General features: G+C 37.1%; 6 protein-coding genes across 12 annotated transcripts in view; 4 read left to right on the forward strand and 2 right to left on the reverse strand.

Moving 5' to 3' along the window:
• Positions 1 to 1,452: 1,452 nt before the first annotated feature.
• LOC113061819 (cAMP-regulated phosphoprotein 19-like) lies at positions 1,453 to 11,522 on the forward strand. The gene is made up of 3 exons (XM_026231267.1): positions 1,453 to 1,614; positions 5,517 to 5,636; positions 9,699 to 11,522. The coding sequence occupies exons 1-3, from the start codon at positions 1,570 to 1,572 to the stop codon at positions 9,867 to 9,869; spliced, it is 336 nt and encodes a 111-aa protein (XP_026087052.1). The 5' UTR covers positions 1,453 to 1,569; the 3' UTR covers positions 9,870 to 11,522.
• Positions 11,523 to 12,220: 698 nt separating this feature from the next.
• LOC113061820 (unconventional myosin-Va-like) lies at positions 12,221 to 97,252 on the forward strand. 5 transcript variants are annotated; one of them, XM_026231269.1, is made up of 41 exons: positions 12,221 to 12,495; positions 30,646 to 30,756; positions 31,964 to 32,135; positions 32,225 to 32,369; positions 33,990 to 34,146; positions 35,294 to 35,437; positions 39,758 to 39,839; positions 41,440 to 41,547; positions 43,059 to 43,165; positions 43,814 to 44,079; positions 45,142 to 45,223; positions 45,334 to 45,474; positions 46,353 to 46,478; positions 50,828 to 50,911; positions 51,371 to 51,373; positions 55,874 to 56,032; positions 57,212 to 57,309; positions 58,671 to 58,757; positions 58,855 to 58,963; positions 59,182 to 59,393; positions 60,124 to 60,280; positions 65,736 to 65,975; positions 67,082 to 67,330; positions 69,090 to 69,183; positions 70,381 to 70,529; positions 70,716 to 70,829; positions 71,012 to 71,149; positions 71,528 to 71,584; positions 71,822 to 72,049; positions 72,599 to 72,699; positions 78,619 to 78,817; positions 80,933 to 80,998; positions 87,113 to 87,206; positions 87,300 to 87,443; positions 87,631 to 87,785; positions 87,893 to 87,982; positions 90,232 to 90,382; positions 90,472 to 90,754; positions 91,779 to 91,953; positions 92,673 to 92,753; positions 93,379 to 97,252. In XM_026231269.1, the coding sequence occupies exons 1-41, from the start codon at positions 12,469 to 12,471 to the stop codon at positions 93,529 to 93,531; spliced, it is 5,538 nt and encodes a 1,845-aa protein (XP_026087054.1). In that variant the 5' UTR covers positions 12,221 to 12,468; the 3' UTR covers positions 93,532 to 97,252. The 5 variants fall into 5 exon arrangements, with proteins under 5 accessions (XP_026087054.1, XP_026087057.1, XP_026087053.1 ...); XM_026231272.1 differs by lacking the exons at positions 51,371 to 51,373; positions 80,933 to 80,998 and adding exons at positions 72,195 to 72,203; positions 76,416 to 76,496 and having other exon boundaries at positions 12,222 to 12,495; XM_026231268.1 differs by lacking the exon at positions 51,371 to 51,373 and adding an exon at positions 72,195 to 72,203 and having other exon boundaries at positions 12,222 to 12,495.
• LOC113061821 (uncharacterized protein K02A2.6-like) lies at positions 60,296 to 65,885 on the reverse strand. The gene has a single exon (XM_026231273.1). It carries the CDS (start codon positions 64,731 to 64,733, stop codon positions 60,774 to 60,776), a length of 3,960 nt encoding a protein of 1,319 aa, XP_026087058.1. The 5' UTR covers positions 64,734 to 65,885; the 3' UTR covers positions 60,296 to 60,773.
• A 1,713-nt stretch (positions 97,253 to 98,965) lies between the features above and the next one.
• LOC113061822 (guanine nucleotide-binding protein subunit beta-5b) lies at positions 98,966 to 115,301 on the forward strand. The gene is made up of 13 exons (XM_026231275.1): positions 98,966 to 99,046; positions 99,733 to 99,882; positions 101,096 to 101,207; positions 103,200 to 103,336; positions 104,507 to 104,548; positions 105,111 to 105,187; positions 105,431 to 105,563; positions 107,234 to 107,377; positions 107,727 to 107,818; positions 110,372 to 110,420; positions 110,915 to 111,011; positions 114,629 to 114,795; positions 115,164 to 115,301. Exons 2-13 carry the CDS (start codon positions 99,757 to 99,759, stop codon positions 115,173 to 115,175), a joined length of 1,188 nt encoding a protein of 395 aa, XP_026087060.1. The 5' UTR covers positions 98,966 to 99,046; positions 99,733 to 99,756; the 3' UTR covers positions 115,176 to 115,301.
• A 985-nt stretch (positions 115,302 to 116,286) lies between these two features.
• On the forward strand, positions 116,287 to 121,087 carry LOC113061823 (anti-apoptotic protein NR13-like). Its single transcript, XM_026231276.1, has 3 exons — positions 116,287 to 116,391; positions 117,261 to 117,672; positions 120,250 to 121,087. Exons 2-3 carry the CDS (start codon positions 117,265 to 117,267, stop codon positions 120,370 to 120,372), a joined length of 531 nt encoding a protein of 176 aa, XP_026087061.1. The 5' UTR covers positions 116,287 to 116,391; positions 117,261 to 117,264; the 3' UTR covers positions 120,373 to 121,087.
• A 21,843-nt stretch (positions 121,088 to 142,930) lies between these two features.
• The window catches only part of LOC113061824 (mitogen-activated protein kinase 6-like), a 17,348-nt gene continuing 16,099 nt past the window's right edge, over positions 142,931 to 144,179 (reverse strand). For all 3 annotated transcript variants that reach the window (XM_026231278.1, XM_026231279.1, XM_026231277.1), the window contains exon 6: positions 142,931 to 144,179. This exon is cut by the window's right edge and continues 1,274 nt beyond it. The gene's annotated coding sequence lies outside the window, so the exon portion shown is untranslated.

The raw sequence follows: 144,179 nt of genomic DNA on the forward strand, positions 1-144,179 counted from the left end.
TCTTGTCCAAGCTCTTGTTCTCTCTAGACTGGACTATTGTAATGCTCTCTTGGCGGGCCTTCCTGCATGTACTGTCAAGCCCCTGCAAATGATCCAGAATGCAGCAGCGAGGGTTGTCTTCAATGAGCCAAAAAAAGCTCATGTTACTCCTCTCCTCATCAGGTTACACTGGCTACCAGTAGCTGCTCGCATCAAATTCAAGGTACTGATGCTTGCCTACAAGACGACCACTGGCACGGCACCAACTTACCTAAACTCACTGGTTAAATCCTATGTGCCCTCAAGAAGTTTGCGTTCTGCAAGTGAACAACGCCTTGTGGTGCCATCCCAAAGAAATTCAAAATCACTCTCACGGACCTTTTCCTGGACCGTGCCCAGCTGGTGGAATGACCTCCCAATCTCAATTCGTACAGCTGAGTCTTTACTCATTTTCAAGAAACATCTAAAAACTCATCTTTTTCGCCTGCACCTAACCTACTAACACCAGTACTTTTCCTTTTCTTGTCTCTTTTTTCATTTAATAAAAAAAAAAAAAAAAAAAAAAAAAAAAAATTTATATATACCTGGCTATGCGTTCTATACTAGACTAACTGAGACTTGTCATGGCACTTGTATTCTGTTGTTGTTCTCTTGTTGACCTGACTGCTTCTATTGTTCTCATTTGTAAGTCGCTTTGGATAAAAGCGTCTGCTAAATGATTAAATGTAAATGTAAATGTAAATGTAGATTAACTACAGGGGGCTAGATAAAAATGCTAATAATATTAAAGTATTAGCAAGCATGGGGCAGCATATTTCAAAGTGCTGACCATAATCTCCGATTATTCTTTGAGCTTTACCTAAATTGTTGCATAGGTGACTGCAGGGGGCTAAACAGAATTACTACTTAAAGAATAACTAGCATGAGGAGGCCTATTTAATACCATTAGCTACAACCTCTGACTGATGATAAGACATAGGTTCCTATTGAAGGAATAAAATATAAAGTAAAATGTTTACTAGAATGGTAACTAATAGCTTATTAGCATGCATATTACTAGCATTTTGGCTGTTTACTAGTACTTATTAGGCACATATTGATGCCTTATTCTCTCGAGTTTATTAAGGGAAAACTCCTTGACGTTAATAGTGTGTTCATATTCTAAACTGTCACCACTAGGTGTGTGGGGGAGGGGGACCTTTATAACCATGTCATGTAGACAAACAGACCAATTCTATCGTTCAGTGCTGAAGAGAGCTCTAGCCTAGAAGCCTTGAAAGTACTTGTGGTCTTGCTGTCTAGCAAGAAATCAGCCCAGCCTTCATTTTCAGCGTTCAGACGCAATTAAATCACGTGTGTATGTTCGCCCAATGAACTGTAAGTTAAGTAATTACTATTCATAAGCACAGCCTGCACCTTAATAACATTGGGTGAACGACCCGTTACGTGATTCATATTTATGATCCCGCCTTCACCATAGTAGGATTGACACATTCGTGGGCGGGCTTTAACGTTACCTGAATAGTCTGCTGAACAGTATCTTAGGCGATTTCTAAACTATATCAACACAGACCCACTATATTAGAAGAAATGGAGGACACAAAGCCTGAGGAGACGAATGTGGATGAGCAGAAAGTGAGTATATTTGAAGGCTTTTAAATCAAACCGCTACAGTCAGCAAGATTAGAGCTTTTCCGCTATATTACAGTATATAACTTATAACGTACTCAGGTAACGTTAAGTCAGATCGAATCAAAGACATATCGAAGAAGATTTTCGAGTAAAACCTGTTGTTATATGTTATATATAAGAGATGTGACAATTGCTTTGTGCTCTGTAAGGTTAGTGTAACGTTAACGTTATTTGTATGTTGTTCAAAGCTCTGTTGCTCGCCACAGATGTATAAAGGCCTTCAACCGTCAAATAGCGTTACCAATATTTGAATTGAATCTTAGAAACGTCCAGCTAATTAAATCACCGGATATATAAATAGTAATATTTGTTGAGATGCGATTAATAATAATAATAGAGTTGGTTTGGTTTGTTTTGTATTGGGTTGTGATGGTGATAGTTAGCAGTTAGCATGTGAAGCTAAGTTTACTGTTGAATTACGTTAGCATTTAATATATTAAACTTAAATGTTTTTTATCATTTACTGCTCGTCACAGTGTGTGTAGATCCGTTTGGATTTACATAAAGAGCTTAGAATAACACAATTCTGAAGCACCATGCAGCAAACTGCACCATGATTCCATTGGAAATAATGAATAACGATAACTACATTCCTAAGTTCCTTACAAAATTCCAATTAATGCTGCCCTAATATTTTAAATGAAGTGAAATTGAAAAATGTTTTCGCACTTATTATTTTTCCTTGTAGACACTGATTTATTTAACGAAAAATAAGAAAATAATAATGTATATCATTTGACAAATAAGCATTTTCACACAAGCTTCAATATGGCTCTAATTTGTCTTTTTTTCTTGAAAATGAATATGTACAAAAATAAATAAAGTTTTATGTAACTTACTCCACTTAAGTCAAAATCAATATAACAGAAGTCACAGTTTTTGGCACTTCTCATACATTACTATGCTTGACTGTCACACAACTCAGAACAGGAATTCATTAATGTCCAGTCTTATAATGTGATTAGTTATTAAAGCACGTGTGATTTTAGGGTGTGTGCACACTTGTATTTCAGTTCGATTGGCTCATTAGGTGTGGAACAAAAAGGAAAATGATACATTTGGTCTTGGTCCGCTTGGCTTTCACATTGGCATTTTTGACAGCAAACTGAACCTAAAGGCATAGTGATACGTTCACAACCTGATTGGTTGGCTTGAATGATGTATATATCTTGAAAAATATATATCTCATGAAAACATCAGTCCTGGTCGTGTGATGTTGCATATATTATATAGAATATTTATATTTCTTTCTACCGCAGTATGTTTGATCAGGTTTGTTTCTTTGTGTGTGCTGTTGTGCTTATAGTTTTAATTTCTCAGAGTCAGAAGAAATGAACATGAGCCTCAACTGAGGCGACCTTAATACTGTCAATACATTATCTGTTATTAGTCACTGTTAACACTGAAAGTAAAAAAAAAAAAACAGAATTAGGGGTGTAAAAAAACATTGATACACATGATTATCGTGAAATTTTGTTTTGTGACACTGTATCAATTTTCTAAAACATAATATCGATATAAAAATAATAATAATAATAATAATCATGCAAGATTTATGGCAGTTTTTTTTTTTTTTCATTTTTAGTTTATTTCCTGACTGCTAGATGTCTTCATCTCTGAACAAATCCTGAGAGACAGAAAATACTAGCATTAGAGCACGCCAATATTAATAGCGTTAATGAAGTTCACTGCAAGTAATGGAGGGTGAAAGAATTGTCCCAGTTCTTGTTTCGGTGTACAACTGTAAACTAAAACTGTGAACCCTTAAAGCAGGGTTTAAAAATATATATGGTCTTTTTATAAAATATTTTTTTTTTCTTTTTTTATTATAAAATACATTTTATGCATATTATACATTTAACTAAATGACCCTGCAAGCACATTTAAATTTTCCCCCTTTACTCATACTGTACAAAAAGTTTGTCAATAATGTTGAATGTTACAGGGACTGATTATTGCAAATGCAGATCCCACTGTGTTCTGGTTAAACTTTTTATTTAATATTTTTTATTTATTTAAGGTTTGCATATGGTGGTATTCTTAATGACAGCATTCTTTACAATATTTACTATTCTTAAAATAAGAAATATCCCAATATATTGCCTTGCTTACAGCATCGCATTGTATCGCAACACCTGTCGTCATGACGCTTATCGTATCACCAGATTCTTGGCAATACACAGCCCTAATTAGAATCATTCTCGCCAAAGTTTCGGTGCTGCCCTAGTTATTGTGTCTGGTCAGACACGTAAAATTCTCTTTCACTAGCCCCTACACAAAATCCACTTGTTGCAGACAAGCATTAATTTTTTTAGCACTTTTGCGATATTTTGATATATTGGGATATATTTTTAGAAAAACTGTCATTAAGAACACACCACCATATGCAAAGTGCAAACCTTAGCAAAAAATAAATAAATACAAATTGTTTAACTAGAACACACTGGGATCTGCATTTGCAGTAATCTGCCTCTGTAACATTCAACGTTATTGATACACTTTTGTGCAGTATGTGTAAAGGGGGAAAATTCAAGTGCTTGCAGGATCCTTTAGTTAAATGCATAAAATGTATTTTATAAAAAGACAGTTTATTTACAATGTAACTTAATGTCATTACATTTTGATCTGAACAAAAAACTACATGTGCTTAATATTAATGAAAAATACAGTTCTTGCAGGATTCCTAAAGAAAAAAAATTGTAAAAGAAAATAAATACAGATGTTGTACATTTCTCAGAATCTTTTAACTTGGATTTCATAGGTTTTTCAGTTTGTATTTATGTTCCGCAAGGAATCACAGTGTCTGCGAAGCGAGCACCGCCCCAACTGCACAAAATGCCCCCACCATGAGAGAAAGCTGCAAGTCAACCCTAACATCCACCACGCTCCGCTGCAATTTTCTTCGAATGGGATGTGTCAAGCGGCGTAACCGAAGTGCCAAGTGCGTTGTGGTCCCGGGGCGGACATTACTTCAAAAGCCCAAATGACATCACACTTCAGCTTTGTACACAGAAGTGGGAACTGGAACAATTCTTTCATCCTCCATTACTGGCATCCTCCATTACTCCATTACGCTAACAATAGTGGCGTGCCTTGATGCTAGTATTTCATATCACTATTTAAAGCTGCAGTAGGGAACTTTTAACGCTCTAGCGGTTAATAAACAGAACTGCTTGCGTCTTGCAGAAGAACATTGTAGCCGGAACTACTTCTCTCTGTTTATGTCTATGAAGAAACACAAAGGTACTGGGTTACTCCGCCGCGGTACCCCCGAAGCAATCTAAAATAGTCCGAATATAAACACTTATTATAAGTGCACCCTAGTGATTCAGGACAAGCCAAAAAACTGTTTGGAAAATGGATTCATGGTGTACTCGCTTATTATATACATTTTTCTACATTTTGAACACAAACAAAGTTACGGACCTCAGCTCTGATTGGTTGTTTCTTACCGGGAGCGGTTGACTTTCTGCAAATGGCAATAGGACCACTGGGAGGAGCCAGAGGAGCTTGATTTTTTTTCACAGATTATCTGTCTCATATTCTACTGTCAAGACATAATGACAGGTTTAATAAATATGTAAAAAATGTTTTTTTACAAAAGTTCCCTACAGCACCTTTAAGTTCAGAGATGAAGACTATTATCTAGCAGTCGAGATACAATCTCAAAAAGAAACAACTGCCATTAATCTTATATGGATTGTTTTATTCATTTAATTTTTTAATATTGATATTCCGTTTTCGAGAATCGCTACAGTGCAGCCAAAACAAAATATTGCATTACTCATGAGTACCGATATTTTCTTACACACCTATTTAATTTATGTGAGTGTGTTTTCTCTCAGGATGAGGAGAATAAGATCTGTCCAGAGAAACTGGAGGAAGCCAAACTGAAGGCCAAATACCCTCAATTGGGTAATAAGCCTGGAGGATCCGATCTGCTCAGAAAAAGACTGCAGAAGGGGGTGAGTTTCATTCACATGCTCTCTTTCTACCCACATTGGTACTTTGAAAACCTGTTTTGTAAGAGGAATAAGATCACAAGGCTTTGGTGGTTTTACACCAGCAGCAGAACATCACAGCATTATGTGACATTTGAGTCATAAGCCACAGGTGGCATGTGTATTGTAAGATGTGTTACAGACACAAGTTCCGGTCAGTTTGAGAACATTAACCTCGGTTGTAGATGTGTACTAACTGTCAAAAGTTTGGAAGTTTTTTGGAAAGAAGTCTCTTGTGCTCACCAAGGCTGTGGATACTTCAAGTCTTTAGTGTTCAAATGATGCTTCAGAAATTATTGTCATATGCTGATTTGGATATAAATTTTGTTCATTAAAGGGGTAATGCCCATTTTCCACAAATTGATATGATTCTTTAGGTTTGATTCTTCGAATTAAAAGCCTGTACTGTAGTTTGGTTACAATTTCTCAATGCTAGTGTAAAACAACACCCCTTTTACCCTGTCAAAAGAAGCTCTTTGGATTGGAAGTTCAACTTAATTGTCTATAACCCCCCCTCAGGTATTTATACAGTATGTATCGACAATTTCAATGTTCAAACGTTTAATTAATGTCATCCAGGGGCTAGGAGAAAACCTCCTGTAATCAATCACTATGTTCCTTGTTTTATTAATATTCAACTGAAGAGAAAATCGATCACACTTTGAAATGAACTCCTCTACAACAGGACCATGCCCAAGATCCTGATTGTGAAGAAGACTTAAAGGGGGGGTGAAATGCTATTTCATGCATACTGAGTTTTTTACACTGTTAAAGAGTTGGATTCCCATGCTAAACATGGACAAAGTTTCAAAAATTAAGTTGTACGTTTGAAGGAGTATTTTTGTTGCCAAAATACCTCTTCCGGTTTGTCACATGTTTCGGAAAGTTTTTTTCGAGTATGGCTCTGTGTGACGTTAGATGGAGCGGAATTTCCTTATATGGGTCCTGAGGGCACGTTTGCCGGAAGATCGCATGCTCCTGTATAGCAGAGCACTGAGAGCACAACAGATTTCACTGATCAGAGCGAGAGCGTCGCGAAATGTCACAAAAGGAGTGTTTTTGGTTGCCAGGGCAAGACAACCCTGCACAGATTACCAAAAGAGAAACAGCAAACCCCCCCTGTCACTGAATCATCTGCATATTTTATTATATAACTATTCTCATTCGTGCTCCGGCAATCATTCATTTACATATTAAAGGGGGGGTGAAATGCTCGTTTTCACTCAATATCCTGTCAATCTTGAGTACCTATAGAGTAGTACTGCATCCTTCATAACTCCAAAAAGTCTTTAGTTTTATTATATTCATAAGAGAAAGATAGTCTGTACCGATTTTTCCCAGAAAAACACGACCGGCTTGAGGTGTGACGTGTGGGCAGAGCTAAAGAATCACGAGCGCCAGTAGGCTTTTGCGTTGAGAGCGTTTGGAAGTTGTGACATTACCGTGAGGACAAAACCAACCAAAACAAACCATGGCTAACAGTCAGATATATTATAGCATATATTTATGATCCAGAATCAGATCCAGAGGCTGAAATTTAACAAGAGCAGCATCAGCAACGACGTCTCTATGTGGTATGTACTGAAACTGTATATATTTGCTTAGCGGTTTTGGAAAATGACTAAGTTCCACTTTATGTCGTCTTTTTTTTTTTTTTTTTTTTTTTAAGCTGTACATGTGGAATGTGCAGTTTGATGACAACATCGCATGTTGTTTACTTGATGTGCTTACACGCCGATAGCTAAGTTAACAACACAGAGATATTAAAAGCAGTTTTACTCACCGCCTGCGGTTCCAACACACGATCGTGACCCTTTTTCGTTGGGACTGCATCATCCTTAAGAAATAAACGATGTGCAAATCCGGCGTCAAACTGGGCCTTGTTTGTAAAACAAGCATCTTCGAAATGCAGGGGAACAAACACAAACACTTGCACAACTCCGTTGATGCTCTGTAAAAATAAACTCCATCCACTGGTCCCTTAATGCTGTTTCTCTTTTGGTAATCTGTGCAGGGTTGTCACAAAAACACACTCCTTTTGTGACATTTCGCGATGCTCTCGCTCTGATCACTGAATGCCTCTGCTCTCAGTGCTCTGCTATACAGGAGCGCGCGCTCTTCCGGCAGAAGTGCCCTTAGGACCCATATAAGGAAATTCCGCTCCATCTAACGTCACACAGAGCCATACTCGAAAAAAACTTTCTGAAACTTGTGACAAACCGGAAGGAGTATTTTTGGAACAGAAATACTCCTTCAAACGTACAACTTAATTTTTGAAACTTTGTCCATGTTTAGCATGGGAATCCAACTCTTTAACAGGGTAAAAAACTCAGTATGCATGAAATAGCATTTCACCCCCCCTTTAAACAAAAGGGTTGAAAGACAACAGGCACGAGGAGACCCAGTAGAGCAATATTGAAAATAAAAATGAACACCGTTAACTCTAACTGACACACTGAAGACGTTCTACAAAAAGTCCAAAATCCATCCAGAAATATTAAGATCCAAGTTAAAAAGAGAAATTAATTTCTCTACTAACAAATGTGGCTTTATTGTGTTAAAAGCAGAAGAGAAATTAATAAATAACAATCTAGGATGGGTCTTGGGCCTTACAAAGTGAATAAACAGATAATTCCGCAAGGTAAGGTTAGCATTCTCAACTCCCCTGCCCTGTCTAAATGCAAACGGATCAAATCTATCTTTTGACTGCTGTAAAATTTCACCTTTAGCTACCTTCTCAAAACAATTTATTACTAATGAAGTAAGAGCTACTGGCCTGAAATCCTTTAGCTCATGTGGATAGGGCCCTAAGAAATCCGTTTTATTTTTTCCAAAATTCTGTTTTTTCCATTTTAATTTTTCTGGATTCTGTTTTTTTTTCCCCCATTTAAATTATTCTCAACTCTTTTTTTTTTTTTAATGGTTAAATTTAATTTTATTAATCAAAAAGCATGTCTAATTAATTAAAACTAGCAAATGTATAAATTTTCACATCAATTTATTAAAAGTTTAACAAAAATTACGTTTATTGCCCTTTAAAAATATAATTTTTTATTCACCATATGTTTTATTGTAACCTAATTCTGTGTTTTAGCATGTCTAATTATTTAAATGCATAAAAACAACTTAATTTATTACATTTTTGTTTTCTTCCAGTAGTCTAATGAATTCCCCCCCAGGAATCCTAGTTATCAAGGCATAAAACATGAATTTAATTTGTCTTTTAATAAATAATAAATTTTTGGTAAACAAAGGGAATGTACTATTAAAATATAGAAGAAATGTTATGTGATTATTCCTTAAAAATAATGTTTGTTTCTTTTTAGTAGTAATGGGCTATGTACATTATGCTGAACAATAGTAATACATTTCTGGCAAATTCTTGCCTTTAAACTAAACCGGACTTTTATTTTTATTTTATTGGTTGCCATGAATACCTTTACAGTTCTGTGTATGTGACTAGTTTTACTCAAATAAAACATTCAAATACTCATGAAGTCACTTTCAGAACAGTTCTGGAGATGTTCCTTATGTGTTCACGTCCTTATTTAGAGAGACAGCAGACACTGAAATCATGACGCTTGATTCTGTGTGTAATAGACGAAACTGTGCTTCTGCGCCATTCATTAACAGAGACACGCAGAACATGCTGGAGTCATATTTAAATCGACTCTTCCGGCTTAATATTTACAGATAGTAGTCCATATCGTGATTTGATTTAAATGTAATGACCTACTTTTTATTAATTTGTTCATTCAAAAGACAAATTCCGTGACATTCTGCGTTAAACTGTGAATTTCATCTTTATGACTGGATTCCGCGATTCTGTACACGTTTTCTGTATTGTGGAAATCATAAGGCTCTTTGTGGAGACCTAGTCTTAGCTACAGGAACTCTTAATTGTGTAATATAAAATGTATATTTAAAGTGTAACAACATCTTTCAAAGTTTTTGGAACATAAACACGTTTACTGTGCCATAGTTCACTCATGCCAACAAGTTCTTCTCAACTGCTTTCTTTCCCAGCCAAAGTACTTTGACTCAGGTGACTACAACATGGCGAAGGCCAAGATCAAGAACAAGCAGCTTCCAGCGGCACAGACAGAGAAGACCGAGATCACCGGAGACCACATCCCCACCCCTCAGGATCTGCCACAGAGGAAACCCTCTCTGTTGGCCAGCAAACTGGCTGTCTGATACCTGCTGCTGTCCTCCACTCCACACTCACAAATCATGTCTCTTCATCCATTAATGTCTGATCCTGCCCTCATCCTCTCTTGTTTCCTGTCCTCTGAAAATACACTGAATAGTCAAGGGTTGCAGATGTTACAGAGCTGCACTGCCGCACTGTGAGGTGGGTTGGGTCGTGGCTCCAAAGGGGGTGAAGTTCTCCGAAGACTTCTGGTATTTTTAATGTGTCGTAGTATGTAGTTGAAAGAGTACATATTTGCTAGTGAGTGAGGGCAAACTGCATTTTAGAAGATGTTTTGTATTTTAATTATAACCATTCCTGAATTACCCACTGCTTCGAGGACAAGGTCACCCAAAAATGAAGATTCTATCAATTGCTTTATTTCCTCCAGTGAACGCAAAAGGAAATGTTTAGTGGAATGTCAAAGTTGCTCTTTTTCAAAGGAAGTCTATAAAGGGAAAGGGTTGTAGAGATCCGGGAATTTCAAAACACTGTACTGGAAGTAGTCCACACACCTTGTTCCAACCATGGAGGTCACTGAGATACAGACCTCTGCATTTTTTCTAGGCGTTTTATAATAGTTGTTCAATAATTACCTAATAATAACTGTACTTTGTTATAAGGATGTTGTACAATGCCAAGATAATGGACTTACCTATCTGAGCTGAAAAGCGCTCATCAGTATCAAAATTATTAAGAGTTCCAATCAAATCAGAGAAGGCTTTTACTGTTACTGTTTACAGAAGCCAAATGTGAATTCCAACATGGAGCTTCAGTTGTAACAGACAAAAAGTCTGGTGTAACTAGGTCAACATTTGATATTTGGCAACAGTGTTGCCATGCTTTTATCTTGTGTCTTCTGAAGCCATACCATAACTTTGTGTTTGGGAATTAAATTTAACATTTTTCCCCTCCATAGTTTTCATATCAAATCAAATGCTCGCGCTTGATTGAATGCTGATGCAAAATCACTATACAAAAGAATGTTTGAATCTATATGAGCGTAAATAATAAAATGTTTTAGCAAATTACATCTTAAGTTATTACATTGCTTCAGAAGACCTAATATAAGATCCAAAGAAAGACACGTGCAGTTGGAATGACATAAGAGTAAAGAGGAAATTGTGCTAGAATATTTTTTTCGGGGTGAGCTTTTCCATTAATCATGGAGTTAAGTGCTTGAATCCATAATGAACTGAAGGTAATCTCCAATAATGTGGTTTATCTGCACACTGTTTCTTTCATGAGAATGCTTTTTTTCTTTTTGTCAGGTTTCAGGTTAGTCATGGTTGATAGCATGTAATGCAGATCTCTGAGGCTGCTGTCACCTTGTCTCGTACCATAGAGCTTAAAGCCTTATGATGATGTAGTGCCAATGCACAGATTGGCAATCACAAGCAGTTCTGTAACTCCACACGTCACTATCATACGTCACTTGTGTCTGGTTGTAGAGTCCAGGCAGTGAGGATGCTTCTCCACCTTCTCTCACCAATCTCCTGTACATCGTCTTCTATGCAGAGGAGGGAGACAGCTGCCTGTCCGCTCCTCACACCACATGGTCACACTACGTACAGTAAACTCCACGGTTTGCATGAGCATAAACTGTGGCCGCTTTTGAGCCATTTTGACTTGTAAATAAAATAGTTTTGCAAACCTTCTGTGCTTTTGAGTATTTTTATAAGTGAAATTATCAGTTGGGCTTTATATTTCCATTTCTCTGATTCCAAAAAATAAACTACAGTAATATGTATTATATACTTAAAACTTAATATTATTTATATTTTTATATACAGTATATAGATCGTGGCGTAGTGGTTAAGGATCTGGACTTGATAATGCTAAATCTTATAGAGAGTGTTTCATAATCTACCACTATTGTGTCTGAGAATGAGAAATGCACCAACAGAGGGCAGAGTGGAGTAATGATTTATTGTTATACTGTACATTTATGTAATCTACAGGTAAAAGTTAGAAATATTTTATTTTTTTCAAGGCTGCACTCGAAGGGAGTCTTTGCGCTTGGATATAAAGGTGAGTAAACTGAACCAGAATTATAGATTTAACTGAGAATGTAATTAAAATACAGGTTCTTCTAAAAAAATTAGCATATTGTGATAAAAGTTCATTATTTTCCATAATGTAATGATAAAAATTTAACTCATATATTTTAGATTCATTGCACACCAACTGAAATATTTCAGGTCTTTTATTGTTTTAATACTGATGATTTTGGCATACAGCTCATGAAAACCCAAAATTCCTATCTCAAAAAATGTGCATATATATATATACATCTTTTATATAATATTATTGCTCTAGTCTAAATAAATATAGTGTAGTGGTCCAGTTTTGTCCACCAGAGCGCGCTCTTGCGTCATTATTTTCGGTCATTGCAACCGCGTTTTTCCATAGATCGGACCCAGAACGAACAGAGACACGCCAGAAACCGGGCAGTTTCATGAGGAATCAGCCGGTGCCTTTGGATTCATGACATCCTTCTAAAGGCTTTTCATTTTCGGGAGATCTACAGGAGAGCTTTGAATGTTCGGGACTGATCGGATGTTCAGCTGACTGTGATTGCAGGAACATTGTGCGAGCATCATCATGGCTGCGTCTGAATTATATTCAAAGGTAAACATACTCTGCGTCTGATTGTATGAACAATCCAGTGGGAATGTCAGTGCAATGCCGAAGTGTTAACGCAACGCCAGTGCATACACGCGTGCGAAAGAGTGACTGTTATGCTGGGAGGCATAGGGCATATGTTGTGTTTGCCTTCTGATTATTCGAATGAAATTCATCATGCATGCCTTATTCCGATGAACAACTTATTTTCTAATTTTGGACGAAGATATGTTTTATATTGCAGTCATATATTGTGAGTTTTTTTTTTGTCTGCATTACCACGCGATTTGTCGTTTAATTGGAAAACCTTAGATTGCAACATCTTGCAGTATAAAAAACGCACTATTTGTATAAATTCAACGAAGTGTACACGAAACCCCCGCATTGCTTGTTATTTTTTATTGAAGATGGTACGTTACATGCAAAGATTTGACAGCATTAGGTAGACTGTTATACCTTTGTCTCCCTTAGAAACAGCAGATATTCCTAGTATTGCACATGCAAGCAGAGGTTTTCAAAGGCCTGCCTGGGATGTATTGATATGGGTCACAACTGTACGTAGTTGGGTGACTACAGAGAGTCAATGGGATGCTGGCGGTGCTGATGCAAGCATCATTTCCTGCACGGGATGATGGGACCATCTCTGGTGCTGATGCGAGCATCTCTAACATCACAGCCTGCATCCACGCATCTTCTGGCATAGTTGATTTCATTACCTTGCTGAGGCCTGTAGGCTGGTCTGCACATATCAAGATGTCTCCATGGGGGAAAATAAAATCCAATATTGTTGTGTAGCAGCCAAAACATGACATCATCACATATGCAGTCATAAATGATGTCGCAGATGAGAAATGGTTGAATGCTTTTACTGAAAAGAGAGGGAAAGAAGAAGGAAGGCCCGCCCATCCCCCATGATGTAGCTGTCTTATGGTAATTGCACAGATCCTTTTGAGAGCTGCTAGAACACATCACATTTTTTTTATTCAAGCGTACATGTATAACAAGCTTGACAAGGTTTATTTTTAAAAGGCTTTTTCATTTTACATGGTTAGCATCATGGTTGTTTAGTAGTCAGCGTACATACAGTATAGGATGTTTATTTCCAGGCAAGTTGTGTATCTCATTTAATATTTAAAGGGATAGTTCACACAACAATGAAAATTCTGCCGTTATTTACTCTGCCTCATGTCATTCCAAACCTATAGAACTTAGAAGATCCAAAAAAGGTAATAAAAGCATCATAACATGAATTCTTGTGAATTGAGTGGTTTAACATCTTTTAAAAAGATATGATCACTTTATATGATGAACAGATTTATCTAGGCTGATCTAGGCTTTTATTTACATCTAAACAAAGATGGACACATAACATGTCACATTGGATAAACACAGCTCAAATGTGTGTCATTTGGGATAATGTTGTGATTTGTTATGGGTATGTTTGCTGTGTTTAGTTATTCTGAATGGATCCATGTACCGTAGTAGATTTATGCAGTCAGCTTATGTTGGCATCTCCACGTGGTCCTGGTCGTTTTTTTGGAAAGACATTTAAATTTATCCCGAGAAAAACTTGCAGAAAATACAGACTTGTGAAAATCACCCTTCAGGTTTTTGTTTACTTTGCTGGATATAGAAAATTACCAAATAAATGTGTTAAACAATATAAATGGTGCATGCTTCATGATGTGTGCGATTAATCACGATTAATAATCACTGAAAAAGGGTGTGATTAATCTGATTTTAGAAACACACACACACACACACATACACACATGGTAAGCTGTGTTACCTAAGGTACGGATGGCTCGATACCAAAATGTTGACTACGGTATGATACTAGGATCTAATACCTCGGTAGCGATACTAAATCGATACCATAGGTGACAAATAACCAGCCTTAAAATATAAGTGAACTGAAAACTATTTTATTAACCACACCACTTGTAACTCTGCATGAACAATTGTGAAAAAAAAAAAAAATGTACAGATAAAATTAAAACAGGATCATCTTTTCATATCTTTTCAGTCTTCATCAAATGGTGCAAAGCAAATGTATGAGAATGTAACAGCTGTCTCCAGTGTGGTGATGTCTGTGTCAGAAGGCATTAGGCACCACTCATTCCTTTTTTCTTGCTGCTGTTAACAGAAACAGTCCACCATGTTGAATGTAGAACCCAGTGGGTAGGTTCATTGAAGACCAGCTTGTGGTCTGGGAGGTGAAGGAGCTGTTGCTTTTCTTTTAAAATTATTGACATTTTGTTTGATCTAGAAAATGCACTTTTCTTAGCCTGGACTGACATGATGCCACACGGCCCAGGGTGCTGTAGCCTTGTTCACTGCCAGATGTAGGTTGTGACCGAAGCAAGGAACCCAGAGAGAATTCTTTTTCTAAAATGCTTGGATGCATTATCTGTTGTGATTCCACTCAGACATGTCATATATCCAGTTTCCATGTTTGTATTACTGTTTCTTCAAGGACCTCTCCAATGCTCTCTCTTGTGTGTTTTAAATGCATTGCTGCACATCCACGACACCAGGACTGCATTTCCCAAGAGTCACTAATGAAGTGAATTGTAAGAGCCATATACGAGTCCACTGTTCAACTAATCTAAAGGTCTGTTGTTCTTGCAAAGTAAGATTGGCTGGACTGTTGTGATTCAAGCACAGACCTCGTTTCGTTGTACAAAGTGTGAATCTCTCTTTCAGAAAAATATATTTTTTATATCTATATTTATATCTTCAAGCTGTTTTGTCAACAACTGAAATGGGAATTTGGTCCATGCAAATAAACTCTGCTATAGCCCTTGCTAGAGCTTCTTTCATATTTTCTAGTCATCGATAGTACCTCTGAAATATAATGCCATATTTCACATCTGCTGCTTTCTCTATTTATTATTTTTAGACATGTAGAGTGAGTTTCACCTGTTTTATCCATTGTCGTTTCTCCGTTGTCGTGCTTGTCAGTATCGCGTCAGTTTGGCTGATACTGGCGCATAGTGGTGAACTTCGGAACAGCAGCGAATGAAATATCGAACTGAGCAAAGTGATGATATCGCACTGTTTAAAATATATTATATATTGCATTTTTTTTCCAGTACCAGTATACTGCACATCCTTAACCTACGGTACTCGGCCTGCAGCCTTGTGCCTATGGCCAAACACAGCCATATCGCACGTCTACGAGTTTATGCAAGCGTTTTTACAACAGTTTAATGTCACAAATGTCTTTTGTGCAGAACTATACTTCCTCCTGCCATGTATTTAAATCTCAAGTTGACAGTTAAACAGTTGAGGCCAGGCCTGTGTTACTAATTTGGAAACGCCAATTAGGAGCTAGTACCAAAAGAAATGTTGAAAGGGTTCATTAAACATTTTTGTATTATTGTATTAAAAGCTCACTTTATTATGTAGAGTATTATAGAGAGATGGACTGAGTGAATTTGATTACCTGCATTTGATACAGCAATTTATTCTTTGCTTAATCTCATATTCACACACACACAAAAAAAAAACATTACCTTGAATGTCCACTGAAGAAAGCAATATCTTTGTCATACTGTCCTTTCATCTGTTAAGTGTGAATTCCAATGACACTGCTGCTCACTGCATTTGTTGGCTGTGTCTTACAAGGTGTTGTTTAAAGTAAAAAATAACTTACTTGTTTACAAACCTGTTTCAGTCTCTTTCAATATAAAAGTCTTTACTGCTGACTCACTGATAAAAATAGTAACTTGTTGCTATCTAATTGCTGTACAATGTAATGAATCACCATCACGTACAAACACTCTATTTATCAATACTAAATGCTATTATTAAATGCTACTATTATTTATAAAAAATATTATTTATTTAATAATAATGTTTAATAAACAACAACGACCGTAAAATTTGCTAGGCAGTTCAGGCAGAGTCTTCTGAAGCACCACAAGAGATCAGGTCAGATAAAGAGATCAAGACAATCATTTCACACATACAAAGATGTTCCTGTGCTCAGTGGTAGAGCATTGCAGGTTGTGGGTTCAATCCCAGGGAACACGTACTTAAATATATATATATATATATATATATATATATATATATATATATATATAGCCTGAACAAACTTTAATATACAGCATCTGTTAAATGCATAAATGTAAAGACCACACAGACTTCAATCCACTTCAAACCTCATTGATCCACGTGTAATAATTTCACACTACTTTTATATCCTTTTTGGAGTTTCTGACTTGAATTTATTATTTGACTTTATTAATATAATTTTACTTGTTAAACATGATGATGAGAAAGTTATGACAGAATTTTCTTTTTTTGGATGAACTGTTCCTTTAATGCAGTCTAGCCTTGTATTGTCTCTCTTGGTTATTGTGATGCATTGGACAATCAAAGCATTATTATAGTTATCTTAACTGCTATGATGTCATGTCTAAATGTTTTATTTGGCTGTCTGCAGTCAGCATGATAGATTTTCCTATCCTCTCTTAAGGGTCCCCAAATCCAAGAAGTTAAATTAACAATTTCCTTGGGTTTGTAGGCAAACGCTTATCATGGAATACTGCTGCAGGCTGCTGCTTACAGACCTTATGGAACAAACTTTTTACAAAACCAACAGATCCTTATAACAGAGGATGAAATCACACTCCCACATCCACAAAGCTGTGCTAATAGACTCTACTTATATTTATGTAAACAGAAAGATAATATATTAAAATGTTGTATCATGCCTTTTATTATTTACTTTCTTTCCATAATGGCAGTTTATAATGATGCACTCACACACAAGCTGTAGGATTTTGTCAGATACAAAATACTTGGTACACATTGAACAAACATACATTAGCTGCTTGTTTCTAATGGTGGGATTTTTTTAGAAGGGTCTGCAGAGCAGTAGGTGCTACACAAAGCCAGAAATAGTGCAAGGTTTGATATATATATATATATATATATATATATATATATATATATATATATATATATTTTTTTTTTTTATTTATTTATTTTTTTTTTTACCACATTTTACTTTTGTGATATATAGAAATAATAGTATCTCTCCTGCTTTGTCCTTATTACGTTATTATTAAGGGTGCACTGTAAACATCGGCCGATAATTAATGCGCATCTTGTCAAGCCGATTATCTAATCAGCAATAAATAATGCTGATAATGTAGAATTTGTGCAACTTGTCAGTTCACAACGGCTCTGTGTAGTAACAGCTGCTCAATGTGAAATCATGCAGCTGATGAAATTTACCGCTGATGAGGTAATTGTCTTTACTGACCAGATGCGCATTAATTATCGGCCGATATTTATCGTGCACACCTACTCATTATAACTATGAAGAACTCACTTTCTTCTGTGAAATGCAAAAGAAGATATTCTGAAAAAAATGTCTGTTTATTTATTTAATTATTTATTGTCCATACAATGAAAGTCAAAGTTGTTTGCACTCTTCAAGATATCTTATTTTGTGTTCCAAAGAAGTCATGCATGTTTGGAACAACAGAGAATTCCTGAAGATCATACTGTGTGTTAAATTCAATAAGACTTTTAAACTAGAATATTTGACATTTTATTACTTTTTTTGTATTGTCAATACAATATTTCTGAATTAACAGATAAAGATAAAAGAACAAAATCCATTAAAATGTATATTTGAATGTGAAACCTGTTGAAAATAATGATTAAGATGAGGAAACATACTCCATTTCTAAGGAAAATAAATTATTTTGTATTCTATATTTGTTACACCATATAATATTAGACTCTTAAACTTTATTTAAAATGGTGTAAAATTTTTAAAACCAAATAAAGCCAACATAAATGTTTTTTTTTTTTTTTATTATCGTGGACATTTTGTAGTAACATTGTTATGAGCCCTATGTGTGATAAACATCATGTGAATGACTTTGTTCTTTCTTAAATGGCAATCCATTAATGGCCGACATGCGTTGCATTACTAGAAAGAACCAATTTAAAAATAAAAAGGTTCCTGCTCATGTGACACTAGAGGTTTGGCCATTCTGAGAACAGCTGAGGATACAAACAAACAATTCTCTCTGCTGACTCGGGCATCAGCAGCTCGGGACGCAATTATCAATATGTCCGCCTGGGATCAAGGTTCCAATCAGAAGCATTGTGCGATCCCTAACGTGCTTCCCAGCACTGGCAGAAATAGGGCAGACGTCATTTTTCTTGTCTTCAGCATGAAATAGATCAGGTTGTGCTTTAAACATGAACCAGGAGTTGGATTTTATGTTTGTTAAAGTAAGTACTAAGCCTTTTGCCTTTCAGTATTCATTGTGGTACAGTACTTCTTAGTAGATGATCAGGATTTTTTGGAGACACAAGCTAAATTGGTTAATGAAATTCTGGTTGTAACCCTTACATCAACTCGGGTACGAACTGACACAAATCAAGCTAATTCCTTCATCTCACCTGTATTTGATGTAGCTGCTTCAGTTTAGTAAATACTTTGTATGGTTCTATTAAAAATCAGATTATAATAAACAATTAGATATTAATAATATTAATAATAATAATAGCAATAATGTAAACATTTGTTTGCATATTACATTTAGACATGCATATTATTATTGTCTAATAATATGCTTAATATTTTTGCACAAATATAATGTAATTTGACTGTTTACATACATATATATATATATATATATATATATATATATATATATATATATATATATATATATATACACAAAAATATAGAGAAAGAGAGAGGGATTTTTAAATATATGTAATACATTTGTTTTGTTGTCAATTATCTTGACGATTCAATTTTCTGTAGTGCTCATGCAGTATCCATAAGCATGAATCAGGATGAACTGACAAACATGACGGAAATGGCATGACGGAATCTCATATTACGGGATTTTAGTCTCTGTGTGAACATCACATCTTCAGTTAATTTGACTAAATTTAATCCTGCACCATTACGTTTGGATAAGATTCTGTCTTGGCTATGGTAATTTATCATGTGTTTTAACACTGTTCTGTGCCCCAGAGAATCCTGGGTAACCTGTCTTTGGAATTCCAGAGTGACTGTAAACAAGTGCAGCATAGTTATTTTTTCCAGCAAACAGATTTTGTGGGATTTTGGACGTTTCTGGCAAGCGTAGGGGAGACCTGGTCACTACAGTCTGGTGGGTAAAGGGTTTGCTGGTGAAGGGATACTCTCGGGAACAGCAGGCAGCAGATTTTCACATGAGCGCAGGTCATGTGATGGTCTTTTCAGCTCTTTCCCTCTCCCCTTTTCCTTGTTTTCTCTTTTAAACTCTAAGGTCAAAGCCCAGGGCATTGTGTAACATTTAAAGGTATAGTTCACCCAAAACAAAGATGTTTAGCAGAATTTTCAAACTACTTATCTCCACGAAAGTTAAAGGACAAAAATGCTATAAAAATATCTTAAATATAGTTACAATATAGGGTTGGGCGATATAGCAAAAATATATCATTATTTTTTTCAGGAAAATCATGATTCACAGTTTTATCACGATTCTTTGTCATGTTGCAATAGTGGGCGAAGATAAAAAAAAAAAAAAAAAGTCATCATTATTTTATCTTTGTTAGTTAAAAATAAGGAAAAAATATACATTGCAAAAACATAAAACATAAGTTATTTTGAAGAGTGTGGGTAACCGAACATTTGCTGGTCTCCTGTGACTTCCATAGTATTTGTTTCTCCTACAATCAAAGTCAATGGGGACCAGCAAAGTTTGGTTATAACCACATTCTTCAAAATATCTTCTTTGGAGTTCAGCACAAGAAAGATATTAATACAGGTTTGGAACAACATGAGGGTGAGTAAATAATGACAAAATTTTAGTTTTTGGTTGAACTATCTCTTTAATGACAAGCGCAACAGCATGCTTAGTACAATTATGTCGCGTTTCAGATGAGGTCGGAAATGGGAACATTTTTTGAAATGTCCCACTTCAAACCTCACATCATGTTTTACCACAACAAAATATTTATCTCATGGTGACGCCATGGCACAATTATGGCAAAAAAAGGAAAATATTTATGTAAAATTCTGCTGTCTGTATTGAAAACAGTTGATGAATTTCGAAAACTAAAGGCCTGTTCACACCAAGGACAATCACTATAAAGACAGCAATAAAGATATAGTTCTAAAAATTGTTCTCAATATTAAAAAATAACAGAGGCGCAGAGAATTTTTTTTATCTCAATTATCTCCAGCTGATGAATGATAAAACATTGACAGCCAATCAGAATCAATCCTGCAATAATGAACTCGAGAATTTTAAGCGGCAGATGGAATGTGCGCTTGGAATAAACAGACGATATCGTCTGGTGTGGACGCTAATGTAGCTATCTTTATAGGAATCATTCTTGGTGTGTAAAGGCCTTTAGATTTACAACTAGATAGCAAAAAAGTCTGTAATGGGGTAATTAAATGCAACAAATCATGTAAAAATGGATCATCATTTACTTTAATTTTGATTATTGCCTTTATCATTTAAACAACAGAAACATATTGATCTATCTATATTTTAGTCCGTCAAAATATATGGACAACAAAGTTCACTAACCCAGTTAACTTTTTAGGATCAGTGTTTATTCTCTTTAGCATGCAATGTGATACATTTCAGTCAGTTCCCTGATCCATTCAATTTCATCGAGTAAAGAACAAATTTGTACTCACATGTTTTACTTATTAGGTACATTATCATCTCTGACAGACAGCATGTTGAAGCCGCTTAGGCTGCCATTTTCTCTTTCTTCTTGGAAAGCGATGACGTAGTGAAAACATCTGGTAGTGTGGGTATTGCGTGTACTCCCTGGACCTCTGCTTCTCAAAAATATTCCTGTGTATTGTGCATGTTATTTTCTGACAGACATCAGTGTCTGTGATATTCAAAGGATGTAGATTTGAAAACAGATGAATCAAAAGGTAAAACTTGTTTATTGCTTAGCTGTCAAGTATTCAGTGAAGTGATTGATGCCCTTGAGAGTGTTCTGTTGTTTTATTTTTAATATTCCAACCAACAGCCAGCATATGTTTTTGACGGACGTGATAACAGACATGAGGGGGGAATTTTTTTTCCATTTCATTATATGGAAAAGAGCAGCTTGGATATTTTGGACACTTTTTGTGAAGCATCATGGATTTTTCCATTATACAAATCTCTCTCACAGAATATAGTCAGCTGAGATCAGGGGCGGAGCGGGGGGGTGGCTAATGGGGCTTAAGCCCCGAATGTTTTGTCAAAAGCCCCGAATCTTTTAGCTTTTTTAAAATAACTTCAACTTTGTTTCATTTCCTCTCAGTCTCTCAGACTGGAGCGGCAAAAAAAAAAAGAGAAAGAAACAAAAGCTCTATTACTGTGCGTTGTGGCGGACGGTAAAGCATCACGCATCACTTCGCTTGTTTGCCAACTGCTGATAAAAACTAACGAAGAAGAATATAAATCATCTTCTTCGTCGTTGTCATTAGGGGCTGGTGGGCTTTTTATTTCACCGCCGTCGTAGCGAGCTCACTGACTAACCGCCTGAAATTAACATTATGGACATAACAATTTTTTTTTAAAAGGAACTCGTAACAGCAAACCTCACCGGCCATAGAGAGATTCAAAAGCAATATATCCCAATGTATCAAATGCTAAGTTATTTCAGGGCATGTTTTACAACTGTTCTCGGCACATTAGTTGGATAAGAAGATAGATTAATTGAGAAATATAGCTACTGGGTGAATATTTTTTTTTTCTGAGTAACCATCATTTTCCCAGATAGTGTATAGATTTTTAGGCATTCTGTTATCTCAAACAGCCTGAAAAATAGTGCATTTAGCTGACATAAATGGGGGGAAAAAATCTCCCCTGCGGAGTACACCCCTGCAGCCCCCTAGGTTTGGGCTAAGCCCCGAATGTTTACATCTTCTGGCTCCGCCCCTGGCTGAGATGTGAATGTCATACAGATTAAGAAGTTCATTTAATTGATTCTGGAATCTTCAAGCTCTCACACAAACCACATGTCCTGTCTAGAACAAGGGGGAGATTAGAGTGTGTTATGAGTCTGTTTTATGAGTTCATGAATAGCCAGAGGGCTGTACCAGGGACCAGTGTAATTGGCATTTTGAACATAATCAGGATACAGAGGTTTATATTGAAATCGAATCACTTTGATTGGATCTGACTTAAGTGAAGTGAAGTGACATTCAGCCAAGTATGGTGACCCATACTCAGAATTTGTGCTCTGCATTTTACCCATCCGAAATGCACACACACAGAGCAGTGAACACACACACACACACTGTGAGCACACACCCGGAGCAGTGGGCAGCCATTTATGCTGCGGCGCCCGGGGAGCAGTTGGGGGTTCGATGCCTTGCTCAAGGGCACCTAAGTCGTGGTATTGAAGGTGGAGAGAGAGCTCTTCATGCACTACCCCACCCACAATTCCATCCGGCCCGAGACTAGAACTCACAACCCTTCGATTGGGAGTCCAACCCTCTAACCATTCGGCCACGACTTCTTTGTCTGTATAAAATTGAAGTTGTGACTTCTGAAGTGAAAGCTGAAGGTTAATTGCATAATCTCTGTTTGGCCGTGAACTGATTTACAAACGCTTTGTAGTAGCCTCTCCCCCCTTCTCTCTTTCTCTCTAAAACACACATGCACAATAATCACATTCCTCATTTATAAATGTCATATATTTCCCATGTGGTTTTGTATATTAATTTATAAAATAGTGTGATTTATTTATTTTTTAAGTAAGAATTATTAATGTTTCTATTTTGAAGCCACTTGGGTGATATGTCAGTAAAACGCTTTTAGTTAATTGAACTTTTGAAGTTCATTTTCGTTGTTGTTAGTATTATTATAAAACTGGTCGCTTGTAGTGCATATCCCTAAGACAACTGACAAAAGAACTCCTGGTTTCCACCAACACAATTAAATTCTGTTATTTAACTCTCTTGTGCAATATTTCAATTTTCTTAAATAATAATTTAAAAAAAATAGTGCTTTGTGAAGAACAGTTTAAGTTTTTAATGAATAACTTCCAGTGAGCGGTTAACCACTTGTGCCCAGAAAAATGAGCCAGTAAATTAAGTTAATTCTTGTGAATTGTTCAGATTGTTTTTGAACCAGATCAACTGTTTCATTGGAAAGTGGACTCTTCTGATTGCATTAAGGACTGGGGTCAAAATGTTAAGTTAATAATAACTAAGCCTGCATATTTTCTACTTAAAAAGTAAGCAAAATACATAAGGATATTATAAAGCAGTAATATTACGCAGCACCTGAAAATAGGCTTATTGGAATTTACCTACCTGGTACAATTTTTAGGCACTGTGTAATATCATTATGCCTCCAGCGACCATGGTTGCTTGATTATTATACAATGGAATGAGAGTATTGTTCCTAGCCATATCAGCCTAGAAAATCACAACTTTAAATTTTCCGTCAGTCTTAGTACACAATGTAACTACAGAAGAGTCAAGTTTTTAATGGGAAAAATATAGAAACTCTTTGGTCATTATTTTGCGAGATGCTAATGGTCTAATCAGATGATCTATGCTAGGCTAAGCTAAAAGTGCTACCGCCAGACCTGGAGATCGGCTGAATGGATTCAAAAATGGTAAAACTCCACTCTTTAACTCTAGTGAAGTGGGAAAATGAGCCTGTTTTCAAAAAAAGTGAATCCTTTAAGATATCTCATATGGGTTCGGAACAACATGAGGGTATGTAACTTTTAAATTCTCTAACAGAATTTTCATTTTTTGGTAAACTATAGCTCTACTACAGATCATTATAAGATTGTTATAGATGTGTGCAAGGTTGCATACGAGATAGCAAGAAAAAATAATGTAGTGAATGGATATGTCTGAATCACCACATTAACTTAACATAAACTTAACTTCGTGAACAAAATACTTGTGTAATGTTATCCAAATTGAATGACTTAGTCAAGAAATGAACTTTCACGTGGCTCACAGTTGGGTTTCATTGAAACACTACAAGTGAATGAGATTGAGATGAATGGAGTGAAGATTAGGTTAATGACGATAAATCAGAGGTGTAGTTTACCTGGTTGGGATTAACCTCATCTAAACCTTGGTAAAATCCTGTCCCTGGTAAACTTTTTCACACCACTGGACTTAATGCGCTTGACATGGATTCACACATGGACTCACTATCACATAAAGTATAAAGGCTAATCATTTGGCTATACATATGCTAAGTGGTTGCGTAAAATCTGGAATATACTCTAGTCTTAAGCATTCATGCTTCTTACAGCCTTGAGACACAGAGACATTACTATAGCCATTACTATGTCTGACACTGTAATTCTGTCTGTAATTTGGTCTGTATACACTTTATAACTATAATTTAGAGATGGCACTTCCAAAACTTTGCAGTGTGTATGAGCATTGTGTATTTTTATAATGAAACCTTCTAGATGCACATAAGTGTTTGTGTTTGTGCTGAACATACCACATTTTCATGTATTATGTAACATTACAGATGCCCTTTTATTGGTTGCTGGGTCATGTGTGTGCGTGTTTGTCTGTTTCTGTCTGCTGAATCATGTGGTCGTGTCACATGAGGATTATCTCATGTGTTTTTTTTCAGCTGTATTGAAACCCAACATTTGCTGTTTTCACACTATCCTGTAATCCTCAATTTTCTGGCATTATGGGTGATTGCCAGTAAGTGTAAATGTGGCCAAGTGGGAGAGATGTAGGCACAAGTTGTGTCTGCTGCAGTGACCGCGTTTTTGACACTGTGTGTGTGTGTGTGTGTGTGAGAGAGAGAGAGAGATTGTGTTGAGATGCTATTTTTACCCTCTCTCCTCTTGTTCTTGTATCTCTGTTGCTAGGAGCTCAGTTCTGGGCTTGTCTCCTCCAGAGACTCAGGTTAGAGAAACGAATACGTCAATGCTTCTGTGGATGGTTGTCCGTTTCAGAGCATAAATCTGTGGGGGTTTTTCTAAACTGCTTGTTAATTATTTATGGTTAATATGGATACAACCCTCTATGCACACACTGGCAAAAGAATGGCCATTGACTAGTAACATTTTTAGTTTACTCGACACTTTAAAGAACAACTGATAATGGGTTGTTGAATTATTAGAAAAATAATGCACACCTGAGTAGTGGTTGACTGATATGTGTTTTTTGATAGCCGATGCCGATGCTGATACCTTGGAAAGCAGCGGGGCCGATATTCGATATAAAGCTGATATGATTTTATTATTATTATTATTATTACTACTGTTTAAGAAATTTAAAATCATTTGACAATTGATTAAAAAGTAAATGTGTAAAAGAAACATGCTTATACTTTAGATTAAAAAATATTTCAAACAGTAATATGCAGAGATTTTATAGAATTTGTCCAGTTAGGACCTTGTAATAATTATACCAACTCTCTACACTGTGAGTAAATCTTGTGCATACATAACTAAATTTCACATTTGTGACAAAATATTGTCTGCTGTTAGCCACTGGCCAATACATTGGTAGACTTCACTCACCAGTGATTGAATTAGAGGCTAAGAATAAGTTCAGCACATTATATTATTATACAGTACATTATGACTGCATGTTGTGTCCTAGGACATCTTTAGTTCATCTTTTAGTATCACCTTCAAGTCACTCCAAATTTAGCATCTTTTATATTAACATTAGTAGCAGTAAAATTATTGTTTAATGACACTGAATGACCAATTGTGTCTCGGCATTATTATATAATAAGGGGCTGCTGAATGTATAAATCTGGATTGACAAACATTCTAAAATATGAATTTTTCAGGAAAAAGGCTAAAGTAATTCCAGGCTGGTCTTGACCACATTACAGTTCCATATTACTCATTAGAAAGGTCCTTATAGCCTACAACAGCAAAAGAACCAAAAGCCGCAAAGACCCAAATAAATATAACCAAAAACAATATGAAAAAAAATGACAAAATGTTACCATGTTTTTCCAAGCTATTACATTTTATTTATTTTATATGTTTTTTCCTCATCATGACGTATTTTTTGACTGATGTGACTTATACTCAGGTGTGACTTATAGTCCGAAAAATACGGTAGCGTATCGTGACGTCACTGACTGGGTCTTCAACCCGTGCCTTCGGGCGCATCATTGCAAACCTCATTTTGATGCAGGCTATATAGACCACAAACAAATTTAAATCTTTGTCAAAAACATGTTTATTGCATGAAATTCAGGAGAGAAGAAAAAAATGATGTACTGTTATATTGTTTTACTTGCATCCACCGCTACGTATCAATGCAACCTACAAATTAGAGACCGTTTACTTTGCTTTCTTGGGTTGATACTTTTGTGAAAAAAATCCTGTTTGATTTGAGTGACAAGTGTTCATTGAATCGATTGTAAAATCGATTTTGCATGTCTAAAGTTTATGTTGGGTTTTTGTTCCCCATCCCACTGCATCTCATGTTTTCAAATGAAAAAATATATTTTGTATATCCTTTTTATTTATTTAACAATGCATGCATAAATGATGCTGTTTTGTTTATAGTTCTTTAAGCAACTGAATTAATATTAATTGGTTCATAAACATTATTTTAAATAGTATGTTGTTTTTTTTCACAGTCATGTATAATGCTTCGAATAAACTCGATGCGCTATTTTGAGGCCTCAGAAAAGAAGAATAAAGCTTTTCTTCACCCTAACTGAAATTATGCATTTTAAATTTGAATACAATTGGAATTTTGTTCATATTTAAGTAAAACATTTGAATTTAGTTTTTCAGCTATTTTGACAGCCCTAGGCGATTCTGGCCCGAAACTGTATGAGACTGCATACCGGCAGAATTCACATTTCTGTTGTAAAAAGAGAAACTTTGTAAAGAAGTATTATTTGCTGTTATGCATGTTTGTCTGAAGCTGCAGTTAGTGTGTGACACGTGTTCCAAAAAAAACAAAAACTGGACGCGCTCCGAGAGAAGGTCGTTAAAATAAATTTCCTATTTTCGTTTTTGAAACGTGTGTTGGTTGATTCGTGCTTGATTCGTGCAATAGATTTTCGAACATAAAGAGACAGTCGACACCCAAGTAGACATGCCAAGTTAAAGCGGTGTCGAGCTGTTTTCATGAACGTTTTAGATGTATTATGGTGCCCGAACCCATATGACTTTGAACAGTGACTGTGAACATTTAGTTTACTGCAGCCGCAGCCATCATTACCAAGCGCGAACCGTTGACTCGGCGAACGTACAGGCCATAGTGTGACATCCGTGTAAACAAAGATGACGTCACGGGTTTTTTTTTTATTAACGAAGATAGCCTTCATTTGTATGTAGGTGTTACGCCACGCCAGCAGAGGGAGCCCTCTCCCGAGTACTGACTGTGTCCGCTCCCTCTGCTTCACCTGTACTTCCTGTTTGTGTTATATATAAGCATGGCCGCAACCACTATCATGTTGCGAAGTATTGCCAGCCTGTCTGCCTTACCGAGCGTTTTTCCCATTGCCATAGTTTGCCTTATTGTGTATGATCTTTGCCTGGTTTCCCTGTTACTGCCTTTGGATTTGCCCACTGTCTTGTTGTTTGGATTGGACTGCCTATCTGTGTATGATTCTCTGCCTTCTACGATTACGATTCTCTGCCTACTGTTTGGATATGTCTGCTGTGGATGTTATTAAACTGCACATGGATTCTAACGCAGCCTCCGCGTCCTTACAGTAGGCCTAGGCAATTTATATATTTACAATACGTACTTAAATATAATTAACAGTATTTTATTGCTTTTGTATTAGTTGTTTGAAGAGTAAAAAAAAAATTGGTCGGTCTTAATGCAAATTTACATTCGGCAAGTCAGTCGGCCTAAAAGCAAAAAAAAAAAAAAATTGAGTCGGTCCTAAATTTACAGGGTCGGTCGGGTTACGGCAAACAAGAATATTTTTAAGGATGGTCTTACACAAGCTTCACACAGCTACAATTAATCCCTCTCTGCCTCTATTTCTAATAGCTGCATAGTCTGCAAATCAATGGCTCAAACATCCATTACTAGCTCTAAAATGCGAAACTTTGCTGCCATACCATGGGTGCATGGTGCAATGGTACGGCAGTCCCTTGATTATTACACCGGAATCAGATTATTGTTGCTAGCCAAATCAGCATAGAAAATCACAACTTTTCATTTTCCATTGGTCTTATCACATTGTGTAACTACAGAAGAGTCAAGTTTGAAATGTTTTTATAATCTTTGGTATTTTTTGAGAGAGATCAATGGCTCAAACCTCCTTTACAAGCTCTAAAATGTTTTGTAATTAGCAATAGAGTCGTAGGATGAGATTTTAGCATTTTAAGGACAAAAAACTGACAAATGTCTTGAAATACATCTTCTTTCATTGAAGATTCATCTTGGCCACATTACCACCTCAGATATAGTGGTTGAACGATATATAGCCAAAGCCAATTTATCAGCCGATATTTGGCATTTTTCAAATATCGGCATTGGCCGATAAATTTTTCTGATTGGCCGATGTGTTCAAGGCGGGACTTTTATTTTGACGGCGCTGAGAGTGGCAGCCCCTGAGCACACACAGTGCTCACACTCTTTCTCTTGTTCGTCATCGGCATTAACAGTTCTGTCTAATATGGATAGGAGTCTTTCTAATAATCAGATAGAATGGTTAAACAAAGGAATAAATGTATACAGAAAGTATTATAACGATTGCTTTTATATTAGGCCTATTAGTAATAGAAAGGCAAAATTATAATACCTTATCTTTTTCCATCAGCATTAAGAAAATATGCATTTATATAATTTAAACAAATCTTTGAATGCCTAATGAACATTTAATTTCACAAACCTTGCAAACTTAGTCAAATCCAGCTATGAGATCTTGTGAAGTGTGTATGTGTATTCAACATGATCACATGTTCTCTGCGTGACAGTCTGTCCATGTAAATTGAATGCTTTAAGCTTTAAACTTTAAACTCGGGATTTAAAATTTTGCTGCACTTTATGCATTTGCCTACTGTCATAATAATGTAATTTTCACTGTGTGCTGTATATAAATTGAGGGTTACCCTGGATCTATTTGAAAAATTTGATTCCCAGTGCACACAAACTTCCCAGAATACTGAGTGCCCTTTTGGTTACAGTGTTTACTTTCTTTTTAATTATATTTGTAATAATTTTTTTATGATATTTGTGAGCATATGACATATTTGAGTGCTTGTGGTTACGCATATGCCCTCAAATTCATTCTTGAATTCCCACTGGTGATGTAATAAAGTAAACACATTTGATTTGTGAACATAAAGATGCAGGATGAGTGCACCATATTGGACAATATAAATTAAGGATGTTTTACTCTTTTTTTGCTGTGGTATTGTGAAATTTCACTGGTATTGGTACCTTTGACTTTAATATGACTTAATGTTAAAAATCCATGAGTTTTCTGAGGTGGAGAGTGCCAGTGTTTCTCTGTGAGCCTCATACATGAATTAGTTATAATGGTGGTGTGGAAAGCTGGGCTATATCCCATCTGGCCCATGTGACTAACTCTGACGTAATCAGTGCTGACACAGTCAGGCAGCATTCAGAAATGCTTAAAACACACACAGAGTGAAAAATGGACCACACTGACTCTGTTGAATATGTTGGAGCAAGTTGACGGAATTGATTACTATAGCTCATCCATGCTGCTTTATTCTCTACATATTTTTGTGTTATCTCTCAAAAGTGTTCCCTAAGTTTTTCTCTTTTAAATAAATATTTTGTGTGTGTGTGTGTGTGTGTGCTCTTGTTTTTGTGACATATCATGACACAGGTATTAAAAGGAGAGGGTGAATTATGAGGACATAACCCATGTCCCCATTTTTTCTAAACGCTTATAAATCATACAAAATGAGTTTTTTTGAGAAAGTAAAAATGCAGAAAAGTTCCCTGTGAGGGTTAGGGTTAGGTGTAGGGTTGGTGTAGGGCCATAGAATATACAGTTTGTACATTATAAAAACCATTACGCCTATGGGATGTCCCCTCTTTTCACAAAAACAAACGTGTGTGTGTGTGTGTGTGTGTGTGTGTCAAATTTCCATATGATGAATTACAATGACTCAAATCTGTGTTAAATAGAAATATTCAAAGAAACCTGTGTGAGCGAGTGATATTAACTGATAATTCTGTCTTTACAGTTTGCACGGGTCTGGATCCCTGATGTAGAAGAAGTGTGGAAGTCAGCAGAGCTCACCAAGGACTACAGACAAGGAGATGGATTGCTGCAGCTACAATTGGAGGATGGAAAGGTCAGCGTGTGTGTAATAGTGTAATGAGTGTTTATAAGCCTCATCAGACTCTTTTCATTAGCATTGCTCACGGTATAGATTTACTGGAGCACTTTAATTTTATTGGGATTGCTCCAAGGGATTTATCCTACAGTCTTCGTGTTAGCAGTCCAGATCATTAACCATTAGCTTAAATGTACCACTGTCAGTCAAACTGAGTATTATCGACAGTCATTTCAACATGTTACAGTAAATGCTTTAATAGACCCCTCAGCAGTCAAGCATACGTAATTTGTAAATGACCCACATGGAATTACAAGAACAACATTAAAACGTTATACTTTTTTATATGAGACTTGTGTAGAAAGATATTACAACAACTATTTTAAATCAAGGTTCAGATTGTACCAAAAAGGGGTGTAAAACACACCTGATGTTACTGTATGTCAGTAATAATGCAAAAGATTCCCCCATGTTGGATAAGTAGTTCCACTTCATAAATGTACAGCTATCTGATGAATGAATGAATGAATGAATGAATGAACTTTATGCATAATTAATGGGTAAATAAATATTTTGATTATATTTTTCACGAAATCTAAACCAATCTTAACAATTACTGTTAAGGTTGTATATAATAATTTGATATTTAATTGCTGTTGAGGGAAGATGTGGCTTAAAGTGATAAATTCTTTGTATCCAACAAATTGTGACCCTGCTGACACAATGGTCCATTTTACCTGTCGAAGAAAAAAAAACATGCCTAATAATTATGCACAATCATGCACAAAACACCTTTGAATATTCCTTCTGATCAGAAAGAATCTTTAAATCTCACATTAGTGATCTCTGTAGGGGGTAACGACAAGTAAAAGAAGTGGTGGTAGTATTTTTATGATAGTAGTATTTAGATTTTTATGAGAAATAGGAATTAATTTGTGTTTTTAAAAGAATGTCAATCACATTGGTCCAGATTTATTTGATTTAGATATTTCAGTGTAAAACAAAAGGACATGATTTGTGGATTTCTGACACCAAGATAATTTCATAGCACAGAAGTCCATTGGCTCTCCTGCGGGCTTGGGACCGATTCAGGTTTGAATATGCTGAATTGTGATTGAGTCGGTTTTTCAGTCTTTTCCTCGCAGAAACCCATCATCTGACTTCAGAAGATGTATAATCATACATATAATTTTTCAAAAGTCTTTTCTTGTATTGTTCTATTCAGGAACTTGAGTACAAATTGGACCCCAAGACAAAAAACCTACCATACCTCCGTAACCCAGATATCCTGGTGGGAGAAAATGACCTGACTGCTCTCAGTTATCTTCATGAGCCCGCCGTGTTACACAATCTGAAAGTGCGCTTCATTGATTCCAAACTCATCTACACGTACTGCGGTAAACAAACACATATACACACACACACACACTAGACACACAATGTATCTAGAATTATTGAGCACAGTGTTTTTTATCGTTTGACCCAGGTATTGTTCTAGTCGCTATAAACCCATATGAGACGCTGCCCATCTATGGAACTGACATCATTAACGCGTACAGCGGGCAGAATATGGGTGACATGGACCCTCACATCTTCGCAGTGGCAGAAGAGGCTTACAAACAGATGGCCAGGTGGGGTTGAGCAAGCTGAAGTTGGTGAAATTAATAAGATGTTAAAATTTAGTTTGAATGGCATCACACCTGTTTGTTCTTCGATTTGGTTTAGAGTACCATATTTTCCGGACTTTAAGTCGCACTTTTTTTCATAGTGTGGCTGGTCCTGTGACTTATAGTCAGGTGCGACTTATTTATCTAAATTAATTTGACATGAACCAAGAGAAATGAATCAAGAGAAAACATTACCTTCTCCAGCCACGAGAGGGCGCTCTATGCTGCTCATTGCTCCTGTAGTCTACCACTGAGCAGTATAGAGATGGTAATGTTTTCTCTTGGTGCTTGGTTCTAAATAAATGCAAATTATAGTCCATTGCGACTTATATGTTTTTTTTTCCTCATCATGACGTATTTTTGGACTGATGCGACTTATACTTATACTTATACTTATACTTATACTTATACTTATAGTCCCGAAAAATACGGTATGTCAGGGTCTTAGTAACACATTACCTTCCAATAATAATTACCTGCTTAGGTACAGTTACAGTGCTTAACTAATTTATTAGATCACCACCACCACCCAATGTAAGATCTGTCGCAAACTAGTATTATTGGTGATTATCGAGATCATTTGTTTATGTAATGGTTAATCCACCAGTATTTCAGTTTTCTCTTTATTATGACAGGTGATCTACATTTACATCTATACATTTAGCAGATGCGTTTATCCAAAGTGTCTTAGCGTGCATTCAGGCTATAAATTAATATCATTATTTTTTTTTTTACTAGCATTTGTGTTCCCTGGGAATTGAACCCACAACCTTTTGCACTGCTAATGCAATGCTCTACCTCCACAGGAAATTCATGGGTTACAACAATAATTATATTAAAGCATTACAAACACTACTGCGACTAAAGAGCTTACACTTACTGGTGAATTAACTATTACAGGAACATAAAAACTTAATGTGCTAAACACCAATACTGTTAGTTTAGGGGCAGCTGTGGCAAAATCCTTACATTGGGTGGTGGTGGTCTAATAAATTTGTTAAGCACTGTATGTACAATGGAACTGAGCTTGTATTGCATTAGCCTACACATTAACGTTGGCACAGAGTATGTCTCTGGTTTGAGCATGTGAGCGTGTGAGTATGAGCTATATAGCTCAATCGAAAGAGAAGGTTTGTAGGTCAGGATGTTGCTCACTGCAGCCCAGCCAAAAATAGACCCCGCCACGGTAATGTTTCTAAATCTCACTCATTTTCTTGGGTCACTCACTTCTTTTCAATGCAGCTGCAATGGTTTACACAGCTGGACCTGTCTATCAGAAATTTTCATTGATCAATGGATGCCTGTATTGCAGCAAATGCTACAGTTTTGGTGGAACATCATTTCCTCAAAGCCTTGTGTTTTTCCTCTACAGTCCTGGCTGTACGCCTCCATAACACCCTAGTAACCACCTAAAAACTACCCAGAATACCCTAGGAACCACCCACAACACCTAGCAACTCCCTTACAACCATCCAGAAACCATACTAACCCCCAGCAATGCCCTAGTATTGCGTAGAAACAACTTAAAAGCAGAACTTATTTTTTCCCCCTTGCATTTATCTTGAATTTTTTCACATCATTCAGGGATGAGAGGAATCAGTCCATCATTGTGAGTGGAGAATCTGGAGCAGGGAAAACTGTTTCAGCCAAATATGCCATGCGTTACTTTGCAACAGTCAGCGGCTCTGCCAGCGAAGCAAATGTGGAAGAAAAGGTTCTGGCATCCAACCCTATCATGGAGGTGAGTTTTTCCTGCATTATTAGATGAGTGTGCCATTCTGGACTCAGAACTGAGACTTAGGCTGTTTGTTTTCATGAGGGGCTTTAATAATACAGACATTCATATCTCAGAAAGCCAAACCCCTTGGGCTGAGAGACTAAAAGCTCACTGGCTAAACATGAGCGTCTTGTTCAGAGCGTTATATCTGCCCTTCATTGCTTGGTCTTCTCCTCCCCAGGGCTCATTTCCCTTGAAACAGCACAGAGAGTGTGTTTGTGTGTGTTTGAGTGCTCGCATGTGTATAAATGTAAGTTTAGTGTCACCATGAATGCTCGTATGACCTTCTCTGCTGTCCTCCACTCATATTTTAATTCAGCATACTTAAAAACATCACAATCAATGTTTCAGAACCTAGATACCTCATACGTTATTGTTAATGCATAACAGGAACTCCAGATGTTTTTATAAATTTAGGATATTACATTTTATGATGTGTTTAATATGATTTATTTAAATATGATGGTTTCATTATATATAGCTGATTGTACATTTGGTTATTTTAACAATTATTATTGGCTACTTTAGTCGAACATTTAACAAAAAAACAAACAACCATTAAATATTACGGTAGATCAAATTCTTTTCAGTCAGATTTTCATGTGAGAAATGCTTTCATATTTTGGAAAGTGCTGTGGTAGATGATAAGAAAATATAACCAAATGCACTTTTATACTGTTGTTCAGAGCTTAATAACAATCTGAAAGAGACCTGTTCAGAGTCAAGTTAGGCTATAGTCCATACCTAGGTACAAACAGATGAAACCCAGAGTGAAAACCACCTTAAAAAACACAAATGATCTGACCCTGTTTAGCCAGGTTTAATGAATTTGTGTCGTATAAGGATGCTGTTCATTCTGATAGTGTTCCTCAGCAGGTTTCTGCTCTGTGGGGGAGACAGGATCAACTTCCTGACCTGCTGTAGAGACCCAGAGATGCAACACTGTGTCGTTTCCCACACACATGATCTTCCTGTCCCTGTGTTTTTTTTTAAAGCAATAACCTCTCTGTATGCTCCTTAAACTTTTAACCCTGTACTCTTCTAACAAAAGCAATAAAGAAACCCATAGGTCAGTCCACTCAAGCTGATGTTTTTCTCCTCTCATTTCTAGTCTATCGGTAACGCCAAGACCACCAGGAATGACAATAGCAGTCGATTTGGGAAATACATTGAGATAGGCTTTGATAAGAAGTTTCACATTATCGGTGCGAACATGAGGACATATCTCTTGGAGAAATCACGTGTTGTATTTCAGGTAAGATGCAAGCATGCATGACATATCAAGCCCATTTTCCACTATACCTTTTGCTACTATACCTTTAAAACTTGACTTATGTCAGGATTGTCTACCCTTTTTGATGAAATTAGTAATTGTGCTTTTGGCATAAAATACTATTGATATATAAATTTGGGTGGTTATATGTTAATGTATTGTGGTTGCAGTGCCGTGACAATTTCTCTGTCTTTTTAATAGACTGAATTTGAATGAATGGTAGAGTATATTGACATAGTGTATCAAACCCTTTTTCATTTCAAAAGAGCAATGCAAATAATGAATGTTTAAAAATCAGTCCAGAAAATGGTGGTGGGAAGACCATGGAAATCCATGTGCCTTTCAGATGGAAATTTGATTTGACATCATTAATGAATAGTTATGAGACATGTATGCGAATGGCATCTGCTAGTGACTGGGTATTGACAAATTTCACGATTCGATTTAGATTCAAATCTAGATTCATTTGGATATGTCTATCAGACACTGAAGAAATATTTTCATCAATAAACATGACAACCGATTCTTTTATACAAGACAAATTAACTTATTTGATAACAAATAACTGAATGATTTGTCGAATAGCTAAGCATTACGTCTAACCCAACATTGAAGAAACAGCTTTTCTGAGGTAAATCTAAAAATGTATCGTTTAAAAACCATTTTATTGACTTCTAAAGCTTCTCAGAAGAAGAAAAACCCTCTGAATTCCAGCTGTTTCTCACACCATGGGCCAAATGAGATGTGTATGTAGGGCTGATCAGTTTAGGGGCAATAATAGAGGTGTCAATATAGTTATAACCAATATAACTGTCACGATCATCAGCTGGAGTGCCCCTGAACTCCTATAGAGGGCACTCCACTCAGGACTCTGGCATCTTCTATTTTCATTCCCAACTCCATTTCCCATAATCCCGTTCTTAGGGCTAATCGTAACCAGGTGTTCCCCATTACCACTCCCCTATATAAACTGTGTTCGGACTCTCAATCATTGCGAAGTCTTGTTTAGCGCCATCTAGTATTTCCGAGCGTTTTCCCTGTGTTTGTTCTTTCCGTGTCAGATTTTGGATTGTGTATACCGCCTTTGAATCTCTGCCGCCTGCCTCGACCTCTGCTTGTTACTGTTTCTGATTTTGAATATACCCTGACATACTTGACGCTGTTCTCCGATCTCTGCCTGTATAACCATTCTCTTATTAAATATACTGCAAATGGATCCGAACGTCTCTGACTCATTGTTACAATAACCAATAATAGAGGTGCAACCCTTGCTAAAAATCTTAAACTATATCTTTTAGATTTTGGCAAGCGAGGGGCCTAAAACTGTGGCAGTATCTAAAATGGTTTAATGGTTGAAACACTGATTGATCAGTTATAAGATATGTTACATTTCATTAAGTTGTAGCTTACCTTTCTACATTCTGGTGGTCATTCATGTTTATTTTGTGCTATAACTTGTAGTAAAATGGAAAAAAATAATGGTTCATTTACTTTCTGTGCTGCCGCTTGAACTGAGGTGGTTTTGTTATGAAATCGACAATTATTGCAATTTTTTGGGATGGAAGTCATGATCAATTTCAGTTTTTCAAAATCTGAATTGATTAAAATTGAAAAAACAATCCTGCAGTATGAATTCTGACTAGAAATTGAAACTGCTTTGAGGAATGGCATAAGACAGTGTACACACACAGGAGCAGCCAGCCTGCCGCACCCTCTGAAGCACACCACACTTCCCGCTTATGTCAGCTCTAAATTTAGCTCCTCTCAGAACCCTCAGGGATTTAATTCACAGGCCTATTTTCATTCCTTGAAGGCTCCTGTGTCCTTCTACACTTCCCAGACTCCATGTTGAGCTATCAACTAATATTATTCTGGCTTCTTGGATACCTTTTTTTGGTATCTAAGTCCTTCACAGGGGAAACAACATTCAGAATGCACTTTGATAAGTTCAGAAAAAAGCTCAGAAAGATTCTAGATGAAGCTAGAAAAAAATGTTTATATTTAAATATATCTCATCCAATAGTGAAAAATATTGAGTTAAATCAAATATGAAATGAATGAATATCAAGTTTTAATTACAGACACTATTTAAATGTTTATATTTCAACAATTAATTAATATATCATTAATAATCACTGATATAAAATGAACTAATGTGCATTTTAATATATAGTACAGTTTTTTAGTGTTGATTATTAAATATATTTGATTCATTAATTGTTTACTGAATACATTTTATTTTAACTATTTTTCTCTAAACTTTAACTTTAGTTTTCTAAATAAAACTTTATTTTCTGCTAAATAAAACGTTAATTTTGGTTTAGGTGTTCAGTAAAAAGTTTTTGGTGCATCACTATCAAATAGTGCACTATGTAAGGGTATAAGAAGTGATTTTAGACGCTGACACATTTTTAGGCTCTTCGTGTTGTTAGTCAGGGTTCCACCTCTATTATAGGTTATATTGGTTATATCTATTATTGGCACTTCAAGTTTTGTCCTCTCAGCGCTACATAAACCATCTCATTTGGCCCATGGTGTGAGAAACGACTGAAATTCAGAGGGTTTTTCTCCTTCTGGGAAGCTTTAGAAAGATTAAAACAGGACAGGAATGAGGATAATGGAGTTAAACATGTCTGTTCAGTGTTATGTAACATACTCTTACAGACTGCTTTTGTGTTGAATTCTATGATCGTGTTTTTGCGCAGCTTGTCAGTCTTGTCGGCTTTACTGACAAGGTGCGCATTAAATATTGCATGCAATTTATCATGCAGCCTTAGTCTGCACTGGTATGTGACATATATGCAAATGATGTCATTAGCCTTCTCTTTAGTGTGAATGCTCATTTCTATATAAATTAGGTTTATTTTAGATAATTATTCACAGAGGTCATTGTTATTTGCCTGGCACAGGTAATGCTGTCTTATTATTAAAAAGGGATATTTGTGTACAGTTTACTTTTAAGCATCGAATGAAAATCTTATGAAAACAAAATTACATAAGCTTACATTCTTAATGAATTCACCTCTTTTAATTTCCTGCTAAAGTTCTGATAGTCTAGTTTGGTGAGAGGCAGAGTGCATTTAATAGACTCATGGATTTATATTATTTATGGAAAATGTGTCTATGGGTTCTGATGCTGGATTCATGAAAATCATCTTAAGAAAAAAAATTATGTAGGAGTATGTAACGATTCTACAGTAAGTGCAGCTCTTTTTTCCTCAGAAGTTTTTTTTTTCATCTTAAAGGGGTCATATGGGGGTCAGAGATCATTATTCGGTGTAACAGAATATATTGGCATGCTTTAATGTTCAAAAAACACATAATTTTTCAAATACTGTATATTATTTTAGGTCCTCTATGCCCCGCCTCTCTCAAACACATCGTTTTCTACAAAGTCCCTCCTTCCAACAAGCTCAGTCTGCTCTGATTGGCCAAGTGACCCAGTGCATTGTGATTGTCCAATCACTGCAAGCACTCATCGGAAATGTAACACCCCTTTCCATAATCATGAGCTTCATCTTTCAAAATAAATGTAAAGACCGTTAATAATGTCCTTAGTTTTACCATCAGTTCAAGACCGAAAAGGGAACAGAGTGGCGTGACAGACTCTAGTCTTTGCAACTTTACAGATCTTCTTCATGCACCAAGAGCTTGTAACACTCCAAAGAGAATGGAAATCATATGACCCCTTTAATACAAAAATGTAAAAGACTTTGGTGTTATTGGGTAGTAATACATGGCAGTATTTGATGAGGAATTGCTTATCAAATTGAGGTACCCATTTGAGAAATTTCATATTTTCAAATTCAATGAAAAAGTACATTACACATAATCATTGTTTTCATTATTGATAAGTCCCTTCAGAGTAATTGGGGACATCCCTAGTAAAAATAATATGTGTTACATGTAGCTAAATTTTCTGTATATTATAACCCTTAAGATTTTAAACAAACCAATTCATTAAACATTTTACCTTTGTGTATTGTGTATTGTGGAAAAAATGGAAATACTAAATACTAAAAAAAAAAAAAAAAAAAAAAGCAGTTAGGAATATATTATTTCTATATTTTTTAACAATATTTGGTAACTGTAAAATCAACTATAGCATGAAACTTTGTAGGCTGTTCAGAATTTCTGTCCAATCCGATGTCCTTCCAACCTAATTCTGTCCATTTATCATATATAACTCAAAATAGAATATGATGCTGGATGGTTGTACTGTGATGGATATTTAGTATACCTGCTAAGGTTTTTTTGGTCTTACATACTATTTATGTTTTTCCTACATCCTTTGTTTTTCAGGCGGATGAGGAGAGGAATTATCATATCTTCTATCAGCTCTGTGCATCTGCTCACCTCCCGGAGTTCAAAGCCTTGAAACTTGGTGAGCCAGACAGGAACAATTTAAATTGTACAAATATTGGTAGGGGGAAAAAGCTGATGGATCACAGAATAATAAAAGATTACATAATAAAAAATGTATAATTTTTTGAAAGTGTGCAGCACTTTGTTTGTCATAAAAAAATAAAAGGAATTGTTACTTATAATTTGCTTACATATTAACTTGTGTATGTTTTATGATTTATTTAATTGCCACCATTTTTACCATTAAATAATAAATCCAGAAAAATCTAGACAGTTTAAAAAAAAAAAAAAAAATTATAGGGCCCTATCCAATTGCTCAATGTATTAGACATTCTTTTTCTGATATTAAAATGTAATTAAACTGTCAAAAAAGAACAATTTGGAAAATCTAAATTAAACCAAATTGGAGAAAAAATTTAAGGATTTTAAAGGGCTCTAAAAAGGTATTTTTTGTTTAATTTACAATGAATAGTTGTTAAATAGTATAGGTTTCATTAATTAGACATTGTTTTTGATTATCAAAATTTAGTTTAATAGAATCCAGAAAAATGTAAATAAAAAAAAAAAACAGAATTTAAAAAAGAGACATTTGCATAGAGTCCTAGTAAACGTGTGAAAGTGAAAGTGAAAGTGAAGTGACATTCAGCCAAGTATGATGACCCATACTCAGAATTTGTGCTCTGCATTTAACCCATCCGAAATGCACACATACAGAGCAGTGAACACACACACACACTGTGAGCACACAACCGGAGCAGTGGGCAGCCATTTATGCTGCGGCGCCCGGGGAGCAGTTGGGGGTTCGATGCCTTGCTCAAGGGCACCTAAGTCGTGGTATTGAATGTGGAGAGAGAGCTGTACATGAACTCCCCCCACCCACAATTCCGTCCGGCCCGAGACTAGAACTCACAACGCTTCGATTGGGAGGCCGACCCTCTAACCATTAGGCCACGACTTCCCCATAGAAGAGACGGCTTGACCCGACGTGTGTTTGTGGGTAACGTGTCTGATTAGAGTGTGCACAGCATGGAGAGAGGATATCAGAACTGTCCTACTGAGAGGCGGGCTGTGCAGGTCTAAATACACACACATGCTATGCAAACACACACACACAGAACCACATAAGAATACTGTAGCTACTGTGGTTCAGTTCCACACACACATCTATCGTTATCATCTCTTCTCTGTTCGCTTCACCCACTAGCTTTGAAACACACACACACTGCTGGCTCTGTGCTCTCTCCTGCTGTTTGCCTACTCAGCTGACTTCCTGCTCAGCTGACGCCCCGTTAATGTGAGGGTTTATGTGTGAGTGTGCATCTCAATAAGGACTCTGTTGCCAAGCAACAGTACATCATTAATTTAATCTGTGAGCAGGGCTTTGTATTTTAGGGTTTGTCTGTGAATAAGATGTTTTTATTAATTCAGATATGTGTGTATTAATGACTAAGTCTGATTATAGTTTTTTCTCCTAAATATCATTTTAATGGTTGGGAATTTTCTTGCACAATTATAGCTTCATTGGTGAACATAATATATCTTTGGAATAGATCCTTCAGAAGGACTGCTGTTTGTGTATTTGTGTGGTATAATTAATTTGTGTGTGTGTTTCCCTACAGGAAAGGCTGGTGATTTTCATTACACCAAACAGGGCAGGAATCCAGTGATAGATGGAATAGATGATGCCAAGGAGTTGTCGACCACCAGAAATGCCTTCTCACTGCTTGGTCAGACTTAAAGTTCAATGATTTCTCATGTAGTTGAGAGTTTAATGCTCAAAATAACCAGTTCAGATGACATAGAGATTAAATTACAGTATCTAATATCAGACTTGGGTTAAATGGATATTCCACCCCAAAATGAAAATTTTGTCATTAATCACTTACCCCCATGTAGCTCCAAACCCTTAAAAACTTCTTTGGAACACAATTTTAGATATTTTTGGATGAAAACCGGGAGGCTTGTGACTGTCCCATAGACTGCTAAGTAAAAATACACTGTCAAGGTCCAGAAAAGAATGAAAAGCATCGTAACAATAGTCCATCTGCCATCAGTGGTTCAACAGTAATGTTATGAAGCAACAATATTTTTTGTGCGCGAAAAAAAAAAACTAAAAAACTTCATTCAACAATTTGTCTCCTCTGGAGTATCTCCACATCAGCGTTCATGATTTCGCTCATGTTTCAAAAGTATATAATTGGGTCGGAAGACATTGTAGTAATTATTACAGTGGAAAAAACTCAAAAGTTTGGTTGGGTTGGGTTTATCCCATCAAACACAAACACTAGCTGCATTTACATGGACACTACTAATCCAATCGTAATAGGACTAGAAGCACAATCCGAATAAAAAAGTCATATAAACATGTCAATTGGATTGAATTGGCCAGATCCGACTAAAATTTTGATCGGATTGTAAGGGGTGGTTTATTCCTTTTGTAAACACTTGATCGGATTGAAAACGAAATTCGAAAGTACTGCGCATGCGCAGTGACGTATAAAGAGCGTAATGACGTATGACGCGAGGAACGAGGTGTTCTTCCTGATGAATAAAGTGTCCTAAATAAGTGTTCTGTCATTATAAATCTCCCCTTTCACTCAGCGTATGTGAAGTGGAACACGACCACGTCCCACCAGACCTTGTTTAAGACTCTCATCAACAGACGACTAGTTTTGGGTGCGGGAAGGGGCACTTTAACACCTTTTTTTTTTTTTTTTTAAGTAACATTAAGCAGCACAACAGTTCATGTCCTGGTCGTTGCCTAATAAGGACCCGAAGTAGATAAATATCACGTGTGCTTTTTAAAACAGTATGCAACAGCAGCGGGAAACTCTGTATATTAATGCAGTGTGCGTATTGTCAAAAGAGTAAATCCGATCAGAAGCTTGTGACATGTTAACGCTCATATCAACCCGATCACTTTATTTAGCGTTCATGTAAATACTACATTCAGATTCGTCAATCAGAGTGAATTAATTCCGATGGAAGCAAAAAGTGTCCATGTAAACGCACCTAGTGTTACTACTAGACTGTCATGACTCAGGGTCTCAGGAAGTAGTGTTAGAGCTGTCACTGGTGCCCCCTTACAAAAACTAGGTGCATGACGACCCTGATCACAGATTGGACAATCCACAATGCACTGAAGAGCAAAATCAGAATAATGTTGATTCTAAAAAAACACAAACTGAACTGCTTTCTTGGTTTTTCATATTGTCAATTTGTTGCTGTCTCTTTTCAGGTGTAAATGAATCCTATCAGTTGGGCTTGTTTCAGATTCTGGCTTCAATTTTGCACCTGGGGAACGTAGAAGTGAAGGACAGAGACTCGGACAGCAGTATTATTCCAGTGAGTTTCATGTTATGTGGATTGGCCCTGCGATTCTATTGTTATATGGTAAAAGTATAAACCAAATAACTGAATAAAATGTCTTGAAGTGAAATGTAAACACATTGTTACATCATTGAAAATCATGATGTTAATGTTAATAAGACCTCAATATCTTCTAGAGTTATAGTCTCATTTAGCAGATTAGAATAATTTACATACACTGAAGATACAAGCAGTTGTGATATGCTATTTAGTGTATATATATATATATAACCCTCTGCAAGTATGCTATATGTACACTGATAAAGTTGGACATATTTATTGGTAGGTATTTATTTTACAGTCCACATGTACATAATATATGTTGGTATAGTGATGAAAATAAAATTCAAGAATAGGTTATTACTGGGTAGTAACTAGGTACTATTCTTGAACCTAAACCTTGCCATGTAGTTACTTTATATAACCATTACTTTCTTAGATATGAACATTTTACATACATGTGAGTGCATATACTGTAAAATAAAGTGTGATTGTAAGTTTTACAATTTATAGCATTTTTAAACATACAGGATAATTTTTACCCAAATATCCCAGAGCCTCCCAAGACAATGTTTCATTGTGTAGTAATGATGTACGGTAATTCTCTCTCTCTTTTACCTCCAGCCGAATAATGGTCACCTGAGTGTGTTTTGTGAATTGATGGGCGTGACATATCAAGACATGTCTCATTGGCTGTGTCATAAGAAGCTGAAGACGGCAACTGAAACGTACATAAAGCCCATCCCCAAACTACAGGCCATAAACGCCCGCGATGCTCTCGCCAAACATATCTACGCCAAACTCTTCAACTGGATCGTGGACCATGTGAACAAAGCGCTGCATTCTTCGGTCAAACAGCACTCGTTCATTGGAGTCCTAGACATTTACGGGTGTGTTCATATGCACAGATACACAGCTTTCAGAACAGACTACATTCCTCTGAAAGTAGGGCTGGGCGATAAATCGATTTTATCGATTAACTCGAATTTGACGTTAAGGGCGATTTGTTTTTAATGAAAATCGGTTTTCTCTTTAACTTCCACCACCGGCTCTCCCCTTATGGGCCTTTCACACAGGACGCTGTATCTAAAGGGCAACGCTCAACCCAGCGGCAAGCGCCGCACATACCGCGTCCTTTGTGAAAGGCCCATTAGGCTTCCGTAGTTCAGAGTGGGCTCGCCCTCCCCCCGTTTTCCTTACAGCCGCACACAGACAACATGACAGTTAACAGCGCAGAGCTCATTCCAAAGAAAGGCACCCTTTCATCCGTTGTTTGGAATTGGTTTGTTTTTTTAGTGTCAGACACAGAACAAATAACGCCACATTGCAAAAGTGTGTTTAAAAGCCGTTGCTACCAAAGGTAGCAGCACAACAAATTTATTCCAGCATCTTAAACCGAGGCATGCAGCCGACTCCGAGTGGGAGGTGTGTGCCTCTCAACGAAGAGAACAAGACCGCAGTTCACACACACCCGCAAAAAAACAAACTACAATTTCAGGGATTCAGGAAAACTGTTTAAAGTTTTGTTTGCACTTTATGACACCACTGTGACAAGTATGTATTTTTGTAATAGATCTAATTTTGTCATTTTTGTTACATTTATTTAACCAAAAGTGTTTTATCATAGAGGGACACACAATTAAATTTTTTATTTATATTTTCATTTATTTTGAAGGTGCATTGTGTCACTGTAAGTCACACAAAGGGGAATTTTAGATTAAACTGCATAAGCGAAAATCAGAGCAAAATAAAGAGTACATTTGTTTTGAGCAATTTCTTTGTCGGTTGTAGTTTGTTTTTAAGTAGAAAAAAAAATCGATTAAAATCGAAAATCGGGTTTGGTGTGAAAAAATCTGAGATTTTTTTTTAAGCCATATCGCCCAGCCCTATCTGAAAGACGTTCCGTTTAGATTTACAGAAGTGAATTGTGATGTTTTGTTTTATTATTCCAGGTTTGAGACTTTCGAAATCAACAGTTTTGAACAGTTCTGTATTAATTATGCCAATGAGAAACTACAGCAACAGTTCAACATGGTGAGACCATCTGACCCCCTCCTCATAACACCAGATCTCGTCAGGTTATGTTTGATTGTTGATAATTCTGAATTCTGGTAGTAAATTGTGATGTATCTTGTCGTGTGCAGCATGTGTTTAAGTTGGAGCAGGAAGAGTACATGAAAGAGCAGATCCCCTGGACTCTCATTGATTTCTATGATAATCAGCCATGTATCAACCTCATCGAGGCCAAGATGGGCATCCTCGACCTGCTAGATGAAGAGTGCAAGGTATATCTTGACGGAATTCACAGAATGTTTAAAAGGGATAATCTATTAGACTGTAGCTGTCATAAACTGTCAAATGCGTATTTAACACACTCAAACCACGGATCTGGGCAAGTTGTGATATAAACTAAAAGTTTTAGCTATTTAAAAATAATAATACAAATTCAGTAGAACCAGTCATTTTGTGAAATACTATTACAATTTAAAATATATGTTTTCTATTTAAATGTATTTTCAAATGTAATTTTAATGTAAGTAGTCTTAAGTGGCACACAATCCTTCAGAAATCATTCTAATATGCTGATTTGGTGCTTAAAGGGTTAGTTCATCCAAAAATGGAAATTATGTAATTAAAGACTCGCCTTCATGTCGTTCCAAACCAATAAGACCTCTGTTCATCTTCAGGTCTGTTGTGAGCACGTTCACAACACTGCAGTGAAGCTGCTGACGTGTTTTCTGGTGTGCCTAATAACAAAGATAACACATCAGCAGCATCACTGCAGTGTTGTGAACGTGCTCACAACAGATCCGGAAGAGAAGACAATGCTAAATAAAGTCGTCAGTGTGCCTCTAAAAAGTCTCCCTTTGATGTGGCCGTAAAGACATTCTGCATCTAAATAAATGCCATTCTTGTCAAGAAAAAAAAAAAAAAAAAAGTCAGAAGAAGCTGTTGTGAGTGGGATGGCCAACCCTAGCTCCACGCCTGTGTTAATTGTGTTAAATATTTGTATGAGTTAAACAGAAAAAATTAATTGCATGCATTAATTAAGACATGCATTAATACAAACAAATACTGTGTTGTGTAATTGTAATCATAATCCTGTTTGAGACTACTTTGTTCTTAATAATGTCCAACCTCTCTGTCTCTCTCTTTCTCTCAGATGCCGAAGGGTTCTGATGATTCCTGGGCTCAGAAACTGTATAACACTCATTTGAAGACGTGTGCACTTTTTGAAAAGCCACGGATGTCCAATAAAGCCTTCATAATTCAGCACTTTGCAGATAAGGTACAAACACACACACCTCACACTCAGGCTGGTTCAGTATTTTTGATATTCTGTGTGGGTCATTTGATATTCACAGTGTGGGTCATTTCATATACCAATGTCTAAACAAAGACAAATTGTATATCCGTTCTCTAAAACCTAATGAGCTGCCTCATCTAAACAGTGCATAATTATTTCATCATATTAACAGATTGACAGAATTCACACTGCTTGCATAAGCCATGTGTCACTGTGTCCCAGAAGCGTCCTAGATGTGACGCTGAAAGTCATTTTTTGGTGTTGAGTCTATTTTGCTGTGTGACACACACTGAACTCAGCAGGAAACATTGACAGTGCACTTTAAACCTATTTATAAACACAATATTCTTTTTTGTAATATAGACTTTTATAAAGTATTATATGATTATGGAGCAATTTACTGTGTTGTCAAGATTCATGTACAGTAACAGGCAGGCAGACAAATGCTTCTATGTAGGCAATGTATAATGTTTACCTGGAGATTAATTACTATTTGAATCTAAATGTTATCCACTTCATATACACTCACTGGCCACTTTATTAGGTATGCCTTGCTAGTACCAGGTTGGAACCTTTTTTGCCTTCAGAACTGCCTTAATTCTTTGTGACATAGATTCAACAAGGTTTTTCAAACATTCCTCAGTGATTTTGGTCCATATTGTCATGATAGCATCATGCAGCTGCTGCAGATTTGTTGGCTGCACATTCATGATGTGAATCTCTCGTTCCACCACATCCCAAAGGTGCTCTATTGGATTGAGATCTGGTGACTATGGAGTAAAGTGAACTCATTGTCATGTTCTAGAAACCAGTCTGAGATGAGTTGAGCTTTGTGACATGGTGCATTATCCTGCTGGAAGTAGCTATCAGAAGATGGGTTCACTGTAGTCATAAAGTGATGGACATGGTCAGCAACAGTACTCAGGTTGGCTGTGTTTAAGCAATGCTCAATTGGTAAAGAAAATATCCCCACAACATTAAACCACCACCACCAGCCTGAACCACAGAGACAAGGCAGGATGGAGCCATGCTTTCATGTTCTTTACGCCAAATTCTGACTCTACCATCTGAATGTCGTAGCAGAAATCGAGACTCATCAGACCAGGCAACCGGACCGGTTCTTAGCTGACAAGAGTGGCACCCGGTGTGGTCTTCTGCTGCTGTAGCCCATCTGCTTCAGGGTTTGACGTTGTCTGTTCAGAGATGCATATTCTGCATACCTTAGCTGTAAAGAGTATTTATTTGAGTTACTGTTGGCTTTTTATCATCTCTAACCAGTCTATCCATTCTCCTCTGACCTCTGACATCAACAAGGCATTTTCTTCCACACAGCTTCTGCTCACTGGATATTTTCTCTTTTTCAGACTTCTGTAAACCCTAGAGATGTTTGTGTGTGAAAATCCTGGTAGATCAGTAGTTTTTGAAATACTCTTAACAGCCCGTCTGGAACCAACAACCATTCCACATTCAAAGTCACTTAAATCCCCTTTCTTCCCCATTCTGATGCTCAGTTTGAACTTCAGCAAACTTCTTCACCACATCTAAATGCAATAAGTTCCTGCCATGTGATTGGCTGATTAGCAATTTATGTTACCAAGCATCTGGGGATCCGGGGGAGGGCTTCATAGTTCAGTGGTGCCAGGGACAGAAGAGGGAAGGGGGGGCAAGTTCGGGAGCAAGTTCAGCTTACTGACAGCATGGTGGATGAAGCTGTCCTTCAGTCTACTGGTCCTGGCCTGGAGACTCTGCACTCCCTGATGGCAGCAGACTGAAGAAACTCTGTGACGGGTGAGTGGGATCACCTGCGATGCAGAGGGCTTTACGGGTGAGACGGGTTCCGTAAATGTCCTGAAGGGAGGGGAGAGAGACACCAATGATCTTCTCAGCTGCTCTGACTATGCTTTGCACCATACCACACAGTGATGCAGCTCGACAGGATAATCTCGATGGTGCCTCTGTAGAAGGTGTGCTGCATTGTTGTCTGTCCAGGAGAGGTCCTCTGTGATGTGCACAGCCAGGAACTTGGTGCTGCTCACTCTCTCCACAGTCGCACCATTGATGGTCAGAGGAACATGTTGAGTGTGTGCTCTCCTGAAATCAACAACAATCTCCTTCGTCTTCTCAATGTTCAAAGAGAGATTGTTGTCACTGCTCCACCCGGCCAGGCAGTTCACCTCGCTCCTGTAGTTTGTCTCATCTTTGTTGCTAATGAGACCCACCACAGTCGTGTCATCCGCAAACTTAATAAAGAGGTTGGAGTTGTGTGACGGTGAGCAGTCATGGGTCAGCAGAGTGAAGAGGACGGGGCTAAGCACACATCCTTGGGGGGCCCCAGTGTTCAGTGTGATGGTGCTGGATGTGTTGCTGCCGACCCGTACTGCCTGAGGTCTTCCAGTCAGAAAGTCCAACAGCCAGTTGCACAGCGAAGTGTTGAGACCCAGATGAACCAGTTTGTGAATGAGCTGTTGAGGGTTGATTATGTTGAACGCTGAACTGAAATCTATGAACAGCATTCTGACGTATGAGTCCTTTTTGTCCAGATGTGTGAGTGCTGAGTTGACGGCAGTTGTGATGGCATCATCAGTCGAGCGGTTGGACCGATATGCAAACTAGAAGGGGTCCAGGGAGGGGGTGAGGGCAGACTTGATGTGGTGCATGACTAGCCGTTCAAAGCACTTCATGAGGATGGGAGTGATTGCTACAGGACGGTAGTCATTGAAGCAGGATGGAGATGGCTTCTTAGGGACTGGAATGATGGTGGTAGTTTTGAAACATGTTGGAACAAGAGCCTGACTAAGTGAGATGTTGAAAATGTCTGTGAAGACATCAGTGAGTTCTGCTGCACAGTCTTTCAGTACACACACAGGGATGTTGTCAGGACCCGGAGCTTTGCGTGCATTGATCCTGCTGAAGGATCTCCTCACGCTGTCTGGGGTCGGGCGTCATCACCTGGTCACCGGGAGGAGGTGGAGTCTTCTGTGCATGGTGCTGTTTGGTTGTTTCATTGTATGTGGCAGCCTGCTTGAACATATTCCAGTCAGTTGTGTCAAACCAGTCTGAAGAGCCTCTGACGATTCTTCCGGCCACACTTGAATCTGTTTTTTAACTGGTTTGGATACTTCTATCATAAAGTATGTTCTAAACAATAAATATTATTAATATATATATGAAATATTTCTAAAAAAACCCTACCAGAGTTTCATTTTGTTAGCTTAGCAATATGCTAGCTCAAGACTCTTGAGTCGAGTCTCCTGTGTGTGCTATTTGTATGAGTTGCTGCATATGTCCTCACATGAACTCATGACGGCTACAGATCTGTTTTTAGAAACCGTGTTCAATATCTGTGAGGAAGCACTTATGGAGAAGGGGGCGGGGTAATAAGACACATTTAGAGTGTGTGATAGACATTCAGTAAAAAACACAAAGCCGAGTCAGGGTTTGAGCCTTAGCAGGTGCTTACTCAAACATTCTAGGGGTTAAATCAGGGACCACTTCATTCTCTAATCACCATAATGCAACTCTAAATCATATACATTTATTAGGTTACATAATATAACATGCCATTTATGTCCAGTGGAAAACAGGGAGGTTGATGGAGCTCTTAGTTATGATTTATTTAAAAATAATAAGTGATCTCAGATGTTTCTTCTGAAAGAAAAATGAGACCGTTTACAAAAGTAAGATGAATGAATGAATGAATATATTCTTGGTAACACTTTGCAATAAAATTCAATTGGTTAAGATTAGTTAAAAAGATACAATATCATGAATTTCCAATTAACATTTTTTTGCAGAATTTACAGTAAGTCGGCATGAAATTTTAATTGAGATTATCTTTTTTCATACAATGTATGTTTAAAATATATATAATGATGTGCACAAATTAATCATTTATAAATACACAAAAAATATTCCATTAGAAATAATAATATTGTGGTTATTTAATAATGTTAATGTTTAATTCATGTTTATTCTTGAAATGTAAAATTGTATTAATATATGTAGAAGATAACATTAGCCTAGGTTAAAAAATGGCGTAAACTGCTGTCCGAATTTTTTTATTTCATGTCAGCTATTGCGTTGACTAACTAAATGGTATCTCATAAATACTAAAATAACAATATGTATAAAACCTTATTGTAATTATTGTAAAGTTTTACTAAAATGTAACAATATGAAGATTTCAAAATTCAATTATTTTTATTTTTATATTTTTTGCTTTCCATGAAATTTCAATGCTAACCTGGGGGGGGGGGGGTTACTATTCAGATGCTTGTTCATGGACTTTCTTTCTTATAGGATAACCTGAAGTGTCTGTCTGTGTCTGTCAGGTGGAGTATCAGTGTGATGGTTTTCTGGAGAAGAATAAAGACACAGTAAATGCGGAGCAGATACATGTCCTGAAGGCCAGTAAGGTGAGTGAATATCTGTCAGTCTGATCTTGCCATTGGTTAGTTTTCACAGAAAGATAATGCCCTCAACACCTTGAATAAGTCCGGCTAAACTGACACAAAACAAAACAAGACAATTCCCATTATACTTGATGCTGTGTGCACTGGAAGTGACCAATGCAGTGCAATTTAGTTGACTGGTATCCTGTTCCTTCTGTATGTTTGTCACAATGTGTAGCTACTGCAGGTGTTTTTTTTTTTTTGTTTTTTTTTTTACAAATATAGTATATGAACTTAATCTATAAGCTTATGATGGATGCAATGATAAGGTGGAAAATGCACGGGAAGGGTCTTTGTAATGTAACCGTTTATAATCCAGACATCGGCCTGTATAGTGAAACAAGGCCAACCTACAGTGTTAGCTGTAGCCAGGGTGTTTTCTTCCAAGATTTTTGTCCTTTTGAATGAGGTTTAAAGGCTGAGAAGGTCAATGGAATGGTGCCATCTGCTTGTCAAGGAGCATTAGTGCAGTCCATTGCCACAGTCACAACATATGTACACAGCTCATGGAGTATATGTTCATATTCTAGTTGTTTGGATTCGTACACATCCTTGTCTTAGTTCATTACAATCCTGAGTTGAGGTATCTACAGATCAGAGCTGTTCTGAAGCTCTAACACAGAGCATTAGCATGGCTCTGTGCTCTGACTGCTCTTAAATGAGGCAGGTTCAGACAGAACACAACTGCATACCTGCTCGTGTTATGAAGTGGATTCTTATTCCGTCAGCCGTGCCTTCAGGGTTATGGGTGTGTTCTGTGGATTTTTCAGGAAGGTTTTCAAACATATGTGGTAATCGAGACATAGGCAAGGTAAGGCTGGCAGACTGAAAAAAAAAATGCAGGGGTTTCCACGGTCAAATTAGTTTTTAATGCTTAGCTCAGAAAACAAAAGTCTTTGAAAAATGACTTTAAAAAATAAAATAAAGTAAAATTAAAATAAATGCATGCATTTAGCAGATGCTTTTATCCAAAGCGACTTACAGTGCATTCAAGGCTATCAATCTTTACCTATCATGTGTTCCCGGGGAATCGAACCCACAACCTTGCGCTTGATATAACAATGCTCTACCAATTGAGCTACAGGAACACAGAGACTTCTATTAATAATAAAAAATAGCTCATAAATAAATACAAAGACTTGAAAATGAATTAACTGAAATGATCAGGATGGATAATTTAATATTTACTGGAATACTTACAAAATGATTCAGAAAATGTAAGTGAACTTTGGGCCCTATCTTGCACCCAGCGCAATTGACTTTGTACACCGACGCATGTGTCATTCCTATTTTGCACCCGCGCAAAGCGCGCTTTTCCCTCCACAGAAGCACGTCGCTAAACTAGTGAATGAACTTGCGCTCCCTGGGCGGTTCAGCGCCAAAAAGGAGGCGTGTTCCGGCGCAAACAATCCCTGGTGCTATTTTCCTGTTCCATTAAACAATTGCGCCACTGACCAGAAAAAACCTAGTCTAAAGTCAGTGGCGCGTTGCGCGTTGTTCATTATGCTATTTTAAGGGCGCATGCTTGACCATAATGTATAGCGTGCACAACACGCATACACTTTGCTCATGTAATCTACACAGATGCAACAGTTATTTTTGCAAATCATAAACTGGTACACTAAAAAAAAATATTAACACATGAGATGACGGAAATCATTGTGGTGTGCCACGAAGATGTGAAAAAATAGGTATAAATCTAGCTTACAAATTATTCAGGCTAATTGTAGTAATTAAGGATCAGACCTGTTTGCCCAATAGTGGCAAGACATATATGTATATAAGGACATCTGACAAATTGGTTTGTCCGTCAAGAACCAGGAAAAAAATCGATGAAACAATTGTGGCTATTTCCTCCCACGCCTGTTTAACCGACGCTATTTTGGGTGGGTTTCTCCCATCCCCATACAGCACAACTTCTCTGTCTTTCACTGCTCTTACAAGAACATCAGTCTCCTCGGCTGTGAACCGCTCCTGGCGTGCGCCTGGTAAATACGCCATAATAATAGCAATCCATAATGGAACTTGCGCACCTGCTTTTAAAGGGAATGTTGGATGACGCTCTGATTGGTTTATTTCACGTTACGCCCAAACCACACCTATGAATAATGAAGCTACTTCAGACCAACCCATTTTAGATTTGCGCCGGGCGCAAGAGCCATTTATCCCGCCGGGAAAATAGCAACAGCGCCGAGACCCGCCCACAAACTTACTTGCGCTTCGCGCTTTGACACTTGCGTTTCAGATCGTTAAAATAGGGCCCTTTATGTGCATTTTGGTTCTTTGTAAAATCAATTTCTTCTGTATTTAGGGGTTTCTGAATGCTCTCTAATGTTTTGTCTCCTCAGCGTGAGGCTGTAAATGTGTGTGGTAAGAGCAAACACATGCTGTACTAATCCACACTGCCTGAGAATAATAATAATGCCTCAAACTGAGTCAAGAATGATTTAAAAAGACATTAACAATTAATACCAGTAAAAGGCCTTATCCAGATCAGTCTGTTAGTGGTTAATCCAAATCCTTCACTTCACTTGTTCCACAGGTCAGCTGGTTTTACCATATTCATTTTGCATCATTGATCATCTGTTCATATCATCATGTGTGTTTGCTTACCATATATCAACTGCACATTTATATGTTCTTATGAATTAGAAATAAAAGCCAGACACCAGCTAAAAAATCTTTTTTTTTTTCTGAAGCTTTTCAGTGTTTTTTTCATCATTCATTGTATCTTTATCATTTCAGTTAATTTATTCATCAAGACGAAATTTGACATACCCTGACAAAATCTGGAAAAGTTCTGATTTCTCAAGTGAGTCCAAACCTAATAGAATGACATTTTTCTTACATGGATCATGACAGGGGACATTTAGAAAAATATTCTGCATTTGTTTCGATATAATTACTATGAATAATTCTAGAACTTTTCAAGCTTCACTCTAAGGCTTTGTCCACATCAATTCAGATACATTTAAAAACACTTGCTGGAATTGTGCCTGCTGTTAACTTAAAAAAGGCCATATGATGCTTTTTTAATATTTTACTTTTTTACTTTTAGTGTGTAATATATCTCTTTGTGCATGTATAAGATCTGCAGAGTTATAAAGTCTCCCAGGCAGTATCATTTCAGTGAGCTGTTAGGATGTTTTGTGAGCGGTTTAAAACAAATATGCCATTTTTAAATATATTTGGATTAATGTGGACATAGTCTGAGAGGAATCCTGTTTAGACAGTTAAATCCCAGGTTAGGAATTTAGAAAACAAGTTAAATCTAGTTTATCCAATAACGGCCAACATAGCAATATGTTTCAGAGCTGGTGTCTGAGCTGCTGTGCCGTTCATCTACAGTAGTACATTATATATTGTACATCTGTCTGATGTATCTGCATTTTCTGTATTTGTTAATTCTGTTTCTATTTTCTCATCATTGTGCCATGTTTTATATGTGTTGTTTGTGAACATGACCACCTGTACCCCTGAAGAAGGTAAAATTTAGCACTTAAGTATCTTTAGCTCTCTCTCTTTCTCTAATATCCCTGTTGTCCTGCCATACAAAAATCAAGATTGGATGCATGTTGGGTGTATGTGCGTATGAGGTGTGTGTGTGTGTGTGTCTGTGTGCCAGCATGTTCAGTCTATTGCTTTCTGCTGTGCAGGCCCCGGTCTCAGCACTGCATTGATTCTATAAGAAAATAAATCCCGCTTCAGCTCTAGAGCCTTCAAACACCATCCAAACAAACTCAACCACCTCAACACATCTGTTTGGAGTTTAAATGTTTAGACATTAATAATTATTTTTGGGTGAATTGTTCCTTCAACAGTGCGACAGCCGAGGACATCTATATTTACTATGCTATACAAAGACTTAAAAGTGCAGGCTTAACATAGTGATGGAGTTTGTTTGCTGTGTGTTGGGGCCTGGTGTTTAAATTGTTGGTCCCATAAGGACACTTATCTATAGGCTTGCATGCTGCTTTATACCAGCACTAGCATTCCTCGGTACTCAAACTCTTAGTGATCAATTTAAACAGCATGGCCTTTTCTATTCGTTACTATTCCACTTTATGAATCTTTTCTTGCCTTGATGTCCGTAATTGTTAATAATGAATAAATTAGCTTACTGTTATTTACTATGTTGTTTCTCTGCATTAAAAGTGCTACTTTGAGTGTAAACATTTAGTTCAGGCCACACCAAATTGCTAAGTTTTGGGAGTGATGAACAATCCAGTGTCTCATGCCTGTACGAAGGCATGGATGCTAACCGTTTAACACAATTCGGTTGAGAATTCGATTGTAACTACTTTTCAGGAATAAATTCTCTTTAATAAAATGGGTAATTCTGATCCTTCGTTATCACTGTAAACCATTACTTCTTGGGCTTGTAGCTTTAGTCAAATGTGATTGTCATCCCTGTTATTAACTAAATGGTTTATAGAACAGGGTTAAGAACTCAACTGTCACTAGTGACGATTGGATTTAATTGTAGCTTCAGTAAAATAACATTGAGTTTAATTATGTTTTTGAATAACTAATGAAAGTTTTTAGTAAGATCCTTGCTTTATTTCGAAGTCAAAATGTGCTTCTGGTTAATCATCTGAACACTACGGAGCCCGGCACATTACATGCACGAAAAAATTAATTAATTGCGCACACGGTTTACTAATTCGTTCCCTCAATGTACTAAAATGTGTACACGATTACTATTGCGTTCCCTCGATTTACTATTGCGTTACCTCGATTTGCTAAATCGTGCGCACACTTTATAAATCGAGTGAACGAAATAGTAAATCGAGGGAACACATAAGTAATCGTGTGCACGTTTTAGTACATTAAGGGCACGAATTAGTAACTCGTGCACATGATTTAGCCTAATATTTGTTCATGCTATGGCTTGTATGTTAAGTCTGCCTTTGTTGTAATTCCCAGTTTGACCTGCTGGTGGAGCTGTTCCAGGATGAGGAGAAAGCTACTAGTCCGACCGGTGCTGCTCCTGCTACTGGAGGACGCACTCGCCTCAGCGTCAAACCAGACAAGAACAAAGCCGGCCAAGCCAGCAAGGAACACAAGAAGACAGTTGGACTGCAGGTGAAAGACTAACCTCGTCTTATCTCATTTTTACTTTTATTGATTATATTTATGAATTGTATCTTTAAAGTTAAAGGGGTCATATGATGCAATTTCAAGTTTTCCTTTCTCTTTGGAGTGTTACTGTACAAGCTGTTCGTGCATAGATAAGATCGCTAAAGTTGCAAAGACCCAAAGAGATATTCTTTATAAAAGTTAAGACTCGTCCACGCACTCCCAAAACACCTTGTTTAAACACGCCCCCACATGCCTATGTCATTGTGTGGTACCATTTGCATAACACTGCTCACGTTTACAGAGAGAAAGAAGGTGTAACTTCTATTCTCGCTATAGCTTTGTTGCGGCCACCGCAGCTTCATGGAGACGTTTCGTTGTGAATGCAAAACTACTTTGTTTGGTCTTCCAAAAGAGGACACGACTAGAAATCAGTGATTAAGTTGTATTTACAACACCAAAACCCAAATATTTGAGTGTTTGCAGTGCCTTTTATGGAGGTTTCGTGGGAGAGTAGCCTACAATGCCGTCTGTGGCACAAAGGCTGTTTCTATAAAGTGGGGCAATTACAACTTCACATGGACATTTTGGCGCTTCTAACTTACACTCTTTAAGTATGTTTTCATATTTAAAGAATTTGCTACTGACTATCCAAATGCGATTTTTAGAACAATGTAGAGGAGCGCTTGATGTTTGTTCTTCTCAGATCACAAATGTAGACATGGTTTTATGTTTTATGTGGCGCGATATGCAACTCAATGCATAAAAATCTGTAATTATGTCCCCACTGGATGCAACAAATGCCTCATTTATAATGGGTTTAAAGTTTTTGTCTGGTCGCTCTGGGACACGGCATCACAGTATGGCAAGGGGCATAACATTTCGCCTTGGAACGCACTGGATAGCTGGCCAATCAGAGCACACCTCGCTTTTCAGAACGATGAGCTTTGTAAAAATCTATGTGTTTCAGAAAGGCAGGGAGTAGAGGAGCAACAATAATGTGCAGTATGTGGAAAATAATGTTTTGAACCTTAAGCCGAATAAACACATTGCATTACACCAAATACACAAAATAATGTTCTTTTTAGCAATGCCATATAACCATTTTAAGTAAATTGATAAGCACTGACAATCAATGAGATTAAAAAGAGTGTATTTTAACTGAATGTTTTTCTCTTTCTGTAGTTCCGCAACTCTCTGCAGCTGCTGATGGAGACACTGAATGCAACTACACCACATTACGTTCGCTGCATCAAACCCAACGATCATAAATATGCCTTCACGTCAGTTCTTCATCTGCTTTTAATTCAACTGTTTTGTTTGATCATGAGACAAGATTCTGTGATCTTTTTTAATTGTCAATTTTCTAAAATGTTGACTAAAGAAGTATTCAAAACAACAGGGATTTGCAGTTTGAGCCAAAGACTGGAAGTCATTCATTTTTTTAGTGAGAGACGGCGATATGATATTCCAGCGACAGTGACCATTGGTGACACATTATGACTTATTTCATCAACATGGCAGATTGAAGTTTATTCAAATAAGCAAATCAAGGCAGAGAGTAACGGGGAAGTCAGTGGAGCTCACATGACTAGAGTTTTTTAACAGCGTGATAGAATGACAATTAGAATGACAAAATCTTATTTTTAATAGCAATATGTGTTATCTGTGATCAGATATTGAAATGTAGCACTGCTAGCCTACTGGTGATCAACAGCAGTTTCACTTAACTACATCATCATGTTATGCATTTGCATAATGTTTGCCTACTTGCTGCTTAAGCCCGCCCTCAAAGAATAGTTGGGTAAGTGATTTCGCAAAGTCATGGAGAAATTGAAAAAAAAAGAAAACCCTGATGAACTGTCAATACCGAAGCAGTCACAGATGCAGTTAACAGACTGGGCCAGCTGACCAATCACAGCAAACTGGGCATTTCAGAAAGGCGGGCTTTAAAGAAATAGGTAAACAGAGTGTTTCAGGTAGGGTGCAAAATGAGGTGCTGCAGCTATGTAAATTATGAAAAAAATATAGTGGTGTTTTTTTTTGTTTTTTTTTTCATGTAAAGGTCTTCTAGCAGACCCCAAAATATTGGTACTTTAATAGACAATTTTAAGCATGCACCAGCATAAGCAGTACTTCAAATAAAGCACATGAAAAACTTGATTAATTCTCACAGTTGAATAAAGTAACGTTCATTACAGATACTATTTTATTCATACTTTGCAGTACTAAATCGAAATAGATTTCTAACTCCATCTGGCATTTTAAAGGAAAATTGTTTTACATATAAAGCTGTAAAGTAAGTAATTAAACCTGATGTGAGAATTTCTGAGACACCTGCACCACCAGCAGTAGAATTGTTCATTTTGCACAATAATTATTTTAGTACTTAGGTTAGTATTAATATTTTGGTTATTTTGTTTCAAGTTATTTTTTATTTTATTTTTTTAATTAATGAGAGTAACCTTGGTAAATATATTGTGTCAGAATGTAGCTAACAATTTCATACTTTCAGTTGGCTCTGCTGTTATACTTTCAGATGTCTTTGTTGACTCTGTTTTATAACAGTAAATTTAGCTGAATTTAAGGTGAACTAAAGAAACGCGGTGATGCTAGGTTGATATCTGATTTGTGTAATTTCCAGGTTTGACCCCAAGAGGGCAGTTCAGCAACTGCGTGCATGTGGAGTTTTGGAAACGATCCGCATCTCTGCAGCTGGTTTCCCATCTAGGTACTCTGAGGGTCTATACATTACCATACTGAGCTCCCTTTTGTCAAACACTACCTGACTGTATGTTTGTGTTTTTGTGACTGCTTTTGCTTGTCAGATGGACATATCAGGAGTTCTTTAGCAGGTATCGTGTCCTGATGAAACAAAAAGATGTTTTGACAGACAGGAAGATGACCTGTAAGAATGTTCTGGAGAAACTGGTGCAGGTATAAGAAGCCAATTCAGTCATCTTTTACAACTACGGATACTCTGTATAGACTTGGTGCAAAGGCCATAATATAATAGGTTATTAAAACGAAAACTACTCAGAATCATAGCAAACAGCAGAATGCCGGAATTTGGCACTACTCATATTTCTGTAGAAAGTTTAACTGATAAATAATGATGAATTTATTTTCTATCCACTTTTTTATCTTCCTAATAGGACCCAGATAAGTACCAGTTTGGCAAGACCAAGATCTTTTTCCGTGCAGGGCAGGTTGCGTATCTGGAGAAACTGCGAGCAGATAAGCTGCGGGCTGCCTGCATCCGCATCCAGAAGACCATACGCTGCTGGCTGGCGCGCAAGAAGTACCTGCGCATGAAACATGCTGCCACAACCATCCAGAGATACGTCCGTGGATACCAGGCCCGCTGGTGAGGGGGAGGGGACTAATCCCATAGTGGGTGGGGCCTGACTAATGTTATGAAAAACAGAATCATTCAACATAAGCTTACAATGAGCAACAGTACCCGGCCAATTTTTTTTTTTTTTTTTCACAGAGATGAAGTTTTTTTTATATATATATAATTTTTTTGCTATAGAGAAAGCGTTATAAGCCTCGGACAAAAAGACAAAGGTTCTATACTGTGTACCTAATGGTTTTAATGAGGGAAGGAAACTACAGTCACATAAATCATTCCGAATGGCAGTCAAATAAAAAAGTCATGTCGTTATAATATGTATAAAAATAATGGTTTGGATTATGTAAATGCAAAATATTTACGAATATTAATGTATTTTGAGAGCATAGGGAAAGTGATTCAAATTTGGCATGATTTGCTCGCCACATCTCTCTAAATAGTAGAATTTGCTCTGCAGATTTATCTATAATGTAGTTTTTCACTGGGAGTTATGCTGTTAGACGTGATTCTTTGAAAAACAGGTTGAAATAATGTAAACAGATGGCTTCAGCGAAAGCATATACTATTAATTAACAGCCTTTTAAGGCTCTGTAAGTTATTTTAAAAATAAATTTCCCTGCTGAGAAAAGGAAAGGGATCTTTTTTATTTCCAGAACCCAATAATTGCGCTCTATACTTTTTTCAAGTGAGAATGTGCTGGTGCACAAGTAGTAACCTCTGTGTTTTTCTTTCTTCCCCACAGTCTTGCAAAGTTCCTGCGACGCACACGTGCTGCGATCGTCATTCAGAAGTACCAGCGCATGTACGTCCAGAGAACGTGTTACAAACGCAAGCAGGCTGCCGCTCTGGCCATGCAGTGCATCCTCAGGGCATACATGGCCAGACAGCTGTACAAAGCGGTGAGGAGGAAACCAGACATACTGATACACCGTTCTTACATTTAGAAATATCTTTGTCCCAGTCATAAACACACAGCTCACAAACAGTACTGGTCTCATACCAGTATACACGACGTTAACAACTTACCATTTAAACAAACACTGATAAATTGATATACATCGGGGTAAAATATGATGCTGGCTGGCTTATAATAAACACACTGGAAACAAGTGAATTGTTGTGTATGTTGGCAGAATGAATGATACACACAGCAGACAATCGAGTCGTGTTAACTCACATTGTTTTTACTCTGAACTGTTAACTTCAATACGTCACTTTATGAGTCACCACTAGAGGGCAGGCTTATCACAGAATGCTGATACCCAATAGTACATACATTACACTTTCCTCCCCCCCTAGATTAATCAACCTAAGAAACAAGAAATACATAACTATAAACTTACTGCATAACATTTACAATTAACCTGAACAATGTTGCCAACTAAAACACAACTACAAATCAAGCCTTTGGGGAGGTTTCCTACATCTCTCAGGATAACGTCTCTGTGAACCTGGGTGCTGTTCAGGTGTAACTGGAATCGTCCCATCTGGTTCATCATTTTGTGGTTCAGAATCGTTCGTGTTAACTGAGGTAAGAGGGGCAGTCTCAACAGCATCATTGACCTTGTCATTTACATCAGGGACATTGTCAGGTGAATCAGAAACAGGTAACAGCGAGGATTTTGTCTGCCGATCCACCAGCTGATCTGCATGCCGTCTCCATGTGTTGTCTCCAACCTTTACTGTGTACATCAAGGGTCCAGTTCTGGTGGTGATGGTACCTGGCTGCCACTTTTCCAGTCTGTAGTCACGTGCTAAGACTTCTTGTCCTACTTGGAAGTTTCTTGTTTGTCTATTGTTCATGTGCACAAATTGTTTGTTTTCTACATCTCGTCGAACATCAGGTTTGATGAGATCCAAACGAGATCTTAAATTCCTCTTCAGGAACATCATCGCTGGTGTTTGACCAGTCGTGGAGTGAGTGGCATTTCTGTACATGAAAAGGAAGTTGTCTATTTTGTGTTGGAGCGAGATAGTGTCATTATCCATTGCTTTTATTGCTTTCTTGAAGGTTTGTACAAACCTTTCTGCCAAGCCATTAGTGGCAGGATGGTATGGTGCGGAAGTAATGTGCTTGACTCCGTTCAGCTTCATGAATTTCTGAAACTCGTCTGAGACAAACTGTCGTCCATTATCCGTGCATATCTGTTCTGGCAGCCCATTTCTGGAGAATATTGTTCTTAGCACAGAAACAGTCTTTTCGGATGTGGTTGTCTTCATTAGAACAACTTCAGGCCACTTAGAATGCGCGTCCACGGCGATCAAGAACATTGAGTCCTTGAATGGTCCAGCAAAGTCGACATGCACTCTTTGCCACGGTGTTGACGGCCATTCCCAGGGATGCAAGGGAGCTAATGGCGGAGAGTTCTGTGTCTTTTGACATCCTGGACAAGCCTTTGCCAGATCCTCAATCTGTTTGTCGATTCCCGGCCACCACATGTAACTGCGGGCAAGGTTTTTCATTTTTACAGTGCCCAAATGTCCTTCATGCAGTGTGTCCAGCATCTTACTGCGCAATTTGGAGGGAATGACGACTCGTAAGCCACACATTAGAGTTCCTTGACACACAGAAAGCTGTTCTCTCCTCGCTGCGAATGCTGGATATAGGGAGTTCCCTTTTGTCGGCCACCCATGTACAGTGATATCATAGACCTTAGACAATGTTGGGTCATTGCGGGTTTCTCTCTGAATAGTGGCATTTGTCACAGGAAACTGACTCACAATTGAGGTTTGAAACACGTCAGCTGGATCCATCGCCTTTGACTCTTCTGTCAACTTTAGTGGAAGACGTGACAAGCCATCAGCATTACCGTGTAGTTTGGTGCCTTTGTACTCGATATCATATTGGTGAGCACCCAAAAAGAGTGACCAACGCTGCAGCCGTGCTGAGGCCATCGCTGAGACACCCTTCCGAACATTGAAGATCGAGACCAAGGGCTGATGATCTGTGATCAGGGTAAACCTTTGACCATACAGATAATGGTGGAATTTTTTTACACCCCACACGAGACTAAGTGCTTCACGGTCTATTTGTGCATAGTTACGTTCTGCTGTCGTTAGTGATCTAGATGCGAAGGCTATCGGTTTTTCAGTGCCATCTGGAAACTTGTGTGACAGCACTGCGCCAATTCCATATGGTGATGCATCGCACGCCAGTCTGATAGGCATAGATGGGTTGAAGTGTGTCAGCACTACATCAGAAGTTATGAGCCTTTTGGTCTCTTGGAAAGCTTGTTCACAGCTGTCCGACCATTTCCACTGTGTCTTTGTTTGCAACAATGCATTCAAAGGATGTAGTACAGTGGAGAGGTTTGGAAGAAATTTGTGGTAATAGTTCACAAGTCCGAGATATGATCGCAGTTGAGACACATTTTGTGGGTGTGGCGCCTTTAGCACAGCTTCAATTTTGTCTTGTGACTTGTGTAGACCATCTTTGTCTATCACATGACCACAGTAAGAAATCTGAGACTTAAAGAACTCACATTTTTCTTTGTTGGCTCTTAGTCCATACTCACACAATCTCATCAGCACCCGTTGCAAGTTTTGGAGGTGATCTGAATCATCCTTCCCCGTTACAATGATATCATCCAGGTAACACTGCGTTCCCGGGATACCCTGCAACACCTGGTCCATCGCTCTCTGCCACAAAGCAGGGGCTGAGGCAATTCCAAAAACAAGACGGTTGTACTGATAGAGCCCTTTATGTGTGTTGATGGTCAAGAATTTCTTGGATTTCTCATCCATCTCCATTTGAAGGTAAGCTTGGGCTAGGTCAATTTTTGAGAAGTGTTCTCCACCAGACAAGGATGCAAAAATGTCTTCAATGCGTGGCAGGGGATACTGTACTGCATGAAGCGCTGGATTAATGGTCACTTTAAAATCCCCGCAAATACGCACATCTCCTGCTTTCCCTTTTTTGATCACTGGGACTATGGGTGTTGCCCATTCGCTCCATTCAACCCTTGTCAGAATTCCCATTTTTTCCAAATTTTCCAGCTCTGCCTCCACCTTGGGACGAATTGCGTACGGGACTGGGCGAGCTTTAAAGAATTTTGGAGAAGTGTTTTCTTCCAACTCCAGATTTGCTTTTATTCCCTTAAGTGTTCCTATTCCTTTCTGAAACACAGGTTCTGCATTTTCTAAAATTTGCACTAGGGTCTTTTGTGTCTCTTTGTTATTGACTTGCTGGGACACATCCAGGTTTTTTATTGTGTGCCAGTCCACAGGTATTTTCCTCAGCCACTCACGTCCAAACAATGCAGGCCCTCCATTTTCCAACACATACAAGTTCAGTTGCTGCTGATTTTCTTTGTACTTCACAATTACTGGTAATTTCCCTTTCGGAGACACTGTTTCACCAGTATAGGTCTTTAATATCACTGATGTGCTTTGCAGTGGTATTTTTGAGAACAGTCGCTGGTAATCAGCTGCTGAGATGACTGATAAGGCCGATCCAGTGTCTAACTCCATTTTTAGTTTGACTCCTGACACTTCTGGTGTAAGCCAAATAACTCTTCGATCAGTCTCCTTAATACTGTACAGTTCCAAACATGAAAGATCATCTGTACCTGAACTTGTGTTTGTTTCATTTTCAGTAACTTGATGTACAGTGGCGGATTTACGTTTCACTTTGTGTGTTCTGTCTTTTTGTATCCTCTGTCTGCCCATTTTGCATACACGTTCGATGTGCCCATTTTTATGGCATTTTCTGCACTCTTTATCTTTGAACCAGCAGTCATTCGCATCATGAGACATTTTTCCGCAGCGATAACATTTCTGTTTTCTTTCCAATTTCAGTGACAGCTTATTTGTTGCACATTCCATTGTTTTTTGTTGCAATTCCAATGCATCTTTTGCTGCAGTCTCCATGGATATTGCTATGTTCAGTGCACGATCGAGTGTCAAGTCTTTTTCTGTCAACAGTCTTTTTTGTGTGCTTTCATTGTGCATTCCACACACAAGCCTGTCTCTTAATGCATCTGCCAGTCCAGCTCCAAATTGACAATGTTCTGACAATCGGCGTAGCTCAGCTATATATTCAGGAATGCTTTCTCCTTTTGCTTGGTTACGCTTATGGAATCTGAATCTTTCCGCAATTAATAGGGGTTTGGGGTTTAAATGTTCATTTAGAATGTCCACTATTTGCTGAAATGTTTTATCCGCTGGCTTTTCAGGGGTTAACAAACTACGGAGCAGTCCATACGTCTTTGCTCCCATCACGCTCAGCAAAACAGCCACCTTCTTATCATCTGCAACATCATTAGCCTCACAGTATAATTCCACTCTTTCCACATAAGTTCCCCAATCTTCAGCATTACTATCAAAAGCGGTGATTGTTCCAATCATTGACATTTTTGCTCGTTTGCAGTTTAGCTTTACACTTTAATTGGCTTCTCTTTCTTTCATGTGACTCACGCTGTCTTTTCACAATCTCTTCCTGTTACATGTCCATTAAAGTCTTGTTGACGCATCTGTAGTTGTTGATCCAGACCTCGTCGCCAATTTTGTTGTGTATGTTGGCAGAATGAATGATACACACAGCAGACAATCGAGTCGTGTTAACTCACATTGTTTTTACTCTGAACTGTTAACTTCAATACGTCACTTTATGAGTCACCACTAGAGGGCAGGCTTATCACAGAATGCTGATACCCAATAGTACATACATTACATGAATCATTTCAGGCATGAGACACATGAGTAGTGAAAGCTGCTAACTGCACACGTGAGTCAGAGTGGTTTAAACGCAGAGTGTTTCTAAGTGACTGATTTTAATTTACACTACCACTACTTCTTTTTTATATATTATTATAAATGATTGACTGTCAAATATATAAAACCACTGACATTTTAATGTATGTGTTTGAACACTATGCAAAGATAATCTGCCATTAGATAGTACGGAGTAAACCACGAAAGGTGCAATTCTGTCTTTCCTTCAGATTCCTAGTATTTTACTAGCTTGCTAGTCACTGGTTGGAGTTTTTAAAGTCTCTGGAAGAAGATAACACAGTGTTGTGATGACCTTAAGTCTCCTTCCCACTGTGACCTCACAGGGTGCAGGTTGTTCCAATGTAGGGACTGTCCCACTGAGCGACCACAGCAGCTACGGCTGTATTATTACTCTTACTGTCTCTCTCCCCTCTCTTTTCCTGCTATCTGAGTTCTGTTGATCAGCAGTGGATTATAAAGGCAGGATATGTAATATCTGCAAATTAAGAAGGCAGAAGGTGTGAGAGAAAAAAGTGATTTGAGAACACTCATCTCTACATTGCATTACAATGTTCTTAAAGCTTGTGTATTTGTGTTTTTTTATTCTCCCTGTCCATCATGTGTTATTGTGTGTTTGTTCAGCTTCTGCGTGAGCACAAGACCATCATCATTCAGAAGATGGTCCGTGGCTGGTTGGCCCGGCAGTGGTACAAGCGGTCGCTCAAAGCCATCGTTTACCTTCAGTGCTGCATCCGCCGCATGCGAGCCAAGCGGGAACTCAAGAAACTCAAGATCGAGGCACGTTCGGTGGAACACTTCAAGAAACTCAACATCGGCATGGAGAACAAGATCATGCAACTGCAGCGCAGGATAGACGAACAGGTACCACACTTCACACTAAGATGCTTTGGCTTCGTCCGAATGAAATCATAATTGTGATTCCTGGTGTTCTTTTGCAGAATTCATCAGTGCATGTTATTCTTTTAAAAAGTTGTGTTCGTCATCGTAAATAAAATGTGATCGCTTGCTATGCCCATGAAATAAAAAAATTATATTCTGCTGATGCCATCTTACTTTACATCTTCCTTCCATCCGGACAACTGCCATGTAGATACTACTTTTCACAATCAAATCCCACCTTATTTTTAGTTTTTTATTGAATGTATGCCAAGTTCTGTCATGAAACCCTGGATGGCACAGGCTGATGGGTCCTCAATGCAAACTGATGGAATTCACTAGTTGGCACAAGTTGAATATTTCATGTTGCATATGCAGCAGAGTAGCTTACATTTAAAAAGCTGGTTTACATTAACTAGAGCATCCTCTGAAACCCTCCACCTTCCCCAGCTCCACCTTATCAATCTGCTACGGGTCATTTTATATGCTATTTGTGCAGCAGCGTTATGTCTTAAATATGCACAGCATTGTATCAGCGTGTGTATTGGCAATTGCAAGTTTCTGTACTTGCTTTGCAGCAGTATAGCAGACTACATATATAAAATGCATGTGAACATCAGTTGGAAGTCTGTATTCTCCAATAATATGTCTCAATATGATGATATTTAGGATATGTGCTTAGTTCTTTGAACAAAGCTTTGTAGTTTTAGTTGTGGGGGAAAAATATAATGATACGCAATACAGTGATGATTGAGAGATGTGCAAATAAATGTTATACAAAAGCCTGTTATATCCTATTTGATACATTTAAACACATTTCTTATGGATAATCAAGTAAACCGAGGTTGCTTCAGTCTAGAAAATGTTAATCTTGAATTATTACTAAAAATAAGAAATTGTTATTGTTTACTTCATAAAAATAATTTAAAAAGAATGAACAATGAATCAGAATGCAAGGAGTCTGTTTTTCAGCAAAGCTTTGATCATGTTGATAATTTATAGGCCTTATAAATGAATGTATCAAATATGATACGCTAGGCTTTGTAAGGTTAAGAACAATTAATTGGTGTTGTGTTTTGGTTTCACTCTAGAACAAGGAGAACCGTGCTGTCAGCGAGCGTTTGCACAGTCTAGAGATCAGCCATGCTGCGGAGTTCGAGCGTCTGCGTGTGGAGTTGACGCGTCTGCGAGGGGCAGAAGAGGATGCCAAAAACAACGCCAACAAAGTTACATCTCTTCTAGAGGAGCTGGAGCGACTTCGCAAAGATCTGCAGAACACACAGAAGGAGAAGAAAGCCATCGAGGACTGGGCACAAACCTACCAGGAGGAGACGGAAAAGGTGCTGTATGAAGTTGTGGTCAGATATGAAGCACTGGTGCAGACTTCACAAAGCACTTTACAAAAATCTAAGGGGGATTCACTAATCAGTTTGTGTGTGTCATTTGAAAAAAAAAAAAGCTAAAGCTATGAACTGATTTATTTATGCATTGAGTCATCACCCAGTTATTTTCCTAAGAAGGCTATTCATTTGGACAGCGAACTGATTCACAAAACTCATTCATCTCCCAGTGGTGTTCCTTTAAATTTATGGTTCCAGTGTCCTAAAGTTCTCCCATACTAATTTGCTAAATCTTTGCAAATAAGTTTCACAGAATAATTACTAAGAACCAGTAATTATTAGAACCAAAATTAGAATCAAAGTGGCTTTATGTTAGCAAATTCCAGCTCCACAACAGATCCCCCAAAAAAGTCAATTTAGTCCCATAGGTTAGCTACACTTCCCTGCTTTTAGACAGTCCTCCTAGTCTCCATTCAGGGATTAGAGAGACCTGCACACTGCTTTAAACCTTTGGAAAAGAAAAGATCTGTTCATTCATACAAGTGAGAGGGATAGAAACTAGAGCTCAGCGCAAATTTTAGAAGTAGTAGTTGTAGTTTTAGGGTGATAGAAGACTAAAACGATTCACAAAGCCACAATAAACACAGTACTGGGTGTGTTGAGTAAATTAATATTCCATTGAATATTTTTGAATATATCAGCAATTAAACCAGTGTTGCCGGTTCAGTACAAGCACCCGTGACATAATAGGCTAACTTTTAAAGACTAAGGGCCCTATTTTAACAATCTAAACGCAAAGTGTAAAGCGCACAGCGCAGCTGCACTCAGGGCGTATCCAAATCCAATTTTGCTATTTTAATGACGGAAAAACGGATGGCGCACCCGGGCACATGGTCTTAACGGGTTGTCCCTATTCTCTTAATGAGGTTTTTTTTTTGGGTGTAACGTGCAATAAACCAATCAGAGTCTCGTCTTCCAATCCCTTTAAGAGCCAGTTGCGCTCGTGCCATGACGGATTTGCTATTTACGTGGCAGAATTTGGCAAGCGCAAAGACAGAACACGTCTCCTTGTCATGGCACTTGTATACTGTTGTTGTTCTCTTGTTGACCTGACTGCTTCTATTGTTCTCATTTGTAAGTCGCTTTGGATAAAAGCGTCTGCTAAATGATTAAATGTAAAGGTAAATATAAATGTCTCCGAGATGAAACGGAGCTAATAAATAGATAGCCTAATTCTGAAACATGCAATGACTGTCCATTATGACATGTAGGCATTTTAATATTTAATTAGCCTACAAAAAAATTCTTATGCATTGCAATCTTTTAATTTGTAATATATGGCATTTTTATGTGCTGCTGTGCGTCCCTGTGTTTAATAAGCAGTGTGTACGCGCATTGTCTACCCGCCTATACTAACACGTTCTTTAAATAAAAAAAATAAAAACATTGTGCCAGACTTTAGACCAGGTTTGAGCTGGTCTATGGCACAGTCTATTTTCAGCTCCTTAAAATAGCAATGCGCCAGAATTGCGCTTGAACACACTTCTTTTTTTAGACCAGCATGCCCATGGGCGTATAAATGGGCGCAAATGCATTTGCTAATTAAACGACGTGGCACTGAACGAGAAAATGTGAACGGTGCCGAACTGAAACTAGCAAACACACTTGTGGTGCACCTTGCGTCACATTGCGCCGGGTGTATTATATTGTAGGGCCCTAAGATGCCAAGCTGATTGTGTTTGTGTAATGTTTGTAACAGATGATCTCAGAACTAAAGGAGCAAAACCACCTGCTGAAGAACGAGAAAAACGACCTGAACCGACTGATCCAGGAACAGAGCCAGCAGTGGACAGGTAAAGCAAAACTGTGCAACTATAATCTGTCACTCCTTTAGGGATAGGCAATGTAGGGCTCCTTTCTTTCTTCTTATTCCTCTTCTTTGCCTTATACCTTTTAATGTAAAATTAGTTCTGACTGTCATGTGATTTTTGTTTTTTTGGAAGAATATAAAAATAAATTATTCATCATTTAAATGCACCAATAAGGCAAAATTTTATAATAAACAGCCAATTAAATATGAAAATTTATACTAGAACAGTTTCAAGCGTGTAAAATGTAACTTGAGAAAATACTGAACGGTTTTGATTCATGTTGAAAATTAAATATCTGCAGAAATCATTATTGTGCCAAATTGAAGTTCAAGTCAAAGTCAACTTAATTGTCATTTTTATCACATCGCATCACTACTAATACTATAGGTTTCTACTATCATTAAAGGTACAGGTTGTAGGACCTGCCACTAGAGGGCTCACTACCAAAACAATAACAATCACGTGGTTTGATGACACTAAGGAGGAGCGTGGAATGATGGGATTTGTTGTCTTCTACCGAACCGCTGACGGCCATCAATCAGATGGAAAGATAAATCATGTATTTATATATACGAGTTAAACAATTTGCCCGAGTAGATTACATACAAAGTCAATGCAAAGACGCGATCAGACTATGGATTAGATGCATCCTCGTGCGGGTCTGGAGACGTGATCCCCGCGTTTGGCGTGTATGCCCCATAATACTAATCTTGTTGATCGTTATAATAGCATACATTTTCTGTAAAGATACGAATCAAAACAACTCACCTGTCGAGTAGAACACAAGCGAGATCGGCATCTCTTTCTAGTTGAAGTTTGTCGCGAAGCTACTTCCGCATTTGTCCACGAAACTGTTGTCATGTGGTTTCTACGTCAGTAAAGGCGGTAACAAAGGATAACTAATGTCATTGACAGGCGACTGCACTGGCCCGTGTCACTGTTTAGAATGGGAAATTTCTCATAATTTAAAAGTAGTTGAAAACATCCGAGGTATTGTTAGTAATCAGCTGGACAAAATGTATAACACTAGCCTAGTGGGTTTTAGATATTTTACTGCAAATATCTTACAAATTGTACCTTTAAGTCAATATAATGTATGCAGTATTGCACATAAGTGACGGTTGACTGTTCTGTGGGAATGTTTTTCTGTTTCTGTTATATGTATTTTATGTTTTACAGAGAAAATGCAGAGGGCTCTGAAGGAGGAAACCCAGCAGTTAAAATACGATTTAAACGAGGAACGGTCTCGCTACCAGAATCTTCTCACCGAACACCTCCGACTAGAGGAGAAATACGACGATTTGAAAGAGGAGATCACTCTCGCTGTAGTGAGTACACAGTCATTCAAGGATTGCAAAAATTCAGTGCTTTCAACTAATTGGTGGGTTGTCTGAATGACTGCTCATCTACCGGGTCTTACAAAGCCCTGTATAACCAAACTGGTTAAGGGTCCAATCCTGCACACTCATTTCATTACAAGCCCTTCAGTTTTCTGACAAGTCCTTTTTTTCTAGAATGTTCCAAAACCTGGTCACAGGCGCACAGACTCCACACACAGCAGCAACGAATCAGAATGGACCTACAATTCAGAGTTTGCCGAGTCAGAGGAAGGGTCCCGGGGAGGGGAGGTGAGAGCAGAATGTGGATTATCATTATGATCAATCACAATACTCAGTTGCTTATAATAGAATTTAAATTCCACTTTAAGCCAATTCTTACATTCCACTTCTTTGAGTGTTTTAAAGGTCATATGCATAAAATGGCATATATTGCATGTGTAATTATGGGATTTGTTTCATTCTCTCACCAGGACGTTTCCAAGTCGATTCTGGACATGTCCCTGTTTCTAAAGCTGCAGAAGAGAGTATCAGAACTAGAGCAAGAAAAACAATCACTGCAGCACGAACTCGATCGGAGAGAAGAGCAGTTTCAGCGGGCTAGAGCTAGGGTACACACACACACACACACACACACACACATTTACAGTACATACTTTTTAAATGAGAACTAAAAGATACTAAAAGATTGATTCCAGTCTGTTGTTGTTGTTGTTTTCTATATTTAAGGACAGCCCCAAAAATTATTTTGTCATATTTACTTCAATTTTGTCTCACTTTTGTCAGTTTTGTCTCTTAAGTGCACACAGTTTTTTTTATGTTTAATTTTCTGTAAAAAAATTAATAAAATAAAATAAAATAGCTGTGCCATAAGACATAAGGAGAAATAATAATATAAATATATATAATATATAATATAATATATATTATACTGTACACACACACACTGTGTTACTGTAATTGATCATGTGTTTTCTTATTGACAACAGGACGATGAAGAGCATAAGAAAGCACGTAGTGCTGAGCTGGAATATGAATCTCTGAAGGTAAACACACACTGTCTTCTCCTTCAGGTTTTTTTTTTTTTTTCACTGTGGCAAACCTCTTCCGTTAGAATTAATGTAGTTATTTAGAAAGCACGGTAGCAAAATTCCTCCCGAAACTCCCTGAAATCACCCCAAGCACATAGGTGTTGAAACACCAAAAAAAGTTTGCTTGCTACTGTAAAACCAGATAAATGATGAGGAAAATAAAGCAGTATGTAAATCTCTCTCTCTCTTTAGCGTCAGGAGTTGGAGTCCGAGAATAAGAAGCTCAAGCATGATTTGAATGCGATGCGTCAGTCTCTGAGAGGCAGCGCTGAGGCCGGTTCTGCCGCTCCGGGTTCTCCCGCGTACACCGTCCTGCTGGATCAGCTGAACGCCTCCAACGAGGAGCTGGAGGTGCGGAAGGAGGAGGTGCTCATCCTGCGCTCTCAACTCGTCAGTCAGAGAGAGGCCATGCAGCATAAGGTCAGAAACAAAACCCTTCATTCTTACATAAAATACATTCGGATTTCCAGATGTTTTAAACACTGTCACTAACATTTTTCTCTTCAAGTCTTATTAACCTCTCTAACTTTATTTCTCCTTTTGTCTTATGGTGCACTCATATCAGGATGAGAAGGTACAGTATGGTGGTCAGACTGCAGAACAGTCTTTCACTTCACCTCACCTCTGTTCTGGTCTCTAAAATCGTACATCGTAATTTTGCTTGTGTTGAGGAATTTACTTTGAAATGTGCTTGCCAAGTTGCTCTTAATTTAAAGTAGTTTAAAGCATTAATTCTTCTGGAAAGCACAAACACTGTGCTAATGGTAACTTTGTACAGTTTTAATCCAGGACCTATTTTTTAACAAAGTTGAAATGTCACTTTTTAACTGAGAATGAAGTGAAGTGCTGGACTAGAACCTGTTCTTGTGACGTGTCTGATGCTTAAATGTCTGATAAAAGTCAAAGTTAGTTGATGGATGCTGTGAATTTGAACTTCCATGTGAACGTGAACCTGCTGTATGTGTTTAGGAGACCATGACTGAACCTTTGCCGTACATTGAGGACGTGCAGAAGCTCACTGACGCCAAGGAAATCTCCCAGGCCTACATGGGCCTTAAAGAGACCAACAGGTACATTACTAATGTTAACTTTTTTTTCCACTGTCAGTCAATCACATGCTGAATCACAAAACATGAAATCCATTGCAGAATTGACTGAATGTGTCCCACATCTGGTATCCATTCATACATATGTCCTCTATATGTCCTCTGTCCCCTGTCTTCATGTTTTACAACAGAGGTTCTTAAACTTGCAGAAGGGCTAAAACTTCTCATATGTCACAATATAATTTTTTTTTTATATATTTTGTTATTTTTTTTAAGAGTTATGCTCACAGAGGTGGCTTTTTTTAATCAAAAAAAACAGTAAGAACAGTAATATTGTGAAATACTGTAACAATATAAAATATTAATCGTGTAATGGAAAAAAGTTAATGTCATGATCCTTCATAAATTAGTTCTAATATGCTGATTTGCTCAAGAAACATTATTATTGTCAATGTTGAAAACAGTTGTACTGCTCTAAGTATTATTATTTATATATATATATATATATATATATATATATATATATATATATATATATATATATATATATATATATATAGAAAGAGAGAGAGCGAGAGAGATAACTTTACTGACCCCAAACTTGTGAATGTTAGATAATATTACACAACTATAATAATCTAGTGGTCTATTACTTATAAAACTAAAAAAACTCCTAATTACTGCTTTATTGAAAGTAAGGTACCTGTGGTAGTTATGTTTAGGTAATGGGTAGGGCTCTAGAGGGGTCTAGAATATGTCATGCATAATAAAGCATTAATATGTGCTTTATAAATACTGATAAACAGCCAGTATGCTGTTTGAAAAATCTTTTTTTTTGTCATATTTTTAAAATCGTGGCACAGTAAAGCTGAATCTCTACCAGTCGCATGACATTGAACCACCCAGCTCTTTCCATGCCTCTCAGTTTGAGAACCTCTGTTCTGCCATGGATCTTTATTTTTGTTATTTGCTGCAGGTTAATTTCTTTGCTGTTTCTCACACAGACCCAGTAGTGTCACATCTATCCCCAACCAAGGAAATAACTATTTATCATTCCCACAATCTCATTCACAAGCCTGTGTGTTTACCCTACCCTACCTGTTTGGATCAGCCCTCTGTCTGTCTGTCTGTGTCTGTCTGTTGATGGCTCATCTCTGTCCTGCACAGATCCCCCAGGTTTACACGCAGACCGACTGAAGCGAGCGAGCTTGTGAGCAGGTTGAGGTAACAGATGGACGGGCATGATGGGCCGCTCTCACTGCATGTGTGTGCAGCTCAGAGTAGAGCAGGGAATCAGCCTCATTCCAGAGACAGATTCCATACATAGATGAGAAAACATACAGAAAAAGCTTTGACAGTCCATTAACAGGCATGACCCTTGACTTACAAAACAGATGGTCTCAGATAGGTTGTCTCCTTGTCTATCAGCATAAAGTCTCATCTGCTTTGCAACATATTATTGCGAAGCACCACCTTCTTTGTCAGGAAAGCGGTTTAGAGGAGGGTTTATGTGAAATAGATTACAGTTCTTTACGGTTCTGCTGAGGTTTTACAGTTTTTCCATTATGCATCAGATTGTCAGTATTGTGGTGGTTTGTGGGCAGTTGTCTGAGGCTGAGAGTACGCCAAGCCGCCTTCACAAAAATTTGAGCAAGAGTAATGAGATTCTGGCTTTATTGATCCTCCCTAACAGATGCAGAACAACAAATTTGGCATTGTAGATTACTTTAGGTGATGGCTTTACGGTTTTAAACAGGCTGCGACAACCACGCTTGGTCATGTGACTCAGTGTGATGGATGAATGAACCTACACGTGGCTTCTGGCTGACTGCTTTAGATGCCATTTATTACACATAATCAGTGGACAATAGGGGTGTAACGGTACGTGTATTCATACCGGACCATTTCGGTACAGGGCTTTTGGTACGGTGCACGTGTGTACTGAATGACCGAATGCAATATTTTGTATGCGGAACATAGGTACATTTTCGAGGTTCCAAACGAACATATTAAGTGGCGTAAGTCTCGGCGTTCAGCACATATCCCGCCCTGCAGCTGATTCTAAGGCCATTGATACAGTGGCTTCGTGGTGTGAGCGTGGCGTTTCTGCTGCATGTCAGTAGCGTGACAGCTGCTTCGAGTTTTCTGTGTCTTTACACACCAGAATCGTGCCTGACGCTTCGCTGGTGCGCTGCTGCTGCTGTAGGTTACATAGAGGGAAACCACCGACAGACCAGGATCTTGTCTTCACGATCACAATATCTATACATGTTGAGCATAAATATAAAGCCTACTGATAAAGGACACCGTCAACAGTATTGACGGCAAAATAGACTATGTTTGACAGGTACAATATGCCAGTGTTTATCCGGCCTAAGGTTTTCAAAAGGCTACACGCGAGTGTGAACATCACTACAACTAGGGAAAAACGATTGTAATTCAAACGCAGCTCCGGTCGGCATTTAAACAGGCCAACGCAATAACGAAAACTGAGAAGGTCTAAAAACTGAAACTGTTGATGCTGCAATTTACACTTTGGAAAAGTTATATATATATATATATTTTAAATATGAGCAGGCCTACAAGCTGGGATTGGTAATGCTGCACTGTAATCACAGTTATTTATTTATATTTTTCATTATATTTTATTATATGATATTGGTTTGAGACAGAGTATTTTATTTAGTGGAGAACTTTGCAGCAGTATTTTATTTCTTATTCTTTTTTTTTTATTTTATATATATTTTATTAAAAAGTATTTTAAAAAAGTGTAAACAAATTGTTAAAAAAAAGTTCATAGTAATAAACAACTTGCAGTTTAATGTTTGCATTTCTGTCCCTTACTGTACCGAAAATGAACCGAACCGTGACTTTAAAACCGAGGTACGTACCTAAACTGTGATTTTTGCGTACTGTTACACCCCTAGTGGACAAATAGCTAATTAAAGCAAATTGAAACATGACGAACAAATTATTTCTTTTTTATGTTTGCTACATTTACAGTCTTCTTTGTTATCATTTATCATTTATTCTGTTTGCCTTTCATCTTTGTGATGTTTAACTTCATTTTTTAATTTTCTGATATTTTTTATTTTTATTTTTTATATACAGTTTAATTAGAATAATCCATATTAATAATCACCCAGACCAGAGACCCTTAAAGGAATAGCTTACAAAAAAAAAAGAACATTTTAGCTTAATGCCATTCCAGTCATAGGAGAAGCATAACTACACAAATATATTTATTTAAAATGAAAGTAATTGTAAATACTTTAATTCTTTTGAAGCTTTGCATACAAAATACTTGTTTTAGATGCTGTCAGTGCATCCCTTTTGTACATTTTAGCTTATATCTAAACAAACAATAATTTACATATTAGTGTTTTATTCTGTAAAAATCTGTAATAATGAAATCTGGTCAAAGTGACTGTTTTTAATGGTATAAAAAATATAAACTAAGTTTACTGTAGCCCTAAAATTACTTAATATCTTACTAACAGAAATATTTACAACTACTAATATTGTAAATATTTCCGTTAGCTCTCAAATCTCAGTTGCATTTCTTATATTGTGTTCACATACTTTCACATATATTTCATATTGGGTGAACAATCCTTTTAACACACCTGTAAAATGTATCCACTACATGCTACTTGCATCAAAGTTTGCCACTTTTTTGTTTTCGTTTGTCCTTTTTATTTTTCATTCTTATCTTTTCTTTCTTTGTTTCACCCCATCAGATCCCAATTCCCTGACTACCATAAGCTGAATGAGGATGGAGAACTGTGGCTGGTTTATGAAGGGTTAAAGGAAACTAACAGGTTAAAGAACCGAGAGATGAGAGCATGTAGAAATGTGTGAGAGTCTGAGCGTTCAGCTTTCTCATCTCTCCATCCTCCGTTTTTAGACTGATTTTGGTCCCTGAGCTTTCCTAAGTCATAATCACCTAGCATTGTGCTGTTTATACTGACCTAAACACTAGTGCCTGCAGAATGATCTCCTTAACATATGACTAGTGCTTCCTGAAATCAAAACATGCAAGAAAGAACTCTTTGTAGAGTTAATAATGGACTAACATTAATTAGATAGGAAAACTCTTATTTTAAAACAGCATGTAGTTACTCGGCAAGAAACAACGGGCAGGTTTCTCAAACTTTGTTGGGAATGGTTCACTCAATAATAAAAAGTTGGTCATTATTTATGTCTAACATCTGAATGTCAAGAACATCACATTCGTCCACACTATTATAACAAAATCAGTCACCACAAAAGTACCATGAAATTAGTCTGTGCAACTGTGTGATATTCCAAATCCAAATTACTCATTTTAATTTAGTTTAACTTGATGTACTAAAATAACAGCAAAAAAAAAAAAAAAACTGTATAGACAGACACAACAAAATTGCAGAAACTTGAAAATTACAATTTATAATATACATTTAAGAAAAGATGAAAATAATAAAAGTTATAATACAAGCTATAATAGTATCTATTTTAATAGATTTTAATATTTTACGAGTAGTAGTATTTCTGTGGCTCAGTGGTAGAGCATTGTGTTAGCAGTGCAAAAGGTTGTGGGTTTGATTCCCAGGGAACACATGTTATCCTGAATGCACTGTAAGTTGCTTTGGATAAAAGCGTAAATTTCAGTCCCTCCAGAAAAACGCGATTATGCGATCGCTTGATTTAATGCACAATCAGCCAAAGGCCGCATATTTATGCGGGGTCGCATTTTTTCAAATACGCCGCTCTTTTGCCGCATTAATTACCGATTTCAGAAAGCAAAATATGCGGGGCTAGCATGATTTCATAATCCCTGTATTTTCATTGCAAAAAACTCACATATATATTAGCAGAAAGTTGAAAAATGTTTCGTTTACTTCACACAAGTAAAGCGCCATTTTCACCTATTGCCATGGGAACCTTATGAAGTGACGTAATTACGTTACGTGAACATCATCTGCAAACCCCGCGGGGAAACCAGGGTGAAACTTGAAGTACGCAAATCATTCTTATTTGCCAACAAAAATAAGCACAAAAGAACGCGCGAAGCAGTTTCCTGATTTGTTACATGACAGTGGAGCCAAATTATATTGCGAGAACTTGCGAAAACTGCGGTTTGATGAAATAGAGAAAAAAAGGTGATTCCCCCAACACCCCCTTTTCACTAGGCTTGTAGTTTCATTCAGAAGTTGATGCAACTTTACAGTTGTAAGATTGCATTTTTTTGTTGCAGAACAGTACCAAAAACTTACAGTTGTAATTATATTAGTAGTATGTAAAATAATTTACGTTGCAGTAAGAGATTGCAACTTAAATATTATGTGATTTAGTATGCTCGCTTATCATAGGAAGTAATAAGAAATTACTCTTTACATTAAGGTAGTAGCCTAGTGAGAAAAAGGTGTTGGGGGAATCACCTTTTTTTCTCTTTTTCATCAAACCGCAGTTTTTGCAAGTGCACGCAATTTCATCGCATAAAATTGCAAAAATATCCTGCATATTCCATCGCATTTTTTAAGAAAACGTGCCGCAAAATCAAGGATTTTTGTCTGCAACAATCACAAAAAATGCGTTTCAGTTTTTCTGGAGGGACTGAAATTTCATTTAATCTTAAAGATACTAAAATCACACTGACCAACACAATATTTTAGAAATCAAACAAAGATTAACAGTGAATAACAACATAATTTCTGGAATGTAGCACACAGATTGCATGTTCTGTTTTTATGGTGAAATATCATTGTGTGGAAAGGCTGTATAAAATGTTTTAGAAATTCTCTTTACAGCATTTAGGTGTAAAATTTTGAGTGTTAGTAAATAATGACAAGTTTTTCATCTTTGGGTGAACTGTTCCTTTAACGCTTCGACCTCAAAACGGAGTCAAATGCTGTTCTAATGAAGAACTGTGGTTCTGGTTATTTGCTCTCTCTGTCTGTGTAGGTTGTTGGAGTTTCAGTTGCAGGCTCAGCGTCGGTCTCATGAGAACGAGGTGGAGGTTTTGCGTGGAGAATTGCACAGTGTCAAAGAGGACAATAACCGTCAGCAGCAGCTGTTAGCTCAGAACCTGCAGCTTCCTCCAGAGGCCCGAATCGAAGCCAGTCTACAGCACGAGATCACGCGCCTCACCAACGAGAACTTGGTCAGTCCAAACACTTTTCTAACACCTCTCCATACCAGTGGTTCTCAACCCAAAGCTAGCCACTCCATCCTTTTCTTTTCCTCTCGACTGCTTTAGGTGCCCTATAAATGTGAGGTGATTAGTAGAGTAATATACTGTCAGTTTAAAGGGAATCAGCATTTTCACAATAATATGAATATGGTGTATAGTAGCCTAATAATCCCAGGTGGTTTTGTTTATGACGTAATTTTCAAAATGAAATGATATGCAGCCTTGCTCTTGGGCCTTAATATTGGTCAATATAAGGAGGTTAAGAACAACTTCCCTGTACAAAATGAGTTTATGAATGTTGGCCCTTAGCAAACCCTTGGCCTTTCACAGTCTAATACGTTTATTTTCTCCATTTCTAATGACAGTTCAAGACCCTATCATACGATAAATAGTCCATAATCTTCCTAATTTAATGAGAATAGAAAAGTCCTCACTATAATGTTAACGGCATAGAAAAATGATATTGTGGTAATCACTTTACGAACTTTTCCAGCTGATAAATTATAAAAACATTGATCAGAATCCTTCAAGATTTGAAAGAGCTTGAGCATTTAAAGTGACAGATGACAACTGCGGCTTGGGTTCATAATAAACTGAATTTATTTTGGTGTGTATGCAAATTTAGTCGTCATTATAGTTATGATTCTTTGTTTAAACGGGCTTTAAGAATATAATTACCTGTAAATAACGGTTGGTGCAATCCCTGCTCAATTAATGATGGAATACAATGCAGTACAGCAGCAGAACAATTACACACAGTGATTAATATGTCTGGGCTCACAATTTTTTTCTTTTTTTTTTAGGTAGTATGGTTTTTCCCCTCTGGTTAAGTTTGTGGGAGAAAAATCAGAAATTAGACAAAAATTCAAGGTGCTGCAGATTTATTTGTTAATAATGCATAATATTGTTAAGTTTGCATACACAGAATTGTTTTTTCTTTTTTATTCTAGAATAAGAATGTCCCACCCCTAATATCACCTTCCACCAAATAGCATTAGCAATAAATAAATCAACTGTGTTTTTAAGATAAAGGGCAAGAACTTCTTATATAAATCCCACTCCAATTTCCTGTTTTAAAAACATCAATCATAAGTGGCATTTGCATTAAAAAGACAGTTCAGAAATCCTGCTGCTTAAAGGGATGCTCCACCCCAAAATGAAAATTTTGTCATTAATCACTTACCCCCATATCTTTCCAAACCCGTATAAGCTTCGTTCGTTTTCGGAACACAATTTAATGTTTTAGATGAAAACCAGGAGTCTTGTGACTTTCCCATAGTCTGGCAAGGGAAATACACTGTCAAGGTCCAGGAAAAAAGTATGAAAAGCGTCATCAGAATAGTCCATCTGCCAGCAGTGTTTCAACCGTAACGTTATGAAGCGACGAGAATACTTTTTGTACATGAATAAAACAAAAATAACAATTTTATTCAACAATTTGTCTCCTCTGTTTCTCTCCACATCAGCGTAGTGCCATTTTGGAGAATGTGAGCTGTACACAGGCAGTGTACTCTTTTCTGTATCAGCGGTGCCACAAGGATACTTTCTCTCTGTATATTTACATTTTGATTTGAAAGAAATCAGTGCATCCTGTGTTGCAACTGACACAGAAGAGTGTAAGCTGCCTGCATACTGCTCTGATTCTCCAAAATGGTGCTAAGCTAATGTGAAGAGACGAATTGTTGAATTAAGTCATAACGCTACGGTTGAAACACTGATGGCAGATGGACTATTCTGATGATGTTTTTCATACTTTTCTGGACTTTGACAGTGTAACTTACTTGGCAGTCTATGGGACCGTCACAAGCCTCCCGGTTTTCATCCAAAATATCTTAAATTGTGTTCCAAAGAAGAACTAAGCTTTTACGGGTTTGGAACAACATGGGGGTAAGTGATAAATGACAACATTTTCATTTTGGGGTGGAGTATCCCTTTAACCTTTTGTCATCGTGTGATTCCAAATAAATGATTTCAGATTTCCTAACTCATGAAACCGGGGAGTGTGATTTTAGCTTTGAGTGCCGTACTGTGCACCTGCACCAGGTGTCTGTGGGCTCATCTGATGTGGAGATGTTTCATTCACAGGAGCTTCACTCTGGTGATCCAAAGGAGTATAAAGCCTACAGAATCAGCATGTTACGCAGGATGGTTGTATGTAGGATTGTGTGTGTACGAGTGTGTTTGCGCATGTATCAGAACACTAACTGACACTAGTATGTGCTGCACAGAATCTGAGCTGCGTTGAACTCTAACTGTGTATTTAACCCACAGCAATGTGAATCAACACACTTTTTAATATGTTTCTCTCTCGATAACTGGGTGAATCTCACAAAAACTGTCACCCCAACATAAAAAAATACATATATTGTTCAAAATATGCTTTATTTTCATTAAGCAATTTTTAGGGGCCAAGCCCAAAGGGCTGTAGCCCCTATTGTATCTGTATGTTTTATTATTATTATTATTATTATTTTCGCTCAATGGGAGTCTATGGCTGTCAGGATTCCACCACCATCATCATCACTCCCTCCACCCACTCGCTCGTCATCCCCTGAATATTAATTGTCATCACCTGCATCTCTTCATCCTCATCACCGTCACCTGCTATCCTTCATCACTGCTCACCCTTATATACCCACTCTCAACCTTCAGTCTCCGTCTGATCTCGTCATTACATGGCTTACAGACTCTATCTCAACACTCACCTGAGAATCCGCGAATCTTCTGAGAACCCTCAAAGATCGGCCAATCTTCTTCTGCCTTCAGTCCTCCTTCGGTGATTCCACTTCCACTTACTGTGATCAGAGATCGTTCCGTTGTATTGATATTGGTCCATACTCGCTCTCACTCTGATATTCCCGTCTGGTTCGGAGCATTCTGCTAATAAAACTCACATACGGTCCATCCTGTCTGCCTCCTGTCTCGTTTGTGACAGAAGATCAGACCAAAGATGCAGAATCCTACGGAGCCTGGGGGAAATCCATCTCAAGACCCGTTTGCCGAACTAGTGCGAGCAGTGCGCCAGTCAATCTTCTCTTCTTTACCGGACAACCCTTCCGCCATCCCTGAAGCAATCCTTCACTCTGCACGCCAACATCAACTTCCGCAAACACCCGCTACTTCGCCGGCTGCCTCTGCGAGTCCCATGGCCCGACCAGCGCCGTTCAGTGGTGAGGAGGAGGATTGCAGCGGTTTTTTGCTTCAGGTTTCACTATATTTCCAAATGCAAGCGCATCAGTTTACCGATGATTCCGCCCGGGTGGCCTTTATTATTTCTCTACTCTCTGGCAGAGCTCTCCAGTGGGCACAATCTCTTTGGAATTCAGACTCCCCAGTGTTAAAGTCCCTGTCAGGTTTCATGTCTCATTTTAAGGAAGTCTTTGGCCAGGCTGTTTCAGATCTCTCAGTTCACGATCAGCTTTACAATCTCCGTCAAGGAAACTCCTCGGTCAGTACGTATGCCCTCCAGTTTCGCACCCTGGCGGCATCCTGTGGCTGGAACGAGTCGGCCCTGATTACCGCTTTCCGCCACGGCCTGAATCCGAACATCCGTCAGCTATTGGTTGTTTATGATGACTCCATGGGAATTGAGAACCTCATTCAGAAGACCATTCGAGTTTCACAACGATTATCTGCCTGTGACAATCCGTCTACCGCTGTCAGTCCTCCGTCCTCGATTCCCATTGCTTCTCCTCCAGCACCTGAGCCCATGCAAGTGGACTCCACCCATCTCACTCCTTCTGAGCGCCAGCGTCGTATCCAGCTTCACCTCTGTCTGTACTGCGGGAGCGACAATCACCTCATCTGCTCCTGTCCTGTTCGACCTCAACGTTCTGCGGTAAGCTCCATTCAGATCCCTCCTAAAGTGGAATCTTTAAATCGTACCATGGTTCATCTACTAACCCCGCATATCTGTGTCTCAGCGCAAGCCCTTCTCGACTCCGGTTCAGCGGGGAACTTCATTTCAACCCAGCTCCTCCAAAAACTGAACGTCCGCAAGCACCGCAGCCTTCAAGAGCTCAGAGTTCAAACCATCCAAGGAAAGCCGCTGGGTCGAGGTCGAATCAGTCATGTCTCTCCCACATTAACGCTCCGCATAGGCTGTTTACACACAGAAGAGATCTCATTCCTGGTGCTGGAGGAGTCTACTGCTGAGCTCATCCTGGGACGCCCCTGGCTGATCCAACATCAGCCCACCATTGACTGGAAATCCGGGGAGGTTCTTCGTTGGGGAGAAAACTGTACACATACCTGTCTAGCTCCAGTCAAGAAGAAAGCCCTATCTTCTCCCTCTTCTTCGTCCTCCGTGCTCAAACCCAAACTCCCAGTCTGTTCGACTTCAGTTGAGAGTCCAGAAGTCCAGCATCAAGTGGAGATTCCTGCTGAGTACAGGGGGTTCCAGGATGTGTTCAGCAAGCAGTTGGCGACCAAGTTACCACCCCATCGGCCATGGGACTGCGCCATCGACCTGCTACCTGGAGCCACTCTACCTAAAGGCCGTATCTACCCTCTCTCCATCCCGGAACAGAAGGCCATGGAGGAGTATGTGAAAGAAGCCCTTCAGCAGCAGTTCATCCGACCATCGGTTTCACCTGCCGCTTCCAGCTTCTTTTTCGTGGCTAAGAAGGATGGAGGCTTGCGACCGTGTATTGATTACCGCCATCTCAACTCCCAAACGGTCAAATTTCGCTACCCCCTTCCTCTGGTCCCAGCAGCCCTGGAACAACTACGTGGGGCCCGTATATTCTCCAAGTTGGATCTGCGCAGTGCATACAACTTGATCCGTATCCGTCGGGGTGACGAGTGGAAGACTGCTTTCGTCACCCCTTCCGGCCACTATGAGTACAGGGTAATGCCGTTCGGCCTATCCAACGCCCCTGCAGTCTTTCAGAATTATATGAATGAAGTGTTCCGAGAGTACCTCAATAGATTTGTTGTAGTCTACTTGGATGATATCCTCATCTATTCATCATCACTTCCTGAACACAGACGCCATGTCACTCTGGTCCTGCAGAAATTGAGAGCCCATCACTTATTCCTGAAATTGGAGAAATGTGAATTTCACACCACGTCGGTACAGTTTTTGGGCTATATCATAAATCAGCATGGTGTGCAAATGGACCAGAGGAAGGTGGATACCATCCGGAACTGGCCGCAGCCCACTACAGTGAAAGAGCTTCAAAGATTCCTCGGATTTGCCAACTTTTACAGGAGATTCATCCATAACTACAGCATTATCAGTGCTCCTCTGACCTCCTCTTTGAAGGGCCAGACCAAGTCTCTATCCTTCTCCCCCGAAGCCATCCAAGCCTTCCAACAATTAAAAGACGCCTTTTCAACCGCTCCCATCCTCGCCCATCCTGATCCAGATCTGCCATTTGTCGTCGAGGTTGATGCGTCTTCTACTGGAGTAGGAGCAGTCCTCTCCCAGCGGCAGGGTGAACCTTCCAGACTCCATCCATGTGCCTTCTTTTCCAAGAAGCTGTCCCCGGCGGAGCGAAACTATGACATCGGAAATCGGGAACTGCTTGCAATCAAGCTTGCCTTGGAAGAGTGGAGGCATTGGCTGGAGGGAGCCAATCACCAATTTCAAGTAATCACCGATCATCGTAATCTGGAATACCTCAAAGAAGCCAAGCGGCTCAATCCTCGTCAGGCCCGCTGGGCTCTCTTCTTCACCCGTTTTGATTTCGTTGTTACCTACCGACCCGGCTGTAAGAATGGAAAAGCTGACGCTCTCTCTCGCCTCCATCATTCCTCGTCTGAGGAGTACCGCCCTGAACCCATTCTCCCTCCAGCCGTGTTCGCCTGTCCAATCCTCTGGGACATAGACGATCAGATATCCCAGGAAAACCGTCTCCATCCCGCTCCGCCGGGAGGTCCAGAGGGGCTCACCTTTGTACCTCAACAATTCCGCACCGCCCTTCTGGACTCTGCTCATACAGCTCCGGGCTCTGGTCATCCAGGTAGCAGGCGTACCCTCTCGCTCCTCAGTCAACGGTACTGGTGGCCATCTATCTCCCAAGATGTCTCCCGGTTTGTCCAAGGGTGCTCAGTCTGCGCCATCTCTAATACTCCCAGAAAACTCCCGGAGGGTAAACTCGTACCTCTTCCTATACCCCGTCGTCCATGGTCTCATCTAGGTGTAGACTTCATGACTGACCTTCCTAAATCTAACAACTTCACCTGTATTCTAGTAGCAGTAGATCGGTTCTCGAAGGCTTGCAAGCTGATCCCCTTACCTGGACTCCCTACCGCCTTTGAGACCGCGGAGGCTTTGTTCCACCATGTTTTCAGAAATTTTGGAATTCCCGAAGATATAGTATCGGATAGAGGTCCGCAGTTCATATCTCGGGTATGGCAAGCCTTCTTCCGACTACTTGGGGTAACTGTTAGTCTATCCTCAGGATACCACCCTCAGACGAACGGCCAGACTGAGCGGAAGATCCAGGAGATAGGACGGTACCTCAGGTCATATTGCCACCAGTACCAGGACAGCTGGAGCCGCTACCTCCCCTGGGCTGAATACGCCCAGAATTCTCTCAGGCAATCCACCACCGGGCTCACTCCTTTTCAATGTATCCTGGGTTTTCAACCTCCTCTATTCCCTTGGTCTGGGGAGCCCTCGGAGGTCCCAGCCGTTGACTATTGGTTCCATCAGAGCGAGAGGGTATGGGACTCAGCTCACGTTCACCTCCAACAGGCAGTGCGAAGGCACAAGACCCAAGCCGATCGTCGACGGACAGACCCTCCCCAGTACCAACCGGGTCAGAAGGTGTGGCTTTCAACCCGAGACATCCGCCTTCGCCTGCCCTGCCGTAAGCTGAGTCCCCGATACATCGGACCATTTACCGTGCAGAGGCAGCTGAATGAAGTCACTTACAGGCTCAACCTCCCACCTCATTACAAGTTTTCACCCTCATTTCATGTCTCCTTGTTAAAACCCTTCATTGATCCTGTCACTTCTCCTCCCTCAGATCCAGGACCTAGGGACTTACCTCCTCCTCCCGTTCCAGTAGAAGAGGAGCCTATCTACCGTGTCCGCAACATCATGGATTCGCGGCGACGAGGCCCCCGGCTGGAATATCTAGTCGACTGGGAGGATTATGGCCCCGAGGAACGCTCATGGGTACCCCGCGAAGACATTCTGGACCCAACCCTCCTCACCCAGTTTCATGCAGACCATCCTGATCGTCCTGCCCCCAGAGGTCGTGGTAGGCCTCGCCGTCGCCAATGCCCCTCTTCTCAAGCGTCAAGAGCCGCCTTGGGAGGAGGGGGTACTGTCAGGATTCCACCACCATCATCATCACTCCCTCCACCCACTCGCTCGTCATCCCCTGAATATTAATTGTCATCACCTGCATCTCTTCATCCTCATCACCGTCACCTGCTATCCTTCATCACTGCTCACCCTTATATACCCACTCTCAACCTTCAGTCTCCGTCTGATCTCGTCATTACATGGCTTACAGACTCTATCTCAACACTCACCTGAGAATCCGCGAATCTTCTGAGAACCCTCAAAGATCGGCCAATCTTCTTCTGCCTTCAGTCCTCCTTCGGTGATTCCACTTCCACTTACTGTGATCAGAGATCGTTCCGTTGTATTGATATTGGTCCATACTCGCTCTCACTCTGATATTCCCGTCTGGTTCGGAGCATTCTGCTAATAAAACTCACATACGGTCCATCCTGTCTGCCTCCTGTCTCGTTTGTGACAATGGCAGCCCTATGAAGGGAACATGGGAAAATGATGAAATTTGGCACACTTGTAGAGATGGCCATTATTAGTGATCTTACCAAATTTGGGGTCTCTAGACCAAACTCTATAACGCCACCAGCAGTTCGAAAATTCAACATTCAAATGTTAATAACTCTTGAACCACTAATTCTATGAAAATAAAACTTAGTACATCTATTTTGACTCTTAAGTTATATTCCATTCCATACCTTACATTAATTATTTTTAGTTTTGATGACGTGGAATGTGAAAGGTGGAACTTTTCTTTGTGAGACTCATCCATGTTTGTGACTATTTCTCTATTTTTTTTCTCTGTTTAATGAGTTGCATGGACAGATGAAAGACAGAGCTGAAATCTTCAGATTGCTGCAGAACTTAAAGATGCTCGGTTGACCTGCTTTGTCCCAATTCTCTAAAATAAACTCTTTACATAAATATTTTTCACCCTCCTCCAGCTAAAGAGACTCATTTGTCATAGTGTTGCTGCGCTTGTCTGATGATGATGTCTGTCTTTATGGTGACAGGATCTTATGGAGCAACTGGAGAAACAAGACAAGACCGTCCGCAAACTGAAGAAACAGCTCAAAGTCTTCGCAAAGAAGATCAATGACCTGGAAGGTACTTGTTACAGGCTGTGTTTAGAGACTTCTTAACTTTACATTTATGAACCCTTAATGTTTATGTGTGTTGATGTTTGTCTGTGTATTGCAGGTGGCCAGATGGACGTGTCTCCAGGACAGACGGCCGACGAGTCTGTTCATCCAGTGAACATTCCACGCAGGGAGAAAGATTTCCAGGGAATGCTGGAATACAAGAAGGAGGATGAACTCAAACTGGTCAAAAACCTCATACTTGGTAAGACATATAGACCAATAACTAAAAACAATAAATCTATTAAATGACTTTAGTGGTTAGATTCCAACTTCCCACTTCCTGGTTCCATTCCATGCCACTATCTTTTTGGCAAAAGACCTTAATCATAATAATAAAGTGTATAATAATAATATAGACTGTGACTATGTGCATGTGTGGTTTTTGTCAGAGCTAAAGCCTCGCGGCGTGGCAGTGAATTTAATACCAGGTCTGCCGGCATACATCCTCTTCATGTGTCTGCGTCATGCCGACTACATTAATGATGACCAGAAAGTCCGATCTCTACTCACCTCCGTCATCAACAGCATCAAGAAGATCCTCAAGGTCTTAATACTCTCTTGCAGACCATTCATAACACAACAGTTCTTTTAGAACAGTCTTAAAAAGGCAAAACATCTTCTTTTCTCATTACTGTTTCTCGTTTTCAACAGAAAAGAGGTGATGACTTTGAGACTGTTTCCTTCTGGTTGTCCAACACATGTCGTTTCCTGCACTGCCTGAAACAGTACAGTGGCGATGAGGTGAGATATCACACTTTAGACGTACATGCAGGGCTGGGGAGTAACGAAATACATGTAAAGGCGTTTCGTATTTAAAATACAAAATATTAGTAACTGTATTTCATTATAATTACATTTAAAATAAGGGGTAATCAGATTACAGTTACATCTGAGAAGTATTTTAGATTACTTTTAATTTTAATGTCATTTCTTAATTTAATATTTGAGTAAACAGTTAAGGGATTTTAACCAATACCGCGACTGATTAAACACTGAAGCAAAAAACCTGCGTGCAGCGGCTGTTCATTTATTAGCTCTAGTGAGCATGCATTCATGCTCATCATCACGACACAAACATTCTCCTAGAACAAATACTTTGCATTCAGTCAACAGATCCATACGAACCATGCAGTCAATCTTTTAAAAGGATAATTTATTTTGTTGAACGAAACCAGTGTGGAAACCAATTGTTCACAAACTGGATAGATCTGGTGCAGGGCTCGTAAAATCGCTAGTCAGACATCCCGGGGTGGATTAAGAAATATCCTATGCATTATTATATTGGATCCGTGCACTCGTTCTTAAAGGAGCAGCAGCCTTTAAATACCTGCTGTTCCATTAGTGTCACCTGCTGTCAGAGCATGACATTTGTTTCTCATTCACAAAGGTAAAATCAAACCATTCTCTTTTTACTTAATTTTTTAAAAGTTTTTAAAGTTGTATGATTTTTTTTATTTGAATTAAGAATTGTTTTATAATTTCAAGTTTGAATTGAATTGAATAAAATGGCATGGAATCCCATTTATTGTATTCAAATTGAATTTATATTGATTGGAAGATTTAAATGACATACATTTTTTTGTTGTTCATAGAAATTCTGTGGAAAATTGATGTTCTTATAAAACGCAAAGGAAACACAAATCTTATAGCTGGTAGATGTCGGAAGGCATAAAAACAAGACATCAAGTAAATATGTTCCTTTGTGTTACAAAGCTTAAGTATTTCAAAGTATTGTAAAGTATTTATCATATTTAGTAATGGAATATGTAACTGAATACTTTTTAAAGCTTGTAATTTGTAATCTATTGTGAAATACATTTAAAAAGTAACCTTCCCAGCCCTGCATACATGTCGTCTTTCTCATTCAGGCCATGTACCCTGCAGAGTTTAGAAGGTTCTAGAAGTTAGACTTGTAGAAGATTGACAGTGAACCATAAAGTTGTAGTTATATTAGCAATATTTAAGGCAAAAAAATGTCCATTGTCCCTTGTCAAAAGCTTAGAAATATATAATGCACAGCTCACACAGAAAACCAATGAAACAACAGCTGAGTTCACTTCCACGTCTTATCAGGCTTGAATGAACAAATACACAAAAAATGATGTCAAAATGTCTGTTTTTGCGAGAATTTGTCATTTATGTTTTAAGTGAATGTAAACAGTTCAAAGAACATCAGATGTGTATCAGTATATAAGTATTAGGTCTTAAAGTGAACAAGGCCTAATAAACCTGCTGCTGTTTGTGTCCTACATGCCAATTAAATAACAAAAAGAAAAATAAAGAATCACTCACTGGTATTGACTGAATAACTTCTATAGGTTTAATAAGGATTCATCTAGTATCCGATTTAAACAAAAAATTGTTGTTGTAGAGAACGCATGTATAACCTCTTTGCTTTTATTGAACACAAGACCATGGTTTTGTTTTTTTCATGAGAAGTGTTTTTATTTGTTTATTAATTTATGTATTCATTGTATTTACATCACAACAATTGTATCTATGTCTGTATTGCACATTTAATCCTTAATATTCATATTAAAAGGTTAACAGATCTTATCTCTGGGATTATATAATGAGTTTGGACTGTTTAGAAAAATGCTCAATTGATACGTTACTGTTTAATTAAACAGGGGAATATAATACTTATGATATTTTGCCAACTTGTACTTAACTAAAACTAAAAACGTTCAGCTGACTAAAACTTAATATTAGTCAAAAGACTGTGACAAAAACTAAAACTCAGTTTCCTGTCAAAATGAACTTTGCACATAGAGGGGGTCTTTAAACCAAGCAGCTTTCTGTTGGTTTGCATTGTGTATTAATGAGCCCAACTTGAAAATTAGTGAAATTTGCATGGGGAACTTTTTTGCCTTTTGCTAATTGTAACCAAACCAGCATTACCCAGTGATGACCTATTTTCCTGCATCGTACTTCTCATTCTTCAGTGTTCCTCAAACAGAATCAACACTTTCTCATTCTTCTCTCTCCAGCAATTCATGAAGCATAACACTTCTAAACAGAACGATCACTGTCTCTCCAACTTCGACCTGGCCGAGTACCGGCAGGTTCTGAGTGATCTGGCCATTCAGATCTACCAGCAGCTCATCAAGTGTATGGAGAACATCCTGCAGCCCATGATCGGTGAGCATGTGTCCTCTGGGTGTCTTTCTATCAGCATCACTGTTTCTCTCTCCCTGTGTATTTATCCCCCCGTCTGTTGCTCTCGGCAGTCTCTGGCATGCTGGAACATGAAACCATCCAGGGAGTGTCAGGGGTGAAGCCCACTGGTCTCCGTAAGAGGACGTCCAGTATCGCTGATGAGGGGACATACACATTGGACTCCATCATCCGGCAGCTCAACTCCTTCCACTCCATCATGTGTCAGCACGGAACCGACCCAGAGCTCATCAAACAGGTGGTCAAGCAGCAGTTCTACATCATTGGCGCTGTCACCTTTAACAACCTGCTGCTGCGTAAAGACATGTGCTCTTGGAGCAAGGGCATGCAGATCAGGTGTGTGCAGAAATACGTTTTACATGTTTGTAAAAAAATTGGAAACTTCCAAAAAAGATTTATTGATAAAATTGCTGGTATTAGATCATGCATTCAGTTATTGGTTTATGATCAATCAGTTTGAGCCAGTCTCTGACAGATTTGGCAGTGATTGTCAAGCATATGAAACCCCAGCGCGGTTTTTGAAACAGGTTTTTAATGTTGTCGGACGCAGTATTTCGAAGCTAATAAATAATTGCCTGATGACAGTTTTTATGGCAGCTTATATTAGACATGCCATAGTGGATTTGTGGGTTCAGAATGATGACTCTGGAGCCTTGTCGGTCCTAATGTTATTGGAACTAAATGTAGACTTCAATAAAAATGATGTTATTTTTGGAAAATCATGCTGGAAGTCATTGAGTTTTCAGTTCCTGCCCCAAATATTGGAACTTATAGCCTCTATGTATCAGATCTGCTCAGACCATCTCTAGTTTAAAATCTTTGTTAAAAGCTCATTTATTAATTATGGCTTTTAATTCCTCGGGCTGTTCATTCTTAAGGGTGTATTTGCTTCCATTCTTCTTGTTTTAGTGTATGTTTGTTTATGTCTATGCCCATTCTCATTGTTTTATTCTCTTTTGATATACAGCACATTGGGCAATCTTGGTTGTATGGAAAACTGCTTTATAAAATAAAAAAATAAAAATATATATATATATATATATATATATATATATATATATATATATATATATAATTAATTAAAATAAATAATCATCACCGCACAAAATTTGAAGGAATATTATACCTCTGTTATGCTAACACGTTTGACAAAAATAACCAAGGCATATCAACAAAAAAAGCCTTAAGATACTTCTTTCAAAACTTTCAAAGTTCTTACTGACCACTTTTATTTTTATTATTTTTAGATTACATAGTATGTACAGTTAGCTCAGGATTCATTTGTCAGTAATTTCCTGTCATCTTATCTCCAGTATAAGGGTTTATGTGTGTGTGTGTGTGTGTGTGTGTGTGTGTTCAGGTATAACGTGAGTCAGCTGGAGGAGTGGCTGAGAGATAAGAACCTCATGACATGCGGTGCGAAAGAGACGCTGGAGCCGTTGATTCAGGCCGCACAACTACTGCAGGTCAAGAAGAAGACGGATGAGGATGCTGAGGCCATCTGCTCCATGTGTAACAGCCTCTCGACAGCACAGGTAACACACACACACATCCCGGACTGCATCTATTCTGGTCTGTTATAGAGCACTTGATTCATTTTGTAAAGGTTTACCACTTCATATCATCCAGTATTAATTATTTGAAAAATACCATTTATAACATTTCAGGCCTACTTATATCACTCACCCATGACCAAACATAATGACCTGCTTATTGTTGTCAAAAATACATATTGCAATTAATTCAAGAATCACGTTTTAAGACAGCACTTCACAATATACAAAATTTCGTAATACATTGTGAGGCAATTATATATTTTTTTTTGTATTAAAAATAGATAAAAAACGGTGTTTATTTACATTAGCCTATTCAGTGACTTTGTCATAACTTTTTTAATTAAAACCAATATGATCAAAAGTACTCTTTGATCAGGGTTACATTATCAACCAAAATAAAATTCAAACGTTTTTATCTTCTTCATGTTTTACTGTGGTAATTTTCCTAAACACACCAGATAAGGAATTTTGTCAGAATAACAAAGTAAACTGGATGTTTTATAATATTATAACAGTTATGGGTTTGTTATTTTTACTAGTTTTTACATACTAGTATTTTTTTTTTTTAAGTAATGATCTTTTATTTTGATTTTGTTTTATGGTTTAAGTTTTAGTTTCAGTTTTAGATAATTATAGTACCCTTGAGACACACACACACACACACACTCCCTCATCATTTCTTATTTTTTTCTGTCCAGATTGTGAAGGTGCTGAACTTGTATACGCCTGTCAACGCGTTTGAAGAGCGTGTGTCAGTACTGTTCATAAGAACAATACAGGTAAGTTTCAAAAACCTAACCTTATAAAGCCCCTTTCACACTGCGCTTCCGGAAAATACATGGGTAATGTGTCCCAGCAATTCTTCCCGGGTTGCTAGATTTTGCACTTTCACACTGCCACTGATTACCCAGAATATGTGCGTGCATTTACACCCATTACAACCCATAAAGTTCCTGTAAAGACACGTGATATCAGGATGTGGCGGGTAATGTACGAGACTAAACCGTTAACTTTCACTTAAACTAGCAAACAATCTCAGCTTCAGCGTGGAAAGTGAGGAACTAACTGATCTCTGCTTCATTACAGTCTGCACATATTTTTTCATTGCAAACGCTGATCTGTCTTCAAAACACCTGGTAAAAGAGTCACACGATAACGTGCGTCATCACTACGACACACACTTTACGGCATTAGTTCTGGCCTTTGTTCACACAGCGCTCGTTCTGGGACTGAACCCGGCAATGTTACTAGGTCCGGGGTCTCGATCCCGGGACGTGTTTGTGTTCACACAGAAGGTGACCCGGCAGGGACCAACATGCAGTGTGAAAGGGGCTTAATAGTTCTTGTGATGTTTAAGTCATTATACTGTATGTTTGTCTTCAATCTGAGTCTTTGCTCTGCCAGACACGTTTACGGGATCGAAAGGAGATGCCTCAGCTGCTGATGGACACCAAAGTCATCTACCCCGTGACCTTCCCCTTTAACCCCTCCTCCCTGGCCCTGGAAACCATTCAGATACCCAGCAGCCTCAATGTGGGCTTCCTCACTCGTGTGTAGACCCGTCAATCACCTCACCTCAACCAATCACATGGCAGGAACAGGGAGCCTAAATATATATGTATAAAAAAAGAAAAGAAAAATGCTTATAGGTAAATAAGCCACTCACTTAAAGAGAATGTCATCTTCAGTGTTTCATTTTTCACTTCTTCATCACTTTTATTTATTAAATAAAAGAGGGAATCTCACAAAACCTGTCAAGCAAGTGTTCAGATAACAATTGACCTCAAAATTAAAAGAAACACATATAACTATATTTTGTTGAAAGAAAATGAAGCTCATCTTTAGGATCATTATTGTTTTGACAATATGATATTTTAAAGGCAATTATGCACTTTCTCTAAAAATTCGTATTTCTGAAATACAAAAGAAAAAAAAAATTATCATTGTAATATGAAAAAAAAATGTTATACATTGTACAGTATTTGCCAACATATGCTGATTAAAATACTAGTTGAAATTCACTTGAGTGCAGTAATTAATTTATAATTAATACCATGTTTTTTTAATAGATAAAAATTAAGGTTTTATTAATGAGAATTAACACTGAGAATAGTCAATAACATAATACTCAAAACTCTGAAAAGACCCGTACTTCATTTTCTTCATTGAAAATATATTCTTATAATATTTTCTTTTGATTGTGGGACCTTGATATTTTTTTTGTGAGATTCACCTCTTAAACTGGAATATTTCTGAAAGATGTTTCACTTATTGAATGTTACGAAAGGAACAATGAAGGTTAAGTTAACTCATTCTAACTCTAATGCCTTTTCAGGTCACAACCAGAATAAGTTCACGGGGCTGTACAATCATACACTTCTATAAATATCTATACATATGTATGATGCTAGGATATTTTATTTATTGCTTTACCTTGTCAGATTTTATTTTTTTTCTCTCAGATGCTAGCAAACATGGATATCCAGTTGCGGAGCATACTCTAGTCCTCTGCACTCGTCCATATCAGATTAATAACTTAGAATCATTGGGGGTAAAAAAAAAAGAGCTTGGGGCTCAGCTGACTTCATGAACATAGGTGTTTTTTTGTTAGTAGTGTGTGGTGATGTTGATTAGCTAATAAATAGTCAAAACTTGGCATCCCTGCACTGTCCCAGAGCTTATCTCTTCCTCAAGAGCTTCCTCAAGTTTACATCTCTGATCTTCAGGAATCATTTCCAGATAGATGGTACAGTCCAGACCCAGTGCATGATGGGATTGTTTTGACCCGCTCTGTCAGCATCGAACAGGTGGGATCTAGACTCCTGAATGAGGTTTAATGAAGCTCCCAGAATTTAATTGGTTAGTGAATCTCATGAAGAAATGTCCCAGGGAAATATCAAATGAAATAAATAATAAAACAGTTTTTGCACTTAGAACATTAAGCCTGTTTTACGAAGATTATGAGTGCACTGTTGAATTATTTTCATCACAAATAAGCATATTTTAATATTTTAATCCCAAATTCTCACTATTGTAATGCAGTGATATATATTACCATTACTTAAATGTGTATGTTTACAATTAAAATAATGGTAGCACTTTATTTTACACTCCTGTTCCTCATGTACATACTATGTACTTATTATAGTAATTACAATACTGTAACTATGTAATAACTAGTACTAACCCTGAACCTACCCCTAAACCTAACCCTACCCCATGTAATTACCTTGTGTTACCAGAACTTTCTTAGATAAATACACTGTAAGTACACTATAAGTACAGTACACGTACTGTAAAATAAAGTGCAACCAAAATACGTAATTATTTTATTTTGGTTTGTTTTAAACTAATGATAATTGGTGGAGAAATGGCCTTAATTTTGCAAATGGGCAAACAAAAACAAAAAACATTGTATTGTTTTTTTTGTTTTTGATGATGATGATGATGATGATGAAAAGACAGATAAGAAAATGTTTTTTGTTGGATTCAAAGAGGCGTCTTCTATGCACACTGGATATCCCATACAGAACTAAAAGAAAACCCCAAACTACCCACTCTCTGAAAACATGAGATGGTTTACAACTTTACAAGATGTTTCAAAAGCCTGCCATCATTTATTTCAGTATTATATGTTTTTAAAGGTTAGAAACTGCTATTGTTTTTATGGCATGTGCTGTTGGATGCACATGCTGTAAAATGATATGGCCAAATTTCTTTTTGTCATGTTATTTGCTTCTTTGCTTTCAAGTATTATCTTGAATGTGTCAGGCAGCTTTTATTGGGGAGCTGTTTGTTTTGATCTGTAACTCCTGAAATAATAGCAGTCACCTTTGTGCAGCCATGCTTTCCATCACACACATTTGCACACCCTATTATTATATTATATTATATTATATTATATTATATTATATTATATTATATTATATTATATTATATTATATTATATTATATTATATTATATTATATTATATTATATTATTAACATTTTAGGGTCAAATGACGCATGTTGATATTATGTTTCTGCTGTCTATTGCATGGCTTTAAGCTTTAAAATCGGCCATTTACACACAGCTGTGGATCTAAATAGAGGATCTTAAGCCATTTCACTATAGTGCACTGGGATTCGATCATGCCTTACTGTAGCTGCAGTCCTTCTCCTATCACACAGTGCTTCTGTTTCATTCTATCAGTCTCAACTGCTTTCTGCTGGAGATCAATGTTTGTGATGCATTGTCAAAAGAAAATGTGTACGTGCATATATGACAGTGCAAACCATTTTTCTAATCAATTTTGTATTTTTTTTTTTTTTTTTTTGTGCATATCTTGAATTACATTTATTTATTTCATACCTCATTGGCAAATTGTTCCATATTTTAAGCATTTACAAAAATGAAAGATTTATTTTGTTTACATAATTTTTTTTTCATTTTCATTTTTTTTTTATTATTTTTTTTTGAGTTTATTAATATTAATTTCAGATGAGCGAGCATTCAACATCTGAATTGTCATCAGTGTACAGAATCATTCAGGAGTTTATGATCATGGGACCATTGTGTGAATGTGACCTTTGCTTTTTTATTGTGTTGTTAGTTCAGTTCTTATGGAATACAAACAAATGGAAGATTTACAAATGCAGTTTGATAAAAAAAGAAAAATGCATATCACTTCAAATGGAAAATAATGAAGTTGTACTGGAGAAAAAAAAAATTGAATGTTGACGTGTTTGTACATGGTTTTATTTACATTGTCATATTTTAGATAAAGCCTTACCTCTGAATGGACGACACGTCAATGTAACACGTTTGTTTCTTTGCAGTGTTACATATTCTGTTAATTTGCTTTGTTTACACTTGTGAAGCATACATCTATAACATTCCTGTAGAAACTGGTATAATTGTCCTCTTTAAAAAAATGTATTTGCACATTCGAAAAAATCTCAGACCTAACAGCCCTGTTTTAGACTTTCCTAAGCTCTGAGTTCTTAAGTGGTTTGTAAAAAATGACATCCATATTACATCAGCCCCAGTCTGATGCTCACTGTATCAAGATCAGCCTGCTCTCATGCTTGTATAAAGACATTAATAGATGCTGTAGTAATGCAGATCAGTTGAACATCTCATATGTTTGCTTCTTCCTTCAACTTGTTCAGACCGGTTGTTCAGAGAGTTTGTAGTTCCTGTAGCTGTAATTATTTCATGTGTTCATCTGTGCAATTTCATGGAGTGATAAACTAATCTCAAATGCTGTTCAAGTCAATTAAATGAATTCAGCACTATGTGAATGTTTTCTTTTTAATGATATTACAAACCATGTAACATATTTCTATTTTAAAATGGCAAACCTGGATACTTCTGGAGAATAACGGGGAAGGACATGTATCTGTCAACACACCTTATAAGTTCCAAGACTTCTGTTGCCTGATACTAATAGTTAATACAGCCAACCAATACTTAATACCACTGTTTGCATTAAGTATTAATAGCATCTAATTACTATCACATATTAATTTAACATAGTGTGAATAGAAACTATTGCCATTTGCACTTAATGCAAATATCCACTGCCTTCAAAATAAATTCACATCAGAATAGTTGCACTCTGAATGAAGCCCAGCATCAATGAATCAGCTGAGAATTATTAAATCGTAAAATCTCTAGCTTCGTTCCTGAATGAGTCTTTCATTAAGACAGTGACATACTTCTCAACACAGAAGGAAAGACAATCGCAAACATTTTTAAATGAATATTGTCAAACTTGGTGGACCTCCAGAACATTTCTGTGGCATTACCAACTGAAATATCACGGATGAGCAATGATCCAGCCTTGCTTGCAAAGACTGAGATGCTCCTTTTCATACCCGAACATGACACCCCTCACCTGTTTACTGTGAACTGTTTCAAAACAGTTTAATTAGCATATCCTATAAACTTTTCACTTCGATTTTGACTCTGTCCAAACTTTTTTGGAGTGTGTTGCAGCCATCAAAATCAAAATGTATTTCTGTTTACCAAATACCTATAAGTTGAAGACTTATATTTTATTTTTACTTTCGTGTCAATTAAATAAAAGTTAAAGAGGATTAACAAATCACAGATTCTTGATTTTTTTTTTTCTGCATTTTGCAAAACGTCCCAATTTTTCGAGAAATGGCTTTGTATTAATGAAAACAGATTAAGAAAAGGTTCTTCATAGCTTTATATTAATGTTCTAGCTTTTTCAAAGCATGGCTCTTTATGGAACCTTATAAAATGGGTTCTGCGTCTCTGCTATTGTTAAAAAACCTAATCATTCAACACCATTTTTCTTAAGAGTGGGGGTTGGATTGTTCATTCAGAGAACATTTAGAAATATAACTGAAGGGGAATGTTATCAAAAGGTTATTTGTTAACTAGGTTTTTACCTCATAGATTAATTAATATTTCTAGATTAATTAAAAAAAAGAAAAAAATTACTACACAGCCACTGCGTTTATATGATATTCCACCTAGAAAACAGTAGAGGGAGACATTGAGCAGATCAAGTGTTTGAAGCCACTCTTAACAGCTCCCTCTAGTGACTGAAAAAGGAAACGTCAAACCACGACACTTCTCTACTCTGCCTTTCTCTTTCTCTGTCTGAAAAATGTAGCAGGTCAGATAGTGTGGAGATCAAATTGCATGACTTGGCTCAAAACATTTTTCATGACTGTGTGGTTCAGACTTTTCATTTAGCACTTTTCACAGTTTGCTTCAGTGACAGTTTGCAGCATGTGTTGATTCCTCTGTCACTCGATTTGATAAAAGGCCAAACTTAAAATCTAAATGCCAATTTATGAAGACCACAATAAATATTGTCTCTGCTGTTTCACTGAGGAACTGCTTTAACCAGCTTAAGCAGTACTATGTGTGAGTCTCTGCCCCACGTCTGTCTCTGACTGGCTATTTCTGCTGGTAAAACTTCTCCAGGGTTAAAACCCTAATGTTACTGTAAGGAGCTTATGGCTTGCCTCTTCCCCAGGCTCAATCCCTTTCTCCGCCCTCTTAAGAGTGCAGCCTGCAAGCACACACCTGATAGACACATCTTTTAAAAGGTAAGTTAAAAAATCAATTCATTTCACTTAATGTGTAAACTGAATCTGAAAATGTTATTTACAGGTTTGTGATGTTGTGTAACAAAAGCAAGTCCTTCATTTAATCACAGCACAGTTTACTGCTCTGTTTAGATAAAAAGATTGCATTAGCGAGTTTGAATGCAGTAAAATATTGAACATTACTGAACTCTGGTAACATTTAAGTGTTAGTTATTGGTCACAATTGTAATTGAAAGATTAATTGACGAGTGTTAATATTTATAATTTATATATATATATATATATATATATATATATATATATATATATATATATATATATATATATATAAAATATTTATTATATGACTATTTCCATTTGCATACTAAACATTTGAACAGTCATTTTAACAGCTACTTCTTATCTGTAAATTAAGCGCACACACCATGCCAAAAAAAAAAAAAAAAAAAGAATCTCTGGTGTTTGATGCATTTTTCTACTTAAATGGGAAGTTTGGTCAGGACATATCGGAAGGTGTGTCTTTAAAAAAACTAGTATGAATAAATAACATTTTATTTATTATGTTATAATATATTTATAATAAATTCATTATATTATAATAAATAACACCCGTTATTTTTGTGGTCTTTGAGTGTGTGTGGATTTTGGTTGTTGTGAATAATATTTTTTCCTCTTCATGTGTTCAGGTCCAGCCTCAACCAGACTCGAAGATGTGCGACCAAACGTTTTTGGCCATTACGTTTGGCCCGTGTGATAACTGCAGTCAAAACAAACCTCTGATGAATATATATCTGAAGAATGAGCCCATCAACTACTGCTCTCTGTGTGTGGAGCTGGTATGTTATCACACACTTTAACTGCTTCAGGATGAGTTCAACAACACAATGTGTGTTTTAAGATATGAATCTTCCAGAACATAATTTCTGTCTGCTGCCTTTACTGGAAAAAAATGGGGGGGGGGGGGGGGTCTGTTTGTAAAACTTGACTGAAGTTAAAATAATAAATAATATATCATTATAAATATATAAAATTGCAATGAAGTACAATCAGCCATCACTGTAACAGTTATAGACTTACAAAACTAAGAAGATATAATAACATGAATTCTAATTAGGGGAGAGAAAAAAAGAAGAAAAAAAGGCTATACCACATTATCACTTTATGCCTCAACAGTTTGTACATGAAACACAGCAAAATAAACTATCAATTATCATTTTAAGTACAGGACCAAACACATCCTGACACCACAAGACAGTAAGTAACTAAACATGATACCAAAATCAACCACAACAATGTAAATAAAGATAAGACGAATATGATATGGGTCTGAAACACAAAATAATTTCCCCCAATTTAGGCCTATTTGAATTATAAAAATGTATGAGTCCAACTCTATCTGCAATGCTTTTTGAATTGTTTTAAAAGTAATTGTTTGTTTTAATAAAACTGCAAAATGCATTGCTTCTGTTGCTGTTCATTTTCACCACATGTATTGAATGTCTATCCTCTTATCAATCTAGACGTATTGTTTTATTTTGAATTATTATTATTTATTTGACCCTTAACAATTTTATAGCGTTCATCTGTCACGTGGACATTTTTAAAAACTGTTACATACTTTTGTCCTGTTGATTTAATGGCTCAGAGTTTTTGTCTCAGAAGAGTCAGATGCTACAAAACCTTATCTCATCACTTACACAGAACACGTGTGTAAAGTGCTGTATCTAAGAGCTTCGGTATTTAACCGCTGTTATTTAGTTAGACCAGTACCAACATGGTAGCCCATATTATTATATTACAAATATGATGGAAGAAAAAATCAAGCAAAACCGTTTCGAAACATTGATTTGAAAGACTGAATTATTTGGGGCTTTAGTCAGCGAGCTCCAGAAATAAAGGTGATGCTGATGGTGGTGAAGTGTCACGTGACGCTTGCGCTCACGTCAGAGCATCAGCTGTGTGCAGACTGTGCAGTAGGCCATCAGTCTCGGCTCATAATAAAGAGCATATTTGTTGACACGTCCGTCATCTATCTGTGCTTTCTTAAAGATGGCCTGTCAGGGACTGGCGAAGGGCGAAACCACCAACACGCTGAAAGCGGAGTCTGAGTCTCTGAAAGCCAAATTAGAGGAGGAGAGAGCCAAACTGCACGACGTCGAGCGTGAGTAAAAAAAAACACTCAACGGCTGTGTGTCAAACCCCAGCGAGCTGCCTAGCTAGACTGCATTCACGGACATCACAGCTAATGCGCGGGATGCCCAAATATTCCGTGGACTATATTTAAGCAGCTCTATTTGAAATACAGAAATATCTGCCAAACATCAGCTAAATGTAAGACATTAATGCATTTCGTCAGTGTCCATATATGATGTGATGTAGTATTTATAAAAACGTTTTAATGGGCAGTGGAGGGTGGGGGATATAATCTAAAAAGGCACGTAATCTTAAAAAGAATGATGAAAAGAGGAGAAAACATAATCTTGCTCCAGCCCTATATCAAAATCTGTTCATGACCACCTTTACTAGAATTTATCACGTTTTATTGTATAAGCTTATTTACTATGTTAAATGTTGAGCAACTTTAAAATTGAATTTAAATTTATAAAAGATAATCAGTTAAGGCTTTAAGATTTTGCCCTATTGATTTATATTACAACTGAGGCTTGTTGTAGCTATTGTTTTTAAATGTACAGGCTCTTGTTTTCTTTGTTTTGTTTTTTTGTAATAAATGCTATAAAGATTCATAAAAAAAGTCATTATTGACATTATAATGATTAGTAGGCTAGCCTTGTTATTAAAAATCTTTACATATAAGAACTATGGTGCATTTTTGCATAAGAGCACGTACAAGCCATAATGGAGAGCCATGTGTACAATGGGTTCTAATGATGAGTGATGGAAAAACCTGGCCTTCAGGTATTCCAAGAAATGGCATTAAGTAAATCATTAAGAGCATTATTAACTGTTAAAGGGGTCATATCATGCGATTTTGAGTTTGCCTTACTCTTTGGAGTGTTACAAGCTGTTTGTGAATAGATAATATCCCTAAAGTTGCAAAGACTAAAATCTCAAACCCAAAGAGATATTCTTTATAAAAGTTAAGACTTGTCCACACCCTCCTAAAACGTCTCTGTTAAACACACCCCATATCTACGTCATGATGTAAAAAGACGTGTAAAAAGACAGTATAATTCATTATAATCCGTAAATATGTCCCCACTGGATGCAACAAATGCCTCGTTTTATTGTTTTTGTCTGGTTGCTCCAGGACATGGAATCACAGTATGTTAAGGGGCGTAACATTTCCATCACACGCTTGAGATATTCGGCCAATCACAATGCACTGGATAGCTGGCCAATCAGAGCACAAATCGCTTTTCAGAACGATGAGCTTTGTAAAATGGCAGGGCATAGAAGAGAAACAATAATGTACAATTTGCTTTTTTTACCTTAAACCGCATAAACACATTTGATTACACCAAATACACAAAATAATGTTATTTTTAGCAACATCATATGACCCCTGTAAGGAGTAAGAAATAAACAATATTAATATAAGAAAATTAGATTAGTTAGATTGACTTCCCATGTTGAATTGTGTAGCCTATAAGTTCCCAATTAATATAAAATACATTATATATCCTATGTAAACAAGTAATTGTTAACTAGGCTATTACTTTATTGCTGTTATGTAATCAACCAACTTTGCATGTGTGGATGATCGCACAAAATACCATTTTACAAAAATAAACATACAAGCATACAAATATAAAACTTTATGAGAGTGCATGACCCGGGACTCCACTAAAACAGGCCAGTCTTTTGATTTATTTCATGTGATAAATTTAACATTTGAAATATTCATAATTGTTTTTCTGTTTTTTAAAAGGCATGATTTTCTGGATCGGCTGCCGTGGCTTTTAAGTTTGTGGCAGAATTTAGTGCGAAATCCTGAAAATAACATACATGATGTCTTTTAGAATCCCATACAATTACACTGACTATGTCTGCATTAAAGACATTTGTTGTATTTATACACATTCACTGTAATATTGTGCTAAAGTACTATGCTGATGCTAAGATGAGTTTTTCGGAAATGTGCTACTTCTGGTGGTGATGTGTGGTTGATGGAGATTAGTTTCTCTGACTTAAGTGCATCAAGTGGCGGAGAAGATAGAGGCTTTGGGTCAGTTTGTCATGAAGACCAGGAGAACCTTAAAAGGACATGGGAATAAAGTACTGTGCATGGACTGGTGCCGGGACAAGAGAAGAATCGTCAGCTCCTCTCAGGTAACAGAACATATTGTCATACTTAATTAACCACTGTTGCCATACCGTATTTTTCGGACTGAAAATCGCATCAGTCCAAAAATACGTCATGACGAGGAAAAAAACATATATAAGTCGCACTGGACTATAATTCGCATTTATTTAGAACCAAGAACCAAGAGAATACATTACCGTCTACAGCCGCGAGAGGCCGCTCTATGTCTTCAGTGTAGACTACAGGATAACTGAGCAGCATACAGCGCCCTCTCGCGGCTGGAGACGGTAATGTTTTCTCCTGGTTCATTTTTCTTGGTTCATGTCAAATTAATTTTGATAAATAAGTCGCACCTGACTATAAGTCGCAGGACCAGCCAAACTATGAAAAAAAGTGTGACTTATAGTCCGGAAGATACGGTATATAGAGACAGATGTTTTTTGTATGTGATTTGTTATCCAAAAGAGTTAGAAGCTGCAGTATATTAGTTATCCACAATCTTTATTATATTTAATTAACGACACCTTCTTGTTCCTTTACAACGTGGCAAAAGGTAACTCTCCAAAACAACCTGTCCTCCAACCAATACACTAGTATAGGTCGTTTGTCCAAATCCCTGAAATACGAGCCATCAGCGTATTCTAAAATTGTGCCCCTAACGTCAAAAAGTCGTTTTCATATGAATGTTTTATAATCTTTTATTTGCACTCTGATTTGCGTTTCGTGTAACTCAGTTGGTAGATTATTGCAATATACCTTGATGTGTGATCATGCTATCATGGGTTCGAAAACCAAGAGAACGGACGTGCACGTAAAATGTATATGCTCAAAAAAATCATAATTTAGCATGATTTCTGTGAAGGTTAGGTTTAGGGGTGGGGTCAGGTGTGGTCATTTGAACGAATTAGCCACCTAGTAAAATATGTACGAATTACTGTGAGATCGGTGTAAAAAGTCCACACATTGCATTTAAATAAACGTGCGGTAATGACGTTATACGTCATTTCATGACGACGGATGCAATGCGGTACTGTCATTATTTTAACGCCCGCTAGAGGCCTCTTAACTTTAAAACGTAAATATAGCTCATAATAAGGTGTTTGCACAAACAACCTATATATGGTTGTTTTTTGTTGGAGGACAGGCTCCTCCAGAACCTTCACCCACTCTTTTTTCTTTCTTTCTCTCTCCTATAGGATGGAAAAGTCATTGTGTGGGATGCATATACAACCAATAAGGTACATTTTTCTTATCTGTGTCACACATTACTCTAGGGTGATGTTTGCAGTGCTGGAGCTTTTCGAAAAAATAATCTGCATATTTTATAGTTATTATGCACTCTAATGGAAACCCCCAGGGGGTATTACTGCCAAACTAATCTGGCAGCCATATAAACACACACATGAACACATCAGGCATGCAGAATCTTTTTCATGTGTATACAGGACCATTTAAATACTCAGACATATGTATACATAGTATTTGTTTTTTATAACCTGCATTCTCATTACATGTCTTTGATGCATGTGTTTAATAGCATGTATGGAGAAAAGCAGTTTTAATAACCAGTTTTTCCATTTGTGTATGTTTGTTGAAATGAAAAAGAACAGAAACGTAATTTTATAATTTTTCATATATATTATTTACATTATTATACTGCTTATTACAAGGTTACTTACGAAAATAAATATGTTGAAATACATTTATGATGTAAGTTGTTACTTTGATTTGTTAATAAATATCTGCAATATGCATCCAGACATCAAAATGTAAATGCTTTTTGGGATGTGTGTTGTACAGGAGCATGCGGTCACTATGCCCTGCACCTGGGTCATGGCATGTGCTTATGCCCCTTCTGGCTGTGCTGTGGCTTGTGGGTAAGTATCATAAGAGTGCTATAAACATAAGTAGTAGTAGTAGTAGTTAGTTTCATAATTTCCTAGGTCAATGCTCAGAGAATATGAACTGTAATATTATTTAAGAACTATGTCTTCCAGTTATAATTAAAAACACCTTAAGTGCAGCTTTGAGATGAAATCCATATATCAGTCAAAATAGAAATATATTATTTGTCATGCATTTCTGCAAACTATTAATATTTCTCTTTGTCTTTCATTCAGTGGTTTGGATAATAAATGCTCCGTCTATCCTCTTTCTTTGGATAAAAATGAGAACTTGGCAGCTAAGAAGAAATCTGTGGCCATGCACACCAACTATCTTTCTTCCTGCAGCTTCACCAACTCTGACATGCAGGTGAGTGTGTGTGTTTGTGTGTGTGTGGTGTGTGTGTGTGTGTGTTTGTGTTTGTGTGGTGTGTGTGTGTGTGTGTGTGTGTGTGTGTGTGTGTGTGTGTGTGTTTGTGCACAGTGTTGGTTATGCTTGTGAAGGCCTTCATTTTAAAAACACGCTCACAAACATATTAATAATGTCATAAATGTTTATCAGGTCAGGATCAGAGTTTAACAATTATTATTATTACCATTGCAATTATAAGATGTTTTCATGCAAGATACTTTGTTTTTGTGTGTCTCTCATTCATTTTTTTTAAAATCTATCTACAATTTATACAACACAAATTAATTTATATTTATTGCTTTAGAGAAATGTGTTTAGAATGATTCAGTTTTATTTTTATTTATTTCTTTTTTAAAGCAGATTATTTTTATTTTAAATCACACCAACACATTACATTCACAGCTCTAAAAACTGAGAGAGAACAAAAAAACATAAGATCTTTTTATTTATAAATATTTAATTAATTTGTATTATTATTTATTTATTTTGATCTGCAGGGCTCAGTTGAGCTGCAGAGCGCTATGTGCACAGATGGTCAAATTATATTGATTCATAGTTTAATAATTCAGCTGTAGGTAGTAAGTGTGTCCGTGATGGTTCTGTAGTGATTTAGCTGATATTTATAGAACATAAACACATTTCTCATTGCAAATATCATAGCAATCACCTGAAGTTCCCCTGATGTGATTTCTGCTTTTAAAAATAACCTTGTCGTGGATCAGTAAGAAACGTTTTTTTTATTTCTTTTTCTAGCATGAGATCTGTGCTTTAGTCTGTTCTGTGAGTGTAACAGTCATTTGGAATAATTAATTCTAAAAATAATCACTACAGCCTTCTGTTGGGTTTGTTTGTCATGAGATTTAAAAAAAAAAATGGTTGGGGTTTTCTCTCTCTGCACCGTCACACATCACAGATTGTTCCACTTTTGTGATTAAGTTCCTGTCAGTAACAAAAAAAGATATTAAAAAGATGAAGTGAAATATTTTGTTTGTGAGAACTTGAAAGTGAAAATTCCGTGGCTTCCAGTGATTATGATTTTTCACTCCCGGATAATCAAAAACAGGCAAAGAGGCGGGATCTGTTTGCTGAAACCGCACCCACCTATTTTGATGGTGGTGACATCAGCGGTAATCCACGTCACTCAAGTGGCCAGTCCCTTTATTATCCAGAACTTTAAGGCTTAATATAATTTAAACGGATGAGTTATAAAAAATAAAAAAAAATTCACCCCCCTCACAGTTGTCATGAGACCAAAACCACTTTTTGCACCTGGCTGTAAACATTTATTTCCGGCTGTAAAGTTGGGTATTTTAACATGGGGAGTCTATGGGACTGACTCCGTTTTGCAGCCAGCCTCAAGCGGCCAGTCGATGAATTGCAGTTTTAATCACTTCCTTGTTGGTTCCATGAGAGAAACTGGAAGGTTGCCACTTGATTGGAGCATGTGCTTTGAGGTCCTGAGGTAATGGTAATGATCACTATCTCCACTAGAGGGGGATACAGGTGTCATATGTATTCGAGGTCATTGCAAAATATCAGGAAGAATTTTAAGTGATCTGCACTTACTAATCCATTAGTTCAAGACAGACACAAATGTGCGTGTGTGTGCATGTGTGTCTGTGTTGCAGATTCTGACATCAAGTGGTGATGGGACATGTGCATTATGGGATGTCGAGAGTGGGCAGCTGCTGCAGAGTTTCCATGGTCACTCGGCTGATGTTCTTTCATTGCACCTCGCACCCTCTGAAACAGGAAACACCTTTGTATCAGGGGTCAGATCTTTAAAACACCATCTACACATATACTCATGTGTTCTACACATATACACACATCCCAACTCACAAAACACGTGTGATTTCTATCGAATTTACTGAATCAGCTAAATATTCATTTCAGTTTATAAAGGTGAATGAAAGCACTGGATATAAAGGATCATTTCTTAATGGCCATCATTTACATTGTAAATCATGGATTGATTTTACATGTTAGGATTTTGTTTAGCCCCAGTGTCAGTTTGGGTAATGTGTAGCTATTTTTAGGACACATCATTCTCCTGAGATTCACACTGTTTTGTGCGAGTGTTGTTCTGCCCGTCTCTAAAGTGCTGTGTGTGTTTTTCAGGGCTGTGATAAGAAGGCTAATGTGTGGGACATGCGCTCGGGACAGAATGTTCAGTCCTTTGAAACGCATGAGTCTGACATCAACAGTGTGAAGTGAGTGACCCGCTGCCTGACACTTTCTGATCATGCTCTTAAAGCTACGTTCACAGCACAGTTCTTTTCCCCCAGTGCATGACATTGTGAACAGCAAACACTGCTTTGAATCTGATATTTTCTGATATTTTCTTATTCTGATCTGGGCCATGTTAACATGTGGAAATAAATTGGATAAATATCAGATTTTCCTCACAATCTGACTTCAGTGTAAACATTTGGGTTGGACATGTTTTTATGCCAATCTACTGTCATTTATCATTATTCCTTATTTGGCATGAAAAATCTTGATTTTTATATAGTTTTTATATAGTACAGTAGTAGTTTTATAAAATGTATATACATATTAATATATAGTTACAGTGTGTGTGTGTATATATATATATATATATATATACACTACCAGTAAAAGTTTGGAATTATTATTTGTTTTTGTTTTTGTTTACGTTTTTGAAAGAAGTCTCCTTATGCTCACCAAGGCTAACTAATAACAGATTTTTTATTAATATAGTGTAAAACTTAATTTATTCTTGTAATGGCAAAGCTGAATTTGAAGCAGCCATCACTCTTCAGTGTCATTCTAAAATGCTGATTTGATATTAAATAATTTTTTTAATATTATCATTGTAGAAGATTGTGTTGCCTAATATTTTTGTGGAAAACGTGATACGTTATCATTCCAATATTTAGAAAATTAAGAAATGAATCATTCTGTTCAGAGCTGATATTTACCAAATTCATGTACGGTAACTGACCAAAAGTGACAGAAAAGAAACTATGTTAAAAAGTTACCAAAGGTTTTTTTTTTTTTTTTTACAAATAAATGCTATTCCTTGAACAAAAAAACAAAACAACAGCAAAAGCAATAACAACAATGATAATAAAACAAATGTGAGTGAAAAGATTGTTGGAGTACTGCATATAAACGGTAAACACGTATTTATTTATAAATTAAGATTGTGAAGGAAACTATTCAGACTCACTAAGTACGCATTCAGTGTCATGCTAAAACACAAAATGTCCCAATTATACTTAAATTGCTTGTACTGGGAGATTGTATGAATGTTTGCTAGATCATCTGATGTACTTTTACCAATGTTCAAAGCTGAAATAGCCAAACCTGTTTATTGGAATAGAGTGTCCACATAATTTTGGCAATCTATGCACAGCAAATACTTCAGTGATAAAATGGTAAAAGCTGACCAACCTCACAAACCAAAAACTTTTAGGTAAGAGTTAGAATTGGGAATTTGTCTTGTGAACATATCCTTAGAGCTGTCTATGTGTTTTAATTGTCCGTGAAGCCATTTGCACCGTGCTCGTTTGTCGCTTAATATTTTGTTTTGGTGCGTCAATTTATTAAATGACTTGGTATATAAAACCATGATCCATACTAGTCTTTTAGCATTCATTTTACATTAATCACCAGCAGGACAATGGGCTTCTTTAGGGGGTTGAACAATTCAGTCCCTCCACCCACTTTTAAATCATTAATTATATTGACATAATCATTTGTTAGCTGCTGTTGAGTCTTTACAAACACACATATTCCAATTAAATGCTTGACATTTTCTATTTGTATATTAAACTAATTTTCACATTTATTAATACGTTGCATAATATACCCATGACTATAACACGAATTACAGAAGATCCCATATTTACAGCAATTTCACCATTAAATAGTTGAATAAATAGTTTAATAAATAAACAATCTCCATCATCTACTACCTGATCTTTTGACAAGGACATTTTAACATATAGATCACGTTACGAGTTGAGCAGGTCATTTACCGAGAATTATTATTAAACCTTTTGGTGGATTTTCTAATTTCAAAAGGTTAGTTTATTAACCTTATCTAATGCATTATTTAACCACATATCTGTATACCATTTAGACTGAAATAAGTTCATCAAATTTATATGAAGTACTACAATTACGTTTTAATTTACACAACTGACTAATCTGTAAATTTCCTTCTTGTTGATTTAAAATAGCACATTTGGGAGAAGTTAACTCCCGGAGTCTTTTTCCTTTTACCTAAAGTACTCTTCTAGTTGACTTCTTCCAGGTTGATTGCATTTGGAATGGCGGTGCTGAATGTAGTTTGAAAATCTAGTTTGAGAAGACAATGTACAGTATAGGAATCATCTGATTTAGAAGCACCTGTGAGTCTCAATCCCCCTCGTTTCTGCTGTTTAGTCAACATCCAAGTGTAGACTGAGGTCTTTATAGTCCATGGTGTCTCTGCTGAACTGGTGAATCTTGACATCAAGTAATTCCATTCTGAATTTATCAAGTTTTTCTACCGTTTTCCTCTGAAAATCTATTTTGTATTTAATTTCCATCTTATAGCTTTCAAAGTGGATGGAGGGATTGAATTGTTCAACACACTGAAGAAGGGCTTGACCCGAAACATTTGTGTTTGGTCCTGCTGGGGTTTAATGTAAAATAAAGTGCTAAAAGAAGACTATTTTTGTGTGAAGATCATGGTTTTATAAACTAAGTATCTTAACTGTATGTGAAAATTGTAACCTTCTATATGATTGCAGGTATTACCCTAGCGGAGATGCTTTTGCGACTGGATCTGATGATGCTACTGTAAGTTTTTCTACATTACAACACCATTTACCCCAAATAGTGTTCAAAACAATCAATAACAATCAATCACAAAGATTACAAAGGATTGTCAGAAAGATTCAGAATCAGTCATGTAAAACCTGTTGCTCTGTGTCCAATGATTAATACTCACCCTCTAAAATACACACACACACAAACGCACACACACACACACACACTTGAGCCATACTGTAATGAACGACTTGATAACTGGTTTAGTTAATTATACACAATGACCTTTTGATGACTTGATGATCTTTCAATAATGATGATCTAATGATGTTTCTAGATACTCAGCTGACTGATTATGTGTGAGAGTGTATTAGAATAGATGTTTTTGTGTTTAGTGTTTCATAAGCCTGTGTTCTTGTTTTCAAATCAAATCATGTCACCTGTTAGTCAGTCAGTCTGAGACTGGATGAGTCAGACTCAGTGAGTTCATACTGATCTCACTGTGAACCTTCATGTTGTTTCAGTGTCGTCTGTATGACCTGCGAGCTGACCGTGAGGTTGCCATCTACTCCAGAGACAGTATCATATTTGGAGCCTCTAGTGTGGACTTCTCCCTCAGTGGTAAGAAAGCAGACATAGGCCCTTAAACCGGAGTGTTCAGCTAAAAGATTGGAATGTTTATGAATAAAAGTTCCATACTTTGAAACTGAATGGGGACTGCAACATTAGAGCGCCAGCCATCATACATGTGCTCTATATGTCTCCTATATTTCAACTCTTAGGTAAGGGTTAAGGTGAGTAGAATAAGACATGTACTTGCAAAGTTACTTATAATCAACAGGAGGTATAAAGGGAACCATCAAAATAAAGTGTTACCAAATTTACTAATTATTCACTGAAAATCTTTACATTAGCTGCAATTCTCAAGTGTCAACTGAGCATTTTTCATTTAAATATTATGCATTGCAGGGATATTTCAGACAGAAAAATGATTCAAAATATTTGTGTTCCTCAGAAAAAGAGAAAGTCATACAGGAAGTTAAAAATCTGTCATGTCAAATATGATGTGACTCATTGCATATGTACTGTATGACATCCCTTACCAAAAATAAGTATACTTCAAGTTTATTTAATCAAGTATACTTAAAGCTGCAGTAGGTAACTTTTGTAAAAATATATTTTTTACATATTTATTAAACCTGTCATTATGTCCCGACAGTAGAATATGAGACAGATAATCTGTGAAAAAAATCCAGCTCCTCTGGCTCCTCCCAGTGTTCCTATTGCCATTTGCAGAAACTCCATCGCTCCCGGTAAAAAATAACCAATCAGAGCTGCGGTTCGTAACTTTGTTTGTGTTCAAAATGTAGAAAAATGTATATAATAAGCGAGTACACCATGAATCCATTTTCCAAACCCTGTTTTTAGCTTGTCCTGAATCACTAGGGTACACCTATAATAAGTGTTTATATTCGGACTCTTTTAGATTGCTTCGGGGGTACCGCGGCGGAGTAACCCAGTACCTTTGTGATTCTTCATAGACATAAACAGAGAGAAGTAGTTCCGGCTACAATGTTCTTCGCAAGACGCAAGCAGTTCTGTTTATTAACTGCTAGAGCATCAAAAGTTACCTACCGCAGCTTTAAGTAAAGTTCAAGTCTAGTTTTAAGTATACTTTATGTAATAAGTATACAAATATCCGTGTACTACTAGTTTACTTGTAAGTTTACTATTTCAATACTCCTTGGGACTAAATTGCCCCCTTTCTAGTATATAAAGATATACTTTTGAGTATAACAGTATGAAAACACGGTTTCGGAGCACTAGTATGGCTCAAATATATTTAGACCTTTTTGTTTTTAAGTATAAATCAAGTATACTGTAATTTAAAGTTTATTTCTGAGAAGTATATAAAGCAAATTTTTACATACAGTACATAAAAAGTAGACTGAAAGTATAGTTTCCTATTCTTCATAAGGGATTGAAAAGAATGACAATTTTTAACTGATTTAAAAAAAAGAAAAAATTACAAATTTAATTTGTATATATTTCTCACATGAAAGCAATAATGTTGCTCTAGATTCTGAAGACTTATATAATGTATGTATTATGAAACCAAACTGATTTGTTCATGTGCTTATGTGTTCATGTCATACCATTTTAAACAGCATGAGGGTGAGAAAATGATGACAGAATATTCATTGTTTGGTCAATTATTTCTGGAAACTGGTCATCGGTCAGCATGTTGCTCTGACATCTCACTTACATGTGATACACTGACTCCCATACACTCCTCTAGGTTTTTACTAGGGCGTTTTATAAGAACTGACTATGCAGTGTGCTTAACCTTATTTTGGTACACAGGGCACATGGTTATTAGTGACACAGAGATATCTGCTGTAATGAAGCCCACCGTTTCCAAGGAATGTTGCTCAATAGAGTTGAATTAGAGAACAGGCAAGTGTCTCAGCTGTGATGCCAATACTCGTGCCAGGATAGCATGTGTCTAACATGTGTCTCATTAGGGAGTGTAGACTTATGACAATACAAGAAGTGTATTATGATGTACTTTAGTCTTCAGAAACACTTATCATAAAGAAATGTTAAGAGAGTTTAAATAGTAGGCTTGAATATGACAATTCTGTCATCATTTACTCGCGCTCATGTTTTTCCAAACCTCTGTGGAACCCAAAAGGAGAGGATTTAGCAGAATAATGGTGTGAGGTCAAGCCATGTGAATCCCAAATTTCACTGATGCTCCATTTACTGATAATCTCCCTCTCGGGTGTAGCTTTCAAATGATGGAAAGGAGTCATTAAAAGAAGATTAAAAATGTCTGCGCATTTATACTGAACAACATTACTAAACTTGCAATTAAATATACAAAAGACAAGACAAAAAGACCATTTATATTCTGTAATATTTTCACTGACACTATAGAAAGAGAACAAAACTTGAACTGAATTAAGCAGAATATTGATTTAAAAAAAATAATCCTATACATCTGCTTTATAGCTGAATCCAGTTTGTTGCACAATTGATGAACTTTGAGACACAGTTATTGAACTGAACTGAATCAACATTGAACTGGCCTGAATAAAGACTCTTTTGCCTTCTGTTGAGCTGCTTTATAGCTGACTTTAACGCATTTTGTAATTAATGAACTTTGCACTAGGGCTGGGACAACGCATCAAGGTCATCGATGACGTCGACGCAAAAAATACGTTGATGCAAAATATGCGCACGCACACTCACAGTCTTCAAACTACACGAGTGCTGTCTCTCTCTCTCTCTCTCGTGCATATTAACCAAAATCATTAGACACGATAGAAAAAGGGCAGAACGCCAAAGTTTCACGTGGAGCATTCAGAGATTTTTTTTTTCTCCATGAAAGGCTGTAGGCTCCCACTGTTAATTTTTTTTTTTTTTTGGAAAAGCACTCTCTGTATTAGCTTAAAGCCCTCAAGTTTAGATTGGTTACTGTATTCTTTCAATTGCTCTAAACAAGTATTTTGGGTGATCTTTTTTATTGAATGCTAGACATCAAGTTGTTGTTATTTTCATCTGAAAGAAGAACTTAGCTCAGTAAGCTTGTTTCAGTAAGCTATGTGTTTTCAAGGCTTCAAGGTTTTATTGAATGCTATCTCTATACAAGTGCAAAGTAATGCATTCTTAGTCAGTCTTTTATTTTGTAATTTTAAGAGCAATAAACATATATTGCAATGTTAAGGAATTCATGTTTTTTTCATTCAGATATGCAAATCAACATGTATAAATTGTTAGTAGTCAATTAATGGGGAGATAATCGAAATCGAATCGGTCTGAAAAAATTAATCGTTAGATTAATCGATGCATCGAAAAACTAATCACTAGATTAATCGTTTAAAAAATAATTGTTTATCCCAGCCCTAACTAATCTGACTTGTTCAGCTCTACTTACTATAGAGCTGCTTTTATAATTGAATTGAGTTTGCTTCATAACTGATTAATTTTGCAACAATGTTATTAAGCTAAATTGAATCAACATTAAATTAATTGAGACTGTGTTGTCAGTAGAGCTGCCTTAAATCTGAAATTGAATTCATATTATATAATTTTGCAACATTTCTGTTATATTCCTGCTTATTAATGTGAAGCTGCTTTGAACGTGTTATAAGAAGGGCTATAAATATGCGACTTGACTTAATATGATACTAAAAAATAACCTTTTCCCTTGTTTCCTCCTTGTTTTTACACAGGTCGATTGCTGTTTGCAGGATATAATGACTACTCAATTAACGTCTGGGATGTCCTGAAAGGTACCAGAGTGGCAATTCTCTTTGGCCATGAAAATCGGGTCAGCACTGTCAGAGTTTCTCCTGATGGTACCGCGTTCTGCTCGGGATCATGGGACAACACTTTGCGAGTGAGTGCCTACTTCAGGTCATCTGGGGAAAGTGGCTTACGTAATATTCTGTATAACACATTTATGTCTTTACTGGCATCAAGGACTAACTATAATTTATAGGGACTGGCAGCGGTTATAGGTGTTTTACACTTTCATTTGATGTCTGTCCTTTGAGAGGTGCAGGGGAATTACCCAACATAGGTCATAGATTTCCCGTGGTCTTTTCTTTCTTACCTTCATAACAAGTATAGAAAAGAAACTTATTTGTTCCTCTTTTCATAATTAGCAAATGCTGTGGTGATCATCTTGGTTTGTAATACAATTATTGTATTGTTTGACCAATTTTATAGTGTATATCCTAATTTTATCTCATTTCTCTGTTGTAGATCTGGGCTTGAGGAGTTGTTCTGCATCAGTGTAACAAGAAATATTAACAAGATATTTATCACAACACACAGTGTAGGGATACTTATTTAGAGTTTTTTATTATCTTAGCACAATTAGATGTCTCTTTTCCTTGGCTTCTCACCTATATATATATATATATATATATATATATATATATATATATATTGTACACTATTTGAAAAGGATTGCTGTTCAGGTAGTAGTTTGTAAAATATTTTTTTAATAAAAAACCTAAATGTTTTAATATAATCTATACTTTTGTAGGTATATTTTAATGACTTGAAGAGAGTTAATTTTAGTACCTGTAAATTTGGTCTATATAAAGCACATATATCTAAAAATCTGAAATGTACTTTGAGTTTTGCCTGCACTAGAATGTCATACATATAGATAAATGTTTAATGTAAGTTTTTTTCTTTTTCATATCAAGTGTTATACAGTTATATCAAAATCAGCAGTTAGTAATCACAGTTAGCTGATTGCTTTGTTTGTCCATATCAGTATTGTCCTGAAAATATACACTTTATGTTTAATTTTGTTTGGTGTCTCTAGTTGTAAAATGTTGCCAATGTATTTAGGAGAATTAAAAATAATTTCCCGTGTGTGTATGTGTGTGTACCTGGTGTTGTCCCCACAAGGATAGTGGTAAAAAAAAAAAAAAAAAATTTTAGCTTGTGGGGAATTTTTTTATTTGGTCACCATGAGGAGACACGCTGATAAATTATACGTGATGTATATAGATAATCTAAAAAGAGCAGGGTTATGTTTAAATGGATAGAAAATAAATTTTGTACCATATAAAAACCATTACGTCTATGGAATGTCCCCAGAAAACATGGCGCGCGCGTGTCCTGTACCATACAGGAGTTAAATACTCAAATATATGAGTTCAAATATTTTAATATCAACAACAACAAAAAGGGACGTCAACATATAGCCGAAATTCTTTTATAATATAAGTTTTGCGGTGCTTCTCGGAGTTACAGATTACTCACAACGTAATACGCGCAACAGAAAACCAATGTGGATCAGAAATACTGAATGGAAGAAACAATGCGAAAGGAAAGCCCATGACGGAAGCAGTAGAGAGGAAGGGCGTGTCTTATTTTGATAACGCGTGCAGTAGGGCGGAGCTCTCTCTCGATGAGGTTTGACTGCTGTTTGCGCAACTGTCGCTGGAGAGTGCAGTCTGACATCGCTGGGAGGGTAAGCTGCTTTATTATTTTCACTTTTTAACAGAGAGATTCTACATTACATAATAAAATGCCTTTAGAATTCAGACTTTTCTTTTGATATATTAAGAAAAACGTATATTTAAAAGCCATCCTGTTGGCTCTCTTCTTTGTGTTCTCATGCGCGATGGCGCAGCCGGCTTTGTGTTTCACAATGTTTCGTGCGCTCTCTTTCATTTCTCAGTGCGGTTTTTATCCGATTGAGCTCTTTCAGATATATTCTATGTTAATACAAAAGTGACGTAAGCAGGTTTACGGTGGACATGGTTGAAGCTGAACGTTTTTATTTTATTTTTTTTTTTTCATATAAGGCCTGAACAGCCGCTGACTTCACAGCCATTATGATTAATGTACCATTTATGAAACTGACCTGCTTTCTGTTAATGCTGCATAGATATATGAAATGACAATTAACTGCAGTAACTATAATATATATGTATATATATATATATATATATATATATATATATATATATATATATATATATATATATATATATATCATTTATAAATAATTATTATTATTTATCTATAATTCAAACTTTAATATGTCGTTTCATATAATAATTTATTTAAATCCTTTAGAGTGACAATTTAATGTTAAACATTCACATATTCTTTAGTCTCACAACTTATATAGGCTAATGAGGAATCGAACGAGAATTAGATAAAGGTTGATTAAAATGATTGTAGATTAATTATAGGTCACATTGCCATCCATAAATACAACATGATTGATTTTCATGTCCAAGTTGTGGACATCATATAAACATAATTTATAATTTATAAAGCCTTTTTTTTAACATATTATGACTCTGACTTTTTATGTTGTATTTTTTTTAGGAAAATGTCCTGTTGGTTGAGGGAACAGACTTTATTGCTGGCACAAGATTACATCAGCTTCTGCAGCGGGATCCAACAGACGCCTCCCAGCGAGTCAGCAGAGGCCATGAGATACCTGGCCAAAGAGATGGAGCAGCAGTACAGAAGCAAATTCCGATCCCTCTCCCAGGAGTTCCTGGATACCTGCGGATCAGATCCCAGCAAGTGTCTGCAGAGCGTCATGAGGGAACTGGTGGTAGATGGGAAACTGAACTGGGGGAGGGTGGTTTCCATCTTTACTTTCACTGGAGTGCTGGCCAGTGAGCTAGTGTCCAGGGGAAAGAATTCCGACTGCTCCTGGAGATTGGCCGAGACCATTGCTGACTACCTTGGAGGCGAAAAACAGGACTGGCTGGAGGAAAACGGAGGCTGGGTAAGCATTATCAGTGTAGACTCACTGGGACAGAGACTTTATGCTGGTAAATTATGGTTTTAAAGGCATTATGTTTTGGTATGTGCAATAGAGCCTTCACATGTAAATAGTAGGAGGATCTTGTTTAATTTTCAAGTTTCAACTTTTTTTTTAATCAGTTCTGCTTCATGTGAAACTGCGTAGGTGCTCAAAGGGCATTGTGTTTGATCTTTCATGTGTGCTCGCAGAAACCCAGCCTGTTTTGTGCAGTGTTTGATACCACAATCTCTTTGATTCTTTCCTACCTGTATACTTCAGTGTGCACATTTTCAACTGTAATTGGGAGGTACTGCAGTGATATGCCGGTCTAGTTTTAAGAGTAGTGCGGCGTACGCCTTGTGGCTGCCCTGTTTTTTGTCAATTAGAGAGTGACGCAAGCCAAAGAATCCTGGGAATGCTTGTGGGGAAGCAGAACTGCTCTTTAAAACACGTTTTAAACAGGCTCTCAAATGTCTCACTAAGGACTTTTTCCGTGTGGGCATCCAGTTCTTCATACTCCCAGGCGCTGACATATGACAGCAATACTTGTTTCAACTCTGATTACATCAATAACCCCAGATGATGCAGACTGATAAATGTCTTCATCACACATATGGTTCAGAGAAACCAGTTAGTCAACACACTCCAATGCAAATGATTTGCACTTAACTCCCACAGAAATGAGTAAGGTACTTGTTAAGTTTATGTATTAGGATGTAGAATATGGTCATGTAGAATAAATGCCTTATAAGTACTGATAAACAGCCCCTGTGTTAATAACAGGCATGCTTATAAACAGTGAAGTGAATTTAATAGTGAGAATTGGTCCCTATACTAAAGTTTTACAGAACAAATAATGCCATATTTGAATGGCATGAATGAGAGCTCTGGAAAAGAGGAAGATTCTAAGTAAAAATGACTTAAATTTCAGTTTGTTCGTCACATAAAGCTTTTGTATGACTTCAGAAGAATTTGTTCAGTGGAAAAGCGTACCTGTTGCACTTCTTCTTTTGTGCTTTCGTGATGGAAAGTCACACAGATTTGCAACGTCATGAGAGCGAGTAAATAATGACATAAAGGATGAACCAGCCTCGAAACCAATTTCATGTTGGTCTGAACTACTCTTTTTAAACATCACTACTAGTGACGTCATAGTGAAGTCTTAACTAAATCTTGCAACTGCTGGCTTAAGGCAAACGGCAGCTTGTTTTTGCATGAATGCAGAGTTTTTAGAGGCCTGGTGCGGCCCTTTCTACCCTATTTTTTCTTTCTCTTTTATTTGGCAGCTGTTGAAAGCAGAGCCACAGGCCACTCAGCCATTAAGTCTATTGTGTTTACCATACATTTGATCTCCATGCTTCACTCAGAGTTTGCGCAGCATATGATTGTGAGCTAGTGCACCTGGACTCACTCTGACCAGTACAGCAGGTGACAGCTGCTCTGCCCGACTTCTCAAGCCTTCTGCTGTTTGTTCGGGTTCTCAGGCACAAACAGCAGTTATGCCCGTCTGTGCTTTTCTGGCTTCTACCTCTGAAACTGTCATATCTACATTTAACCCTTGAAATATCAGTTAGCTTCTGAAACTGGCAAAATATGTCACAGAAAAACCAGAGTAAGGTCAGGGTAGAGGAGTGAACACTGAGCAGGAAACAATCGAAATGGTGTTGCAGGCTAGATTCGAACCTGCGTCTTTTACGTGAGCCCAAAAATGAAAATTTGATGTTTATCTGCTCACCTCCAGGGCATCCAATATGTAGGTGACTGAGATTTTTAACTCAAACCGTTGCACTCCGTCAGTCATATAATGCAAGTGAATGGGAATCACAGCTTTTAGAGTAAAAAAAAACATACACAAACAAAACCAAATTAAACCTTGCAGCTCGCGATGATACATTGAGGTGTAAAAACATGAAACGATCAGTCTGTGCAAGAAACTGAATAGAATTTATATTGTTTTTTACCTCTGATTTTCTTGAGCGTGTTCTCAACAGCCGGCGTGTGATGCGTCTTGTTCTTCTTCTTGCTTTACGGCGGATTGCTAACTTATAAGTGCATTACCGCCACCTATCTCTCAAATGGACCATTGACACTCTATGTAAACTGAATAGACAACTCTGCCTCCGTGATTATAATAAGTACAATCCAATAATAAAAATGCACAACACACATTACTGGATTAAACAATTCTAATTATATTTTCTCTATATGTAATTCGAACAGCTTGTCAAAAAATATTTAGAATTTAGAATTAAATCTGGCCAATGGAATATAGCTGTCTCTGTAGGCAGCTTGCTAGATTTTAAGATAGAGCAATTGTGAGTATGTAGCATGTGCATTATCCACTGCTCCACAGCTCTGAGGAATATTTAATTTGAAATGATATTAAAGATGTTTGTACCGTTCCTTTTGAGAGCAGGGTTATGTAATCCTCTCATATGTTCAGGATGATGAGATTTTAGCTTCTTTGTCTAATGCGGTTCAAAATACTGCTCTAACTGTATCATATTGGTGTGGGAAACAAAATGTGAATCTTATCCTGATCTGTCCTGTCTTTTGTAGGAGGGTTTCTGCAGGTTTTTCCACAAAGCAAGACAGCTGAACCAAGAGTCCTCGATGAAGACCGCACTGTTTGCAGCAGCAGGAGTGGGTTTAGCGGGTCTAACATTTCTCTTAGTACGTTGATGATTTTAGGTTCTCTCTCTCTCTTTCACACACAACACACCTGCTTTCTGTCATATGGCTAAGGCTAAACAGTTGTGCCCTTCAGGTTTCTTGCACATTTTTTCCATGTCCACACCTGTAATTACAGCAAACAGACCTTCATGTTGATTGTACACTCTTCACATGGCCTTCAGGAGAAAAAGATGGAAGTTCTAAGTCCTTGCATATCTAATATGGTGCTTTTTTTATTTTATAATTGCTTTTGTCACTTGTTCCTGTGTAAATCTTGTTAGTTTAGATAGAATTTACAGTTTGTGAAAACCACATCACAATTTCTTGTTTGTATGTTTCTTTCAGTCTGAAAACAAGATGCCCACCGATCGCAGTTGTGTCAGAAACTATTGTAATACATTAGAGATAAAGTGCATATATTTTGTTATATGACAGAGCAATTCTTTTTGTTAGGCCCCTTTTTGACTTGACTAGTGTTTTACATTATGATCATTTACACCTTTGGGATGTAATCTCAGTTTCATCCTCGAAGGCATTTGTTCTCGTTTGTTTGTTTCAAGAATGCCTGTGATATTCGCCCATTGTAAGTTTACGTTGTAAATGTATTTATTTACTCTTAAGAACAAATGATTACTATTTAGGCAATTCCCAACAATTGACAAAACATTATATTTTTGCATTGTTTTATTTATTAACTTCTTAATAAAATTATTTTACTGTGAAATTTTCTTTATGTATTTAAGATTTTTTTATTGTAAGATGTAAATTAGATCTTGCTTTGTTTCTGATTTCGTTTCTAATGAATCTAGCCACATGCAATTTATTGCAATTTGATGATTAATGGAGTTAGATTTTACAAACATGCATGATGGTCGAGTTTTCTCTTTCTTCAGGGTATTCCAGAAAGCAGAAGCATTATTGTCATATAAACCCCAAACTTTATATATATATATATATATATATATATATATATATATATATATATATAGGGATGTTATACAATGCTAGGGCATTCACATATACAGGTCATGCTGTGTTCATTTAGTTAATGACACTGCTAATATGCAAATAAGAGCATTAACTATAGAAACGGAAATTGCTGGATATCTATGAAGTAAACTAACCCTGAAACTCTGGAACAGGTTGTATTCAGAGCATATGTTTCTTATGGCTAATAGCATGCCCTGAAAGTTTCCTCAGTTTTTAGAAGCGAAAGATGAGGTTACCTGCTTACCCATCCCTAAACTTGCCCAGGTATGTGGCGTAACCTAGCTTCTGGAATTCCCCCCATGGTCAACACTTGTTTACTTTGTTTAAAGCTTGCTATCTGAATAATGGTACCTGAATAGTGACAGAGACATTTGAAGTTAATTTGTAATTTGTTAGGTTTGTTTTGAGTAATAAGGTAGGTTACTGCATCAGAAACACACACACACACACACACATTTAAAAAAAAAAAAAAAAAAAAATATATATATATATATATATATATATATATATATATATATATATATATATATATATATATACACAGGTATTACAAGAAGAGGGTGACTTATGAGGACATAACTTTTTTTTTTTAAGTAAAGTAAAAATGCACAAAGTTTCCTGTTTCCAAAGTTTAGTGTCAGGTGTAGAGAAATAGAATATACAGTTTCTAAAGTATAGAAACCATTACGCCTATGGGATTTCCCCACTTTTCACAAAAACAAACGTGTGTGTGTGTGTGTGTGTGATCAGCCATGTTTTAAAACTATATATATATATATATATATATATATATACATAACTATATACTATTTGTGTGTGTGTGTGTGTGTGTGTGCTGAAAGAATGTCCACTTACACAATGCGTTGGTCAAGCATTCGTGCTTGCCTTTGCATACTTAAGTATGTTTTGTGTTTACTTTGGACTTGGAAAAAAAAAATTCCCTTTTAAACACAAACAAATCTATTCCACTGAAGAGAAACTGGATACCATTTCACTGACCATCATATTTCCAAGCATGTTGTGAACCCATCTGCAGCACACAAGCCTTTAGCGTACCAGCTGCAATCAAACACACAATGTTCTGAAAGAGGAGCCAGTGCTGGTAGCAGATGTGAGACAGTCTGGAAGAATGTAGCATTCCAATGGAAAAAGTTATTTCTCAGCCTGCTTGAGAGTCTTAAAAGATTTTTCAGTTATGTTCATATCACCTTTTCTTAGATGTTTCTCATAAAATTCATTCACATTATACAGCCATAAAATGAATTGATGGATGTCATATTATTTGGTCTTTGGAAGAAACAAACATATGAAAAGAAATGTTTGAGTTCACACTGAGGTCTAAATTGTTTTGAATTGTAGACTTTGATATCTTGGCAAGCTCATGGAGAAATTAAACCTAGCCTATCTTTCTCCGGAAAGAGACTCGTGAGATTACTTGAGTCCTTGCTCTTCAGAAGGAGCATCTGGGAAGCAAGTGATTTACACTCGCTTCCCCTTTTGCTCTCCATATGATCTCACCACTGTCTAGGTCAAGGGGAACATTATCTCATATACAGTTGCATCTTAATAAATTATGTCATGGAAAAGTTAATTCATTTCAGTTATTCAACTCAAATGGTGAAACTTGAGAATTAAATAAATTCAGAGCCCACAAACTGAAGTAGTTTAATCTTTGGTTCTTTTAATTGCGATGATTTTGGCTAAAATTTTACAAAAAACTAATCACAACCAATCTCAACGAATTAGAAAACTTCATAAGACCAATACAGAAAATAGCTTTTTGTGTGAATTGTTGGCCTTCTGCAAAGTATGTTAATTTACTGTACATGTACTCAACACTTGGTAGGGGCTCCTTTTGCTTTAATTACTGCTTTAATTCGACGTGGTATGGAGGTGATCAGTTTGTGGCACTGCTGAGGTGTTATGGAAGCCCAGGTTTCTTTGACAGTGGCCTTCAGCTCATCTGTATTTTTAAGTCTCTTGTTTCTCATTTTCCTCTTGGGTACCATTTCACTGACTATCATATTTCCAAACATCCAAACATGTTGTGAACCCATCTGCAGCACAAAAGCCTTTAACGTACCAGCTGCAATTATACACAAAATGTTCTGAAAGAGAAGCCAGTGCTGGTAGCAGATGTGAGACAGTCTGGTGAGTCTTGTGAGTTTGTGGTGCTTTTGGCAGTGTGGGCAGGTGCCAAATCCTGCTGGAAAATGAAATCAGAATCTTCAAAAAGCTGGTCAGCTGAAGGAAGCATGAAGCGCTCCAAGATTTCTTGTTAAACGGGTGCAGTGACTTTGGTTTTCAAAAAACACAATGGACCAACACCTGCAGATAACATTGCACCCCAAATCATCACAGACTGTGGAAACTTAACACTGGACTTCAAGCAACTTGGGCTATGAGCTTGTCCACCCTTCCTTCAGACTCTAGGACTTTGGTTTCCAAATGAAATACAAAACTTGCTCTCATCTCAAAAGAGGACTTTGGACCACTGGGCAACAGTCCAGTTCTTCTTCTCCTAAGCCCAGGTAAGACATCTCTGATGTTGTCTGTGGTTCAGGAGTGGCTTAACAAGAGGAATACCATTGGAATACGACAACTGTAGCCAATTTCCATTCCTTGTGAAGTTCACTCAAATTCTTGAATCCAGTTTGCTTGACAATCCTCATAAGACTGCTGTTCTCTCGGTTGGTTGTGCATCTTTTTCTTCCACACTTTTTCCTTCCACTCAACTTTCTGTTAACATGCTTGGATACAGCACTCTGTAAACAGCCAATTTATTTGTTAATGAATGTTTATGGCTTGCCCTCCTTGTGAAGGGTGTCAATGATTGTCTTCTGGACAACTGTCAGATCAGCAGTCTTCCCCATGATTGTGTAGCCTAGTGAACCAAACTAAGAGATCATTTTGAAGGCTGAGGAAACCTTTGCAGGTGTTTTGAGTTGATTAGCTGATTGACATGTCATCATATTATAATTTGTTGAGATGTTGAGTGAATTGGTGGGTTTTTGTTAAATGTGAGCCAAAATCATCACAATTAAAAGAACCAAAGACTTAAACTACTTCAGTCTGTGTGGTTGAATTTATTTTAATACACAAGTTTCACAATTTCAGTTGAATTACTGAAATAAATTAACTTTTCCACAACATTTTAATTTATTGAGATGCATTTGTAGGGCTGTTCAACGAGGGTCAGGAATGTTGAGAGCTCATTTTGTGCAAAAATGTATCTGCCAACAAAGCAACATACTGACTACAATCATGCAGTGTCATTGCTACAATCAAGATCACATGTTTTCTCTTTCTTCTCTTTTAAACCCATCTTTGTTGGTTTGACACACTCAGAGCATTCCAGCTCTTCCATTCACCAAATGCTGATGTTACAAAAAAGAAAAACAGAAACAAATGCTTTCTACCATGAACAGTTAAAGAGCCTCGTTTAAAAAAATTTTCATAGAAACTGTCCTACGTGTGATCTAAGATCATTTCTAAATTGTGCGTATTTCCAAACACCTGCAGTACTCTGAATTTACCACAAATAAATTTGTGTACACCTACATTGAACCTGACATAGCCCTATAAGCATGAGCTTGTTTATAGATAATTGATACTGAAAATGACATGCATTTCTATTTTGTTCATTTCTAATTACTTTCTGCTCTCCGCCTCAGTTCAAATTCATAAATTGTAAAAGGTATTCTCAATTCATTTCTAAATAGCACACTGCATGTATGATAACTGAATGACTGTCTGTGTCTGTATTTACAAAGCTTAACAATATCTCATCATTTGCATTGATGGACTGAATTTGTCAGTGCTTTGCATGTGCTCTTCCGATTTAGCCTTTATCATCCGTTCACAGATCTGATGTGGGAACCAGAACAAGGATTCATTCACAGCTGGTCTAGACTTTTAATGTTGGTCTTTGTCTCTGTTGGTTCATGTCGGCATTTGCTTAAAGTTTCATCTAAGCTAACAGACTGATCTTCAGCTGGAATCCAAGACAAAACAGTTGACAAAGGCATTCAGTAAACTCTATGTAGTTATGCATAGTATGAATATATTTTTGCACATAGTCGGCGTGCACATGCTTTCATCCGCATCATAACAATTGTCTTTATTCAGTTTCTTTTTCATCTTTTCTCATAATTCTTAAAATCATAACATCAGTTTCCTCTTTGAAGTCATTCTCCAGATACCTGCATCAAAGTTCTCTTTGAGTTGTGTTGTCTTTGATAGTATTGTAAGTAACAGGTTATGCAGAAATGTTGGTCTTGAAAACATGTTAGTTTCTGTGTACGGTATAAAACACAAAGAGAAAGTGGAATTGCTATTGTTTCCCAGCATTCTGGGTCTATTGGTAATTCAATCCGACTCTCACTTCACTCAGAGAAAAGATATATTGCTCAGAGTATGCTATTGAAGATTACTTTCAGTTCTCATTTAGTATAGTGCCGTAACCACCATAGACATTAAGGGGAGCAAGTACCCTCCAATAATCAGAAACACCCAAATTGTCTTCCCAATATTTGACAACCTTGATACTGCGCCGCTGCACTCCATTACACACTACAGCTTTGTCACTAGGATGACGAATACTTTTACATTTACAATTTTAGGCAGGTCTGCTTCAGTTATTTAACAGGACTCATCAATGTCACAATGACTGAGATGGCCATTCAAATCAAAGAAAGCAGGCGAAATTGTTTTAAAAAGCTGATTATGAATAGAGTGCTGACTCCCACAACAAAAACCGAGTAGACTTTTTAAATTAGCTTTGGGATTCATAAAGTAAGCACTGTAACTAGTAAAAGTTTCTGGTTCTTATATGCTTTGTTCATTAAGACAATATTCACAAATGAACACAAGTTTTAAGGATTCTGAAGCCTAAATATAGTCTGCACAAGTAAAAAGTTAAACATAGTTTAGAAACAAAACTGGCTGAATAACTTCAGTGTCCTCACTATTAAGTTTCCATCATACGGAGCCCCGCACATGACATGCAGGAAAAAATAGTAGGATAAATCATGTGCACGACTGACTAATTCATTCCCTTAATGTACTAAAACGTGCTCACAATTACTTTTGCGTTCCCTCAATTTACTATTTCGTTCACTCGATATACAAATTGTGCGCACGATTTAGCAAATTGAGGGAACGCAATAGTAAATCGAGGGAACATGATAGTAATCGTGTGCATGTTTAAGTACATTGAGGGAACGAATAAGTAAATAGTGCGCACAATTTCTTTATTTTTTCTTGCATGTCATGTGCAGGGCTCCGTACTATCAGTCTATATTAAAAAAAAATAAGAAAAAAAAATGCAACTTTTAATTTACAACTCCTAATTTCTACAGTGTTTTACCATAATTCTACCATGGATATTAACTCCCATTGCTTCAAACAGTTTGAGTTTAAAAACTAGTATTCATACAATGTTAGCCCTTTTCATTTCATTTGAGTCCACTGAGAAGGAATATTTCTTAGTATAAAACTGCAAACACTTCATGTTTAATAGTAAAGTAACTAAAAACATGACTTTTACTCAAATCATTGTCAGCTGTAGCACACATGTATGTGCTGAAGCACTTAACAAAGAGATCATCAAGAATTTTTGCAGGTCATTTCTTTTTTCGGCATTATTTTATTTTATTTTTTGCTTGAAAAAACGTCTGTGGTTAACACAAGCTGAAGATATTTTCATATTTTACCCTTCCCTTGCAGTTTTATTTATCTTTCATAGTTTCTACTCTGAAATTTAAAATAATCAACAAACAGCTTTACCAGCTTCATGCATTACTTAATATTTTTTTTCTTTTTGTGCTGCAACAAAGCATTTTTGAAAGAGTTTCATTCAGTGTATGAATCACAACATTGGTGACAATCAACAAAATAAACAGATCAGTTCTGAACATCACAAAACATGCTACTAATATTAAAGACAAAAACAAAAACACAAGCACATATTCAGAATTCAAGAAAATAAGTGGACGATTCAGCTGCATAGTTTATTCATGCCGCAATGCATGCTGGGAGTCATGGATGAGTTTTGTCCTGTGCTGGTACCCAGCATGCATTGCATTATGAAGCTTTTGACTGTCACCATTATTGAGATTCATATGCTGATTGTTCATATGCAAACTGATTTTAAGTTCTTGTATTCTGATTACCTCATCACTGATCTTATACTACAAATTAAAAAAAAACATATTACACACTCATATCACTGCTCCAAGTCAGTCTAATAGATAGCTATTAGAAACAACCAGCATGATTTAAACTAGCACAACAATTTTGTTATAACATCTTAAAAGTTACAGTTAGGCTATAGCAACCAAACAAAAATTGGTATGCAGAAGTCAAGGGTCAGGAGCACAACTAAAGCAAACACTGATCTCCACAATGGTAACGTCAAACAAAACAATTAAACATCAAAATCTCTGTAACTCTCAATAAGATCAACAGAAATCTTAAACAACCTACAGTAATATCCAATTATCCAGACCAATCTTTTTTTTTTTTTTGTTAGATGTCACCCTTTCAGTTCTAGAGTAGACTATCATTCATGATAGGCAATTTGATTTGGGTAATTCATAACTTAATGTGGCATGAGAAGAAACATTTTTCTTGGCATATTATTAAGGGTGTTAATCATTTGAGATAAAAACATTATTGGCAAAAAGTTCAGGTCGACTGCATTGTAATAAATGATAGTGCTGTTACTGTTTCGTTCTTTCCTTAAATCCATTAAATATTTAATTAAGTGATTACAAAAAACAAAAACAAAAATAAAGTAGCTGACAGTGGCAGAGCTGAATCTGTCAGTTTTGGTCTACCGTCATGTGACTTGCAAAGCCAGAGCGCCTTTTTCCTGTTACAATTCTGAGAATTTCTGTCAATTAAAGTGCTGAGCTGTATCCTGTTCGTGTGCTACTTCTGACATCACAACCCTGGGTTGTCTCAACCCTTCATCAAAGATAAGTCCACACTAACACTTAACACCTATCACTGAACACTAACAAAAAGTATACCTCAGACTTTGATAAAGGCTTTGAAATACGAGTTTTAAAACATAATTAATAATAGTTTTGCTAGTTCTTCCTATGTCATTTTCAGTTGTTAGTGTTACGGCGACGTGCAGCAGCATGTATATGTGGCTCTCCCTTATTTAAAACGTGTTTCATTATAGAACTTCAGGAAACAGCCAGGAGTATTGAAAATGAGCTGGAACAATATGAACTTGGCCCCGTCCCTGGGATCCTGGGACTTTTTATCATCCAGACAAGCTGGTGGTCTTATCAGCTCTTTTTATGGAACGCTGGGTGGGCCCTTATCCTGACCGACATTCCTGCTGTATTGCTGTGAGAAGAACAATCTTAAAGATCTCCAGTTTGGACTTGTGAGGTCAAGAAGCTGGAGACAGAATTCATGTGGAAACAGGGGCAGCGTGGGAATCTGGTCTTAGTGGTCAAACTGTAAAAACTTGAGACCATAGTAGGACATTTTGTGAGAAGACTTGGCAGTATTTTCTTTAAAAGTGAGGCAAAACATCATTGGGACAATTCTGAGCCTCTCAACATTTCTTAAAATTATAAAGCACCCATACCGACAACCTATGCTATAAACTTGTGTTGAAACATTCACAACTAATCAATTTGCTTAATAAAATAATTTCAATTAAATATGTGACTTACATTTTTTTATGTAGTAACTTAAAATTGTGGTTTTGAGTTTAAATCAATTTGAATAATATAATATAATATAATATAATATAATCATGCATTCATTTTTGGTCAAAATATCAAATTACTAGAAAATTTATTGTCTTCTATTATCATAAATAATTGTGAATGATAATACTTTTTTTTTATATTTACCAATGATTTGATGTCTATTAAATATTGTATATTACTGTTAAATCACAAATCTAAAATCACACAGCTAAAAATCCTTTTCAGTCAATTTCTCAGGTGATTTGTCAATTTAGAATCGCCCTATTCCCTATTATTCTAGATGTTTTGGTGAACATTGCTCTTGCTTAAATTCATAATCCATCTGTAACTGTCTGGAACATTCCGTCTGACTCATTAAAGCTGTTTCGAGCTACAGTGTCTTGTTGCCTTTTCTTGGCTTCTTCTGATCTATGTGTTGATCATTCACTGTCCAAAAGCCAGAAACTGTAACGGTGATAGCGACACAGCACGTTTTATCCTCTGATCTTTATCACGCACTGAAATAATAGCCAGATATGAGAGATCCGATGAACATTTGCTTCTTGTGCACATTCCCCTGGAAAACTTTGTTGTGCATGTGTTCAGTCAGCAGAGGTGAGATGTCACATGCGCCTGTGGCTTTTTGAGGCTTTCAGTTGAGCCAAACAGCATTAATAATAAAATAAGTCATTAGAACTAGACATTAGCATGTTGCTAAGCTGTAATAATGTAGGCATTTATTTTACTTCATCTATTATTTTTTTTATCACACTCTGTGACAATTTCTTGGATCACTTTCTCCACAAATTAAATTCATTTTTTTTCCACAATATTGCCTTAAATGTGGCCAAAATAAGGTGACTTTGAAACCAAGCTAACCTTTCGGTGTGAAAATGCTGCCTGTGTTTTATTATTGAGTCCTTGTGTTTATTTCATACACCAAGTGATTCATTGGGGGATGGTTAAACATTCATTGACCTCATTCACAAACAGCAGATGCTGCATTATCAAAGATGGGGGATGCTGAACTTCCCTTGTTTTTATAGGTTGGGTGAAGACACTGATCCTGAGGTTATTAGTGTCGATGCTAAAGTTGTAAGCTGCTCAAATGATCAATACTCTTTCAACTCCAACATAGAATGTCTTGAATATTCTTTAAATGAATAAACAAGAAGAAGAAAAAGAAGAAGAGAAAACTATGGAGCTGCATGACATGCGGTAAACAATACTAATTCGTTCCCTCAATGTACTAAAACGTGCACACGATTACTATTGCGTTCCCTCGATTTACTATTTTGTTCACTTGATTTATAAATTGTGCGCGGGAACGCAATAGTAAATCGAGGGAATGTGATAGTAAATCTAGGGAACGCAATAGTAAATCGAGGGAACGTGATAGTAAATCGAGGTAACGCAATATATACTGTAGTAAACCGAGGGAACATGATAGTAAATCAAGGGAACGCAATAGTAAATCGAGGGAACATTATAGTAAATCGAGGGAACGCAATAGTAAATCGAGGGAATGCAATAGTAAATCGAGAGAACGCAATAGAAAATCTAGGGAACGCAATAGTAAATCGAGAGAACGCAATAGTAAATCAAGGGAACGCAATAGTAAATCGAGAGAACGCAATAGTAAATCAAGGGAACGCAATAGTAAATCGAGGGAACGCAATAGTAAATCGAGAGAACGCAATAGTAAATCAAGGGAACGCAATAGTAAATCGAGGGAACGCAATAGTAAATCGAGGGAACGCAATAGTAAATCGAGAGAACGCAATAGTAAATTGAGAGAACGCAATAGTAAATCGAGAGAACGCAATAGTAAATCTAGGGAACGCAATAGTAAATCGAGAGAACGCAATAGTAAATCAAGGGAACGCAATAGTAAATCGAGAGAACGCAATAGTAAATCAAGGGAACGCAATAGTAAATCGAGAGAACGCAATAGTAAATCAAGGGAACGCAATAGTAAATCAAGGGAACGCAATAGTAAATCGAGAGAACGCAATAGTAAATCGAGAGAACGCAATAGTAAATCGAGAGAACGCAATAGTAAATCGAGGGAGAGCGATAGTAAATCAAGGGAACGTGATAGTAAATGGAGGGAACGCAAAAGTAATCGTGTGCACGTTTTAGTAGCTACATTGAGGGAACGAATTAGTAAATCGTGCGCACAATTTATTTATTTTTTCTTGCATGTCATATGCGGGGCTTCGTACAAAACAATACAAGAAGACAAAAAAATATGTAACTTACTTACATTACCTTACAAATGTTTGGTATCTGTAAGACGTCTCACGTGCTTCTCAACATTGATTTGGTCAAAAATACAGTAAAAACAGCAATATTGTGAATTATTAAACTGATATGATATGTTGGAGTAATCATGAATAGAGAGTTGTTGATAATGGCATGTTTGACACTGAGCAGCCGGTTGTAGCTAAGAAAAATAAGGACATCATGCCTTCTTTTAGACCAGTAGCATCACAAAGTGTTCCTGTTTACAGTATGTCTATTTCATGAAGATGTGCATCTAAACATCTGGCCTTCATAATTTGTAGAGCTGTTATGAAGTTGTTTGTCTTTAGGATTAAAGAGATTATCAAAATGGGGAAATTCCCAGATTTCCATAAAGCGTTCCTTCACAGCATTAATGGGTGGCTGGAGGTTAAAAATCTAGACTATATCAGCAGTTTCTCTAGTGGCTAAAAACCAAAAGCATGTTTTAAGAGACGTGGAGTCAGCTGTCTTACAGGTAACTGGGGTTACTGGGAGGCAGTCGTCTTTAGTGCTGGGAAGGGGAGGGTTCAGACAGACATCGAACCCTGATATTATAACAAGTCCTGGCAGGACGATCCTTTATGACATCACTTGTGTTCCGCCCAATGAGCTCACTGGGCCAGCTGATCATGTTTTCCAGTTGTGAACAATACAAATATAAGAAACTGTAGAAACAACATCTGCAAGAGTGATTCTCAGAATATGTTATAAATGGAACTACCCTTCCCCACACAACAAATGACATGAGTGACGAATAAATCTGTGAATGTAAATAGCTCACCAACTGTAAAAATGTTGTTGTTTTCTCACAATCAAATCTGTCACTGGACAACTATTGCCTTGTGTAGATCTATTGTACTGAATTTAAGAATTGATGAACTTTGCAATATTGACACTCTGATTGAACTAAATTGAATTAACAGTATATGAAACTGAGCTGAATAATATCACTATTATCTTCTATAAAAGAGCTGCTTTACAGCTGAAATTGAAGCAATTTCATTATTGATGAATTTTGCTTTAATTTTACTGTCTTCTAAAATCAAATATATCATTCGTGTGAGGCTAAATTAGCCCAAAAAGAATGATGACATGATGAATTTTAATTTGTGCATGAACTATTCCTTTTAAATGTAAGATTTCAAATGGAATGAAGACTGTCACTGCACATTCAAACAATGGAATATATATTGACGTTATGAAGTGACTATTTTAAATTTTACATGCAGTTAAACAGATGTTCAAAACCAGCATAAATGTCCACACCCTTGCAAATCATACATGTTATGACCTTCAATCATTTATTTATTTAGAGTTTGGCCATGGGTGTGAAGTGCTGCTAGAATCCAGAATCAGTTTATGTCGTGTTTAAGCGGGGCGTGTTTTCCTATCTAAGGGATATTTCCATGATGGCTCATTGATGTTAAGAGATGAGCCAGTAGGAGGAGATGAAAATCATAGGAGGAACTTCTATATGACAGCGAGATCTGATCTGTCTGATCCTCACAATACAGATGGTATGTAGGCCAGCCATGCTTCAGCACGCTCTGTTTCACTGTGATACCTTTGTTCCCCTCTTTCTCTCTGTTCCTGTTCTATTCATTCTTATATTTCTTCAAGAACATCATTTGTGATGCATGCATACATGTGAATTATGTAACATCAATTGTAGACAACTTCTAAATCATTAAAACAAGTTGCTTTCAACAAAATGAGAACAGCTGCAAAAAAAAAAAAGTTATTGTCTTGTCATCCCATAAAATATTGGGATACTTACGAAAATATACAATCCATAGATTTTATTTCATGATATGGAACACCATTAAAACTAAACACCATGAGTCTTCTCCACCAAGCTGCTGTTATAAGCATGAGCCGCGAGAGATGGTTGTGCAACAATGTTGCAACAATAGACAGAGAAATTCTCGATGTTACTCAGAAAACAGGATACAGTTTTAACTCCTTTGAAATACTTCTGCTTAATGTTACACTGTCAGATATGCAGAATCTCTCCAATCTCTTGCTCTGGCTACCGTGTGTACAGCCAGGGCCGTGTGCAGATTTCCTCTCAAACCTATTGGTTAATAATAATGATATATCTTACTGATATAGATATTGTACCATAAAGTGATGTTACTTGTACCAGTTTACTAGTAATTTATGAATTTCTTCACTGATAAAATAGCATTAGAAATAAAATAACAAATGAAGAATCTACAGCATCTTGTAATCCTGCTTCATTCATTGCTCCCAAAGAAAGATTGCAGTGCTTTACAACTATAGGACAGGAAGGGCTAAATAAACTGCACTGCATCTACCAACAACATGTTTATTAGATCCTGTACCCACTAAATTAAAGTGTTACCTGTTACCTGCAGCAGAACCGCTTCTCAATATGTGACCCTGGACCACAAAACCATCTTTAGTGTCAATTCAAATTTTCAAAACTGAGATTTATCCTATGTTATATTAGACAACAATATGTCTTGAAAATCACATTTCAATCGTATTTGTTACAAAAACAGCATTCTTCCATCGTAGAAACTGTGCCAAGCTACTGAACATGTTCCTGATGTTCCTGATGTAGAAAAGCTAGTTCATGCCTTCATGGTTAAACTGGACTATTGTGATGCAAGAATCCTTACTAGGTCAAGGAAATATGATCATATTACCCCCACTTTACTATCTCTACACTATTAGGCTACCTATTACGTTCCATATCAGTTACAAAATATTATAAGGCCCTAAATGGTTAAGCTCTTGTGTACCAAACTAGTCATCTATCATGCTGCGATCATGCACCCTTAAGTTTGCAAAACTCTACTTTTGGTAGCAAAGTCCACTAAAGGAGGTAGAGCTTTTTTTAAATTTGACTCTCAAACTCTGGTATAGCCTTCGGGTTCAGACACACTCTCTCTGTTTCACGAGTTCACCCTTAGATCTAATCTGAAGGCAAATAGCATAGCCCGAACCCAAATAACTCCCCCTATCCCTAGTTTGGGATAAATAGATTAGAAGTGAGGAGCTGGGGTGGAGGAGGGATGCCGAAAAACTGTCTTGGGACAGGAGGTAGGAAGACTGGATATATATGCTTGTGTGCTAGTTAAGATGATTAGCTAAACGAGATGCACCTGTGCCAAATTGGATGATTATCTGATCGGGAACTTTGTTAATAAAACCACATTTAGATCAATGTCACCTCTTTACCCAAGCATTCACATAGTGTACAGTATCTCATAATCTTGTACTTCAGTTATATCCTATTAAATGCATATTATTATTTTTTGCTTGGTTTGAACAGCAGCTACATAATTTTTTCTCTGTTTACATCTCTGTTTCTGCCACGTGCATCCCGAGGTAACTAGGAATTGCACATGCTTCAATCTGGATTCAACCCTTACAAAGGTCTGAGATGACCGAACGAGATGACCTGAGAAGAAAAGATGCCAACCCCTCAGAAGAGCTCAGATGATGCCAACCCTGAACATACAAAACTAACAGATTTTTCAAAAAGTTTTATCGCAACATATAATCTTTGTGGTAAATAGTGTGCACAGTTTGTTAGTAATATATATGTCATTAACTAACTGGAACTATTTTTTTATATATATATATATATCTACCAAATGGATCATAGACACCACTGATAAGTTTCTCCTAAATATAATGTATAAACTTACATTTTCTGTGAATCTGCTTTACAATGTTTCGTATTGTGAAAAGCACTATACAAATAAACATTAATGAATTTTAATTGGATTTTGGCCATTTTCCCTAAACACAGTGTCAATATAATTAATAACTGTTTTACCTTTTACAAACCGGTGGCTAATTCATATAAATTTGTATCCTCAATAATGTTTTCATGATGGATCTGTTAGGGTTAGAACTTTTTTCTCAAAAATGGTTTGCTTTCCATTGATTTATGATAGTATATAGAAATTGCCACATTGTAAACCACCTAATTTTTCTCATGAGATTGGGTTTGTTCCCCTAAAGTTCACACACGTGTTCACACACGCTTCTGGCACCCATTCACTGTCCCGATGACAACTTTGCAGGAAGGTAGATCTCCAGGAACAGGATTGGGGAATCCCTGCATAAGATGAAATAAACTGAGGAGTGAGGACTTCTTGCAATGTCGGTTACATCCCAGAATTCATTATGTTTTGCTGACATCTTCAGGCCAAGCAGCTCCTATTGGCTAAGGGAAGCATCTGTCATGCTCTGAGTTTCTCACTAGAGGGCACAAAACCTTTAATTATAACAAGGCTACTACACAGATGTAAAACTCTGCTTTCGCTTGTCTTTGTACACAGTGAAATAATACTCTTTTTCTAGGAAAGGCGCTGTGTGTGTGTGTGTGTGTGTGTGTGTGTGTGTGTGTGTGTGTGTGTGTGTGTGTGTGTGTGAGATATGTGTGACTGTCTCTGTCCCAGCCTGTGTCTAATCTGAGAGCTTCTGTTTTAGACATGTTTAACTCTCACTGACTCTGTAGAAGAGCTGTTCCCATGTGTTTGAGAACGCTCATGCACTAAACATAGCTCCTGCCCTTACATGTTTAGGAAAGTGAGATGATTTACATGTGCCAGTAACTGATAGTGAATGACTGAGAGCATGACACATTTCTATCTGCCAGCTCATACGGATATTAATATTCAGACATAGATCAGCACTGCAGAAGCTTTCCTCTGATTAAAACTGAGCACACATTTAGAATAATCATGATGAAGTACTTGACAGATGAGATATACATACATACATACATACATACACACACACACACACACACACACACACACACACACACACACACATATATATATATATATATATATATATATATATATATATATATATATTCTACTTTATGTAGAAAATAAATGTAATAAATGTTGAACTCATCTGAAATATGAACAGTTAAGTGATTTTAGCATAGTGAATAACATTAGCTGTGCTTGCTATGAGGTGATTTTTTTCATAGTAACTGAGTTGGAAGGAATATGAATATATATATATATATATATATATATATATATATATATATATATATATATATATATATATATATATATATATATATATATATATACACACATACACACACACACAATGCAAACTGTGCACAATGCAGAGTTATGCAAACTGTATGAATGCAATAAACAAATTAATTTACCGCAATGTACAGGATAAAAGCAGAGCAGTGTGCTTTGGATGAAATACTGGCTTTCTAGTACTAAGTATACTATATAAACTATATACGCCTTATTTACAAATAGTGAGGCGGTAACCATTTTTACACAATAAATGTTTAAGCCAGTGATGTTGCATTGTGTCCCATGAAATCATCGTATGTTGTAAGACTATAATTGAAGTTAGTTTGTGTTTTTAATTACATTTTAACTAATTTTTTGTAAAATGGGGGTTTAACATTTGTCAAGCTATAAGTCAAAAAGGGGTAACACTTTATTTTACTGTGCCCTTGTTACTTGTACTTAGTATGGTAATACCAACCAAACCCTATTTCTAACTCTAACCCTATACTCAGTACTTAACTGTATAATTTCACTGTAAAAAGCTGAAAATAACCAGTCAAGATTAAGGATCTGTAGTTACTTTTATTTTAAGGTGCTATTGTTATAGTGTAATTATACATTTATATTCTGGGTATAATAGTAATAATATTATTATTCAGAGGGTTTGGGTAGGTTGTATGTAATTATGGATAATTTACTGTAATTACTATAATATGTACTTGTTGTGAACAATGAAAGGTCAAATGAAGTGCTTTGCATTGTGGGTGCAGTGCAGTGAGTTCATTGTTCTTTCCTGATCCATCTCACTTCCTGTCTCTCCTCAACTATACGGTACTCAATGAAAGTAAAAAGCCCAAAAATAACTTTAAAGAAAACAACCAGTTCTGTTTTTGAGATTATAACTGGAGGTCACTCACTCACACACACAAAACACACAGTGTGACAATTATTTCTAAATATTTGCTCTTAGGCAGTTTTGCATGCTAGTATTGCATTATGAATATAATCTTTTTTTTTTTTTTTTTTTTTTTTTTGAGTAGATATACTAATGTTTAGGCCTTTGAGGTACTGAGTGCATACTAAATATTCTCATGCTATGTCAAAGTGACGTCTGCTGCTATTCTCATCAGTTGATGTCAGCTGCCTCTATAATATCTGCAGTTATACTGCCTCACCAGCAGAGGACACCATCACTAGAATTCTTTGGAGAAACTCAGATTATTTTCACCTGGTTTCTGTTGACTGTGTATTAACTGTCTCACTAATCTCGTGCTCTTTGTGAAGTGTTGCTAGCTCCTACAGTACTGCATCTCTGAATCTTTCAACCTTTGTTATTTTTACTGGGCTTCCAGATTATGTTTGGCTTCGAGGTTTGGATTATTTACTTGCCGTGTACTATTGTGTGTTTAAAAAACAAGTTTGATGGTTTCCACAGAAATATTAAGCAGCATAAATGTATTGAATCATATTCGTATAATACTATATATTTACATGTATAGTGTATTCTCGGTCAATAATTATTCATATAAATTATATTTTAATCAAATTATATTTTGAGCCTGTGTTTATTTGGCCCTTAGTAAGTAGTCATTTAGCAGACGACTAGAAGTATAATAGAGCAGCCTACACTTAATACACATACAATCTTCATTTATAGACCGTCTAAATTTTCAAGTCTTCAACAAGTTACAAGCCTAGATTTGCCAACTATTCCACATCTTGTGATTAGAATTCTTCTAAAACTTTCTCTGAGCATCTCATATATGGTGCTCCATCCGTCTATGCATTTTAACAAGCTGCCCAGTCACCCTTGATGAAAGGATTCACAGCATGATTCCACAACCAATTACTTTTGAGTCCTGGATAAACAGTGCAATCCTTAGATCCAAAAACTACTGTCCCACATTGTAAGTAGGTCACTACTGTGCTTTTAGGCAAATCTCCATGTGTGCGTCAGATGGTTCTCTTCAGGAGTTCCCAACAGGCACATGATTGTTATATTTTGTTATATTCAAATTCAGTGTTCCTCATAGTGCAAGAGTGACAGACGAATGTGAGGTGTGGGAGGGAGTCTCTCTGAATGTGTAAGGCTTTTGTGGGTCTTTGATTCCTGAGAATGATTCTCGGGAATGATCTGGAGCTAACAAGTGCTCCAAATGCTGAATTACCTGTTTAACAAGCCCTGTCAACCCCTTGAGGTTACTCAGAGGCTGTTTCATAGCCAACCGTAAAGTCTTTCCTCATTATGTTCCTACGAGTGGATGGAAACTGAGTCTGCTCCAAGAGTTTATAGAGCTTACTGGAAAATCTGTCTGTTTAGAGCAACAGGGCCACACTAAATTCAGAGTTAATGTTACTTTAAAATATAAATATTTTTAAAACTCAATAGAAAATAGCCATGGAGGGAGAAAGCTTGTTCATCCTGTCCATTAAATGAACACAAAGGCAAGTATAGATTAGGGCTGTGTTCGTACACATCTTACATTATTAGTATTTGCTGTGAAGTACTTTTATGTAAAAATGATCTTCTGTGATCAGGGATTTGGCCATTGGACCAATGACAGTCCTAATTGGGATTGTATATAGTGTGTCAGTTGTCCATTTGAGAGATAGGTGGCAGTAATGCATTTATAAGTCTGCAATCCACCGTAAAGCAAGAAGAAGAAGACACTTCATGCGCCAGTTCAGACAGTTCTGTGAAAATAGAGGTAGAAAACGATATAAATACTGTTCAGTTTCTAGCACAGACTGATCGTTTTGTGTCTTTACGCATTAATGTATCATCATGAGCCACAGTTTTTAATTTGGTTTTGTTTGTGTATGTTTTTTTTTTACTCTCAAATCCGTGATTCCCATTCACATCCATTATATGACTGACAGACTGCAACGGTTTGAGTTAAAAATCTTTGTTTTCTACTGTAGAAACAAAGTCACCTACAAATTTTCATTTTTGGGTGAACTATCCCTTTAAGACGGCCTCATTTCATAAAAGTAAACATTACGTCACAAAGAAAGAAATCACAATAATTTACGCATCATGAGGAAGTCAAGTTTATAATAGTTATTTTTCTGAAATGAGACATCCTCAATGACGCATGTGGCTGACAAATGCAACCTCTGGAATCAGACACAGCTGCAGTCTGTCAAAATGTTCAAACGCAGACAAGTGGGGTGATACAAACAGTGAAAAGTCCCGGTAAGATTGGACTGTTAGCTCTCTTGGAATGCCGCTCATGCAATAAAATTCAAGAACCCAAAAGACAGAACGTTCAAAAGCAGTATAAAATATCAGATGTTATCTGGGTCAGATCTCATTCAGCATGGACCCTCATTCATCACTTCATTTACTGACAGGATCATCACTGGTTTTTGTAATTAGCTGATCAAAGCAGACTAGAAAGCGACACACTTTACCAAAAACTTGAGTCAGGACATAAAAACTAGGAACACTTTGTTATCTAGCAGCATAAATCAGAACATCTCCTATGTACACAGTGAAACAACAAGTGTTCACATACTTTGAAAAAGCGGGTTTATTAATAGCACATTTTAAGATAGTGAATCTTTATCAAAGCTAAAAAAGTTTATATGACACCTGTAAACCACAGTGACACTCTCCAGACGCTACTTTAGGGCCATGCTATCTTGCTAGAAGTTCTTGTGTTTCCTGTGTTTTGTGAGTACTTAGGTGTGTGTAATGGCTTCCTCTCTCACACACTTGTAACTGGCCCACTGTGAAAACGACCGTCTGTGACCTTGAGTTAAACAAGTGCTCCATTTAGCTGTTGTCAGCCGACTGCCTTCAAAAGCAGCTTATCCTTTTGTTCCCTCGACTCGACGGCCATTATTTTGATCCTAACGCCATCTGACAGTTTGACTGTGATCGTCAGTGAGGGTCTCTCTGCTTGTGTGTGAATGACACAAACCTGGTTTGGATATGACACGCTCAGTAAGAAACGAAGCATACACTCACATGGGCTCAGTTCACTGGAGGTCACAGTCCAGAGGAGCAGAGATCTGTTATGTAGTGTAGCTGTAATGGATCTCATTCAGTCATGGGAAACAGAAGCAAGTGACGCTTCAGTCACTATTCAGAACCTGTTGTTGTTGATGACTGTAGTAAAGCAGTGGAAAAACTAATGAATAGAGTCTTGATCATCACTATTATTACTGCTTCTACTACTGATCTAATCAAACCCTTAATCATAAATATTAAACTTTTGTATGTATTTTGTCCAGCATAGTTTTTGTAATGCATATGAATGAGGATGCACATGAATTGCTCTTTTAAGCGACCAAGTTTTTTTTGCCACTTGTCACCTAGCAACCACCCAGATAATTTTTGCTTCATACTAAGGACCACTCAGAATCCATTAGATAGATCGATCAAGTCTGAGTTCAAGACCATGTTTGTCTCTGATGAGACTGACCCAACCTTCTTCTGGTCTAGGTCTGGACTTGGACTGGTGCCATGTTAAAAACTGCCTTCTGCAAGAATTAACTGAAGATTTTCAAAGTAAAGTTGAAAAGCTATAAATATACATTATATATGTTACTTGAGAGAAAATAAATTGCTGCATGTTGCATTTATACTTGATTGTAGAGTGTCTAGTATTGATAAGGAAAATGTAATCTTTCATTATCACTGACATGTTAAGCAATTGCTGCCTTTGAGGTTACCTTTGCAACTTTATTCTTGATGTATTTTGACTTTAATCCCAAAAATCTTTGTATGATTAGATTTCTTAATATTACTTCTTTTAATCTTGCAATGTGATTACTTGATTCTCTTGGAGAGCCACCTTCATGCAAACTTAAGCTTCAAAGCTGCTCCAACTCTCCTACCTGATCTTTTCAAATGATCTGAACACTTTGACTAATCCAGGTGTGTTTGATTAGGATTGGAGCTAAACTCTACAGAATGGTAGCCTTTCAAGAGCAGGGCTCCTCAGACCTATCATGTGGGTCCAGGTTTGAGAAATACTGCTGAAGACATTCTCAAAATCCTACACTTTTAATTTTAAAGTGGCACCAAAATGTTACTGCAACTCTTACCATCTTTAAGAGATGTAAACCATTTCCCTTATACGCCTGGGCTCAGAGTAGTATGTTCTGAGGGAATGGAAACCTGTCTCTCCACGGAACGGAATTCAGGTCAAAATCTCTAAAGGATCCAGGTTGAAGAAACCAGCTGATTAATGTGTGTCTAGACTCTAGAGGAACTAACTCCCTCCAGGCTGTGTGGACATGGTAACCATACGCATGTTGTGGCTGATGTTCCTAAGGAACTGGGCGAAAGGATGCAAGAAGTCCTATTACCCTGAAACACACACCCGGGCTGCTCTTTAGCTCTGGGGTCCGGTGGGTATAGTCTCCATTTAGATCTTACAAGCAGCTCAGATTTTATTTCTGCATATTGATTCTATTTGATATTATAAAGATTATTAGCCTGTCACATTCTCAGATGGTATTACTGTGAACTTTTCATGCACTACGAGTGCATAAAGCCTAATTCTAAAGGGATTCTACCTTGATTCCAATGTGTTGTTGATGGTTTTAGTGGATTGCCATACATGTAATAGGAATTCCTAATATGTGAATTCCTTTGAACTTTGTTTTTCCAATATTGGTTTTGGAAATGTTGCCGTTTTTTAAAAAATACTTAATTTTTAAGTAAATGTAAATTTTTTTCATCACTACGGTCAACAAACACTAACAGCAAGGTATATTAGTATTTTGAAGTATTAATGGTCCATGCATTACCTAAAGTTGTTGAGGCTCTTGTTGGCGATAACAAAAAAGAATATATTTTTTCTTTGTATCGGCCAAAATAGTACAAGGTTATCCTAGTATATGTGACATTAAATAATGGATTACAAAAAAAAAAAAAAAGTAATCTAAGGGATTATATTAACGAAAACAAATTTTGTCATGTAATGCATAATCATTAACTGATTACAATTAATACAAGTGATCTACCCAGCTCTGATGGTCAACACACACTTTTAAGAGCAACTCTGAAATCAGACAAATGAGTCGATAATATCATGTGCATCAGGCCTCTTTATTCATGGAACAGTAAATGTTATCCTGTGATATTGTCTGTAAAATATATGTGGAAATATGTTTGCAATCTCATCTAATTAGAAGAAATCTGTTTGGTTGGAGGAAGAGATTCAAGTTCTTTAAATCACCTTCAAATTTGTCTTCACTCATACAGTTTAAATAGTCCTTGTCCACTCGAAACAAATGATCAGACTTCAAACGAAGACCTAAGAGAGGAAGTTTCTGTAATGCAACCCCAGACCACAATAGTTTGCATTTGAACAATACTTCTGACCTAGAATGGTTTCCTCCATGTCCTTCTGCATATGATAAAAGTTTGAGAGATTGATCTTTAAAGGTCAATGGTTTGCTCTACAGGTGTGAACTAAGAGGGAAATCCCATTTTCTGAACTTCAAGATATTTACATGATTTTGCCCATGTGGATTTTCTCATAAAAAATAAATAAATAAATAAAAAAAGACAGGTCACAGTGATTCACTTGCTGGCCATTTTATTGATGTTATTTACAGAGGAACCAATGATAACAGAATGAAACCAGCGTTTAAAGGCAAAATTAACACCAACAAAAAACAAAAAAATAAAAAAATTAAGTGTTCTACATGCTATATCTGAAACTAATTCAATCATGCTCGCTTGGAAAAAAATGAACTTTCATAAAAACAATTAAAATAAAATTAATGACTTACAATATACTTCACCATTAACTTCATTTTAAATGTACCATCCGATGGTTTTCTTCCATGCACAATTTTTTTTACAATATGTGTGTGTGTGTGTGTGTGTACACACACACACACATATATATAGGACAGAAAAAAATAAGACTTTTAGGCGCATAAAATAGCATAAAGCAGCATTCCACTCATACAAAGCACCTATAAGGTTAATAAAAAAAAATGGAATAAGATAAAAAAAAATCCTTATGGTGAATCTTTTTGAAAACAAATAGTTGAATTTGGGAAAACATCATGAATTTCTATACAACTCAAACGGATAAGTGATCATCCACAGCTAAACACGGAACGCCAAAACAGACCAGAATGGAAGTCCAATGCCTCACATTGAAAAGTTACGTTTCTTAAAATAAATATCTCACATCTGCTAAAAATAAATAATGATCTTAACACTTCACTATGGCAAATGCAAAATGCAAAATAGAAACTGCTGTGCACTACATCGTTGAAAGGGCAAGTGTTTCTTTAAAGCACTACAGTTGGGAGACAGAGCCTTCTGCTGTTACCTTGAGGTAGATAACGCCTTTACGAACCTACAGTTAACGCATCGCAAACCAACAGTTAATGCTTGCTGGGCTGGCATCACGTTTGAGGAAGTTTACAGTTTTAAATGGAAATGAGGTGGAAAGAGTCAAATAAATACATTAGCCTTAATTAAAAACAACAGGAAGAGGAAAGGAAAGGCCAAGACGCACTGCTTGTGTCAGTCCTATTGGCTGTCAGTCAGAAGGTCACATGATGATGTCAGTGGCGGCGTCTCCCATATGTTAGTGCATTATTCCGCCAAACTGTCTCTCTATTCCTTTGCTTTTGTACTTAACAGTTGTTCCTCTGTCTTTCCCTAATATGTTTCTGAATCTACAGTACACTCTGTGCAAATGTCATGACGTTATAGAATATCAAGAGTTGAAACTGATAATCAAAGGGGAAAAAAAATTTCAAGTGTAGGAACACAGTCCAGCACTTTGGATGAATATACAAAATGAAT

The sequence above is a fragment of the Carassius auratus genome, chromosome 43 (genome assembly GCF_003368295.1).
Source record: "Carassius auratus strain Wakin chromosome 43, ASM336829v1, whole genome shotgun sequence".
Taxonomy (NCBI): domain Eukaryota; kingdom Metazoa; phylum Chordata; class Actinopteri; order Cypriniformes; family Cyprinidae; genus Carassius; species Carassius auratus.

Coding starts and splice junctions, on each gene's coding strand:
- LOC113061819 (XM_026231267.1), top strand. CDS start 1,570: ATGGAGGACACAAAGCCTGAGGAGACGAATGTGGATGAGCAGAAA. Junction 1,615..5,516: donor CGAATGTGGATGAGCAGAAA/GTGAGTATATTT, acceptor GTTTTCTCTCAG/GATGAGGAGAATAAGATCTG. Junction 5,637..9,698: donor GAAAAAGACTGCAGAAGGGG/GTGAGTTTCATT, acceptor TTTCTTTCCCAG/CCAAAGTACTTTGACTCAGG.
- LOC113061820 (XM_026231272.1), top strand. CDS start 12,469: ATGGCTGCGTCTGAATTATATTCAAAG. Junction 56,033..57,211: donor AGAAGACAGTTGGACTGCAG/GTGAAAGACTAA, acceptor CTCTTTCTGTAG/TTCCGCAACTCTCTGCAGCT. Junction 60,281..65,735: donor CCAGACAGCTGTACAAAGCG/GTGAGGAGGAAA, acceptor GTGTTTGTTCAG/CTTCTGCGTGAGCACAAGAC.
- LOC113061821 (XM_026231273.1), bottom strand. CDS start 64,733: ATGTCAATGATTGGAACAATCACCGCTTTTGATAGTAATGCTGAAGAT.
- LOC113061822 (XM_026231275.1), top strand. CDS start 99,757: ATGTGCGACCAAACGTTTTTGGCCATTACGTTTGGCCCGTGTGATAAC. Junction 105,188..105,430: donor GGCTGTGCTGTGGCTTGTGG/GTAAGTATCATA, acceptor TCTTTCATTCAG/TGGTTTGGATAATAAATGCT. Junction 107,819..110,371: donor TCTGACATCAACAGTGTGAA/GTGAGTGACCCG, acceptor ATATGATTGCAG/GTATTACCCTAGCGGAGATG.
- LOC113061823 (XM_026231276.1), top strand. CDS start 117,265: ATGTCCTGTTGGTTGAGGGAACAGACTTTATTGCTGGCACAAGATTAC. Junction 117,673..120,249: donor TGGAGGAAAACGGAGGCTGG/GTAAGCATTATC, acceptor TGTCTTTTGTAG/GAGGGTTTCTGCAGGTTTTT.